At 42.5% G+C, this 130,961-nt stretch overlaps 2 protein-coding genes and 1 long non-coding RNA gene across 3 annotated transcripts in view; all 3 read left to right on the top strand.

The window, feature by feature from the left end:
• LOC122887000 overlaps window positions 1–1,296 on the top strand; it is an 11,074-nt gene extending 9,778 nt beyond the window's left edge. Inside the window, exons 2-3 of the long non-coding RNA XR_006380454.1 lie at window positions 81–1,010; window positions 1,156–1,296. This is a non-coding gene — a long non-coding RNA (uncharacterized LOC122887000). The remainder of the gene's footprint in view (window positions 1–80; window positions 1,011–1,155) is intronic.
• A 14,159-nt stretch (window positions 1,297–15,455) lies between these two features.
• LOC122886999 (tomoregulin-1-like) lies at window positions 15,456–99,529 on the top strand. Its single transcript, XM_044219787.1, has 10 exons — window positions 15,456–16,225; window positions 54,026–54,135; window positions 61,461–61,590; window positions 70,969–70,998; window positions 76,106–76,202; window positions 78,487–78,635; window positions 87,460–87,519; window positions 92,539–92,662; window positions 93,585–93,746; window positions 96,089–99,529. Exons 1-10 carry the CDS (start codon window positions 16,066–16,068, stop codon window positions 96,171–96,173), a joined length of 1,107 nt encoding a protein of 368 aa, XP_044075722.1. The 5' UTR covers window positions 15,456–16,065; the 3' UTR covers window positions 96,174–99,529.
• Window positions 99,530–102,463: 2,934 nt separating this feature from the next.
• Window positions 102,464–117,887, top strand: cavin4a (caveolae associated protein 4a). The gene is made up of 2 exons (XM_044219788.1): window positions 102,464–103,080; window positions 114,500–117,887. Exons 1-2 carry the CDS (start codon window positions 102,673–102,675, stop codon window positions 115,100–115,102), a joined length of 1,011 nt encoding a protein of 336 aa, XP_044075723.1. The 5' UTR covers window positions 102,464–102,672; the 3' UTR covers window positions 115,103–117,887.
• Window positions 117,888–130,961: the final 13,074 nt, after the last annotated feature.

The following is a 130,961-nucleotide window of genomic DNA, read 5'->3' on the forward strand; positions in this document are numbered from 1 at the left end:
ATTTTCTTGGAACGGAGTGTTTTTACACTGTGGTATCAGTACTTTTATGAAAAGAATCAGTTTGTCTTTTACACCTGCAGGTTTGTCAACCTTTAAAATGACAGAGCTTCAACCTGCAGCATCATCAGCATCATTTTGTTGGTGTTGGAGCATCGCTGCCATCGGTGCTCTGACAGCTCTGAGGGAAATCCATCTTCATTATCTGCTGGAAGCAAACACAACAGAGTGTCAGATTGTGACAACAGTCCAACAGCCAGAGGGCCTACATTTTGAAAATTAACTCTGGCAGGAAGTCAAATACGTTTTCAGCGGGTCTTGGGCTCCACCAGTGTTGCAGATGACGTGGTTCTGTTGGCTTCATCAGATCGTGACCTTCGGCACGCACTGGAGGGGGTTTGCATTCGAGTGTGAAGCGGCCCGGGATGAGAGCCAACACCTCCAAGTCTGAGGCCACGGTTATCTGCTGGAAAATGGTGGATTGCTTCCTCCAGGCTGGGAGTGAGTTACTGCCCCAAGTACCTCGGCTCTTGTTCATAAGCGAGGGTAAAATGGAGCGTGAGATCGACAGGCGGGTTGGTGCGGCGGCCGAAAGGAGTTTCCTCTGTAGGGTGGCTGGGCTCAGCCTTAGAGAGAGGGTAAGGAGCTCGGACATCCAGGGGGAGCTCGGAGTAGAGCCGCTGCTTCTTCGAGTTGAAAGGAGCCAGTTGAGGTGGTTGGGGCATCTGATCAGGATCCTCCTGGGCGCCTTGCTCCGGAGGTTTTCTGGGCACGTCCAACTGGTAGGAGACCCCGGGTCAGACCCAGAACACGCTGGAGGGATTTAATATCTCATCTGGCTTGACAAGGCCTCGGGATCCCCCAGGAGGAGCTGGGAAACGTGGCAGGGGAGAGGGACGTCTGGACTACCTCGCTTTATCTGCTGCCACCACGACCCGGCACCAGAGAAGCGGCAGAACATGGAAAATGGATGGACGGACGGACGTGCTTAACGCTGCCACTATGAGGAGAATGTAAATAGAATTTAAACATTTAACAACCATTCACTGTGTTGCTCCATCTTGTTTTCTCATTTTAACTGAAATAATGATGAAATGATAAATGATAGAGCGTGTCACAAATAAATAAAACATTTTCATCTTGCGCTTCACCTCATAGAATCAATGACCGACTGCTGAATAAAGACCCAGCTGTGGCCTGACCTGACTTCACCCTCCGTGCTCACTTTTCTCAGTGTTTGCAAACAGAGCCAGCGGTCACACACCGAAGTCCTTGAGCATCTGATGAGCGGTGACACGGCAGCTGTCAATATCATTTAGTCTGATGACGCGGACGGATTCCCATCAACCCCTCTGGTCGCCGTCAGGGACTGAGATCCACAGACTGACAGCACGATGAGAGGGTCGGCTGCCCTTTGTGCCCTGAGTGCTTCTGTTTAAGAGGTTATTTAATCAGGACATGTCTGCGCCCTAATGAGACACTTCCATGCCCCATCTTTATCCTGCAGCCCTTTTCCCTTTCCTGTTAATATTGGATTTTATGTAAGAGCCAGCAATGGCGGCTTTGCAGCCATTTCGACACCGGCTTGTTGGCTCATCTGTAGTTCTTTTCACCACGTTGGAGATATCGTAGCTGTTAGAAATTCAAAATATCAGAATAACTTCATACTGTACACATATATGCAGTATATAGAAGACAGTGAGTGGAAGCGCACGTGAAACTTAGCGCAGAAAAAAGGGCAACACACGTTTAGTAAATGTTCCCCTCAGCGGAGCTTTAGACCAATCAATGCTGACATTACGAGGAACATTCAAAACATCTGTGCTTGATGACGGCCATCTTTGTCAACAGCAACAGTGGATGAAACTTGCTGAAGTCTAATTCAGGTATTTTCAAGCTTTCTATGGATCAGAAGGAACCTTTTTACTGTTCATGTGCAAAATATTACATACGTGAAATATCTGAGGGGGGCAATTTTCATCACAGTTTGAGTCTGTTTTTAATTTAATTCAATTTAATGAACTTTATTTATCCCTGAGGGCCAATCAGATGAGACTCTGAGACAGTTTTGTTGGATATTTTGAGGAATCCTTATCACCGAGCTGCAGCACTCAGTGTTTTCTGAGCCTCTGATGCAGCTCTCCAACCACGTTATTACCAGGCAATATCTATTTCTCGGATCTATGATTGCTATATGGGCGACTTGTTTCTTATAGGCCAACACTGAATTGACTTCAGAACATGCTGGGGGGGGTCAGATCAATAATAGTTGCTTTGGTAAGCTTGCTCTCTGATCCGTGGCTCGGCTGAATCGATTGTCACCAGCAGGGGGATTCAGGGGGGAGCTGCTGTGTAAGGCTTAAGCCTGCAGGTCTCAAATCGGTCCACTTCATTAACAGATCGACGGGCTGATCGAGTCGGAGCCTGAATGATGATCAATGAAGCGAGCGGCGGGTACTGTACACCCACAGTGAGGGGGGGGGAGCAGGGGATGATGGGAAACAGGTGTGTTTGAAGAGAAACAGCAGAGACGGGCAGAAAAATCGTTTGTCAGCATCACAGACTGAAGAGAAGAAACAAAAACAAACATCCTTCTTGCAGGAAATCAAATTAAAGATATTAAAACTTTTTTTTTGTTTTACCAGCATTTGACTTATGCATTAAGAAGGGGGTGTGGCCTGTAAATGTTCAAATACATATATATATATATATATGGAGAGTGAAATGCCAACACTAAATATGGATATCTATATAAAAATCCACCTTGATTTTGACAATCACTTCATTCCCTGTTTGGTATGTTAAATGTAACACTACAGTACCCATGAGCCTCAGTGCTGTTGCCATGGAGAAGTGTCCAGCCAGCTGGTCAGCTGATCACATCTTGAACTGATGAAGTGAATTGACTCAAACTGCTGCATTCATCTACAAAGATCAACCTAACACTGGCATTATGCAGCGTTCAAGTCACACTGGAGCAATCGTAATGATCCGTTTCCAACTTGTTGTAAATTTGGGTTTGAAGACTTGTTGCTTTGAAGAAAGCGATTCATGAGGTTAAACTTGACTGGGCACATGAGATCTGGAGTAAAACAAAGCTTCACACATATTGTGAAATTAAAAATGATTATTTAACTTAAAAAAAACAAAGGTCTATTTGAGTCACTGTCTCTTCATTGAAACTGGCTGAGTTTGGTAACTTTGGAAGAAGAAAGTCATATTTGTCCGGTGAGCGTGTCATCAAACTTTGTGATTTCTGATATGAATGATGTGAGTTCAGGAAGAATCAGTGTATCAGTACGGGGTGGATGATTAGTATTGTTGTTGCTGCACTGATTTTCCTGTATCATGAAGCTGACTCACTTTTGAAAACTGAGTCATCATTCCCACAGGATGCTGACAGGGACAGAAGGGATTACAACAAAGTGATAAATAATGAAGGGCAACAGATATTTCCGTAGATCAGGCTTTCCCTCTCTTCAGCCGGCCCTCTGCACTGACCGCTCCAGCCCCTGCTAGCTTCTCCCGGGCCAACTCCCCAGACCTGCCCCCCTCAAGCTGGCCACCAGATGCCCTCAGGACTTTCCCTCCTTTCCCCGTCACCTGGTCCACACACCTGTCCCCACTCTCTCGTATATGGACATCTATATAAAAATAATAGCTCTCTCATCAGCCCTGCAGATACTTAACCAGCTCATTCCCGCTCACACTCAGTTCATCCTAGCTGCCCCCGAGTTTCTGTTACCTGGACCTGTATCCGCTTACCTGCCTGAAAGCTACATCATCAATAAATCACTGAAGTCATCCTGCTGCCTCCTGTCTGGTCTCAAAAGAGAGCTTCTAAAAAACAGAGGGATTATTTATGGCACTAGGTACATGATGATGAAGTTTCTTTCTTCCCCACAGGATTCCCGACGCTGTCTCTTATTAATTCACTGCAGCTCAGATTAACATGAGGAGACTTTGTGATGATAACTGGAAATAAAAACTAAACCCTCTGTTGTCCTTTTTTGGAGAAATAATCCACACACTGTTTTATTATTTCCCATGATTATAAATGCAACATTTCAGTCAGACAGACTTCATCAGGCTTCTCATCTTCTCCTCTCTAATGTTTTTATGTGCGTCACATATTCATAATAGTTTATTCATCATCAGACAAAAAAATACTCACTCTACTAAAGACATAATTCATGCACTTATTAATAGCCTTACTTTTAATATTCAGAAAGGATTTCAGGAATCAGAAATCCTTTATTGATCCCCGAGGGGAAACTCTTTGTTACAGCAGCTCGTCTTTACGTCAGTGCACACAGGAGAAAGTACTAGCAAACAATATAATACACTATAAAAACTATAAAAACAGGTCAGAAAGTAAGTTAAGTACCAGGTGGGTATAAGTATAAGATAAAATAAGTGTGAAGTACCAAGTGGGTTTACCGGTTGATGACGATACGGTATAATAATAGAATGTAATAATATAAGTAATAAGTAGTATTGCAACAGCAGTTATGGAGGTATGAATAATAAATAGGAAAAAAACTAATATTGCACAGGAGTATTAAACAGAATATTGCACAGTTATTCAAGTATGGCAGAGATGTTAATGATCAATGTCCAGTTTAGTGACTTCGGGTCATACAGACTGACACTTAGAGGGAGGAGTTAAAGAGTCTGATGGCCACAGGCAGGAATGACTTCCTGTGGCGCTCTGTGGTGCATTGTGGGGGGATGAGTCTTCTGCTGAAGGCGCTCCTTTGTTTGACCAGCACGTCATGGAGCGGGTGGGAGACGCCGTCCAAGATGGCGTGTAGTTTGGCCAGCATCCTCCTCTCTGACACCACCGCCAGAGAGTCCAGCTCCGCCCCCACAATGTCACCGGCCTTACGGATCAGTTTGTTGAGTCTGTTAGCGTCCGCTACCCTCAGCCTGCTGCCCTCAGCCTGCTGCCCTCAGCCTGTTGCCCTCAACCTGCTACCCTCAGCCTGCTGCCCCAGCATGCAACAGCATACAGGACAGCACCGGCCACCACAGACTCATAAAACATCTTCAGCATTGTCCGGCAGATGTTGAAGGACCTCAGCCTCCTCAGGAAACAGAGGCGGCTCTGGCCCTTCCTGTAAACAGCCTGAGTGTTCTTGGTCCAGTCCAGTTTGTTGTCCATGTGGACTCCCAGGTACTTGGAGTCCTTTCTAGTGTTTCTACAGCTTCTTATTCTGTTCTAGTTATGTGATCACATTGTTTATATTTTACTTTTTTGCTGTAACTGATTTTTCTCGCAGGCAGGCCTATCACTGTTTCATCTCATTTCATATTAAGCACTTCACTCGCGGTTCTGATGATGTCGCTCGTAATTAACAACTTCGCCTCTTTCTCATGAACTTGCTCGTTGCCGGATCAGTAAAGTCAGAGTTAATGATGCCGGGTATCCAGGATCGCTGATGTCAGACTCAGTGAAGCAGGTCGCCCACAGAGAGACAGCCGAACTGGCTTTGTGATGCGGGCCGCTGCTCTCTGCTGTACTGTTGAACATGTAAACAGGAAGAAGTTGAATAAAGTGGGCGCTCCCCTTGCATTGATAACCTAATTTAATACTTTATTTCTTACTTTAGAGTGGAACAGAACGGCTACAAGTATCTGCTTCTCTAATGATAAGCTGCAGCTATCGATAGAAATACAAACAGGGACGGCCTCCCTCGTGTCGGCTGCTCAGCCAATCACTCACGAGTCCTTTTTAAACGCACTGACTGGTGTTAGACGGAGACGGATCGGGAGGAAGCTCGCGTTGAATTAGTGTGTATTACGTCTGGGACCTATCAGGAAAATAGACTCATTTTTGCAATTAATTTCATATTGTATAACTTCATATGAAGTAATATTAAAATGCTTTGAAAAGTAAAAACCAATTAATTTGCTCATTTCAAATATATGATAATTATTACTGAGCTTGCTGACTCTGAATTAAACATTGTGGCTGATTAAACAGGCAAAAATACACACAGGCTGTGACCTTTTAAAACTGATTTCAAGTCAAAAAGCAGGTAACTTATTCCGGTAAAAACAAATATGCAATATTAAAAATGATATCGCAGCTTTATTGAATGTTTTTTTTTAAATATGATGCCTAATTTGTGACGTCAGCAGCTGTGATTTCGGCACTTAGTTGTCTTTGCAAACTGCTGCAGGTATTTCAGTCACGTCTATTCAACATCTAAATGTTCTCATCAGGCAGGTTCGCGGGTTCGCTTCATTATCTGTGATGCATCAAGAGCTGACAGTAATCTGTATCATTAAAGTCTGAACGTTATAGAGAAATTTCATTTGGACATCGTCACATCCTTCAGTTAGATCGCAGGATGAAATCAAAGGTAAAGTTACAAATGGAGCTCCTGTACTGAACGTCCTCTGTGACTCATCTTGATTTAATTTCTTGAAATGAGATTCATCGACTATTGTGATCAGACAGGCTGTCTGCGAGTGGAAATGCGGCTTCTTTTGAATGGATTCACGCTTTCAGCTTTCAATTAGCTCTGCCGTGCGGTGACAGACGGAGGAAAAAAGTTTCCTTTTCGAGCTCTGACGTGAGTAAAAGGAGAAGGAGGCCAGAAGACGAATGAATCTGACCTGAAGTTGAATTCTCTGCATTTAAAACGTTTTAAAAAGATTAGTGCATCATTTTTATGGTATTTGACCTCTGGCCTCCTTCTTGGTTTTACTGTTTTTAATCAGGAAAATAGATTTTCGATGGATTGCCATGAGATTTTGTACAGACATTCGTGTTCCAGAAGAACACCTGAAGGTTTTTGTAATTTTCTAAAACTGACAATCCAACGCAGTGATTTGGTAATTGAAGTAAAAAGGAACCTCCAAACTGGACTGAAGTACAGAACTGGACTCACTCACTTCCCATTTCATCTGTTTCAATGAACCTCATGGCTCCGAAAGCCTCATAACTCACAATCGTTTTGTCTGATGTTTCAGTCAAAACGACACTTTCAGCTGCCACATAAAACTGATTAACACTGTGCCATTTGGTGCATTTTTATCACAGACAAATTTCATGAACTTACATGTCATTTTCACAGTTTATGGTCTTTATATAATGTCTTTCAGCTTATTAAAATGTTATTGCAGTCATTAATTATGTAGACCCCCCCCCCCAGGAAGATGACTCTAAAGTTACTTTCCTCCATTGGAGCTCAATAGGAAGAGGAACGCAGTGCAGGGTGAGGCGTCCCATTACAGTTCTCCACAGCCACACCGCGACTCAAACGCTCAACACTGACTGTTTCATGTTCTGCCACGAGGACGGATTAAAGAGATTATGCTTCGAACAGCCAATATGTTTAAAAAATCTGTTTAAAAAGGCTGCAGTCTCCCACTGGGATTAATAAAGTCAATCAATTAAACAAGCCAACACCGGTCCAAACTGAATCTGACCAACAAGACGTTCTACTGAACACACAATCCACTGAACATCCTAAACCAAGATCATGTCATCTTTTTATTTAGGACCACACACACATCTGTGTTTGACTCTCCGACACACAATCGCGTCTTCCATTCAACATGAATGTGAGCGACCAAAATCCCTCACAAAGCTCACAGAGCACTTCACAATCTCGTTCCCTCTTTCTACAAGTAGCCAGTGCTAAGTTGTTGGAAACACAAAGAAAAGTGAACTTAATTTAACATTTACGGTGACAGTGGAAGCAGAGATTTGTTGTGTGTACATATGATGAAGGTAGTCTGTGTGAATGTGGAAGTTAATCAGTCTCAAAACGCAAGTCTGTACTTGGTTATGACACAGGTGGAGTAACGTTAGCTGGTTAAACCCAGCAGGAGTTAGCTTGTGATTTAAATCACATCATCGCTCCATGATTTTTTTGCACTGTAATCAGAAGAAATACATCATTTTAATAAAAATCTGAAACACGCGATACTGTAAAAGGGGAATGTTAGACAGGAAACATTACAGAGCACCGAGCTAACAGAGATCAGGGCTGGCGGCTCCTGTGGCGGGCTCAGAGTGACGTCACGGAGCACAGGCTGGTGGCCTTTAGTCTCAGTTTGTTGTTGGAGCAGCTGATAACAGCACAGATCAGAAAAAATGTGCAGCCGTCTGTTAAAACGGTACTAAAGTTTGCTGAAAAGTTTTAAGTTTAGATTATAATATTTATTTTGATGGCATTTGACTATAAATGTAATAAATGTCACTGTATTTTCAAGACGTGAAAGGTTCTACGGGATCTCTTGGAAAGGTTTCTTAGCAAAAGTGCATTTTGTGTTGCAGTGTAGCACGACAGGCGCTATACTGTAAATAAAATAAATGTTAAAGGCTAAATTAAGCTTAGATTTGAGGAGATAATTATCTCCTTATCGTCTCCAGTTTCCTCATGCCGTGCAGCCAGGCATGAACATGATCCACAGGACGTTTAATATCTTCCTCTGTTGGAAAGGTGCAGCTACAAAACAAGGATGTGAGTATTATGCTCGATTTGTGATGTCAAACATGTTTGCTCTGATTCTGAAGCTACAGGACCGAAGGGGATTTTTAAGAAGACAACTGAGGAAGATTAAAGTGGTTAAAGAGCACTCGTCCGAAACGAACGCAGAAACACGAGACAGAAAGACAACCAGAGGACTCGGACATGAAAGGGCTCGTTAAGACTTCTTTTTCCAGCAGTTGAGGGTTTGTGTGGTGATTAGCAAAGGGTTAAAATCGACCCCCTCCCCTCCTCGCTCCGGCCCTGCAGGATGGTTTGGAAATCCCCTGTTATCAGTCGACCCTCCCCTGTAGAACAGCTCCTGCTACAGATGGTGGAGGAAATTAGAGTCTACACGCTACGATCAGGATCAGGCCCCCACCCGCAGGTGGAGGTTTCTGACCATCAGGGAAGATTCTGCTCTCTGTAAACGTTTAATTGTCCTTTATTTTATTTCACCTGACAGGCACAAACACAGGCTAACGCTTCAGTACTTCTGTATTTTAGTACAGTTTTATTTGCAGGACCTGTAGCCAGTGCTGGAATGTGACTAAGTACTCAGGTGCTGTACACCTGTGAGGTACTTAAGTACTTCGGATTTCCGTTTTATGTTACTTCTACGCCACAGCGTTGTTGGAAGCTACACTCATCTGACAACATTACCAGTTACTTTGCAGATTGTTTTTAACCTTTCATTTATTAGTTCCTGCAAAAGAGCAGCAGCCCTGCTCACAGTTCAACCCGGTCTGCTCCGCTGGCCACTGGAGCAGTTGGGCTTTAGGGCCTTGCTCAAGGGCCCCTCAGTGGTGGTGACGGGAGGGGCTGCTTTTCACTGTCCCCACCCACATTTATCCTATCCTAACCTTCAGGCCACCACTGCCCCAAATTCAGATTATTAATACAAAATGTAAATCAACTAATAAATTGTGATGAGTTAATACAGATTAGGCTGTCCAGCAGTATATAAAGTAGTTGATATTAGCTCCACCTTCACCAGCTGCAACACATTAATGCATCAATAATTATAATCCAATAATATGATATACATTATTCTGAAATGGGCCATTCTGCATAATGAGTATTTTTACTTTGATTTAGTATATTTCGATGCTAATACTTTTGTACTTTTTTTTAAGCTTTTAAGGACTACAAGTACCTGGGAGTACACATGGACAATAAACTGGACTGGACCAAGAACACTCAGGCTGCTTACAGGAAGGGCCAGAGCCGCCTCTGTTTCCTGAGGAGGCTGAGGTCCTTCAACATCTGCCGGATGATGCTGAAGATGTTCTATGAGTCTGTGGTGGCCGGTGCTGTCCTGTTGCATGCTGGGGCAGCAGGCTGAGGGCAGCGGGCTGAGGGCAGCAGGCTGAGGGCAGCGGGCTGAGGGTAGCAGGCTGAGGGTAGCGGACGCCAACAGGCTCAACAAACTGATCCGTAAGGCCGGTGGCATTGTGGGGGTGGAGCTGGACTCTCTGTCGGTGGTGTCAGAGAGGAGGACGCTGGCCAAACTACACGCCATCTTGGACGGCGTCTCCCACCCGCTCCATGACGTGCTGGTCAAACAAAGGAGCACCTTCGGCGGAAGACTCGTCCCCCCACAATGCACCACAGAGCGCCACAGGAAGTCATTCCTGCCTGTGGCCATCAGCCTCTTTAACTCCTCCCTCTAAGTGTCAGTCTGTATGACCCGAAGTCACTAAACTGGACATTGATCATTAACATCTCTGCAATACTTGAAATATTGTGCAATATTCTGTGTAATACTCCTGTGCAATATTTAGTTTTCCCATGTTAGTTTTTCTTATTTATTGATACTGATATTACATACCTCTATTACTCTCGACAGTACATGCACCTCTGCTTATTACTATTACTATTACTTATTAGGTTACATTGTATTATTATACTGTACTTTCATCTTCAACCGGTAAACCCACTTGGTACTCGACACTTATTTTATCTTATACTTACACCCACCTGATACTTCATTTACTTTCTGACCTGTTTTATAGTTTTTATAGTGTATCTTATTGTTTGCTAGTACTTTCTCCTGTGTGCACTGACATAAAGGCGAGCTGCTGTAACAAAGAGTTTCCCTTCAGGGGATCAATAAAGGATTTCTGATTCTGATTCTGAATGCAGGACTTGTGTTTTTTATATTTCTGAACTGTGGTTTTGCTGCCTTTACTCCTGTGAAAGATCTGAGTCCTTCTTCCACCATTCGTTGTATCATCACTCCTTTTCCTAGACTGTTTTTCTGCTTTTACATTATCTTACAACCAGACATCCTTCCAGTGACGCCGCAGTGAGACGACAGACTCCCAGCGTCTGCCAATCCACAACAAACGCAGTAAGCCAATTAGAGATAACTATCATGGAACTTAATTGAATTAGTATCGCTGATTTGCCATCCCTCTCTTTCCATTTAGGCCCCGCAATCCACACGACACCCCCTCTCTCCTCCCCTCCATCCCTCCCATTCACACTCCATTACAGCAGGCAGGCAGCCCACCAACAAAGGCTTTGTGTCTTAATGTAGAGAGGAAACACCAGACTGTAGAAAAACCTGTCTGTACCGTCTCAATACATTTACTGTCTCACAGCTTTAGTTGCTAGAAACTGTTCAGATTTCAATTTTCCATCCCCTTCCTGTCCAGTGAAAACCACTCGTTGGGCCTAGTTACGGGTTGCTAAGCTATGATTGGACAACAGTCACTCGCTGTGTGACTTTGTATTATAGTGCTGGTTAACGTACTGTTGTGTGCTAAACGCTCTCATGAAAACAGAGTGAAAAGCTTTATTTGCACTGAAGTCGTGCGCTGATTTTATTTTGGTTCATTTCGGAGACTTTTAAGTTTCTATTTAGTTTCTTTTTTTTTTGGAAGTTTCTTAGTTTTTCTCAGTTTCTTCTTTTCAGCTCAATTAAAAAAATTCAAGTTTAAAAAAATAAAAAAAGGCTAATCCAACAGAATATTTGGCTTTATTTTACATATATGTGACTTCCACATCATTTCCTAGTAAGCTTCCTGTTGTAGTCTGTCCTTTGGCACGGATTATAGGGGAAAACAGGAATTTTCTTGAAAGAAAAGTCCCCTTTAAACCCAAGGAAATATATTCAATATTAATTTTATATTGGAAACTCTTCATATATGTTGACTTTTATATTTGCTTGTACACATTTTTCCCATTTCTGCATGTTGTACCAATTGAACACTGTCTGTTTTCCTTGATTGTTTTTGGGAAATTATTTAGAAACTACAGACACGTGAAATAAACCATTAAAGAATACGTAATAGGCCTCGTCGGTGCCAAGTAAGCTGTAATTCTCTTCCTGAGACATATGGTGGGAGGAATAATCTGACAGCGGCTGCCGGACGACCATCAAGCCTCAGCTAAAACCCCGAACAGGAGAGCAAAGCAGATGAAGCTTAGTGAGAAATTAAGACAAAACCTTTTCAGCACCACGAAACAGTAGTTTTTCACCAAGTGTCTCTAGAGGAACAGGGCTTTACTAGGTTACTTTACTAGCCACCTGCCAAAGTCATATAATTAGCTTTAATGTTCGGTGCTTGTTTTAGATGGGAAGGTTTTACTTTTATCAGACGGTCTGAATATATGAGCGGAGGGCTCTGCAAAAGAATCCGTCTGGATAAAGACAAAAACCAAAGATGGAAAGTGTTCAGAGATAACTGCCTCAACCAGACAAACAAAACACAAACCACACAAAGTGTAAATCTTCAGTCTCTTACGGTCTCGTGAACATTTTACGTTTCCTGTATAGAGCTTTATGGAGCTGTGGAGCGGCTGCCCTGCCATAAAAAACCAACAATGTATAAAACAGGAGTTCAGGTTGTATACAAGTGTGGGAATGAATAAAAAACGTGAACATTTCTGTTCTTCTGTTGAGGCCCGGAGACGTAGGAATCTGCCTACGAAGCTTTTAAATCACTTCTCAAATCACACGTACAGCTCGCTCTTTATTCACCCTCCATTCCATCCAGCTGTTTTCAACCCCAGTGTTTTGAGCCTGTCTGGTTTTACTCTGTAATTTATTGCATGATTGTGGTGGTCTGTTTTGGCTTCATGCACTTTGTAACTTCTGTTTTGGAAAAGCGCAGTAGAAATAAAGTTTATTATAAGCAGTGAGCCTTTACAGAGCCTTGCGTTAGCTTGGGGAAGATTCCCAGATTACAGAATGGACTTCCAGGTGTTCATGTCGAGACACTTTTTTATACTAAGATATCTCATCGTGCATTCACGTATATAAACCCTCATGCTACGAGACTTCATGTTAAACTGAATAGACACATCCATCCTTTACACCAGCACAGATGCCACGAGACTTTCACTCATTAAAGTGGCTGTAATCGATGTTTTTCACAATAACAATGTATGAAGTGTCGATGTGAAAACAACGCGACAGTGTGTTGGGTGTCTCTGGCTGAAGCTGCAGCTCCCGTCGGCTTCACGGAGCTTCATAGAGAGTTTCAGCTCATTTATTTTGTCCGGCTGCAGCTTTACTGTTGCGGTTCACTCTCAGCGTCGTTTTCAGAGAAGAAGCTGTAAAAAGCCGCTGAACACTACCTGCTCAGCAGCAAACAGCTGACAGACGCGGTCGGAGAGCAGCTGGTGAACATAGCGGAGCGTCTAGCAGCTGAAGAGCCAGATATTCCCCTCAGGAGCTGCTAACAAGTTCACCATATAAACTTAAAAGGCGATAATGTGTCAATGCTGTATTCACAAATTGTTTCTGCTGAAAACAAGTGGCCAAAAGAAACCAGTTATCGCAGGTTTGAGCATGATGTCAAGACAGTTATGCACATTGTGGCAAGCGAGGAACCGAGTTGGAAATGCGCTGCAGGAGCTCACGTGCAAGTAAAGAAATGAACTTCAGCACCATTGTCTTGTCCGTTCTGGTTTCTCTTCAGGATGCTGCCACCCAGTGAGCACAACCACTGCACCGCTCTACATTCGCCGCTCAGCAGCCGAGGTTTAGTGCCTCGCTCAGGAGTGTCTTGGTCATTAATATGAGGGTTAGTAATTCATCTTCCCAGTGTGTGTGAGATTTTAAGCTGCCAGCCTTTTGTCTAAAAGTCTGCTTCTCTGATCTTTGGCTCAGTGTCAGTCAGAAGAGAAATAAATCAAGGAGGACTTCTTTATTTCTGCTGCGGTCTCTCCTTCCACACCTTCTGGAAGGTCTTTAACCTCGTCCAAGAAGCTAATCAGCGGCGCTGTGAGTGATTTAGAACAGGCTCGCTCCACTCTGCCGTCTGGCAGGAGGTGATAGCGCCCGGGAGAGCTGTTAGAGCCGCCGGCGTGGAACCAACCATGTCCAACAGCACCGCAGAGGACTCACATCTACTGCCGCTGCTGCTGCCGCCGCCATGTGTGGAGTGTGATGGAGAGACGACAAACTAACAGCAGCTGGATGAAAGGTGGCGTGCCAAATTAGTCCACTAGTCCGTCTTGGTGGAGTGCCAGCGGTGCCCAAAATGGAGCTGTGAGCCAATCTGAGCTGTGTAAATATTAATCCAGTCAACGTGGAGAGTTTAATGAGTCGTGTTGGGTCCTGTTTAAACAACCAGCTCAGGAATAACTCCACACGACGTACAGCGGTGATGAATTCTGGGACGCTCAGCTCAAACAGAAACTCTGAAACAGACGTTTAAGTCTTTAACCTTTCCGTAAGCCACCAACCAATCAGACTGTCTTCAATAAGTCAGTGATATTATTGATCCTACTGGAAACACTCTACCGTTAAACATGCATGTACTGTTAAAATGAAATGAAACATTTTGGCTCCGTTTCAACATGAACTTTTAGCTCCATCAACACACTTTTAATCTCCGTCACATCAGATTTCACTTCATCCCCGTGGCAACGACAGACGGTGGTTATGTTCGCGCTTACTGTTCGTTCGTTCTCTGCGATGGAGCGCTGTGATTGTGGCGAGCAGAAGGTTCGCAGTGGACTGCTTCAAGGCAACTTGTGGTGTTTTTGTCTTTTATGAATGGGACCCTGTTTCTTTTCTTCTAATGCACGCAAGTGATGCAACACACAGTTCTGACAGCGGTTACGCTTCATCCCACGAATCTACAGGTGGAGGTGATGCGCCAAGTCTTCTGCTAACAGGTAAACACGGACATCGCATGCTAACGTACTGCCGACTAAGGTACGCAGCTACCGGCAGACTGTTCGCACTGAAGTATACTCAAGAAAGACAGTCATGTGACTGCATCACACCATTGCCATTGCGCAGTCCGAAGAGATGCAATGCATTGTGGGGCGGTTGCGTAAGCTCACATCACACACTCAGAAATTCCTGCTAATCTAGTAAACATCCGGGCGTTTCTCGCATACACACAATCCACGTACCGTGCAGTTGGAGCGCACGTACGTATCCCATTCCAAACAAATCCACGGCTGCATTCAGAGAGCCGACACAGCGCCACCACTCGGCTCCCAGGTTGTTTCAGTGGCCACTCGCGGTACTGCAACGGAGCAGCTGCCGGGCGGGCGGAAGCGGCCGGCTGGCTCCGCGTTTGTTATTTTCTTTCACGTGAACTGTTATGAAAAGTATGCATTATTGATTTAAATGAATAGTACGTAATGTAAAATATCAGATAGAAGCATGTTATGCATATGCGACTCACCCCGCCCCGTGTTTACATTCTCCTCCATGTTTGTAGTCAGTTTAGTCACTTGATTTCAGCTCTTTTAGTAAAAACATTCAATCAGACGGAGTCATCTGCTGACCTGGAAAACTGAAATTATTTATCGATTAAGGACATTTTCAGATTCGTAGAAAATGTGATTTCAAACAGAGAAGCAGACTCTGTTGACGACATGTCGCTGCAGTGATTGAAGTACACATTGTGGCCTTTCTGCATTCTTTGCGTTTGTGTTTGTGTTTAAGGTGTGCGTGCGTGCGTGCGTGCGTGCGCGCGCGCGCGCGCGCTGGGGGCGTGGAGGTGGAGGGGAGTGTTGCATCCTCTCACGTGACCAGCCTGTCTGTCCTCTCCTCAGTCCGGATCTCTTTGTTGTGGTTGCAGCTGCTGCTCACTTTACGCACCGTGGCTCCGCTCCGCTCCGGAGCCCCGAACCGCTTCATTACCGCGCGGACAAATCCAGCCGGAGCGCCGCGGTAATCACTCTGACCGGGAATCAGGACGCGGGGGGGTCGCTACGTGTGAGGCATCCGACAGATATACGCTGCAATAGATAAATCTACCTAAAAAGACGCGGAGCTTCGCTGCGTAGGAAGGACGGATGGCGAGAATGCTGCCGCTGCCTCCTCTGCTTCCTCCCTGGACAAACCGGACCGCCTCCGAGGCTTCCTGAACGCGGAATCAGGCGAGGAGCTCTCTGCACATTCCTCCATCTTCACCACAGACTTCTGCGCTCTCTGCAGCCTTTTGGTGCTCTCCTGTAAGCGGGACACAGCGCGAGGCAGCCGGGGTGTTTTCTCTTTGCGCCTCCGCCTGCTTCACCGGGGATTACGCTGAAGTGTTTGCACGCCTTTTCACCTGAAGCGAGAACCGAGTGGTTTTGTCTGCCGGTCTCCGGAGATTGGATCATCATGGTGTCAGGCCCTGGGAGGTGTCCCGGGCGTCCCGGCGGGGTTGTCCGGTACCTGGCGTCCGCCTGCCTGCTGTCTCTGCTGCTCTACCTGCCGGAGGCTCGGGCGTCCTATAACCCCCAGAGCGGAGAGTGCAAAGGCAAAGGGAAGGACTGCACAGGTAAGAGATCTGCTGCTGCTGCTGCTGCTGCTGCGTGGCCGGGATGCGTCTGCGGTGGGTGTGCGCACCGTGCATCCTTTCAAATAACCACTTTAATACTGGAGAAAAATCACCGTGACCTTATCTCTAATGCTGACAGAGCAGCATGCGGTTTCTGTAACGCTGCGTGAGGAATCAGGTGTCTGCCTGTAATGTTCCTATGAGGACTTGAGACACCTGAGAGGTGTTTGCTTCATCTGCTGTAATATCCTTTATGATATTCCTCTCGTGGCTCTCAGTGGCTCCGGTGCTCCGTGCAGAGTTTATAGTGACCTTTGCATCTCATAAGCTATCAGACGAGTCTAATTATAGCGGCTCTAATATGCTATCAAATGTCTCGTGTCCTCATTGGACTGCTTGTGCTCCATCATCAGTGTCCAGCTGACTGAAAGATGACAGTAATCACATTAATATTCCTAACTGTTGGCGAAAAATCAGTATTATGGCTATAATATTATTAGTCCCAAGAGTATTGGGACTTAAAGGAGGCATTTTAATCTCCTATAGTATCAATATGTATCTCAACAGGGATCAGTTTATTATGACATTGCAGCTGAATGTATATTTATTGCATTTGATCATCATTGTGTTCCTGCTGTTCACCTAAAGGCTTCTTCTCCTCAGGAGTGACTTTATATGGGTTTAATTTAGCTTGAAGGGATCAGTAATATGACTGATGACTTAATCAATAAACAATAACCTTTTTTTTTTAAAAACAATATTGGTAATTGATTAACCATGTTTAAGTTGTTTATCAAGTGAAAACACTTGAACTGCTTCCAGCTTCCTTTCATATAAAAATGAATTTGTTTTTTTGTATTTTGTGATCTTTTAAATTCAGTATCCTTTGGGGTTTTTTTGGCTGCTTGTTAAGAAAGGCACTTATATGAATTATACAGCACATTTAATTACAAATCAACTCAACATGCTTTACATTACGTATACATCAACAAGTAACAATAATACAATACATGAACGTGCAACAAGAACAAAGAAAGAATACAGACAAAATCCTGAAAATGTCACTTTGGGCTCTAAAAAGATGTGATGGGCATTTCTGATTATTTTAAGACAAAGCTATGAAAAGTAATTATTAGATTATTCAATTATCATTTCCAATAATTTCCCAGAAGGACAACATGATCACACACATCTCAACAAAAGAATTATTCCTGCAGAGGCTTCTGATGGTTGGGCGGTTCTCCATAGTGACTCTAAAGTGGTCTTATTTATTTAAAGGTATCAGTATATCAGCGCTGACGGGGTTGGGCAATAATCAATAGCAGTTTTGGTATTTGATCAATTTTTGTAAGTCATACATAAGATGCAAATACTAAATATTTATGCTGGTTTTAGTTTCCATAATGTGAGGTTTTGCTTCAGCGTCTTTGGGTTTTTGGATTGTTGTCATTTAAAGAAAGGTCATTTTATCTCTGCAGCTCTCTTCATTACTAATAAACTCAATGTTCTTTTACAGTAAGATGTAAACAGCAGTAAGTAACAATACAACAAATAAAATGCAATAGCAAAAAAAAAGCAAATGGGCAGACAGTTAATAATTTAATAAAATTTGTGATTATAGTTTGGCAAATTAAAAATCTGAAATACTTAACTTGAAAAGCAACCAGGTTAAATAGTCGTCAGCTGTTCAGGGCAGTGTGAAGACTGACTTTTTTGGCCACTTGGGGGCAGCAGAAACAGTTTGTGAACACAACACTGACATATCATCACCTGTTAAGTTGATATGTTGAACTTGTTAGCAAACAGCAGCTTATTTCCGCCTCCAGCAGCTACAGAGTCACATGACGCTTCATCGGGAGGCGTGTCAGAGTCACATGACGCTTCATCAGGAGGCGTGTCAGAGTCACATGACGCTTCATCAGGAGGCGTGTCTGCGTCTCCTGATGGACGTCAGTCCGGTCTTCTCTCTGTCCGCTCTGTGTTTGGTCTCCAGCAGCTGCTGAGGGAAACATCTGGCTCTTCAGCTGCTAGATGCTCCGCTATGTTGTATGTTCAGAAATGGCGCTCACTCTCCCACCCACGCCCACAAGTGGCCCGCTGGGCGGGGCGGGGCGGGGCGTGGCGGGGCGGACGCGAGTTTATACGAATCAGTAGCGCATCTGCGGGTCTGCACCGTAACAGCGTTCTCCAGTCCAGCAGAGTAGGCTTTCACCTCGGTGTTGTGGTGCATAACAGTCACAAATAAAAAATAAAAATTAAGAGAATTGAATGTGCAATATATTGACTGAGGAATGTGCAAATGATAAATATTGCATTTATTCATTAAGGTCTTCTTGGGCTAAAAATGGTGAAATTTAAGGACAGTAGGAGTCACAGATATTCAGTATTTGCCCTATAAAAACACTGTTTACCTTTTTAAATTATGAATGTAACTTCAGGTGCTCTTCTTCTTCTGCTTGCTTCTTCTCTACGTTATAGGCCTGCCACTTGAATATTCCTGCATTATAGTCTGACAAGGAGTATAGTCAACAGTATTTGCATCATGTTTGCATCCTGCATTAATATCTAATATTCATAAATTCATTACAGTGTTATACTTCCTCTTTAGCTTGTATTAAATATTTAAAAGATAAAAACAGCAGTCATGTAAATGAGTGTTAGCTGTCACTCTGGAGTGTCTGGAATAACCCGCCTCAGTCATGTTTTATTAATGAACCACTGAATTGCTTTTTCCTGTGCTGCTCACATTGTTTGCATTGAGACATAGAGCTTTTTCCTCAAAGATGAGCTCGCTGCGATCCTGATCTCTGCTCTCCTACAGAAGCCAGGCGCACCGGAGCATAATGCAAATATTTTGCAGAGGCAAATGAAAATGTTCCAAGTCACTAATCAAACCAAATACCTTGATTTTTCAGCACAGAGAGTCTAATTCACACAGTCGCTGCTCCATGCATAGCAATAACCTCGTTGCACTGCACTGAGTCTTGATACCAGATAATTGACTGCACTGCTTTCAAAACTGTTGTTGCTTGGAAAGCAGAAGAAAGGGAGGCTTTTAAAGTTGCAGGAGAAACGGAACAAAATGGCTTGTGGCACTTTGTTGGAAGCAGCAGGCTGCTGTGTTCAGGGTTTGAAGGGAAAATACAGCCCTGGAGAAGCATCAAACCGTTATTCACTGGTATAATGGCCGTACTGTATAACCTGTGTGGAGAGGACGTTATAGCATTTCTGATGTCAGCTATGAATTCCTGAGAGGATGATTTGAGTCCTGGAGTTTGTGTTTACCACCTGCTGCCGTCTTTCTCAGTTACTTTAGCCAGAAAATTCAAATGTGTGAAAAGGACGTGGTGCTGTGGGTGACGGTGACGTGAGACATGCAAGCAGCAACCAACACAACTAACTTAAAGGATGAGGCTAGTGTTATTCTATGTTTGTTAATGTTTTTGTTACTGTCAACAAATCTCATGTCCAGACTCACTACTTCCTGTCTGCGGCTCTCAGCTGCGAGCCCGTTGGTTCCCACTGAAGACGTAAATCTTTAAAAACACAGATATATAGTTTCATTTTTAAAAGGCTCAGTAGTTTCCTCAAACAGCTGCTCGCTGTTGTTTTTATCAAACAAACAGGAGGAAACAGTGTGTTTGTTGGGGACTATTTCCAGCGGCGGATGAATCCACATGTGGTGCTGTAGTGAGTGTTTGGGGCAGCAGGACGGTGTGTGTGGGGCGGAGTCAGAATAAACTACAGTGTGTGTGTTCATGGTGATGAAGGAACATGTCACCCAGTGCAGCAGAGCGGCTCGCTGATGAGTTTTAACAGTTTCTGGACGACGATGGAGCTCTAGTGGCCATTAGAGAACTGCACCAGGATTTACAACACTGTCCCGCTCCAGAGACAGAAGTCCTCTTCAGTCGGTTATTGACGTTCTGTCTGTCTTGTGATGATTGTCAGCAAAACACTCTGAGAACAAACGAGATGAATCTCTGACTTTAATGTCAGTAAATTTTCACTTGGTTCAGCTCTGTCCTCCAGATGTTCGGGATGTGTAATTTTGTGGCGTACAGAGCTTTTGATTTGAGACATGAGAATCATTTTCAGGAGGCACATGTGTTCTCTCTCTGGATCCGAGGCTGTGGTTTAGGTTTCTTGGCTGGCTCATTACTTTTAAGCTTAACTAAACCTTCCCGTACTGTAACGTCTCCATCCAGGTCCTCTTCTCTCTCCAGCTGTACACCAGCGGAGCTCTGGACCTCGAGCGCCAGGATGATCTTCACAAAATATTTTTTATGTGATTTCTTTAGCTGAGTCTGGTTTGGCCTGTGTGAAGCGGTTTGAGACTTACCAAGACTCCAATCTTTCATTGATTTAGATGCATATTAAGCATGAAGCAGCTGTTGCCTTCAGTCACAGGAGACGTTGTACTTTGTTAAATGTTTTGAATATACGCCTTAAGGCTCTCATCATTTCTGCAGTTATTGTGCTTCAGAGGTGCGTGTTCCCAAACAAATGACCACAAACTAAAGGTGCTTTCAGACTCCATTGTTGTCAGCGTAAACACAACTGAATGATTCACCTCATCTCCAGCAGAGACCAAACACATCAACGCAGAGAAACAGCAACATCAGCTTCACAGCTTCTGTCTGTCTGGGACAATAAAGAATGTTTATGATGCTAGTTAGCAAAACCTGCTATATTAATCATGTCATATTGCGAACCATTTCCTCTATTTAAGACACAACCCGCTCTGTTCAGCTGCGTGATGATAATGGTGGATAATGCAGTGTTTGGTACAGTATGTTAGTAGGAGCTGCGGTGGTGGAGTTGCCCCACGCTAACTGTCTGAAAGTGTCGTAGTGGATGTCAAGCAGGGGAGCAGGGAACACAGGGAATAGGACCCAAATGCAGACGAGAGGCAGAGCAGATGCAGTTCAATAATTTATTACGGGAAAGGCTTACATGGATAGTCAGGCAGGCAGAGGTCCAAATCAGGAAGGCAATCCAAGGCAAGCAAACAAATCAGACAAGGAGCAGGCAATAAACGAAATCCAAAAGTCTGTCTGAAAGCACCTTAACTGACACTGAATTTGGGGCTTCTGGGGCCCCTGGGTGTCTGGGGCCCTGGGTGTCTGGGGCCCTGGGATAGTTGCCTATTTGGTAATCCAGCCTGGCAATCTGAGCTCATAGACTCTCAGTCACATGACCTACAAGGAGCTTGTTTATTGGACAGAAGAGCAAAACAAACTAGATACGACACTTAAAACAACTCCACTCACACTGATGTTTTCCTTCAGTAGTTTTCCTCAGCTCCACTGCTGCGCAGCTTCACTTTCAGTATAAAATGGCAGAACTTGGCAGAGTGCCTGGATGAACCCCGGCAGGTACGGTGTGTAGCTATGAAGTGAAAAAGTCATAAACAAAACATTTCGTCGCTGTTATTTGTTGCTGTAATGTCACCTGAAAGCATCTGCAGTGTGAATGTAAAGCAGCTCTTGCAGCTGTTTCTCGACAGAACAGGAAGCAGCTTTTATTTAGTTTAGACCGAAGTGCTTTCAAACAGTCGAGCGGCATCTGAGCTGAGTCCGATGATATTCCAGGACACTAAATGAAATCATGCTGTACGATTTGGTCCTGTGTGAGGCTTTTTAATGACGGAGCACGCTCAGTGGCTCACACGTGTTCGTCACGGAAGCAAACTCACGTGTGCGACAAATATTCTGCAACAGGCGAGATTGATATCTCACTGACATTAACGGAGCTGCAGATGAATATTGATGATCTGTCAGCAGTGTTTACAGTTTACGCTCGGGTCATTTAGCCGGAGCTCCCCTCCACAGCAGCTGACGGCGACAACAACATCAGCAGCTCGGTAATCCTCCTGCGAGGCTGGAGAGCTTTTCAGAACACATGAGGGGAAAACGTGGAGGGATGTCTGGGCTGTGGTTCAGGCGCTGCTGCAGGATGTCGAGTTCTTTGTTGTTCGGCCCGTCTGGGATTCACAGATATAACCGCCCGTCTCACAAATAATTAGTCGTTACTCAGCGGTGGGCTCTCGAGAACGGCCCTCGGGCTGCTGGGAAATCAGCAGCTAAATGAATGGAGGGAGTATTCTTCTGTTTCTGTGCCCTTGGGCAAACGTATAACCAGGCCGAGCAGCCCGGCAGCAGCTGCAGTGTCGTAGTGTAGCAACCTTAACAAAGGTTGAACCAATGAAAATGGTGCACAGTGGGGTTTTGCTATTTTTTAGTTCACCCAAATCACAAACAACAAACCCCCCCAACACATTTCATCTCTTGTGGTGTCTCTCCAGTCCGATGGTTTGGGTTTTATCTTCTGACAGCATTAAAAGATGATATTTAAAGTATAAATACCTCAAAGACTCAGGTAGCATAATAATTCCATGGGAAGATGTATTTAGTATTATCTGTCACACTAAATATTCAATCTTAGACGTCTCCATACATACAGTTATAGACAAATATAGATAATATACTGTACGTTCTTAACCGCTGCTAATAATAGTAATAATAGTGATACTTATTCAAACTATGCTGACTGAAAGGGGTCTGAATATTGAGCGTGAAAGCTCCAGAAAAAGCCAGTAAGGGGACCTTGAGGTGGGAAATTTTAAAATGTTTTGGCAGATGGCCCAAGTATGTCCAAAGATATTGTTATTGGTGATTGATATTGACTCTTAAAAACAGAAAACCCTGTCAATAACCTGTGGAAAGTGTTGTAGCTGCTTAATCAAACTTAAAAGCAACTTGTGGCATAAACACACGGCTAAAACTTAATTGTTATGTTCTTTGCAATCAGCAGAAATGCAGGTAACGTACCGGGGTGAGGCTGTTGAATTTAGGGTGAAGCTGCGTGTGTTTTGCCGCTGTTTAACAAGCGTTTTATTCCTCGCAATGGAGCAGAAACAAACAGTTCTGTCTCCTTTTCAAAAAACAACCAAAATATCAATTTATTCAAAACACAACAGACACCAGCAGAATCAACATTAATCATGTTTTTGGCACAGAAACGATGCCGCCCCCAGGTTCTTACATATCAGGCAGTATTTCCATGCAGATGCTGCTGATTGATGACACTTCTGTTCCATTAATAAACACGAGGACGTGCGGCGGGGGCGTTTCTGAGATTAATAGACACATTATTTGTTCTTTGATGCTTTTGCACCTCATAAAAATAGTTTTCTGTCAGAAGTTGTCTTTGGTTTCTCTGACTGACTCATTTGTTTGTGTCAGACGCTCCCTGTACAGTCACATCACGACACAAGTCCAGATATTGTAGTTAAAGTTCACATGTCTGAAGCGTGTTTTTACTATCTGATTTTCAGTATTTTAGTAGGTATCATGTTGCTCTGTTGAAAAAATGATCGTCCCAGTTATTTCTGTCTATATTTGAGCCCTAAAAACGTATTTTCTTCAAACAAGTGAGAAAACCTGCCAATGCAGCAAGAATATTTCACTGTTTTTCCACTTTGAAGTGACTTTTCCCAATAATTCTCTGGAAATTAATGTCTTTATCTTAAAGGAAAAAACAAGATGGGTTTCTGCTCTGGAATGAAGAAAAATGAAACTTCAAACAAGTTGAATTTCTGCTTGCTTTTAGAAAATATGACTTTAATGACTCAGTTTCAGACTTGATAAGAACATTTTTGTAGTTTATCTTGACAGTAGTTTTGTCGTTTTTGTGTTTCTCGGCTCTTCCTGGTCCACAGTCCTATTTTTAGGATCAGAGATTCTCTTGACAGCAACAGTCGGAGCTGACAAGATGCGAATCTTCTGTCTTTTGTGTTTGTCACTTTTAAGAGCTTCCCAGGGCTGATTATTATACTGTTTCAATTATAACACAATGCAGTTATTACCTTTTTCCTTGCCTGTCTGACTGGGTTCACGTTCTGGAAAGTTTAAAGTCAGTTTTATGTTTGTCTCATTATTTGGTTTTGTTCCTCGTATCGATTCTTTCCCATTAGAGGAAAACAAACTAGAGGATGAATTTCCACCCTAAACTACCATGATGATGATTGATGAACAAGAGCACGTGTGTTAAGAAGTTAACGAGGCTTCTGGGATAAGTGCTATCTGTCTTAGTTCTAATATTTTCCAACCTTTTTCAGAAGGAAGAGAGGAAATTAAACAGACGGTTAGCCAGGAGAGAAGAGTCCGTTTTTCTGTGACCTTGTGGTGTAAATTTCAGCATGTTTTTGATGCACTTTGCACGAGTTTGTCCAGGTGTTTTCTGTGTTAAGCTCAGGTGTTGCTCTACCACACAGTTATTGCAAATGTGAGGATGCCGTCAATATCAGCTCAGTGAAATTGCACCATTTCCTCTCCTGATAAGGAAAACCTTTTCAGCTGTCCTAAAAAGAAAAGTCAGTTTGTCTGTTATTGTTCCTAACAATCTAAAAAATCGACCACGAACTGGGCTTATTTCAACGCATTTTAAGGATTTCCTGTCATTAAGTTTGATTAGACTTCTTCCCACTTGTTTCAGGACTCTATAATGGACAAAATGACTGGTTAAGATGGAGATTTCTGCTCTCAGATCATCCACGAGTTGCGTGTTACCTAGATTTTATGTTCTCTGGTTTTATAAAGCGTCTGTGTCCAGAAGCTGTGGTGTGTTTGTAGCTGGGTTCATTTCCGTGCAGTTTTGTCTCGGTACTTAAAGACAGTAAACTCCCCTGTGGCGGCTGTTGACTCCTGCCTCTCAGTCAAGGACGCTGCCTCTCTTCTGTCTCCATCACCGGAGGCTCTGAGGTGTCAGAACTCAACCCTCTATTTGCTATCATCACCTGACTCGCCATCACTTACATGACTGACAGAAACCCACAACAAAATGCAGGTTTTAAGTCCAGTGAGATCAGCCGCCATCGATCTGGAAAACAGACATATTTCAGAAGGTCTGGAGAAGTGTGTGGAGTTAATGCCACAGTTTCAAGGACACAGCTGTCCACATACTTCTGTGTACTTTTTGTGTCTGTTTTTAGTAGTTTGGGCCTCTTAGTTCCAATGAAGGGAAATCTTAATGCTAAAACATATGATATATTAGACAACAGTGCTCTTCCAACTCAGTTTCAACAGTTAGTGTTTGTCTCTTCCCTGTTTCAACATGGCAACGCCCCCGTGCACAAAGCAGCTCCATAAAGAATCCCTGCAACAGGTCGAACATCTGCTGGAAAGACTGCGGAAAGCTGTAAGAGTAGCACATTAATGAGCATGGTGTCACGATCACATGTGGCTGAAGCGAACTCGGGTTCTGCAGCAGGACAATGATCCAAAACACACCAGCAAGTCCACCTCTGAATGGCCGAAGAAGAACAAAATGAAGACTTTGGAGTGGCCTAGTCAAAGTCCTGACCTGAATCCTATTGAGATGCTGTGGCATGACCTTAAAAAGGCAGTTTATGCTCGAAAACCCTCCAATGTGGCTGAATTACAACAATTCTGCAAAGATGAGTGGGCCAAAACTCCTCCACAGCGCTGTAAAAGACTCACTGCAAGTTATCGCAAACGCTTGGTTGCAGTTGTTGCTGCTAAGGGTGGAGCAGCCAGTTATTAGGTTTAGGGGGCAATCACTATTTCACACAGGGCCATGCAGGTTTGGATTTAGTTTTCCCTTAATAATAACAACCTTCATTTAAAAACTGCATGTTGTGTTTACTTGTGTTATCTTTGACTAATATTTAAATGTGTTTGATGATCTGAAACATTTAAGTGTGACAAACATGCAAAAAAAAAAAAAAAAGAAATCAGGAAGGGGGCAAACGCTTTTGCACACCGCTGTAAACACACTGCGAAGTCAAGGTGCTCTTTCAGTTTATGAAGAACACCTGCTCGCTCACTTTGAGCCAGAGCATCCCAGAAATGAATTGCCAGGACAGAGTGTGTATGACATATTATATTTTTCAAGGCCAGATTGGATCAACCTGCAGAGGGTTTTCCACTGATGTCAGTTCACCTTCTCCCAGCGTCGCTTCTCTCCAGCTGAGGAGGAATTATACACCGATCAGTTTTCGGACAAACCAATTATCTGCAGTGCCACAGGGTGACAGACGCTTTTAATTGTCTTTCATGAGGCAATAAAAGGTGCTTGTCAACTGCCTGGATGTGGACTTCCCAAATGTGCTGTGGTTCTTGGAGTTTAATTAAGCCTCGGGGATAAAACGCGGCCTAAAGTCAAGGTGCTCTTTGGGTGAAACCACAGCTGTCTGTCAGCAGAGAGTCAGTAGATGGCAAACTGTCTGTGGAGTCATTTGTTGTTGTTGTTGTTGTTGGTCGTCATGTAACTGAAGTTTCACAGGTCGAGTCTCTGCGATCACACTCACCTGAGTGAATATTTAAGTCTGAATGTTAAAGAATGACGGTAAAAAGACAGTACAGGTCTTTTTCAGTTGTTCCGAATCACACTTTCATGTTTTATTTGATATTTTTTTCAGTCTCAATCATTCATTTCTCACACACAATAGCCATCCAGCTTTATGGAAATTTAAACATCCACAGTTCCATGACAACTGATAAAACTCCATCGGCTGATGAAGATCATGTGATATGATCGAAAGCTCCAAAATAGCAACTAAATGGACACTGAGATGAGATTTGTTTGTCCTTTTATTTCCAAAGGCTACATGTTTATAATATGTGGACTACCATTTCACATTATATTGTCACATGTGGTTTTCAGATGTACAACATACATGTACAACAATAAATTCTCATACAGAATTGGACATTTCACACGTTAAAACATTAATTTAAAGTGTATTTGTTTTACAGGGTTTTTCCTATGAAAGTTGCGTCACTTTTTCCCGCGCAGGACCTGGCAACATTTTGTAACTCTTCCGCCTGACTGAATATTCAACTGTGCGATATAGAAATGCACGTGTTGTGTCTCTTTCTGAGGCCGCAGTGTCTTAAAATTTCACATTTAATTTAACGCACAATGAGATTTTCTTTTAAGCAGTGATATGCTGTGAATGAGCTGATTTTTATTTTTTTTTATTATGTTGTGGGTTATATTTTATTCATATTGTATGTTTTGTAATCGCCGGATGGGATCGAATGTTGTTTTGATGAGTTTGTGGATGAATAAATTGAATATTGAACCCAGAACTTGTAGAAAAGATGTGAGCAAAGATAGATTTTGTTATTATTTTATTTTTCTCTTGTGTTGTCTCTTGAGTAGTTGTTGCCTACCCCCTTTCAACTGCAAAATAAGTTTTTAAAATCCATCATTTTGGCGGCTTGTGTAGGAGCTCAGAAAGCTCTTGTTTCTTGCCGCTGTGGTGAGGAGACAAACATCTCTAAATGTGACGTGATCTGTATGGGGAACCTGTGAAAACCCACAAAACTGCTTCTCGTTGATATCTGAAGCCAGCAGTGTTCGAGCAAACGCAGGACATCCCTCAGCCTCTGCATGTGTCTGATTAGCAGTGAGCGGCCGCTGCAGTGTCTCGCAGTAAGGTGATCTCGCAGCTCTACAGGTGTGTTGTAGCCTGCAGGCCCTCAGGTGCACGCGCCGCCGACGCCCCGTCGTTCTCAGACTCCCCTTCGTCGCCCGCAGCGCCGGCTCCCAGCCGCCATCAAACACTGATGTTTGCACTTCAAACGAGGCTATCTTACTCAGCCGAAGCCTCAGATCAAGTTCGCTCCCAAAATGTAAATCTTACCGCCGTCCGACCGCAGGTGTGAACGTTCGGAGCAGCGAGCGTTTGATTGATCCACTGCTTTGATCTCCCTCTCGTTAGTTGAGATTATTTTCATTCTGCTGTAGGAACGTGATGCCCCGCTTCCTCTTTTCTCCCCGCTGCCCCCTCCTCCACTGTGGGGTCAGGGGTCAAAGGTCAGCCTGCTGCAGAATAGCACACAATAAGACACTTCAGCAGGCAGATGCTTCGATGTCTACTGAGACTTTTACCACTACTGCCCGTGATCATTTACACTTTCCTGTAAGTCATTCTGATTAAACAGTTACTGTTGTTTCAGTTTTAGAGTTAATGCACAAATCTATCCTTGTCTTTACTTTTAGCTTATAAAAGATTTCATATTCCATCCCACAGTCAGTGTTTATGGGCTGACAGCAGCAAATGGACGGAGTAGAACATTTACTGCAATTACAAATACTCTGTGTGTGTGTGTGTGTGTGTGTGTGTGTGTGTGTGTGTGTGTGTGTGTGTGTGTGTGTTTATGGCAGCTCAGACAGGAACTCCGGTTGTTTTTGTTTTTACTTGTTCGTACTCTCATCTCTGCACACAGTGATGTCATGCAACTTATGAATCCTGATGCTTGGAGTTTAAATATTTCCAACGAATGCGTCTCTGTCTCAGTTCCCGGCGTCTAGAACAAACCCGAATCCTCACTCATGCCTTTCCACCGACTCTGTGAGCATTTACACCATCTAAAAGTTCCCTTTGTGTTTATGTAATGCGAACGAAGGTCAGTTATCGCCTCATTTGTAATGACGTAGCAGCAGCGAATAAAAAGCCTGTAACGTCTGAGTGATTGCAGAAAGATCTGAGCACGGAGCAGAAACGCTTCCACATTAAGCGAAGCGGCGTCAGACCCACAGCCAGCCAGAGGTGAAGGCCTCCAACATGGCTTCCACCTGAAGGCCTCTGCAGACATCTCTCAGGATGTATTTATTATTTGTGCGTTCAGCAGTCTGTGCAGCCCACATGCATGCGACACAGTGATGACACAAACATGGCCTCCATGTCCCGACAGCGTCTCTTACACTCCGCATCAGACTCGCTGCCAGCGACTCGCACCAGTCACCGCGTCGGCCTTCTTATCTTCCTGGGCGTTTGGGCGTCAAACCAAAGGAACAATTAAGATTTGGCGACAACCTCCACCCTCTCGCTGAGAAAATTAAAATGATTTCTGTGACATTGGCTTAATGTGTGGGCTGTCAATTATGCAAGGTAATGCTGCATGCGTCGATGGCTCTGTAGATTAGGCGTGAATGGCAGGTTTATGAAGGCAGTGCAGTTGCGGAGGCCTCACTTATCAGATTTAGAGCGGCTCGGCCTCCACGCTGCTGCTGCTGTCTTGAAATTGTCTGAAATGCAGGCCTGATTAAAAAAATAGGGCTCATCAAAATGCTAATACAAGGGTGATTTAGCATTGGTTAGCATGTAAGGACAGATTGAACAACAGTGTGTGTTTCCAAGCCGTGAGGAGCCAGAATCACTTTATACTGTATGCGGACTGCAGTGACGGTACAGTCATCTCGTCTCGGTGGCACCGAGGCAGACGCCAAACAGTCAACACACAGCAGAGCAATGCAAAGTATTCTGACACACACAGCAAACGCAGGAAGGACTACATGACTAAATCAATGTGACTAAATCAACAGAAAAACGTATGAAACTGATCAAATTCAGGTGCCAGTATCAACACTGCTGGTAAAATGCTGTCACCAGCCAAGTTTCCATCCAAATGCAGCGCAAATCGTATTTGAATTCCCAGAAAATCAGCTAAAGAAAATGCAGATTAATGCTTGTCTCCACCCGCTGCTGTTCATTGGTTGATGCAGGTGAACAGCTGGTGCAGCTGATTCTCCGGTCGCTGCCATCAAAGCATCGCAGAAGAAGAGGACGCAGCGAGATGGCGTCATTAAAAGAGCTCCAGTGGAAGCTCGGACGATGTGGGGAAACATGACGCTTCTGTTAGCTTCATGTGTTCATGTGAGGAAGGCTCCAGCCTCCTCATCGCTCCGCACACAGCTGATGCTTTCAGCTCTTCACTCTAAGTCACGTGCTTCATTTATTCACTACATCTTTTTATCCGCACACCAACTTTTACACCTCAGACAACAGCAAACACTTTTTTTTTGGTGATATTTAAGTTTTTTACGAGCTAAGTGAAAATGTGCATATGGATGGAGTTACTATACGTATGTAGGCCTGGGTATCAATTTACATTTATTGATACTTGTGCCGATACAATACCTGAATTTTGGTACAGATATCAAAACGATACCTTACTTTGAGAAATATAAATATGTTTTTCTACAAAACCCAAAGATATTCAGCTCACTGCGACATAAAAAGCAACAAATCCTCACACTTGAAAAGCTGGAAATGTTGTACAACGAAACGATTTTTTTTTTTTTCATTTGACTCAAACACAATAGAGTTTGCTGAGAAAATGATTAGATATGGTAGAAAGCTCGGGAAACATCTAGTAGTGGACCTTGAGTTAAGATTTTTTTTTTTGTCATTTGACTATTTTCAAGGCCAAGAATGAACTTTCTCTCTCAGATGATTGATTGTTTCACTTCCACATGTACGCTTGCTTTAAACATTGAATACATCAACTGGGATTTTAAGACCAAGGCTCGTTTTATTCACCGGAACTAAACCGTTCTTAACTTTCCTCGTTGCCACTGAGGCTGGAGCTCGCCTTGGTCCAGAAACATCCGTGTTGGTTTACAGCTCAAGATTGTGCTAATGAAGGACAGATCTGTTAGCTGTTGATGTTTGTCAGAGATTTACAGTATGTCGCGTTCAAATATGTACTCATCTGCTCATCGTGAAATGGAAGTAAACTGTACGTCCTGTTGTTGTTTACACAGATCGAGGTTTGTCGTGCTGGAACAGCTGCAGGAAACAGTGACTCGTCCGGTATGCGAGATGGAGATGAACGCGTTGCTGTGTTTTTCCGTTCATGTTTCTGTTTGCGTTCTGTACTGTATGAATTATAGTAATTCTAAAAATCTGAACATCATGTTATTTTAATTTGTTTTTGTTTGGTCCCACAAAGCTTTGACAGCGCGGCGATGACCGAGACTTTGATAAGCCTTCAAACAGGAGAAGCCGGTTTGGCGTGAAGGCGCTGTTAGCGTTCGTTCAGTCAGGATGTCGGAGGAAGTTACAGACGGTCGACGCAAAAACCTAAAGTTTCCAGCCGAGATTTACGTTTCCTTCCCTTTCGGTTTTATTTCTGCACCGACATCCTTTTAAAAGCAGAATCATGTAACTTTTAAAAGTGAGAAATAACACCTCTCACAGATGAAACGTTGAGCTCATAAGCAACAAAAATAGCCTCGGCTCAGTACGTTCAGGTGTTTTGGTCTTATAAACGTCCTCAGGTGATGTCACTTGAGTCAGTGTCGGTCGGGGCTGCTGCTCATCTCTGCTGCAGGCCCACTGTTGGAGGTCGAGTTGCATTGTGGGTAATGTAGGCACCGGGTTTTGACAAAGAAGAAGAGTGTGTGGAATAAAAAAAGACCTCTGTTTTTTTAAAACTGTCCGTCGTGAGTCTGTCAGTGTTATGGGAGTGCGATGATAATTCAGTGCAGTGCTCTTTTAACCAAGCTAAATATGTTTGTCATAATGAACGGTGGTCGAAGGTCGAAGGTCACAACACAGTCCTGGTAGACACATGAGAAAGCAGGAAGTGTTTGGTTTTACTCTGAGGTGGGAGGCTGTGGAGGAGGTGACGCTGATCTGTTTACTCTCAGACCTCAAACTGTCCGCAGGACGCTTCCAGCTCTGAATGTATTTACTGCAGAAAGCAGCTGCGTCTGTTCACATTAGGTGGCCTTCATGTGGGAATCCTTTCTGTTTGCCTTTGCCGACAGATATTTCCACTGATAGCAGCTTGTCCAACTCCATAATTTTGCAAACAGTGATTTCTGCCAAATGAACGTTGTTGAACCAGCCTCTACAGTATTTATGTGTGCGGTTAGTTCAGCTGGCGTCGGTGGAGACGATCGACCTCTCGCTGAGGTTCATCCAGGAGGATCAGGGGAGAAGCATCGTCAAGATAAACACTTGGTTTTAAAATGTTGAGACTGGGACACTCAAACAGTAAATAACACCTCCTTTAACATGGAATGGTTCATCTCAGGAGGTTTATACTTCTTACTTAAATATCTATGAGAAGCAGGTTATAAGCAGAAATATAGTAGATCAATCACCGCTGAAGAAGTGATGCTTTAACTTACATAATCAATATTAATGTAAAATTGTGGATGCGTTTTGCTCAGTGGCAGAGCGTAAAGAGGTGCGTCCCAGCCGGGTCCCTTTTGATGGGGGATTAGTGGCAAAATTCTTTAAAGCTGCCTTTTTGGCCACCAGGGGGCAGTGCAACGAGCGTAAAACACAAGATTTGACATATTCACACCACGGACTGTATATAAAGATGGACGACGCGTCTCCACGTCCTCCCGCTGTACTAAATGAAGCCAAAATATCCCGGATACGGGAGCGGCCATCTTGCGCTGGTGACGTCATTTGGAGCCAGAGTCTACGCAGCAGCGATCGGGGTTGGAGCCGCGGTATCGAGGTCCCACCCACACACCCGGCCGACCCAATCGCGAGCCGGCCTCAGCTGTCAATCATGATGTGTAACCCCCTTTTTATAACATCAAATAACTAATTTATCAGAAAAACGAACACGTGAACAAACATCAGCGTGAAAAGAACGACGTAAAATGACAGAAACCATCTTTGGGAAAAGTTTCTTTGACGTAAACTTTGAGTTTTTAGTTTGGCTCATGTCCCATCCGCTAACATGGAGGGGGCGGGGCTTATGACCTGTACTGCAGCCAGCCACCAGGGGGCGATCGTGATGTGTTGGCTTCACTTTTGTGGAGCTGTCATGTCGTCCATCTTTACATACAGTCGATGATTCACACCTTTTTTATAAATTTGTTGTTTTATCAAACAGTTGCTTTATTTACACATCCAGCAGCCACAGAGCAACACGAAGTCCGATATTCACTCTGTCAGCTCTGGGTTTGGTCTCCAGCAGCTGCTGAGGGAAACATCTGGCTCTTTAGCTGCTAGATGCTCCGCTATGTTCAGCAGCTGGACTCCGACTGCGTCTGTCTGCTGTTTGCTGCCGAGCGGCTCGTCTTCATTGTTTTTCGGCCTTCCAGTCACACAAAACTGTGACGGCTCCTCCAGATAGCCACATTCTGCTCCTGTTAGCCACGCTGCCTTCATCCTTTTTTGTAAAGCGTCTCCTCCCAAATTAGGCTGTGAAAAAGGGCTTCCTGGTTCCTATAGACAATGGCGCAAGCCTTAAAACTGTCTTGAGAAATGGCTGGATGAGCAGAAAGTGAACCGGTGTTTTTCTGTCAGTTTACTGCGACTCATTCGACCTCCTGGTCATGTCAGCTGACTCTGAATATCCTGAAAAAGCCGTTTCTAAACTGAGATATCAACCAAATGAGGAAATGGACCTTATCTTGACAAATGACTGATAACACAAAATTAAAAACCAGTTATCTCTGCAAAGAGAGACGTCTTGGTGTTCATTATATCTGTTTTCATTATATCTGTTCAGTCAAAAATTCTTCATAGTAACCTACGAAATACATGGGGATAAATGACTGAATTAATTAATAAATACGATAAAAACCTGCCAAATAACATTAAAGCCACCTTTTAGTTTGTTTAAAAAGGGCTTAGATTTTTTATTAATTAAGGTTCATTCAGGGGCGGCTTTAATGTTTTTGGTCACTTTTAATGACATTTTTTCTTCTCTTCTGAAAAAACCCTCAATCCACACAGAAAATCCATTAAAAATCCTTAAAATGTTATAATCGATTAATATATCCTATGAAGTTTTTCATTAACAACTTGTGTGAAAGCACTTTCGAAGAACCTTAATTTTAATTAAGATTCAAACTCAGTTTTCACAGGCTTTTCTTCTGAAAAATCTGCTCAACCACATGGAAAGCCAGTTAAAATACCTTATAGTGCATTAATCAGTCCATTAATTTAATGTAGGGGTGGCATTCGAACATTTGAACTTTCAGAAAATGTGGTCAATTTTCATGACCTTTTCTACCTTAAATCCTCTTCAGCAATGCAGAGAAGACTGAAATAATCCTTCATAAATGGCGAAAGCTAATCCAATAATTAAGCAAATTATTTTTCTTTTAAGAAAACGTACAAAAACATTTGTACCATTAAAGATCTTTAAAGCCTGCATTTAAATTTTACTGAAACATTAATGTTGTTTGGCCAATTTTCATGCTTTTTCACCCTTAAAACCCCTTAATGCATGAAGGAAAGCAATTAAAATACCTTAATATATTAGAATCCATCAATTAAGCCCTTCATTTCTCCATTTAAAGAATGTGAAAGAAAGATTTGTAGCTTCAAAAGTTTACTTAAACTGCAAATTCAGGGGTGGCTTTAATGTTAGATGGTCCTTTTTCTTGGGGTTTTCTTCCTTAAAACTCCTTAAACAACTCTGGAAACCAGTAAAATTACCTAAATGTGCTATAATCCATAAATGAATCTATGCATTTTCCCCTTAAACACATGAAACGTGAAACACCGGGAGGGAATCCCCATCTGAAGGGGGAAGCGACTGTGGTGAAGCAGCAGGCTGAGGACGACCGAACACGCCCGAGACATCGAACAATAAGCTTTTCTTTTTCCTAATGAACATATGCTGTAACCGTAAATAAGCGGTGTGTGTGTGAGCTGAGCGCGTCCACAGTCTGTCCCGAAGACTGAACACTGTCTTTATGTCCCGTCACTCTTGTTATTAGCCTCAGGATAAAGAGCAGCTTCCTGCTGATGGAGATGAATTCCACCTGACAAAATAACCCACCGCGGCCGAGTCATACATTTATTTATTCTGCAGGAATTGATTGAACCGATGTTTTCAGGCCGGAGATGATTCATAAGTCAGTGCTGCTGTTTTAATTCTGCAGTCGTCATACATCATCCTGACTGTGGTTTGTTGGTATGCGTGTCTGCAGCTATCTGGGCCTTCTCTCATTCTCCTCAGCCTTTGTCACTGGGAGCCTCAGGAGCTCGTATTCTCTGCAGGGTTTGTTGCGAAGCCATTAGCCGCCGCAGCACTCAGGGTTAGCTTCCCCTGCCATTGATCGCAGACGGACAAAGAGCCTCGAGCCGGCCGGGGTCGACTCCTGTGCATCTCTAAACCCTCAGCAGCGTCTGAAGGCTCCTGTTACCTCTCTGCTTGGCGAGCTGCAGACACACAGCTCTGGATCTCTTTGTGCACCAGTTAAAATGCATCAAGTGCAAATCACCTGCTGGGGGGGGACCGGGGTCTGGTGTCCTCCTCTGTGCCCAGAATTGGAATGGGACCTGATTAGTCTCGCATCACAGACTCTGCGGGTGAATCCATTCAATGGAGCAACAAGGCAGGAGGGGGGAGGAGGGGGGAGTAGGGGGGAGGAGCTGCTGTCAGGCTTAAAAAGCACACACATAGAAATCTGAAACTGTGCCGGCTCAGAGTTTGGGATCCAGATGATTAAGATGATCAGGTTTGATGAAGGTTTTTAAAGAAATTTGAAAACATTTAAAGGAAATTAGTTGTGTTTTTATATGTTTCCGAGGAACACCACTGTGTTTGACATTTTTGAATGTGTTTCTCTGCCTTTCAGGTTGCTGAACTGTGAAGCATCCACACTGAATGAGCGAGTGCTCCCTCTATGACACGTTACCACATGCTGTTATCACACGGTCGGCAGCTTGTTTCAGCCAAAGTTTGCACACTTCTCTGCATCTTATGAGTGCGACGTTGTTCCTAAACGTCTTCACGCATGTGCTCTAAAAACTGCTTTACAGCTGCATCATCTGTTGTCAATAACACAAATATATGTATGTCTATTCTAGCACATAAAGACAGAATAATAGCAAATATAAGCATAACTCCAACTATGATACACTATTCCAAATACATGAACTGTTGTCTGAACTGCAAGAATGCCACAACATATATAACATGCAATAACAACACACAAAATGTATGTGTAATGTGTTCAAGCGGCTCTTATAGGCAAACAGTAAATGTAGTTTACTATATGACAAGTGGGGAGTTATTTCTAGTAGTTCCAGCACGTAACCCCCCCCCCCCCCCAAAAAAAAACCACAAACTGTTTACTTTGCACACACACACAAATGTAAAAACAGCAAAGGAGATGCTGCATGTTAATTAGAGCTGTAGAGGTGTTGGTAGGTGGACAGCCACAGCACACTGCTGTAAAGTCTTTTAGAACTGACCAGTAATGTTTTATATTTACAGCACAGCTCCACGGTGTTTATCTGCAGCTGAGGTGAGGGAGGAACCTTCACACTGAACTGGTATCTGTTGAATTAAAAGGTTTTGCTGTCGGCCGTGCTCGCGAGTCTCGTCTCCTCACAAACACTCCGTGGCCTCGGCTTTCTTCGCCGGATATCCGTCTGTTTGTGGTTTGCGTCTGGCCGCTTGTTTATCACCGTACCTCAGCTTCTTCACTGAGGTTTGATTCCTCCGGCAGCAGGAGAGTTGCAGTCTCGAGCATCTGAGAGCTAAGTCTCTCCTTTGTCTTCCAGAGGAGACAGTAATGTTTCACGTCAAACTGAAGCTGTAAAATCTAATCGAACGGCGCTCACACGGGGTCGTGTGACGCCGCTTCAGAATCAATACCAGGGTGAGAGATGTGCCATCTCCGCAGCACTGTTAACACGCCAGCGGTGAGATTTATGTGATTGCCGGGGTTAGGAGAGGATGAGGTTAAAGACTGAGAGCGAGGCAGAAGGGACGACAGATCCTGACAGACAGTTCAAAAGGAAAAACTGCAGAATGAAAACAACCTGAGAGAGCTAGAAATTGAAAATGCAAATGCAAGACGATCCTCTGACTGGCTGTCAGGTCTCTTTGACTTCACGACGGCTGCGTTAAACAAACTGCATCAGTTTTCTAATTAAGGTTTCTAAATGTATTGTTCCTGCCGTGAAGCTGAATGACTCTTTGCTTGGTCTTTGTATTTCAGGCACCTCGAGAACAGTGGGAGGTTGACAGATTTCGGGTTGGCTGCATGCTTGTGGCATCCTGACAGCGGCGTCCACGAGGCTCATAAACAGTCCCAACATGCAGAGAGGCCGTAAACAGTCTGTGAGAAACGTCTGGAGGAGGACAAAAGCCCCTCTCAGTCTCCGTTTGGCTCTGTGTGCAGGCTCTCTGAAGAGCTTTCCACAGTAAAAGCAGCACTTCACCACAAAAATAAAACAGATTTATTGCAGGAAAATCACACAGACAGACCAGATCCGTACACAGCCTGCAGAGGGGGAACTCAAACCCTTCAGCAAAGTTAAAGTTAGAATCCCTTAACTTTTTTTTATGCCATTTATGGCTGACACTTTCACAGCAATAGCCAACAAAAATGTGTTTACATTCAGCGATTTCCTCTCTATATAGTCATTTGCATTGTTTATGGTGCAGTCTCTTTCCTGCGCAGGAGATACACCGGGAACAATGCACGCATTTATGAACATGATGTGGAAGACAATGGCGTGTGCGTTTCACGTGAAGTGGAAGAAAACATTGGATCATGAGTTTAGATTTGTTGACAATCGGTCTCCTTTATGAAAGAAGCCTAAGGGTCATACCAGAAAAGAAGTGGTTTGTACGCCGAACAGCGTGTGTTTATACTTGGTCCGAACGGCCACAATCAATGCCGGCTAGCGTATAGAGGGGGGAGGCGTGATATTGTTTAAATATGGAGATAACTGCGTACATTATCAAACTGTTTCTCCTGGAAGACATTCGTGGTGTTGCACGTGAAAAAAATAATCTAAAAAAGAGTTTTTGAGAGGGAAGTTCAATCCCTGGCTTCTTTCTCACCTCAAACGTCCGATCGTCTGCTTTGGAAAGCTACAGAAATATTCGGACCCAGCCCCTCCACCTAATCCGACAGAAGGTGTGTGGGCGACGGGTTTTTTAAAAGATATTTAACCATCCAATGAGCAGTTCTGACTGAGCATACTGGCCCCTTAAAGCTGCCAGCATGCTTCATCCGAAGCGTTTGTCGGATGGTCGAACAGCTTGTATAAACTGCCTTTGCAAAAAAAGGAAGCCACGAAGTGACTCCTTCCTGCCAGAAAAAGCCACAATGCAACGAAAAAGCACGCCGACACACTGTAATCTGCACTCGCTGCAGTGTTAATTCACCACCCGTCATCGCATTGAGACAAATTATACAGTATGAAGTTATGGGGATGTAATTATGCAAATTACACTGTGGTTTGCGGGGGTGGAGGGAGTTAAAGAGGCTCACACACGAGCTGATTCACAGCCGGCAGCAAGGTGACGAAGAGGATGATGATGAAGCAGGTTTCTGCTTTTACAGCCTCCGAGTGCTCGATGCAGCTGCACCTACAGGCTGGAAACATCTGGAGGTGGAGAGACTACGGCCCACATGGGGAAAAATGGGGAGAGAGAGACAAATCAACGAGCTGCCGTGCTGTTTTCTCTTTTTGAAAATTCACACTTAACGGATATATCTGGTGATGTTTTTCTTCTTGTCATCAAATCCCAAACGCACTATTTCCTCCTGTTTGTCTGATTAAAAACTACGGTGACCACTGTTTCAGGAAATTACTGAGCCCTTTTTAAAAGTGAAACTACATATTTGTGATGTCACAGATTTGGGTCTTCAGCAGGAACCAATGTGCTTGGAGCTGAGAGCCGCAGACAGGAAGTCAGAAAGCATCTCCGTGTGTCCAGCACAGAGAGAGATCCCGGATGTGTTTAGCCTAGCTTAGCACAAAGACTGGAAGCAGGGGGAAGCAGCTAGCAAGTATGGAAAAACTCTGGGTGTTTTACAACCTTGGTCTTATTTTCATTGTGTTGTTCATCATTTTTCTTGGTTAAAGAAGTGGCTTAGAAGTCTGTCGTAATACAACACTGAGTATTATGGAGAGTTATTGGAGTCTGAATCATTCCTCCTGTCCACACTGGCAAGTGGGAAGTGATTGCAAAAGATGGGGGATAAAATCCACATCCTGAAGTTTAACTGATGCTAATATTACACCTAAAAATCGACAGTTACAGTTTCTAGTACAGAATTCCCACGTGTGGTTTCCCCCCACTTTCTCTAAATGTGCTGAAGCCTCATATTCTCTTCAGCTGACCTTTAGACGTCGCTTGTACACAGCATGAGGACTCTGTCACTTGGAGTCCTGTTGTTTTCTAAACATCAGTTTGGGTGTAAGATAGTTAAAGTAGGGTTTTGATGGGTTTTTGGCCTGTAGACAGTCTAACGTCCTGTCCTCAGTTAGACCCCTTTAACTTTGACAACAGAAAACAAAATGGACAGAGGCTAAAAGCTGCCACCGAACACCGAACACAGAAAATAAAAATGCCTGCGGTTCGTCCTCCCTGTCCTCGCTGCCTCGGCCTCTTTTCGTGTGTTGTTTTGGGCCCGAGTGCCTCGGCCTCCTGTGGTGGTCTGACACTGGAGGGAAGGGGGGGGAGGCAGGTCGCATTAGAGGATGCAGGCTGATCTGCAGGGAAAGGTTTGGAAATCCTCTCAGCAGCTGGAATAGTACAGGGGGCAGGAGGGTGGAGGTTTCAAGGGACAGAAGAGACAGACAAGTGCAGCTACTGATGGTGGAGGAGGACAGCTGACCAATGGACGGATAGAAAATAGACTCCTGAGGACTTCCTGAAGGAAAATCACCTCCATAAAGAATAATCAGAGAGCTATACCTCCACCAACTCCGGATGAAATTACTCTCAGCGAAAAGCAACTGTGTTTAACATTTTAAATTCCTTATGGGAATATTTCGGCTTTGTTCAAGGATGAATTGAGCAAAATTTCAAAGTAGTGAGTAACTGTAACACATTGTTCTGATATTATAGCCTTAGGTTTCATAAAATAATCAACGTTGTCCCACCAGCCCACTCACAGAGTTAGCGTTAATTAGCTAGTTAGCCACAGCTCTTAAAATCTGCCAGCAGTCGAGTTTCTATCCAAATTTAGCGCAAATTTTAAACACATTTCCAGAAAATCAGCTAAAGAAAATGCAGATTAATGCTCGTTTCCATCCACTGCTGTGGTGTGAGTATTAGTTCATTGGTTGATGGAGGTGAACAGCTGGTGGAGCTGATTCTCCGGCCGCTGCCATTAAACCGTCGCAGAAGAAGAGGACGCAGCGAGATGGCGTCATTAAAAGAGCTCCGGTCGAAGCTCAGGCGATGGAGAACCATGTGGAAAACACGATGGAAGCATGACGTTTCTATTAGTTTCATATATTAAAGTGAGGAAGGTTACAGTCTCCTCATTTGTTTACATCTTGGCAAATTGGCACCATTAAAAGTCGATGCACAGCCCACCATCGCTGGATTACGTTGATACTGAAGAAAGGTCTGGAGTTATAAGGAGCATCTTTGTTTCTATGAATTCTAACTGGACTTTTGTTCGCGATGGACATCAGAGATAATTATATCCTCGGGAAGAGTAAGTCACACTGACTCTAAAAATATGTGTATCGCGTCTGTGTGTTCAGATTGTACTCAGATTACGACTCGCTATTTTTACACCAAGTGTTTTAAAGCACGTTAATCACCTCCATGAGCCGCGTGCCACTGCCGAAGCTCCAGCTGCTGACAGAGTTGCTGAGCGCTCAAATCAGCAGCCAAACTACAATAACTACATTTTTTAAATTGGAAACACCAGCATGCACCTGTCCCTTTCACCTCACGCAGTATCTTCGCCTCATCTTCGCCTCTGATCTAAACCTTCAAGACAGCGCTTGTTGACTCATTGGAACATATTCGTACTAGTCTGGCTGCAAGGCCGTGGTTTTTAGAAAGCTGCCATCTTGTTTGCTGCACTCATGTGACTGTTGTTGTTGTTTTCTTGCAGCAATGTGTCTGCGTCTCTTATTAGCTTGTTTATAGAAAACTCAGTGTGAACACACACACACACACACACACACACACACACACACACACTGTTGCTCTCTTTAATGAGTCTTACATGGCGGCCTGCTTGAAAGCCATTTCATGGAGCCCTCTGCATACAGTTTACATAATAGGTGTCAAAAGTCAAGTCAAGATTCTCCCACTCGTCTGCCTTTCCGCACACACACACACACACACACACACACACACACACTCACACACACTCACACTGACTGTATGTATCTTCCAGACTGAAAGGCCTGAGGTCACCCGGCCTCTGAATTCCCTCGGCACTTAAAGTTTTTCATAATGCCAAGTCTCCTCCTCCTCCTCCTCTGAAACCACCCTGACTTTCTGTCGGATATTTAGAAGCCGATGTTATTTTCAGCCCTGCTTCTTTTTTCTTCTTCCCGCTGCTCTAATGATCAGTTCTGGTGGGACCTGAAGATGTGAAATAAGTTTTGGTATCTCTTTCGACCGTCTCTTATTTTAATCACTTGAATGGGACCTGTCAGCACCGGATGTGACGTCATCTGGCAAGGTGCGATCAAATACGTTTCACATCCCTGGTGGATTATTTTAACGGGAACTACTGTTTACCTCACAATTGTCAAGATGAAAGATAAAATAGTGTTTTGGCATGCTAACATTTGCTATTTAGCACTAAATACCGGGCAGTTGTTGGTCACCAAATAGCTCACTGCTGTCTCCTTGTATATTTCTGTTTCTTCTTCTGTGTAATTAACAACATAAAACATGTTAATCAGACAGTCTTCAAGTTGGTGGAAAGTGTATTTTTTTCTGTTTTGATGGAGCTAGGCTAACCGTTTCCCCCTGTTTCCAGTCATTGCGCTAAGCTAGGCTAAACACATCCTGGACCTGCCTCTGTACTGGACGCAGAGACGTAAAACAAGACCAAGACCAAGGAGCAGTTTGTTATTCAGTTTGTCCATTTGCTTAAAAACCAGGTTAGCTTCGTAAAAGTGATGGTGCCAACACAGCAACACACACACAAATCTTCTAAATCCTACTTTTGTCTTTTCTTCACCTCTAAGCCGTCATCGCTGTGGTCAAAGTGCTTCAGCTTCAGCACATTACAGAGGGTTCACACGTGGTCAGAAAAAGAACAAATCTGAACCTGATCCCCGTCCGCTTCCTGCCTGCAGGTCCTGCTGTTCGGCACTCTGTGGGGCGAAATCAAATTGGCTGAAAAATACTCACCGTCCTGCTGCTTTTACTGCACATAATGTGAGACTGTATAATGGCAGCGTACATCAGGCAAAAACAGAGCACTGCCTGCAAATAAAATAGACCCAGATTTATAGTTTAAAGTGCTTTACATCGGCAAATAGCTTTTCCATTAACAGTAACAACAAAATATTGAGAGCAGTGAATCAGCGAAGAACATCAACAGCGTTTTGTTGCTTTGAGGACATCTCTTTATTTCCCCTGCACTTTTTATAAGTGCACCATTTTGAAATAAAGCTGTAAAAGTATTAAATGGCTTTTGGAAAATCTCTTAAATAAAACTACAGTGAATAGAGGAGCCCCCCCCCGCCCCCCATCTGCACTCAGGATCTGCGAGGAGATGTGTGTCGGCTCTTTCAGAGACAGAAGATCAGGAAGGCACCAGGACCAGACGGTGTGTCACCCTCCTGCCTGAAAGTCTGTGCTGACCAGCTGGCCCCCATCTTCACGCAGATCTTCAACAGAGCACTGGAGCTGTGTGAAGCCCCCTCCTGCTTCAAACGCTCCACAGTCATTCCGGTCCCCAAAAAACCCTCCATCACAGGATTAAAGGACTACAGGCTCGTCGCCCTGACGTCTGTAGTCATGAAGTCCTTTGTAAGACTGGTGTTGACCCACCTGAAGGACATCACCGGACCCCTGCTGGACCCCCTGCAGTTTGCCTACTGGGCAAACTGGTCAGTGGAAGTCAACCCCTCGACTCTCCAGGGACATACGCAAAGATCCTGTTTGTGGACTTCAGCTCGGACATCCTTCACACCAAACTCACCCTGCTCACGGTCCCAGCCCCCACCTGTCAGCGGATCCCACCTTCCTGACAGACCGGACGCAGCAGGTCAGGCTGGGGAACATCACATCCAGCACCCGGACAATCCCCACTGGTGCCCCCCAGGGATGTGTGCTCTCCCCACAGCTCTTCTCCCTCTACACCAGCGACTGCACCCCAGGAGACCAGGCTGACAAACTCCTGAAGTTTGCAGGTCATCGGCCTCATCCGGGACGGCGACGAGTCTGCGTACAGACGACAGGTTGAACCTGGAGCTGAACACGCTCAAAACTGTGGAGAATGACAGTGGCCTTCAGGAGAAGCCCCCCAACACCGCCCCCCATCACCGTATCCAACAACACGGCGTCTGCTGTGAAAGCCTTCAGGTTTCTGGGATCCACAATCTCCCAGGACCTAAAGAGGGCGTCCAGCAGAGGACGTACTTCCTGTTCCAGCTCAGGGGGTTCAACCGGCCTCAGGAGCTGCTGATCCAGGTCTACTCTGCAATAATCCAGTCTGTCCTCTGCACATCCGTCACTGTCTGGTTTGGATCGGCCACCAAACAGGACAAGAGCAGACTACAACGGACAGTCGGGACTGCAGACCTGCCCTCCATTCAGGTCCAGAGTCCGGAAACAAGCAGGAAACATCACTGCAGATCCTTCACACCCTGATCACAACCTGTCCCACCTCCTCCCCTCCGGGAGGCGCTACAGAGCGCTGCACGCCAAAACACCCAGACACAGGAACAGATTCCACCCGCAGGCCGCCGCTCTGATGAACAGATAACAGCAGTCGCACAGTTTCAGGATCGACCCCCGTTTTAAACTTTTAAACCTGCACACGCTGTACACGCTGTCAGATCCGCCTCCCTCATGCATATAAAGCAACCTGTTACATTAATCATATTTATTTCAGCACCATTTGCACTAATTGTCTTACTGTTTTCAAATGTTTGTGTTGTTTTTTGTACTTAAAATATATATCTATATTGCACATAGCAGCTTACTGTTTGTCTACCTCGCTGAGCTTGTTGTCCTTGTTTTTTTTGCCGTATTTCTGTGTGTTTCTGTGTATGTACGTAGAGAAAGTCAAATTCCTTGCATGTGTACACACACCTGGCCAGTAAAGCTGATTCTGATTCGATTCATTCCCTCCGTGCCTCTGCTGTGTTTATGAATGAAATATCTGCTGAAATATTTACTCTGTGATTAAAAACACTGAGACAAGAGCAATATTGCCATTTCTGTGATTAAGGAAGCATTTTTTAGTGTCTCTGTATTAATAATTATGATGACTACAATCATTAGGATCATGAGTAAAAGCGTGACAACAGCAGCTAATGGAAGAGCTTCTCTAAAGGATGGTGTTAGTAGTAGTAATTAGAGCATCAACAGACTGCGTGTGAGTGCTGTCAGCTGTGGGCGGATGTGTGGGCTGTAAAATAAATAAAGCGTCCTACATTTCATAGAGTTTAATTTCATGAATGCACTAACTGGATAATGTGTCGGTGCGGCGGCGCGTTTAACGCCTCGGCCTGAAGTCTGTCACACCTCGGTTTGTCGTTTCACACTGCCGCAGGTTTCAGTGCAGAGACAGCGATGAGACGGAGGAGAACCCAGAGGCCCAGCTCAGGGGACGACTCCTGAGTATGTCCAAATGAAATTTGTAAGAGACTAAATAGCGTTTTTCTCCCCAAAACGGAGCTTTTCCAAAACTTAAAAACGTCGGCTTGGTGTTTCAGTGTGTACACGGTAAATGGAGCTTTTCCGAAACGATCGAAGCTGCTCAGTGAGGGCTAAGAAGACAACATTTAGTCGCCTCCAACTTTCTCTGCGATAGTCAAAAACACAGCAGAGCCGTTGTCATCAACCTGGATTTATGTTGATTTTGTCAGACAACATCGTGATTATGAAATAATAATTTCATCAGCAGCAGCTTGTCAATGACTGCTGGTCAACATGTTTACTAGCCGCGATTAAGTAACTATTTCATATGAACTGTCTTCACCAGGCTGATTAGAATTTACTGGACAAAAATAGATTTCATGTAGGCTCGGCAGGAAGAAATGCGATTGTTTTTATGTATTGATTCGTTGATGTTATTGATTCTGATAGAGAATCTGTTTATAGTGGAGCCAGAATGCTCACAGAGTCACTGGGAGCCTCGATCAATCATTACAGATACCGTTAATAAGTTCATAAACTCTGCAAGCTGTCTCAGAGTCAGTTGGGATTAATACATTAGTTAAATGTTTATTATGCATGTGTTAAAGATAATATCCTTGAACATATTGAACAGGATAACAGATTGTTCCGGTGTTAAATCATGTGAATTAATAATTGAAAGTGAACAAATTCAAGCGTAAATAAACCCAGACGGAGTCCCAGGACATTTTGGGCACTGTTATTATTTTCCAGGACTTTTCCTTGATTAGAAAGCTACCCTGTAAGAATTCCACGACAATATGAACATCACAACTTTAAACTCTTATCGCAGTGGATATGAGGCTTAATTGTCTTGTTAGTAACAGACTGAGCGGCCAGCAGGCCCAAGTGGACCCGGCTTGTCTTAGAGAGACTTCCCTGGAGGTCAATTACTTCCTGCTCTGCCTCTGCGTCAGACTCCAGAATGAACCTGGAAGGAGTCTCTCTGTCCCTCTGATCTGTTCAGCATGAATAAAACATCAAAGCTGTTATCTTCACACTGCACTCTCTGCTTCCCAGGTGAAGATTAGCCTGCTGCAGCAGCTGATGAAGCCAAACGAGCCGAGCGTCTGCCGGAGCCTCCGGGCGACTCGCAGTCAGACGCTCGCTCTGCCTTCGAGGAAAAAACCCACAAAACTGGACAAATTAGTCCCAGTTACAGAGGAGGAGGAGGAGGAGGAGGAGGAAGGCAGGGCAGTAATTAGACAGCAGGGCCTTCTGTAGCATCTGCTCAGTGTCGCTTTTACAGTTGAAGGTTCAAATCCCTGCCACCTAATGTCTCATCTTATTTTTCACTCACTCTGCCACACTTCTGATTTTATACAGAAAATGTTTATTGAACAGCACAAAGGATCGCGACGGGAAACATTCTGGTTGGTTGCTTGATGTTTGAAACCCACTTTTGACTTTATTTAATTAGGGTCCTGTAGAGGAGGGAAGAAGGGCAAAATTAATACTTTGATAATGATAACGATCATAATCACAGCATGATTTCGATACTGATATGCTGAATAAAGACAAAAAAACGTGCTTACCGCTGGTGTAATTATTTATCTTTATGACGTTTAGGGCATACCTGATGAAGAGCGAGCAGACCGAAACACAGGAGATCTCTCCTCAGATGCACCCGTCACACATTCAGGTGTGCAGAGAGTTTTTTTTTAAGGATACTGAAATCTTAGAATATTTAGGTAAATATTTCAAAAACAATTGTGTCTCACTGGAACAAAATCCCATATTTTTTTGTGTGTTTCCAAAGTCTTAAAAGGTACAGTTGCAGTTAATGGCCGCTTTAAAATGAGGCACTGCAGCAGCGAGACCGAACAGCCACGCTCAGCAGCTACAGGGCGTGGCATCGTCCTTTATTTCCCGGTGCTGACACGTGCCGACTCTCCAGAGAGGCAGCAATGAGTCTCTCCCCTCACTACTTCACTGTACTTTACTTCCTCTTCGCTACGCTATGATGCTACATGGCGTCATTTCACCACTGAGACACCGGTGCTACATTTCTTTGTGCGTCTGTGGAACAGCGAGATAAGCGGCAGCAGGAAGCGCAGCGCGTCGCTAGCGTGCTCAAATGTTTATTGTGTTCACCATCTTAGTTCGGCATGTTAGCATGCTAACATGCGCTAATTAGCACTAAACACAAAGTACAGCTGAGGCTGATGGGAACGTCATCAGTTCTGCAGGTATTTGGTCATAAACCAAAGTATGGACACATTAAACGTTTGACCTGATGATGGAAAGTCAGAGGATCAGAGTTATTAGGATTCATCCTGAGGGGAACATGAATGTCTGAACCACATTTCATGGATATCCAACAGTTGTTGAGAGATTTCAGCCAGAATAAAGTGATGGACCGACACTAATAGTGTTGCTAGAGTATAATACAGGTGTTTTGTGTGTACTGTATATCATACAGTACAATCTGAATCACAAATGAAGTAGAAAAACAACATTTAAACTAAATTCAGGGCCTTATTCTCTGTCCTGCAGACATGTAAGTGCTGCTTCTGTTTTTTCCCACTTCAATCCGTGAAGATTCATCTCATTTTTCCACCGAACTGTGTTTTTTTCTTCATAAAAAGTCTGTCTGAAGTAAACTTACTGAAGGCCAGTGAAGGAGCTGTCGCCCAAAGAAAAATTAAAACCAAAATGAATATATAAATGTTAAATATTCAAAGGATGCTAAAGGACGTAGGCGCCCCTGTGTTGTCTGTAGCAAGGAGGAGGAGGAGGCGGTGGTTAGGGTTTCATGTTTTATTCAAACAGCAGAGAACAGAGAAAAGCTCTTCACACAGGAACTCATCCAGCTGCTGCGGTCAGGAGGTTTAAAATAGATCCAGGAACAAATGGACAACGGAGCTGAGCAGCTCGCAGCGTTTAGTCTTTATTAGTGTGAACAGAGCTCACATACATCATCACGTTTCAACACGCTCTGCGTCTGCTGTCACGTCTCCAGCATCTGTGGGATCGTACGTCTTTTGAAACACTTTTCATCAAGTTTCTGCTTTTCAATCCAGCCTTGAGTTCTGCATCTGACTCTTTCTACAACCTCACATCCACTCAGATTCAGATCTGTTTGCCACGCATATTTTGCAGGGAAAATAAGTCACACGTAGCCCTTAACAATTATTTTGATTTAAAGAAATGCTAAAACAGTTACTCAGATGTTTACAAGCTGCCAAGATGTGTTTCCCATTGTTCATGAACACCCAGGCAATAGTTAATTATTTAGAAATCCAGGATGAACCTCCTTAAAGAACGCAAGATTTTATCTTTATCCCTAGCAATTCATTTGAGACAAAAAAAAAAGAAATACTAGTTTAGTCATTCTCTAAAGATATTTCTTTCTGACACATCCAGGCTGGCACAGTGTCTAAATGATAAGCAGTGTGATTTGACCTGTAAAATCTTTTTGCTACTTAGCTTAGCTTACCTAATGCTAACAAAATATTAAGTGTTTGTAAAATAATAACATTTTTTAGTTTAATATGTGATTCGACATTCTTCTGTGCTTGGAAAACTGTGTTGGGAAGATGAAGTATGAAAACAAAAATGTCCTGAGGCAGTTGTGGGTAATAGCTACAAACACATGATGTTTATAGATAATTCATTTCACTGCAATAATTCATCTTTATTGGTTAATGTGTGAATATGTGTGTGTATAAATGTATAAATCACATTATCGTTTAAGGACAAAAACCAGGTCTCCTCAAAGAGTAACTTCACATCAGTTTTTTCACTCGTTCAGAGTTTCAGGCCTGTTGCACCTGTAACCACACCCATCAGTGATGTCACAGTGTACTGACACACCCCGGAGTACGCTTCCACATCACTGCGGCAATGTGAGAAGTCGGGATGCGCTCCAAAACCTGGCCGGCCAGGTTTCCGTTTGAATTCGACCCACAAAACGTCACGTCGCTAACCGCAACCTGAATGTGCACCAACGACATCATAAATTATACGGAACAAAACATTTTGCTCCTCACGACTGAATCCAAACCGAAAGGGTTCTGTAGTGTCGGCGCTTAAAAGCTATAAAAAGATGAAGCCAGACAAAACACGATATTCAGCTGCTGTTAAGTTGCTCTTTAATTATTAACTCTTAGTTAAGCAGGACGGCTCGGCCTGTAGACCCACGCAGAGCTGCTGAGCTCTCTTTAACGCACACGGATTCGGTGATTTGCAGGTCGTGTCTGGTAGAGGTTAAAATTGGGCTGAATTAGTTTGAAAAGTCAGTTTGTTTTTTTGTTCTGTTGGGACAGAAAGCAAAGCTAATTTTAGCCTCTTGTCATTTGTGCAAGTTCGACTGCTGGAACTGCCAATGTACAGATGTTAGCGGTAAGCTAGCTAGCAATGTATACACAGCTAGCATGAAGGTGTGTCTTAGTGGAGGCGTGTTGTTTCAGATGTAAGATATTTTTTATCCTTCGTCTAATGATTGCGAGGTAAACGGTAGAACAACCCTGCTCACGTTCCAAAGTAATGGACTGTGAACATGCACTCGCACCTGTGTGATTGGTAATTGTGGGTTGCCGAATTACGTCGCTTTGTTGTCCAGCCAAAGTTGAGCCAGGTTAAAAAAAATGTGTCAGACGCTCCTGTTTGTTGTCCTGTCTTTTGTTTTGTTTTTCTGTCTGAACTTTTGAGTCACCGACCTCCTTGAGATAAATGAAGGGACTTTGACTCGGTCCTGATGTCGTTCTGTGAATCTACGTACAAATTGAAGCTAAAACACTGAAGGAAGTCACCTGAGCAGCAAACACAGTGATGATTCATCTGTCAGTGTTGGTGTGTGTGTGTGTGTGTGTGTGTGAGGTGTGTTTCATTTCTTCGCCTGCAGTCTGTGAGTGTTCAGCAGGTGTGAACAGTCCTGTGTGCTGGCAGGTGGAGTCAGTCAGATGAGGTAATTAGGCAGCGCAGCAGGACGCCCAGCAGCTACTTTACAACAGAGAAACAGCAGTTACATTAAGACAAAAGGAAAACGCTCTCGTTGAGGTTTTTATTAGGCTTAAGGAGCAGCTGTGATGAGCTTCTGTTTCCCTTTCACTTTATTTTATAGAAGCAGTCCAGCATGGCTCCAATAAAGAGCTTGAACATGGAGATACTGAATATATGTGCAGCTTTGAAGCTTAAGAGAAATGTAAGTGAACATTAGGATTCATGAGTATTGTAAAACCACAAAGAAAGCTATCGCAAACTCATATTTTGTCATTTATTTAGTTCAAAATGCCTCCAAACTGCACAGAGAACTGGAACATTTGTGTCTTTGAGCGTGATAGGGATTTGAAGTCCCATCATGCATCACTGATGGCGGCATTTTACATGAATGTCACGCCTCCACCCTCTCCTGTTTCACGTCTCTGCTGAGGATAAACTCTCCGCTTTTAGAAAACCAAATCAATACACCACAGCAGTCCTTGAGAAGGTTTCACTTCTCTATGAAATGAAAACCGCACTCTGGAGATCAGCCGGTGTGTGTGTGTGTGTGTGTGTGTGTGTTTGTACATGCGTAGTCTCATAGTTGAGTATCTGATGTTATATATTAAGATGTAAAGTGTGCAGAGACGCTTGATGTGAACGTTAAATAATCTGAAGTTAAGTAATCGCAGTCACCAGCAGCCCCACCATACGCTGTGTGTTCGCCGGGCTCTCCATCAAAGTGTTTGGCCACTGACGCTGTTCCGATCATTTATTGATCTTGTGTCACGCTGCCCTGAATAAAAGCAGCAGATAAACATCTTGTGAAACATAAACTCTGCACTCAGTCTGTTTGTGTGCTGCTGCAGCGGTGAAACGGTTAAAGGATGTGGAGAGAGTCGAAGGCCTCAGAGCGGCAGACAGAAGATGAGGTATTGACGTCCGTCTCTCCTGGAGGCAGGGCTGCAGTGGAGGGAAGGGGGGGGTTAGATAAGGAGCCCGGGGGGGTGGGGGTGCGGCGGCTGGGTGGCCGTGACGACCGGGCCGGACTCAGGGGATTTGGGAGGTGGATGTGCCTCCGGGCGTCGGCTACTGCCACGCTCCGTCAGCTTCTTTAGTTCTGCTCCGATCCAAAAGAGGGAATTATGTGCATTTCAAATCCCTGTTTCTGTTGTAAAATGTATGAGGGCGAGGAACCCGAACACAGCACGGCCGGGGTCGACTACCAACACACACACACAGAAATATATCAGCAGAGCCAGCGTCTCGCTCTTTAGATAACACAGCGTAGACACACACACACACATATTATATTTTCCGACTGAAAACACACTCTGCAGCTCGTTTCTCCTGGTCTGAACACAGCAGAGACGCTTTCATTTGCATTTGTGTTTTGTCGCCGGGCGGAGGTTTTAAAGACATCTGGTTGTCGTTCAGCATAATCCCAAATTGTCTGGGTACTAAACGTTTGGCTTTCTGAAACCTGCAAACAGGAAACAGAACACGCTCTCCTCTCTGTCACACACACACTCGGCCTCCAGGCTCCGAGCTGCTGATGGACGTGGCTTCTGGCTGGACTTAATTAGCCATGAGCGGCCTGCTGCAGCCGGACGGCTCGGCCTGTAGACCCACGCAGAGCTGCTGAGCTCTCTTTAACGCACACGGATTCGGTGATTTGCAGGTCGTGTCTGGTAGAGGTTAAAATTGGGCTGAATTAGTTTGAAAAGTCAGTTTGTTTTTTTTTAGACGTCTGCGTTACACATAGGATCCCTGATCAGTTCATCCACTGTCACCAAACAGCTTCCTCCTTTTGGACTGCAGGAGGGCCGACCCCGATTGAAGACAGATTGTAATCAGATTTGGGATCTGACCATCAGACACGCATGTATGTGGCTAAATGTAATTAAAAGTGGTTTAAATGAAATCTGGATTTTACTACTGGATACGACTTGAGATGACAAGTGTACACGGGGCCTTTGTAAAACCACTCTGCAATCAGGAGAAACTCAACAAGACTAAAGGGGAGAATCTCTCAGTTCAGCTTTCATTCACATCAGATCAATAATTAAGCTGATCAGCTTCATAGATTTGAGTTAGGGCCTTCGGTATTTGGAAGTCAGTAGTCTACAGCTGTTATTGAAATGTCAGATACATGTTTAATCAGAGTTTCACATCTTCTTCTGCTCAGCTCATTTTCAGGGTGTGAACATTAAAAGCTGTTTCTGCCTCCTCAGACAGCACAAGGTGATTACAGGTTTCCACCGAATCTCTGACACTCAGTTATTTATACCATTAGTTACCTGCACAGACCCATAGATTCAAAAAGCTTACTCAATTCTGATTCATCCAAATACTATCAAACCAACGCTGGCAGAAGCAGCCGAGGGTTTAAAGGGTTAAACACTTTGAGAATAAAATCCACATTTCTAACGGAACAGAGAGAAAAGCTCTCCCCTGAGTGAAAAACTATTTGGTTTTTCTCCCAAATTGGAAAAACCTCCAGTTTGGGGGTTTGTTCTCGTTTCTTTGGATCAGGCGGTTGGTTTTCCTTGTCTGGCTCTCTGTCCTGGTTTCCCCGTGTCTGAGCCGGAGCGTCACATCTCGCCTTCAGCAGCTGAGCTTCAGGGGTTTTTTGGCAAGTTGTCACTGCGGCCGGCGGCGGCCATTTTTAGGAATGGGGGAGGTCTGCAAACAGTAATTACGGGCCATTAAACGGCTCTTCAAAGCCCACTCGGCTGTGGTGTGTGACACTTACATCAAACACACACACACACACACACACAGAGGCAGAAATCTGTGGCTTTCATCTCAAAGAAAATGTGGATAATTTAAGTCGGCTGCACATTTCGGAGTCGTGGAGGCCTGTTATTAGCTGCCAGCAGCAGTAAACGGTGTGTGTGTGTCTGTGTGTGTGTGTGTGTGTGTGTGTGTGTGTGTGTGTGTGTGTGTGTGTGTGTGTGTGTGTGTGTGTGTGTGTGTGTGTGTGTGAGCAGTGGTATGAAGGTCCAGTATCGCTCACATTTCAGGATTTTGTGCTCGGATCTGCTCTGCTTCCAGATCAGAAAAAGCTCTGTGAGTTTTTTTGCAAATGAATGTCGATAAGTCACGTCACGGCATTTTATGAACTGATCAGTAATAAAACTGTAAAAGAGCAAAACCGATTCAGGATAAGCAACAAGTTTCAGGGGAAAGTGCTGAAATTAAAAACACCAGCAGGATTCAACTTTAAAGGGAAGTGTGCTGATTGGCCGTCTTGCTGGCCGTTGGGTCTCCATGTGTCCAGCACAGAGACAGGTACAGGACGTATTCAGCCCAGCTCAGCACAAAGACTGGAAGCAGGGGGAAACTGTTATTTTTGGAAATATTTCTCCAAATATATTGCTTGTAAAATTTCAGTTTTTTTTTCTTCTTTGTTAATTTTTTTTTTATCATATAGTACACTTTGTTGTGCTGTTTGTTTTTTATGTCTGTAGTCCAAAACAGTATCAAACAAATCAGAATTATCTTTGTGTCACGTTCAATTATAAAAACATAATAACCCACAAAAGTCCATTTTCTAAAAGAAAGTGTAATCATTTAATAACTGCATTAAACCAAATCAAACCCAAAGACTCTTTAACATGTGTAAATTGTTTAATGTAATTTTCTGAACCGCTGAAACTTTTTGTATTATTATTACTCATAGGAGTCGAAGAAACATGTTGATTTAAGAGTTGGTTTTTCTTTAAGTTGACTTACGACAACCTGTACAGCTGCAAACATCTCATCCTGGCGTTTTGCCGTGTTTTGTGGCTCTGGCGCGGGAAATTCTTTCTTAATCCCGCCTACAATGACCTGATTGGTTGGTTGCTTTAACAGCTGGGGAACAGCCGCCAATGAGCGCAACACTAGACTTATTTGAATCAATGAACAAATCTGAGATGTGGGCAGCCGTTCGGACGTCTGGGACCAGCACAGCTCTGAAGTCTGATGTTCCAACATGTCATCAGAAAGATGATCCATAACTACAAAAATAAGACCCAGGTTGTGATAAACTGGACGTTAATAGCGATCAGAATCTGGCAGGTGAGAGACTAAAAGACGATCCCTCCGACCCGACAGTCGTCCCTCTGAGGACTGCCACATCGCAGATCTGTGTTCTGCTCTTCTGGGAGTCTACCTGTTATTTCCCTGGTGTAAACACACACTCACCTGTAGTTCAGGTGTCTGCTGCTGCTGGGACACGAAGCCTCATTGCTCTGTCTGATAAACAGTCATCTCCTCTGTTGTGCTTTGCTGGGAAATGTGTCCATATTTTTCCCTGCAGCGCTGCTCTCTGACTGCTTTTATTGTTCATAAACTCGTAAAACTGTCCGGGTTTTATTCTGAGGGAATGTGTGATCAGAGGAGGGCTGTCAGAATTTACTGTATGCCCTCGCCATATTGATCTGCCTGCTCACCGTCTGTCTCTTTATTTAACCCTCTCCCTTTGTTTCCCCCCGTGTTGCAGATCTGTCGGAGAAGAAGAGCGACCTGAGGGTTTGTGATGACTCCACCTGTCGATTCGGAGGCGTCTGCAGAGACGACGGAGCTCAGCTCAAATGTGTCTGCCAGTTCCAGGTCAGAAAAAGACAAAATTATCTTTTTCCTTCTTCTGTTCAGTTGTACATCTGGAGTTATTCTGTATTTTTCTTATTGTTAACAATTCCCATGAAAATACTTTGACTTCTCAGCTCCGAGCCCATTGGTTCCCTCTGAAGACGGAAATCACAAATATATAGTTTCCTTTTAAAAAGGCTCAGTAGTTTCCTCAAATAGCTGCTCGCTGTAGTTTTTTATCAGACAAACAGGAGGAAACAGTGCATCTGTTGGGGACTATTTCCAGCGGCGGATGAATCCACATGTGGTGCTGTAGTGAGTGTTTGGGGCAGCAGGACGGTGTGTGTGGGGCTGAGTCAGAATAAACTACAGTGTGTGTGTTCGTGGTGATGAAGGAACATGTCACCCAGTGCAGCAGAGCGGCTCACTGATGAGTTTTAATAGTTTCTGGACGACGATGGAGGAAGAAGATCCATCAGGCTGCATCGACCTTTATAACACACAACCCCCCCCCCCAAAAAAAGTTAACTAGTCACCAAAAGTGTCTGTACCTTTTTATCACATTCTCTGTATTCATTTAATAGTGGTAATATATTTTCTATACATTTTTATCTCCTAACATAAAGATCTAAATGCAGTTTCAAAGACTTCTTCATCATTCTGGTGAAGAAACGAGTCACTTTATTATATTTTATGCCGTTGGTCCAAAACAGTCAAATCGGCAAAAAATAATCAGAATCAGCCTTTAAAACTAGATTTGTAGTCGCTGTGTAGTTTGTTCATTTTTCTTCTTTGGTTAAGTGATCCCTTCAGTGTTCAGCTGTACTTCAGCTCATATATCAGTAAGTGAAGGAAGGAAGGGGGTTTAGTTTCAGAAGTTAAACAATACACGTGTGTATATATATGTATATATATATATATATATATATATATATATATATATATATATATATAATATATATATATATATATAAATATATATATATACAGAGTATAACAAAAATAGAGATGCTATGCAAACCTCTGTATTGTAACTGTAACACTTTCTGATAGATGTTGTATTTGCATCTTTACTACAAAGTGTTCTGTATTTTACTATCTTATCGTTGGCTGATGTTCAATTCTAGTGTCTTTTTAGGAGAATATTAGCTGTAAATAGAAAAGGACGTTAAATGATTTTAACCTGTAAAACTTATGAGCGTGTTATCCCGTCCTGATAGGCCTTTCAGGGCGCTTCACACCAAAAGCCAGTGTGACACAAAACAGAACTAAAAGGTAACAATGGCTCGTTTTCTTCCTTCTGGACCAAATGAACCAAACCACAGGTTTGAAAGCCCCCGTAATAAGCTTTTAACGGGGACGTAACGTGCTGTACGTCACGGCTGAGCTGAAGAAACGCTGAAGATTCAGCGTTAAATATTTGTTCGTACATGCACTGAACCCCTCTCACCGCTGTGCGCTGTGGCTGCAGACTCCTGTTAGTTTATGGGCTAAAAGAATAAAAAGCACTTCTAAGTTCCTTCAGACGCACGAGGAAACATGACCAGCCTGCTGTTTGTTGCTGTGATGCGAAACTAAATGTCATTACTCTCCAGCCAGCCTGGAGCATTTGTTGCATATTTGGCCAAACAACATAAAAGCAGCATCAGCGTGAAGGGCAGCGTCTGGAAGACAAATTCACCACAGAGCTGCTGCTTTGCTGCAGTGACCGGACACACAGATACAGTCTGAAAGTAACCGTCACGCTCTGTGACCTGAGAGCAAAACCTGCATTTATTACTCCGGTCCACACAAACAGGACAGAGCTGTTCCAAACGATCGGAGGAGTCTGCAGCTGAATGCAGACACAACGACTGGCAGAGTCATTGTAACTCGCATCATCACAGGAAGGACAAGAGGAGGAGCCCGAGGAGACAAACGGGACCGGCAGCAGTTCGGCAACTCAATTCGGTTTAAATTTCCAGTAAAGAGTCTCTGTGGATTCAGTCAACAATAATGAAACTTGACTTTAATACTTTCCTTTCCTTTGCTTTATTTATTTATCAGGGATGATGCACAATCATTGACAAGAATGTAATTTCCACTGGTAATGACTGGGACATGTCTCCCTCACTTTTCAAAATCTTTTAGTTTCAGTTTGATTTACTCACTAAAATCTCTCCACAGTTTCCTGTGACTGTCCAGCTGCCAACATCCAGATCTCTCACCTACATCACCTTTAATTATTACTGCAAAGCAATTATGCTTCACGAGGAAGAGCAAGTCCCTTGCGGACTCTGAGGGTTTCGGCTGCCCTTTTCCCTCATTGGTGGAGCTTTGTTGTTGCTGAATGCAGCCTGACAGGAAGCGCTGCAGACACTTCTCAGAGTTAAACAAACAGCTCAGCCTCTGCATGGATTTATGTTTTTCAGCTTAATAAAAGTCTGTATTTAGTTTGCGCTGATCATAAGCGTAGTATCAGGGCCGAGCCGGGCGTACTTTAATGGATCGGTATCAGCTAAAACACAGGTGATCAACATCTGGTCCTGGTCTCTACCCTGCAGCGTTTCACTGCGTGTCAGCGTGAGAAGAGCAAATGTGAAAAATGACTTGGTCACAGCGGTGATCGACTTTGTCCTGACACACGTGTGAAAAAACACGTATTAGCTGAACTCAGACGGTGACAAATCTGTTGTCTCTGCTCTCTTATTAGAGCAGAATACAAAACATTCAGCCAGCAGCTTCACTCGTTCACTCGCGCCTCTAAACACAGTGATGATGGGGAAACTGAAATCAGTGGCCGTCACTTTCACGGGTTAAAATGGTAGCTGTCACTGACTAATGTTAATTCTGTGAGAAACTTGATGACGGAACAAAGTGAATGTGTCTGAACTCGGCCAGAGATCGTTTATGTTTCTGCAGTTCCAACAACTCCAGCAGAGTGAGACGTCTTCTCTCCATCCGCTCGCTTCACGAACCTTTATTCGTATCTGATCAATAATTTAAGCTTATGAACTTCATAGTTTTGAATCAGGACCTTCAGTATTTGGATCAAGGAGCTCCTGAAAAATACAGTTTGTCAGATTTTCTACAGAACGTGTCAGATACCTATTTAATCAACCTTTAGGTAAATATAAGTATCAGATCAGACTCGGAACCAACAGATAATCAGTACTGAAGGACTCGGATCGGGGCTTAAAAACTTGATCAACTTGATCTCTAATACTTTGATTTCCAGTTGAATGGCAGGAAACAGCACTTCCTTTCTTTCTTTCTGACCCCCTAACTTCTGAAACCAAACCTTCGCTCTTGATTGACATCACTATGAGCCACGTGGCTACATTTAGCTTTCACCTGCAGGCAGGGCAGAAAGCAGCTGAAAGCAGTCACATAAAAGCACATGTGACAATCATAACTCACAACCACAGACTAAATATTCAAAGGACAAAAAAATATAGGCCTGACAAACACAAGCTGATTGGATAAAAGCACTGTCCTCTCAGGTATGATGCAGTCACATGTATAAACACATGGACTACACACCTCAAACCGAGCGCCCCCTTCAGATAGTGGCTTTCATTTTTAGGCTGAATCTGAAGGTCAGTACGTGAGGAAATTGATGCACTCTGGTAATATTTTCCCATTTAAGAAAATACTTCATAATAATGACGGTAATTTTCCCGGAGCATTTAATGAAGTAGCCCCTTAATGCAAAAGTATAAATCTGACCCAGAGTCAGCAGTTTTCAGCAGATTTAACTCTCATAGTGCTAAAAATAGCTTGAACCGTATTCAAAGTTTATAGTTTTCTCTGCAGGTGTGTGTGTGTGTGTGTGTGTGTGTGTGTGCAGTGGTGGAAAGTACATTTACTCAAGTACTGTACTTAAGTGCAATTTTAAGGTACTTGTACTTTACTTGAGTATTCCCACTTCATGCTACTTCATACTTCCACCTCTCTACATCTCAGAGAGAAGAATTGTACTTTTCACTGCACTACATTTATATAACAGCTCTAGTTCCCGATCCACTGTTACAGATCAAACTACCAAAAGTATATTAAAAACAGCTCCAACTGCAACATTAAAGTGCCGCTTACATATTAATGCATCTATAATAACGATCCAGTAAAGTAATAGAATAACAGTGTCTCTGCAGAACTTTATTTTTGATACTTGTACATGTTGTTGCTAATACTGTGAATGCATTTTTATACTGTGGTATTGCTACTTTTGCTTAAGCTAATTATTTGAATATGTCTTCCACCACCGTGTGTGTGTGTGTGTGTGTGTGTGTGTGTGTGTGTGTGTGTTTGTGTCACGATGAGTCTCATCAAAGTTAAACCTCCAGCTGAAACTCATCAGCTGCTCTGCAGTCACTCCTTTAAAGGACTAATCTGTTAGATCTTTATCTAAATAAACCGTCTGTTCCGCTCGGACCAGCGGGGATCCGTCTATATCCTGATCAATGAAGCTCCATTTGGCCATTTGCTCCTCTAAACAGAAGAAGAGTGTCAGTCATAATGGGGAAACTGAACCTGTGGAAAGTCAGAGCCCGTTAACTCAGGGCTTTACAAGCTAAGACATTTCTTACATTTGACAGGCGAATCTTGATTTATTAAAACGCTAGTTTGAAGCTAACTACTAAAAACTTGCTCAACATTTTAAAATGACAAAACAAAATAGCTGCTGCCACCTGATCCTGATTTCTGAGATCCATTTTAAATTCTGGTATCAATCCAAGTGAGTCCCTCTCACTGAAAACCTCATTAACGCCACGCTCTGCAGCGTCTGATGAGGCTGTTGTTCTTCTCACTGAGTTTAGAAAGCGGCCATATTTCTTTCTAATGTGACTATAATTACAGCAGACGGGCTGCAGGTGTGTGTGTGTGTGTGTGTGTGTGTGTGTGTGTGAGAGAGAGAGAGAGCTATGACACATTTCGGGATTTTTTTCAGATCTGCTTCCAGATAAGAAAAAGCTCTCTGTGGAAACTGATTCAGGACAAGCAACGAGTTTCAAGGAAAACTTTGCTGAAATTAAAAATACCAGCAGAATTCAACTTTCCCTCAGGTTTGGGGAAATATGCTTGTTTGCCGTCTTCCCCAGAGTCACATGTTTCATCTCGGAAGTGTTTAGCCTAGCTTAGCACAAAGACTGGAAGCAGGGGGAAACTGCTAGCCTAGCATCATTTAAAAAAAAGAAGGAATCCACCTTCCAACAACTCCCAAGTCTGTCTGATGCACATGTTGTATCTTGTTAACAAGCTAGTCACCTACCGCAGTCAGCTGGGTTTGACAACAGAGTTCAAACCAATAACCCGACTCTGAGCAGACTCCCAGTGCAGGAACACGTTTCTGTTTGAATGTTCATTTTTATTAAGAGGCTCACTGTTCCTCAACACAGACACACAGGAGTCTCCTGGAAAGTTTAATGACATTATAGCAGTATGTTTCTTAGCTTAGTGCCAAAACACTGCACCACAGCTGCTGAAGAGTTTCAGTGTTGAAATGCTCCAGACACTCGCCTGATGGGCGAAATGAACCCTGCAGGAACCCTGCAGACAGCAGAGAACCTCAAACATGTTGCGAGAGGACACTCGCTAACAACATCTCTCCGTTAGGCCGATCTGTTTATTAGCAAAACACTGGCGATGCAAACTAAGAAGTAGCCTGACAGGATGAAATCTAAAAAAAAAACTCCTCTCAGCTGGAGTTTGGATGTGAAGGAGACAAACTGCCAAAACTGAGCGCGAGCAGCTTTGACGCAAAGGACGCCCTGCTGCGCGATTACACTCTGGTCCAGTCTTTACTCGCTCCCAAAAAATCCCTCTGAGCTCATGAGTCACGTCCCCGTGTGCTCCCAAATCTGGATCGATCAATACTTTTGTCATTAATGTCTTTCCATGAAGCAGCAACAGCTGCAGACGTCACAGGAGGCGTTTCTGTCGCGTGTAGGCCTGAACCGTGCGCCAGAGCGCTCTGTGCTGGCTGTGCGGAGGTCACGGAGGTCAGCTCTGCAGGAATGCCAGATCAAATGATTGATGGCTGTGAGTTAATAGAATATGGATTGCTGGACATTGATATGTGTCCTTGGCAGCTGCAGTTTGTATCTGACAGCAAGTTATTTTGTGTTAACCTTCATGCAGAATGAATGAAGCTCCCGATCCTCCTCTAACTGCGGAACAATTCACATCATTTTTAACTCTCCGACGACTTGTTTTTTTCCCAGCATAAAACTAGACTTTAATATTGTAATCTTCCTCCTCGCGTCCCTTTAAACGTCCTCGCTGGCTTCAGTCTGACGTCACCTGTGGGGTTTTGGCTCCACCCACTCACTTAACTCAACCAATGAGCTCGTTCCTGCCTCATCTTCCTTCTCTAAAACTCTCTGTTCTTCATAACTTTCGTCACAGTAAGAAAAGTCCCGTTGATGTATCCGTGACCTCTGACCCCTCCGCTGAAACGAAGACTCGTCTCAGTCCGGCTGCTTTGATCCTTCATCATCTCGGTGTTTTCTGTTGACAATAATTTAAGGTTATTTTGCGTGCTGATGTCTTGTTCTCGATGTCTTTGTGAGTGGCTGCCCTACAGTATTGTTAAAGTTTGTTGCTGCTGTATGCAGCCTGAAAGTTACACCTGCAGACATTACTCAGGGCTGAATAAACAGCTGTTGCCAGTTAATATTTTTTATTTTGAGTTAATATTCTCCTAAAAAGACGCTACATTTGAACATCAAAGATAAGCTAGTAAAGGTCAGAGCTCTCTCTACTGGATGCAACATTATCCATCAAAGTATCAGGAAATTAAACATGATTTTAAGTAGGATTAGTGGATTAATAATACACACGTAGCATTGCTAGTTTTTATCGTACTATTAATATGGAAAGCACAATAACCGATTTCATCATAATTTATTTGCTTGATTGATTTAACGTAAAAAATAGCACATACATTTCTATTTATTTACTATTTTTACTTCACTTTAATCAAACATAAGCCCCTGACACACACAACCCCCTCAGAAACAACACGCATTGATAAAATCATTGTCAATCAATTAATCAGATAAACTTTATCTGCAAAGAAAAGCAGACGGCCTGTCTCTGCTCAGACTCTGTCCTGTAGCAGGACCTTCGGAGGAAACAACATCCTCGAGTGAATTCTGACTTTTATTCAACCTGTGAGACCTCTAAGCTTGTCTTCAATAAAACAGCAGAAGCCGTCGCAGCTTCCCTCTGCTCACCAGCACTCTCAGCCGGTTGTGCATCATCATCATCATCATCATCATCATCAGGTTTGGAGTTCGTCCAGTGTCCTGTGAGCAGCGGTCACATTGAGACTTAATTAACATTTGATTGTGTTTGATTTCCAGTGTCACAAACACTACGTCCCTGTGTGCGGCTCAAACGGAGACACCTACCAGAACGAGTGCTACAGGCGACAGGCGTCCTGCAAACAGCAGAGACTCATCTCCCGGGTGTCCGACGGGCCCTGCTCCGCCGGTGAGTCTGCCAGCACATACACGGGGTCAACGCAATGGAAACCTGAAATAACACTGATTGGTTGATTGATTGATTCATCAAAAAGTGAATTCCAGCTCTTCATTTATTGAAGTCGACCAGCGGAAGAGAATGTGAGGACATCAGTCAGTGTCTGTAAAGGTTTCAGTCATTTAAAATGTTATTAAAGCGTCGTCTGAGGAAGTAATTCAGCTGCTGCCTCATAAAAAGAGACATAACTTGTCTTCATTTGGGCCGACCAGTCACGTTGGAACAGCAGGTCCCTCCTTCGTTAAATGCAGAGAGGTAATTATGAAGTGAAAGTGTTGAGATAAGACTTCCCTTTTGATCAGGCACTAATCGGATGACTTGCGCGCTGTTATTAAAGGGTCAGTTCACCCAAATTACAAACAAAACATAGTTTCCCATGTACCTCTACTCAGGGCCTGAAGTGGAGGAAGTCAGCAGTACAACCTGTGGCCTAGGTGTAATTCACGCTGCACATTTTCAGTCCAGGCGGCCAACCAGGAGGTCATAGTATACATTAAGAAACACAGGTACTGGTGCTGGAACTCCATACAGCCTAATTCAAGTTGTATTGATGACCAGGTGTACTCCAGGACGCTGTGACATCACTGCTGGGTGTGGTTACAGGTGCAACAAAGCAGGCTGTGGTCAGAGGAACACTGCAGTTCAGTTACTCTTTACAGTCTCAGCTACACAGTCTAAGTTATATCATTCTGTTTTAAAGCCCAAACACATGTGGATATCGGCCCTTAGCCCCCGTTTTTGGTAGTTTCCATCGATAATCACAGGCCAGAAAGCACCGACATCAAACACTCATGGTTTCTTTAAAGTCTGTTGATGATAAACGTCCAGAAATTCTTTGAGAAATAAGATGAAAACGTGCTCCTTGTGACTTCATGATCATCACATTTAGACTTTTCCTTCAGTAGCAACAGTAATCCGGGGATTGTTGTCTGTTTCCATGGTTACAGAGCAAACAGGAAGTGCTGCAGCTAATGCAGCCTCACTTCTTTTCATGCTCCAGAAATGTCATTTCATTCACCAAAATGTAATGAACTATGGGCTGAAACGCTGGGCTCGTGAGTAGCCAACACTTAGCTCACTGTCTCCATGGCAACATTGTACTTCCTGTTTGCACCATCCAAAGCATGATGGGAAATGTAGTGCGAAAGCTCAAACCATATCTGTCTCCAGTGGAAATAAGGAAAAAATCGAAGAAAATGTGCTTTCTTTGTTTTGTTTTGTCTTACACATTTTTTGACATAAATAATGCTAAGAATGTCCCGTCAACATGGTTCTTGTACCCCTGTAACACTGACACTCTCCTCTATTCATACACACACACACACACACACACACACACACACACACATATATATGTATAAATATTTACTGTGTGTTGAAAACCTGTGGAGGCATAAAACCTCAAAGTATTTCAAATCGTGTAACACTTCTTTTCTCCACACAAACTGTCCTAGAACATAAGAGATGACTTAACAATGACAATATATGGCAGGTAGTGACTGTGACTGAAACCAGTTAGCAGTTCAGAAAAGGTTTTTAGAAATAAATAAATCATCTCAAGTGTTTTCAGATGTTGAACTGAACAGGCAGACTGATGATAGAAGTAATAATTTAAACTGTGCAGCTTCATTGCAACTCACACGGGATAAGATCAGCTGATCGTTCTGTAATGTGACTGTAAGTGACTCACTAATATTTGTAATTACGCTCATGCTGCAGCATTTAAGTTGACTGTCATTATATTTTTAATTGACTGAACACCAGACGCTGAGCACTCGTCCTCGATTTGTTTCGTCTGAACTCTGGAACGTCATCAGTCAGATTGATTTCAGAGAACGAGCCAGTTAATCAACCACGGATCAATTTTAATTAGGAGCCACGGACGAGAGCCGTTAAAATCCTCCCAAAGCCGAGTGGTTCTAAAACCGGAGTTCAGGGACCCTCCAGGGGTCCTTCAGAGGCTTCAGAAGGAAGTGCAGTGAAATGAGGATCGGTTTAATTTCACTCAGTGGCCCTTTAGTTCAGGAGAGAGTCTGTTCAATTAATCCTTCATCGGCAGGTAGTCCGAGGCCTCAGGTTCCTCTGTTTGACAACATTTTAAGGATCACGGAGCCATTTTTCATCAGGAAACGTCTCAGGTAAAATCTGTTCAGACTTACATCACCGTACTCACTGCTGAAGACAGAAAACAGCAGAGTTGAAGCTTCTCTCCTGGGTGCTCACTGCAGGCTAATGAGCTAAACACGAGAGGTTATATCTGACAGACACAAGCGGAGGGTCCGACACAGTTTAGTCAAAGACAATTTACCGAGGAATAAAACGTCAGCGAAGGCAAAAAAATCTGTATGCTTACACAAGAAATCAGATTACTGATTTCAGTGCATTTACATCCACTGCAGTAACCTTGTTACTGTAAATGCTCATTTACTGCATACAGTATGCAGCTGGTCAGTAATCAGATTCTCTCCTGCCATCAACCTGATTTTGGAACCATGGCTTACCACCGACACCTTCACCGTGTCCAGTGTAAACAGCCGGAGTTGAGAATGATGGCCACGGCCCGGTGTGTGCCCGTGGCAAACCAGAGCAAGAGAAAACAATGCAGGTACTCACTTTACTTCTCTGAGTTGAATTCTAACTTGCAGTGAACACATTAATTCAGCATGACAGTTCAGGGGAGGCAAGAGAGCAGCTTAAGCTCTGAATGAAGAAACGCAGGTCTCTCATTCATTTGAATGAGACCAGTCTGTTGATGTAGCAGGGTTCGTGTCGTGATCATCGCTACGAAAGATAAAATAGTTGCTGCTGTGCTAACTTCCCAGAGTAGTAAAACCCTGTGTCATAGTAATATAAACCTCTGTGCAGTGTTTTGGTGTCTGATGGACCTTCAAACTCATGGATCTGTTACTGAAACTGGACTTACTGGATCATATTTCCTGTCTCCTGAAGCAGCACACCATCGCAGCCCCTCGCGTTGTTTTACACAGGTCTGTTTTCGGTATGAATGCCTCTGCCTGTGTACTTTACTGCAGTACAGTGCGCTTCGAAGCAGCGCGGATGCGTAGGAATACGGAAGTCCCGTGGTTGAGAAAATGTAGTGCCAAAGGAAAGGGCTCTCTGACCGCACGGTAAAGCGGTGAGAATTTTACTTTATAGCCTACACTTAGACTGATATTGATTTTATATTTTATTTTTTAGGTTGAGCTTTTTTTGGCAGTTAAAATACGTATTACTGTTGATCCCCATTCACAACAATACAGAGCTGTGCGTCTGTGGTGGAGCAGCTGTCTGCTTCTCCAAACTGGCTGCTACTATCTACTGTAGCGATACACTGACTATCCTCATACAGCCCCACTTCAAAAAGCCCGAACTATCCCTTTAATGTGCTGCTCTAACAGCCTCCACTCTTCTGGTTTCAGTCTTTCCACCAGGTGTTGGACCTGCTGCAGGGATTTGATGCCATTCAGACACCAGAGCATCACTGAGGTCCAACACTGATGCTGGTGATCAGGTCTGACTCTCAGTCGGGGTTCCAGTTCGTCCCAAAGGTGTTGGATGGGATGGAGGGCAGGGCTCTGTGTAGGCCAGTCCAGTTCTTCCACTCCAAACTGGGAAAAGCACTTCTGTATGGAGCTGCTTTGTGCACGGAGACATTGTCATGTAGAAACAGGAAAGGGACAAACACAAACTGTTGACACAAAGTTGGAAGAGCACTGTTGTCTAAAATATCATTGTATAAAAGGCCCAAACCAAGAAAAACAGACCAAAAATATATGAACAGGGCTGTCTACACACTTTTGGCCATATAGTGTCTGCCTAGAAGCACTCAGACACACAGTATGTGAGGGATATTGGCATGAGGCTGGGTTTATTTCCTAAAACCTACAGTACAGATTTAATGTTCCACAGCTGGACGATCGCCAGCCATAAATCAGGCCCAAGCTAAGGCAGAAACAAAGCGCTAACAGGTTAGCATTTTTCTCATCAAGCACCCAGCAGACTCTCTGGACTCAGACGTCTCTGCAGGCCAGTCAGGGTTTATGTTCTCATCCTACTCTTGAGAAATGTGTTGGGGAAACTTATAGTAACACCACAGCAGCAGCGGTGGTGGTGGCGGTCAGCTCCATCTGTAGGGGCAGTGGCCTGATTTCCCCGGAGGCATCGCCCGGCGCTCTGCTCTTATTACCCGTTACACCGGGGAGCCGGCGCTGCGATATGCCCTCTGCTTCCCTCGCCGCCCTCGCCTCCCTCCTGTCCTTCTGCAATTTCCTCTCCCCGAGATTTATGCTTCCTGTAATTGGAGCGTTCGGCGGTTGTGAGTCGAGGCGGCGGCGGAAATACTCAGCTGAGTTTATTTCCCCGAGCAGGAGAAGAGGAGGAAATGCTGCAATTTTGCTTCTTTCAGACAGCAGACTGTGAGCTTATGGGAGGTAGGAAGACTCCTCACTGGGGTCTGATCACAGGTCAGCGCTGGGTTTAGCTCCAGAGCTGAGGGTCTGAACCTCCACACCAGCCTCAGGCCAGAGTTATTACTCTTTAAAACTATGTGTTGTTGGCTTTTTGACTTTATTGGCCTGTTGAAAGAGGAGAAAGACAGAAAGGATGAGAGTGGCGCCTGCAGCAGAGAGCAGATCTCACACAGTGGGATTATAAGAAGAGGATGTGACACTAAAAGCCCTTTTCCTCCTTAGCCCTGGGCTTCCTATAACCTGAACTTTTAATAACCTCTTGAAGCTTTTGGTACAAGATTCCTCCTTGTGTTTCTACTGTTAGCAAACTGTTTCAGATGTAGTTTTTACAGTGCTGTTTGGCCGGCAAGTGAAGTAAGCGGCGGTGGGACATACATTAATGTCAGGAGTGGAGTTGTTATTGTTATCGATTTTCTTTCATGTTTATGTGAACATGATGTACAAGATTATATGTCAAATAGAGAATCGCTGCTGAAGCCGGAACAAGCTTGCCGATGGCGTCCAGAGCAGCCAGCCTAATATTCCCAGGAATGATGTCCATGTTGGACTTTTCTGCGCCTCACAATTTACGCCTGATGCCACTGTTCAGTGCTAATCAGTGTGTTTACGTGCACTTAAGTAGTTACAGCCAGCTTTCTCCAGTAAGCTGATTTCTGAAACGGCATGTTTCCCCAGCTAGATTTCTCCTGGAGAACGCTAATTTCTCTGCCATGTATACAGGTCAGTCAGTCAGTCTGCTCTGACGCAGCTGGAAACGTCTGGAAGCAGCATCTTCGTTCACTAGGACAGTTCAAATAAGTCAGCCATGGTTCTGAAATAAGGTCTGGGGTAGGGGTAAAATCTGATCACTGACCTACTGCATGACAGTGCACGTTCAAGTGTTTCAGTAGCCTAACCTTCACCATACTTTATTTTCCATAACCACAATATTTTGCTAATCTTAACCATAGCATAGTTTCCCTGTGCAAGGCAAGGATTTCAAAAACGTTGTCCGGGCTTTTGTCATTGAATATTGGCGTTCTTGTCTGGCCGTCGGGTTGGTGCATGAAACCACTTCATAACAACAAACATTCTCCTTCGCCCTTTTTAGCCATGCTAGCAGCTCGGCTCTGCTGATCAACAACCACCAGATTGCCATGAAATATGGTTCAGACATTCGTGTGCCACTGTGTTTTTTAGTGAAACGTCTCAACAACTATTGGATTGATTGCAATTTAATTCGGTCCAGACGTTCACGCTCCCCTCAGGATGAACTGTAATAACTTTGGTGACCCTCTGACTTTTCATCCAGCGCCACCCGCAGGTCAAACGTTCATTTTGTGCAATACTTTGGCTTCGTAGATTGGATGCTTCACGAAAAAGCTAGTAAGTGGACCTCGAGTTGGGATTGTGTTGTCAAATTGTTCTCTAATTTCTCCTCTAATTGTGTCTAGCCATGCAGATATTTTGGTTACAGTGTTTGAATTTATCCCAAAGGTCAAGAATGAACTTTCATTCTGAAGTGGAACAGTGTTTTCTTTTTGTGGGAAATGACCCTTTAAATGAAAGCAGTTCTTAAAGTTGGACTGAAAATGTCGTCTTGTTACTGACAGCGCAGTGAATACAGAGTCCTTGTTTGTCTCTTACTCTCATTTTAAAAAAAAAAGGAGACTTTCTGCTTCCGACCGTGAACTGAACAGAAAATTGAACGTGGAATTGGGTTACAAGTGACCTTTGTGTTTGCTTTTGGGAAATGTTTTTGATCATTAAAAAAAAAAGAAAAAGTATATTGTTGTAAGAAATTTGCTCTCCGTTCATCGCTGTCAAGATCGACGAGGTTCAAAAGAGGCACGAAGAGCTGGAAATAAATAAATAAAGGTAGACTTTTGCTTTATCTTGTCAAGGCTCATTTTACTGTAGAAGTTTAGAAACAGCAAAGTGATTTCCACATGTGGACTGCAGCAGAGGAAGCAGGGAGCTGCTTCATTAAACACAGGGTCAGCCATGTTTAATTTCCTCAGCAGCTTTTATTGACGCTCTGCTGCTGCAGCATCTGATTCTTCCACTGCTACAAAGACTCTGAGTTGTTATCCACAGGAGGATTCGGTGATTTGTTGAGCTGCAGCAGAGTGAATGTGGCCACGCAGTTAATGAGCAGTGTGTTACAAAGGCTTTCTGAAGTTTTATGGTTTAAGATATTTGGAATAATATTTCCATCTGTATAGCGTTGATGAAAATATGACAAAGACAGTCCTGCAGCTGTTTTTCCAATATTTATTTTAATAAAATATATTGTGCCAGTTTGAACAGCGATTCAGAGAGATTTCTGTCCTCCGTGTTCGAGCAGTTGTTTAATTCATAAACTCTTTGAGGTTTATTGATCAGACAGAGTTTCTCTCTTCAGATCTACACTTCAGCTCAGTTACAGATTGTTTTCATCAGCTGGATGAAATATTCATTTATTCCAAATATTCCTACTTTTCAACCTACCTTCTCTGCTTCCTTCTTTCCTACTCACCTAGCTGCAGATCTACCTACCTTCACCTTCCTAACTACCTTCCTTCCTCCATTCATCCGTCCCCTCATTCCCTTCAACCATTCTACTTTCCTTCCTCTACCTCCCTTACTTCCTTCATTCCTGCCTTCCCTCCTTCTCACCTTCCTAGCTTCACCTACATTCCTCTCTTAATATCTACCTTCCAACCTTGCTTCTTACCTTTATTCCTGCCGAGCTCATTTCCTACCTACCCACTTAATTTCTTCCCCCCTTCCTTCTTCTTCCTACATATAATAGTCCTTAATCCCTTCCTACCTTTATACCTGTCTACTTTCCTTCCTCTTTACCTTCCTACCATCCCAGCTACTTTTCTTTCTTGTTTCCTACCTTCATTCCTTCCTACCTCTGTCTTCCTTACTTCCTCTCTACCTTCCCACCTATGCCTACATTCCTCTCTTAACATCTGCTTATCTTCATACCTACATACTGTATCTACTACCTTCTGTTCTAACTGCCTGCCTTCCTACCAACCCATCCACAATCCTTCCTTCCTTCTTATACCTATACCTCCTTTACTTCCTCTTTACTTAATTACCTTCCGTCCTTCCTTTCCACCCGCTAATTTCCTTCCTGCACTGAAATTACATTTATACACACTTGTCCTAACTTAGATTTTTTTGTACCTCTCTGTATCCTGTTGCGACCTCGCAGGTCTGTTTCTGTGCTGCTGTATTTCTATATTTCCCTCCAGTGGATCAGTACAACGTTATAATATCGTATTTATCTTACCTCAAATCTTAGATATTTGTGGTGACTTCCTTCCAACAAGTCCTCCAACCCATACGACCACATAGCTCATTTGTTCCTACCCTCTAATTCGACCCACTGGAGTGTTTCCTACATTAGCGCCCCTACCGGTGGCAGGTGAGGACGGGCTGCAAGGTGAGGACGGCAAAAAAACTACTTGGTTAGGCTTAGGAAAAGTTACGTAGTCTTTTGGTGAAAGTCCTTTATTAGTTTGTGCCATCCATCCACCCCACCACCTCGATAAGCAGACTTTTTAGCTCTTTATACTACGTCACCTGACTTCCTGGTTTGCTCCCGTCATAATTACCACGACCACTAGAGGTCGCATCCTACAATAAACGTAAACATGGGTCATAATAACCTGCTAGCATAAACGACCTGAGGTGAGGACGGACAACATCAATCATTAGATTCAGATTCTCACCCAGAACCAGTGAGAACACAGACAAACACAAAACACACATCTGTCGTGGTAAATGACTAGTATGCTTCCTGTGTTCATGTAGACGCTTCATGAAGCTGATAGTGTTCATTTCCCTCATCAGGATGTTTCACCTGCTCGTTTCACAGGTGTTTAAGGATGAAGAAGAAGAAGAAGAAGCGTTTCAATCTTTTCACTTAAACATTAAACTTAAACGATTGTCTCATTAGTGAATGAACATTATGCACACCCAGGACGAGTTTCTTTCTTTTTAAGAGGTTAAAGCAGAGTTCCACCTGCAGTTTGAAACCAAACTCTTAACGTTTAGTCAATAACACGCTGACAGATGCATTAATATCTCCGGTCACTCTCTGACCATTTCTGCCTCCTTTTCCATGAAAAACAATCTCATCATGACTTTGTAAAGTAGTGCAGCAGCTTAAGGTGAAATTTAATTGAACAAAGCAGCCGGTGTCCATTTCTTAATGCAGCAGCATCGTGCCAGAAACTCCAAACACAGCGTCCATTTCTTAATTCAAGGCTGCTGCGCCAAGATTAATACTGACAGAGTCCATTTCCTGATGGAGCTGCAGAGCCGAGACACCGACAAGCCTCCACGATTCTATATTTATTGCTCACCGGGGACTGATGATATCTGCACTGTTCAGGAAGATGTTAACTTTAAAGGAATAGTTGAACAACATGTTAATCAGTGAGATTTAAAGGTGCTGCTAGGTGTATCTATGAACGTTGGCCTCCACAGTGTAGGAAAGCGATGACAACTCCTTTCACAAACGGGAGCGAGTGTATAGACAGTAATTGTTGTGTATCGGGTGCACGGAGGAGGCTGTGTTGTGATGCTGAGAGCTTAACACAGTCACTTAAGTGCATGCAAACTCGCTGCCTGGCTCGGATGAAAGTGAACCAAACTGAGGTGCAAAGCAAACCCAAGGAAACAAACCTAAAGATGCTGCAGATGACATCATCACCAGTCCACCTACAGAAATAAATAAAACTTCTTTAGACCAACTTTACAAGTTTCCACATGGCAACGCAGAACGCCTGTAATCATTATCCGAGCCCTCGATAAGTGTTTCATGATTCAATGGTGAGTTCATAAGGAGATAACAGTTGTCGTGTCTCTCGTGTCTTTACAGATCCTGGTTCTGGCTCAGGAGACGGAGACGGTGAGTGTTGAGTTTTTTTTTTCTTCTTTGGGCTATTTAAAGATTTCATTTCCTGCTTCACTTTCGCTCCGAGTGAAAGTCAAACACAAATTAATTACAGCTGAATCTTTATCTGCCTTCCACAAACAGTAACTGCTTGTATTGAGAAGAAACTAATCGCTGCTGAGGTCTAAACATGGCTGAATGAAGCATTTGAGGATGTTTTATTCTTCCTCTGTGTGTCTTTTTGTATCTCTGCCCCCCCTGTTGAATATTAACTCCTCTAATAAAGGTTGTGTGGAGGTTTAACTCCTCCCTGATGAACGGATTGATATTTCCTGTCTCGTTGGAGTCGAGGCGTTCAGCTCGACGTTGTTGGCAACGAGACATTTTGCGACCATCTGTGAGCGCCAACCACAGTGTTTGTTGTTTAATATGGCTGCTGGGGGGTTTAAATTGGAGGCAGCCTCCTGATGGACGGTATCTCCGCCATCAGCATGCGGGCGGGGCTTCAGCTGAGTCGACGAGCTGGTGATTCCCCTGCAGGCGACGGACCGGTCGAGCCACAGGGATAAATTATTAAACCTGACTTCAGCTCTCTTCTCTGTTACTCTCCAAACATGTACACACCTGCCAACTGAAAACCAGCCACCTATAAAACCGTTTCCACTGAGAAAAAGCGATCATGTGACACAGGTTTCTTACAGGTTTTAAGGGTCTAAACGAGCTGATGAAAGCTCTGTGTCTGAGATTTGAAATCATTATGTAAAATCTGCAGCACAAACCAAATGGTTCTGGAGACTGAGACACATGATGATGTATCTTTTTCACTGTAATTCAGATTGGTTCATCTCAGTGGCAAAGGTTTGGTTTGAACTTTGGTAGGGACACGCATACACACACACACACACACACAATAGCAAAAATGATTACTTAGTTAATTATAATAAACATTGTGCAGAGTCAAGCTATTCATATTGAATCAGTATGTATTTGCTTATCTGACTTGCCTAAAACAGGACCTCTATCGTTTGACGTTTTCTCAGATTACTTGCTTGGTTTGCTTCGTAATTACTTTGTTTTCAGATATAATATACAGCATGATCTTGTTAAAAGAAAAGTTTGAAAATATCATACATCTGTTTACGTTTGACTATACTGCAGAAAACTGCAGGAAAAGGGAGACTGAAATAAAGCGGTGCAATAGTGCGTAGCTTCACTCAGCTTCTGTTCTGATCCTTTAGCCTTTTCAGTCGACATCTAATAAGCCTTCTCCTGCCTCCCGAACTGTGTGTGTGTGTGTGTGTGTGTGTCCTCTTCGGCTTCTTGTGTGTTGTGTGGTGTCCATGTTGGGCAGTGAATGATGCGATGAGGAGATCTCACAGCAGAATAAAAACCTGCTCTCAGTCTGCTTCTGAAGCGAGCGGATCCGTCTGGAGGAACATCCTCGTGTTGTTGGGACATTATCCTGTGAATCATCTGAGCTTTGGGCCCTCTCATCATCCCGCGCTGCTGCTGGTTCTTAGCTTTGGATAAAAGGAAACAGCTGAGGGTGACGTTGTATCGAAGTCATACTGTGATGAGGAGGAGGGTTTAAAGGCCGACAGGATTCCCAATGTGCGAGTTGAAACAGAAAGGGATCGCCGGTGGAAGGTTTTCTACTGTGGTGAACGTTATTTCTGCTCAGCACAGAGATGCTGCCACAAAGATGCAAACAATAACAGACTGACTGTGGGCCTCATGCGAGAAAATTCTTATCCTAAACAACTCTCTTACTTTTTGGCCCTGCTAGCGGCGTAGCTCAGTCGGTACAGTAGGTTCACCACTTTGGTCCGGACTGAGATATAGATACAACTACTCGATGGATTGCCGGATGAATTGTAATAACTTGGGTGATCCTGTGACTTTTCATCTAGCGCCGTCATCATGTCTTACTCTTCCTTTCCTTTATTTTCCTTTTTTAAACCTAAAATCCAGTATTTCCGTCCTCTGTGAAAAATCGCTGGCGTTCCCTGAGACACCAGGCCCCCAAACTACAAGGCGACGTCACCTTCACCCTCCCATCGCCCCCCTTCACTCGCCCCTGACAAATGAGGACTTGTTGGTTTTCCAAAATCAAACCTGGTTCCATATATTTTCGACAGAGGCCGTGATCAGTGATGTTGCTGTGGTGCGTATGGTTGTGGGCTGAGTCTGTGTGAAGCAGCAGCTGCATCCTGCTGTCAGCAGAGTCCAACAGAAACAAAGAACCTCTCTGCTGCAGATCCTCGTCGATCGATCGGCAGCCTCCGAGCCCCGGCTGAGCTCTCCGTGTTCAATACATCCACACACAGCAGGCCAATCTGTCAGCCAGCAGGCTCTCTCACACACACACACACACACACACACACTCACACTCACACACTTCAGCATCCATCCTCTCAAGTCATTTCATTTCGCTCTTAAAGTCACATTCTTCTTATAATAAGTGAGAAGAAATCTGCACCAGAGTGATCCTCTCGGTTCAGATTTCCAGAGTACTAATACTGTGAAAATTCTCCACTACAAGTAAAATGCATTCAGATCCTTACTTAAGTAAAAGTATGTTCAAATTTACTTCAAGTATCAAAAGTAAAAGTACTCGTTCGCTGTCAGTGTCTGAAGTCTGTCATCTCAGTGATCGTGCTTTACTGCATGTTACTTTTTGAAAATGTATTTTGATATTTTAACTGTTGTTTAATTGTCTGCTCTTTTCTTTTTCAATTTGGAAAGTTTGAAAAGTGCTATATAAATAAAGTTTACTATTATTATTACCAAACGAGTGAACCTGGGGCTAGGTCATCATTACATTATTTATTATCATATCATTATTTTTTGTTTTTATTAACTTCTACCGTATCCTCGGTTTAAGACGCACCTGCAGGTAGGAGGCAGGTATCAGATCAAATGCCTCAGTGTTCTGGTTTCTATTGTTTACAGGAGGTCCTGAAACCAGGATGTGATGTTTACATGTGCAACACATAAGCTGCTCCAACAAAGAGCTGGGATGCTAGTCTGCATGTAAACACAACCATCGTTTGGGTTTTTCATTCTTGCTCAGTTGTCATCATGTGACCGAACTGGACCTTGAGTTAAGATTTTTTGTCAAACTAAAACTAAAAGTTTCTTTCTTTCTTTCCCACTTGCCTCCCCTTCTCTTCTTCTGTCCTTCTTTCCTTTCACTTGTCTGTTTTCCTTACTTGTTTTCTTGTTTTTCTTTGCTACATGTATACGCGTTACTTCTTGTTTTACTGATAATACCTGCCCTTGACTTACTGTAAGTAGGTCTCCTCCATCTCTGGTTGTTCCAGGTATTTTGCCGTTATTATATTTACCTTTTTGAAAAGATACTATTGTTATAATTATTAGGCTGCAGTGGGAAAAGCTGCTGTGATCTCACCCTGCTGCCTGATCTATTGAACTTCTTTAAGATTTGAAGTCTGAACACAGGATTTTTAAGACTCCAGGTGGAAGTTTTTGCATCTTGCAGGGATGGTCGTTGCATTTCCTGTCATTTGCTGTGGATTAATTTCATTCCCCTCGATAGCACTGAGCTTTTCCTCTATTACATTACAAAATTACTCTTGATGACTCATGAAAATGGCTCCCTTGATGAAAGGCAGCCATGAATAATCCCTGCGGCTCTTTGATATTTGATGTTCCGGTTGTTACCGCCTCGTCTGCTCTGAACTCGCTCTCTGCTGGAAAATGGACGCTGTCATGCGAGATGGCATTAAACGCATCCCCTGTAATGATAATAATAATAATAATAATACCATAAGATGATAATGCGTGGCTCTGTTTCCATTTGGCCGATAAGCTTCAGGAGTCTCTTCACACACGCAGCTGTGTCTGATAGGAAAGTGTGTGAGCCGTGTCGTGTGTTGATGGTAGAAACGGTGTCATCAGTGTTAACGGCACTGACGGCGCTCACCGGAACAGAAACTGATGTGAGCTGGAGGCTGCTTCGGAAATGAAATCAAGTCGCTGTTCTGGAAAGAAGTGCAAAAATAATAATAATAAAAGCTGATTATGTTGTTCAAGGATGAAAAATATGAATAATCAAAGTTCTACAGCTGGTAAAGCAGAAACCGTGCAGCCAAGAGGCCGAGGTTAAATTAAAAAGAGTTTGTTGTTTTTAAACGTTAGAGGAGAAAAGAGTCATTACAGGTGAGCCAGATGCAAAGTGTCACTGCTGAACAATGACAGACATTTCACTGTTCAAGGTCTCCGTCTTCTGTCTCCGGAGAAACATCTGAACCCCAGAATAAAAATCTGCTCATTATCATTTACAACACAATTTAATACAAGTTTGTTTCAGTTCAGAATCAGAAATCAGTTCATTGCCAAGTAGGTTTTCACATACAAGGAATGTGCATCTGTGTTTTGGTTCATAACGGTCACAATAAACATGCAAAAGTCAAGAATCATAAATATAAAAGAGAAATTTACAATAATAAACAAACAAAACATGACAAAAAAAGTGCGACACCAACACACAGAGTGAGCCATCTGCAGCGCCATCTTTGTGTATTATGAGTGCCAATGTCTAATATGTTTCCAATTATCAATCCAAACACGTTTTCCCCCAAATGTCTTTAATTTCCCCAATTACATATAATGTACTCTTACTTTATTGTATTTGGTGAAAGAAAGGAAAGCAAACGTCTCTTCTTGTTGGGAATAACAGAACAAATTCACAGACTGGTTTCACTTTCTTGATGTTTAATGAATTAATGAGGATTTATACTTGATTGAAATGCCACAGCTTCAAACAGTAAGGGATAGTAACAGTGCTCATTTGATTGAGGGCATTCGATTACTTGTTTTGCTTAATTTGCACGCAACATGAATCTCTTAATAAACCCCTGAAGTGATACATAAGGGGTTTAATGGTTCCCTGGGTTTCTCAGTGTCTCTTTCCATAACACATTGTGTTTATCACTGAGGCCTAAGAAGCACATTCAATTTATTCATTTATTCAAACATTTGCAACTTTAAATTTTTCTCTCTTCAAGTTCAGCCCTCGCGATGACAGCTGAGAACTGCTTTACACTGCAATAATTACAAACAATATTTTGTTTGTGTTTGTTGATGTAATTTGTTACAGATGATGAGGGTTCAGGCTCTGACGTGGGGAAGAAGTTCACCAAGTGCAGCACGTGTAAATATGGAGCTGAGTGTGATGAAGACTCGGAGGACGTCTGGTGAGTGTTTGACTGCGAGGACATGAGATGAAGCCAATAATAAAAGCCATGTTCATTCCTCTAGTGAGATTCTCAGCAGCTGGAAGGCCTTCACTTTGAAGCTGCTGCAGTTTTTTAGGAAAACCTGCCGACCTTTTGACCTTTGCGCACATCTTTGGGGGCCTTAACATACAGCCACACCAACCAAATGTGGCTCAGTTGTTCTCTACAAAACCCACTTTGACTTGGAAGAGGTTGTAACTTTCTAGCACTATTAAAAGGGACACTGTGTCCAACTGGGACACCTGGCGACCTTTTGACCTGTGCATGATTTTGGGGGCCTTAACATGGATCCAGGACCACCAAATTCGGGTCAGTTGTTGTCCTCAAGCCCAAAATGGATTTGGAAAAGGTCACAACTCTGTAGCTCTAGTAAAAAGGGTCATGATCCCACCCCCCAGTGGACGGACCCGAATGGACGCAGTGTACAATTGGGAAGTCCGCTCAGAGAAGCGACTCCTGTTTGGACTTGCCCATTCCAGAAACCTGGGGTCCCCATACAAAGGTTTTCGAAATGGACAGTTTTTTCCTAAGGAGTGGACAAAAAGTTTCCCAAATGTACTTTTCCTAAATGAACATGTCCATTTCAAATGCCTTTGAATGGGGTGGCCGAGTTTCCCAATTGGAAAAAACGTAAAATAAAGACTTGTTATTGTGTTATTATTGTGAAATTGAAATATGTTCTATATATTTTGAATTTGCATTTCACTGTCACTAAACGTCGCACTAGAGCACCAGCATCTTAGACCAAAACAAACGGACACCATGGCCCACCAGATTCCATTGAGAAAAACAGTAATTTTATCTTGCGGATCGTTGTAAAACACACTTTATTCAAACTGAAATAAAACTCACCAAAACCATCTTTGTTAGTCTTTCCACTGTTCCAACAATCACCAACTCTGGGTTGGTCGGGGAAAAAAACTTAATTCACCGAAATATTCTGGCTCTATGGTGGCCCGTTTCACGGCTGCCGGCTGAGGCATTGAGCAAATGCGCCCGTCAAAGTAGCCTACGTTCACTACAAATGCAATATGACAACGCTATGGAAAGGATCCCTACAGAGATGGACCTTTTTGTTAAACAGTAAGATCATTTTTGTTTAACCAGAAACAGCCGTTATATCGCTCCCGCTCACCACCAGACTCCGTTGTAAAAAACAATACTTTTACCTTGTAGATCATTGTTAAAGGTGGGGTATGCGATTTTGTCAGCTTGCTGTTCGTTCAGTGTGTGCGCTGGTGTTCGTACACAGCCCTGGCTCTGTAAATGGGAAACAAATAAAGTGGTTCGGGACGAGCCACACAACACTAGTCCAGCCATGATGTGTGTGTCAGGTGACGTTAAATGACTTGCCCGCGGACATTCAGCTGACTTTCTAGTTTGCCAAGATCTGCTGTTGTTGTGATGTTAGCTACAGCAGCAGGAGAGTTGTGAGCGTCGCTGTCTGGAGCTGCTGTGCTGGCTCTGGGAAACCGTCTCGTCCTCTCTGGCTGTTAGCTTCACAGCAGCGACTGTAGGGACAGTTTGCTAACCCACAAACTAGCTAAGTTAACCCACAACCTAGCTAACGTTAGTTACGTTACTTGCTGTGTCGTTGTTCGCTCTGTATCATGGTACTTGTCATGGTATTGGATTTCTCCAGAATCACGTTCCCCACCTTTAAACACAAGGGGGACTCAAACACGCGGCCGGTGGTCATTCTCTGTTCAAGACGCCATTACTCCAATATATCTTTACATAGCAAATAGTTGATTTCTGCTATATTAATGTTCAGAATCTCATATACAGAACCTTAAATTCAAAGGGCTTATTCAGAACAAAATATATAACAGAGGTTAAAGTCTTTTTTATATTCTGAAGGACTTTAGGGACTAAAGCTCCCCATACCTTGTTGAAAATAGACTTCTGATAGTGAGATGTCTGGAAAGATGAAGATTATTTTACTGTCTGTAAGAGTGAATCTGTGAATTAATTTGAAAATATTAATCCCGCTCTGAACTGTATCTTCCAGTGTCTGAAAAAGGTCTTCAAATGTATTAAATGTATCTCTTTATGTGCAGACACCCAGTCTGTGGTAAATTAATGAGCTGTGTCTTCATTTAGAAGTCTCTAAATGTGCTTCAGCTAATGATTTAGTGCTGATGAGAGCTGCTGTGGCAGAAACATGTTCAGGCTCCAGACTGCAGACAGAACATTCATTTTCCTGTGAGAAACAGTCCTGACACACGAGTCCTCTCCTCAGGTGCATATGTAACATCGACTGCAGCGGCCACAACGAAAACCCGGTGTGCGCCACGGACGGGAACTCCTACAACAACCCCTGTCTGGTCCGAGAGGCGTCGTGCATGAAGCAGGAGCAGATCGACGTCAAACACCTGGGCAGGTGCCCCGGTAAGACTGGGCCTAATGAAACTCATTACATCACCTGTGAAGGCTGGAGAGGCTTTTCTGCACTCACCACTCTGCAAGACAGTGATGAGATGTGTGTGCAGGTTCAAGCTAATCCTATCATCCTAAATCCCAGAATGAAGCTGTAATATAGGAAACTGTCTCCTCTATGCTAATGGGCACGTTCATTATAAAACCCTCCTCCAAACAGTGATCGTCACAGCTTAGCAGTCGTAACACAGCAGGTCTGTCGAGCTTTGGGTTTCTCCACATGTTGAAGTGGTGTGAACGCAGGGTTTCTGCTGGGTTCAGCAAGTTCAATTTAAGGCTTCTTAAGACCTTTTTAAAACACAGTTTAATATTTAATGATGTATGACCCATGTAGAGGAAGTGAAAGAATTAACTGCACTGTTCTTGTTTTGCAGTGTAGAGCTAGTTAGTCCTAATATTATATGTGTGATAAGGAAAAATGATCAGACTGTTGTTTTGCTCTAACATAACCCTGTTTAGCTGCTCAGCGTTGGCTCAGCTAACACACTGTGCCCGGACAAGCGAGACAGATTTATGCATTATTGGTCACATCTTCAAACACTCACATCCTCATCTTTTCAAATGAGGAGTAACTGATGTATTTCGCAAATGTAACGCTATCTCTGGTAATGTTGGCTGGAAATGCCGGAGTGTAAACGGCAGGACAGAGCTGCTAACGTTAGCTTAAACTCTGATATGGTATAATCCAGGACTGGCTCCAACACAAAGTCCTGAACTGGGTTAACTTTTAACCCCATAAATTGGGTATTTAGCTAATGTTGCTAAAAACATGCTAAAGTTTGGCCTTGGAAGTGTGGCCTAATCTTACGTTAATGCTGTAGGTAGTAAGTTAGCCCGCCAGTCATGCTAATGTTTACAGAGTACGTTAGAGCAGATAAACACACAGTTTAATCCATTCCTTACACTTTTCCTTACACTTGGCTTTAGTAGGCGATTAAGAAAAGACACCGCCCTCCTAGTTACAGTCACTTTTTAGAGAAGGGGTTTATCTAACTGCCAATTGAGACTTTATCCATTAGCTCAACTTTGAAATGTGAAATTCTGTGGGAAATATTCTTTGGGACTGTCGACTCAAACCACCGCAGGAGTTGGTTTTCATATCCCGGTGAGCGACGGCAGAAAGCGGAGCATGTTGTATCTGTCAGTGTGTGGAGGTGTAACAGTGAATCGGGATGCTGCTGATTCACCGCCCTGTCGACTTTCTCCTGATAAAATGTTTTTCATGTCAGGTAACAGATGCCAGGTAGGACAGTGTGTTTGGCTGCTTGCATGAATGTGATACAAAGGTGAACAGAGCGTGTGTGCAAACTATATGAATACGGTGCGGCAGATGTCTGGTGGAAAAATAAAAAAGAATAATAATATTAGATGCTAGTTAAGTATACAGGCAGCTGCAGGGGAACGTGAATGTGGCCACAAAATAAACCTGAATGCAACAGACACAGTTAAACTCTATACACCCTGGCATACACTTACACTATATGGCCACAAGTATGTAGACACCCTAGTTGCTGTTGTTCATGGTTTGGACTGGGCCTAATGTTTCTTATTATCGACAAATCCCAAAAACCGCCCCAAACCAACAATGTTTCAGCCTGTCTCTCAATACTCTCTGATTTACCTACTCTGTAAAAACACCACACAGGTATATAGTTTCCTTTTAAAAAGGCTCAGTAGTTTCCTCAAACTGCTGCTCGCTGTAGTTTTTAATCAGACTAACAGGAGGAAATAGTGCATTTGTTGGGGACTATTTCCAGCGGCGGATGAATCCACATGCGGTGCTGTAGTGAGTATTTGGGGCAGCAGGACGGTGTGTGTGGGACTGAGGCAGAATAAACTACAGTGTGTGTGTTCATGGTGATGAAGGAACATGTCACCCAGTGCAGCAGAGCGGCTCGCTGATGAGTTTTAATAGTTTCTGGACGACGATGGAGGAAGAAGATCCATCAGCTGTGATTCACACACAACACTTGTTAGCAGAGACGTTCACTGCTGGTCTGGCTCTGCACATGAGATTTGTTTACTGAAGACAGATAGACAATATCACCAGACTTACCCTTTAAAGTGTTGGTGCCTGTCTCCAACATGGCGGTGCGTCTCTACACCCACAGTCTGTTCAGCCCTCTGTGATCACGCTGTTTACTGACGTGCATGAGCGATCGGGACGGAGGCGGAGGTTTCAAAGCACCACGTGCAGCCGGCAGGAAGCGCTGCGTGAAGCTCTGACGCCAACACACTGTTCAGCCAGTGAGGAGTGTTGGATTTAAGGATATTACTGAAAGAAAATCAGTTTTTTTAGGTGAGCGGGGACCCTTTCTACAGCGAGAAATGTGATAATGAGAACTTGGATGTGTGTTACATGCTGAACTAGTTTTTTGGGGGGTTGGGGGTTGGAGTTTGCCTCCCTCATGCAGCCTGCCTGTATTTTTCCATATAAACCTCACATATAGTAAACCTTGACACGTTTGCACTGCAGCTCAGTGAAGCTGTTATTTGTTTGATTCCTGTGGATTTACTTTCAGCAGCGACGACCTTTGACCCCGACTGGAGTGAGTATGAGAGCAGATATCAGCCTCTCAGTTCGTGTACAGACAGATAAATCTGCTCGCTGAAGCCTCTATCACTGTTTTATTGAATCCAAATTGGAAAATCCCATCATCCAGGCTTGTTGAGGTTCAGAAAATGGCTGCCATAACCTCTGTGAATTATGAAAGAGGCCCATTTCTCACCAATAAACTGCCCCGTAAATGAAAAGCATGTTATAGCCCCTTGAGAGGCTGAGTGGTTCTTCAGTTCAGACTGAAAACACTCACTGATCCTCAGATGTAAGAAGAGACTCTCTGATTCTCTTTCTAAAAATGAGAAGTTTAATGGTTTTGGTTCTGAATTTTTCCACTTTTCAGAGATAAATATTGTACTTTTTCCTGCGCTACATGCATCTGACGGCCGGACTTACCGGTTACATTTGAGATTCAGTTTTTACATTCGGCATTGTTCCTTTCTTCTGTCATTCTTTGTTTTCATGTCGGTCATTCCTTCTTTCTTCTCTTTCCTTTGCCCTAATTTCTTACATGTGTCCTTCTGTTTCTTCTTTTTTATTTTGATTTGACCCTTCCTGGTTTTCCTTTTCTTCTTTCTCTCCTTCAGTCTTTCCTTATTTCTTTGCTTCCTTCTTTCCTCCATTTCACATTTTCTTCCCTCTTCGCTCATTTATTGCCTTCTGTCCTCATGTCCTTCCTTCTTCTTTCCTTCCTTCTTTCTTTTATTTATGTTCTTTCTGCTGTTTCTTACTTTCTTCTGTGCTTCTTTCCCTCTTTAATTTTTCTTCCATCTTTTTTTCTGTTTTTATTTGTCTTACTTCCTTCTTTCCCAGTTTCTGTTTCTTTCTTTCTGTCCTTCTTTCTCCCCTTTTTCCTTCCTACTTTTCTTACTTTCTTACATCTGTCTTTCCTTTCTTTCTTTCAGAATCAGAATCAGAAATACTTCATTGATCCCCGAGGGGAAACTCTTTAGTTCCAGCAGCTCGCCTTTACGTCAGCGCACACAGGAAGAGAAGCACTAAGCAAAAAATATAATCCACTATAATACAGGTCAGATAAATTAAGTACCAAGTGGCTATAAGTATAAAATTAAAATAAGTGTGAAGTACAAAGTGGGTTGACCGGTTGATGATGATAATATAGTATAAAGTAATAGTGCATGAACTGCCAAGTTAAGTGCAGCTTATTAAGATTATAATGAGACGGAGGATACTGCACAGCAGTAATAGAGGTATAATATCAATAAATGGGGAAAGCCTTTCCCAGGTTTCTTTCTCATTATTTTTGTTCTTTCCTTCTGTCCCTCCTTTTTTTTCTTTAGCTGAGCTGAAAGCATGAAAAAATGAAAATTCAACAGCAAAACGCTCTACTTACAATGAGACATTTGACTTTTCATACTTAAGGACTTCCTACTGTACTGAAATCCCCAAAGTCTCTTTCTCACATTTATTAAGACTTTCATTCAGTTTAAATCTTTGTATATAATTCTCCCTGAGTCACAGATATTACTGCTCTCTGTTGCTGTTTAATTCCTCCACCTCCGGCGTTATTTAAGTGCTGTAGATGGAGATCATTATTCCACATTAACTTGCTGATGTAGTGAAATGCAGGATTGATGTTGTTTCACTCGGTGAGCGCTGCCGACTGCGCGACTGTGACGGTTTCATCTCGGCCATAAATCAGCCTCATTATTGAAACCGTGTCAGACAAATTAATGTGTCTAATCACCAATGTTTTCAATTAACCCACAAACCAAGCATGCAGTTTGTTTCCATGGGAGCTGAGCTTTGAATCCACAAGGCATTAATCCACACCTTGTTACACGTCCAGTTTTAATCTGACGCACAGGAATCATTCGGTCAAGGTTTTCCAGCGACTCCACAAATCTGTCAGAAATCAGGTCTCTGGAGCAGAGAGCTGCTGTAGTCGGTAGGTTTCCACATGGGATTTGCTTTGGTATTTTGGTGCATAACAGTCACGGTAAACATAGTAAGAGCAAAGAAAAAACAAGCCAAGAATCACAAATATATAAAAGAAATGTACAATAACAAATCTGTAAAATAGAACAGTTTTAAAATGAAAAGAGCTGCGCAGTCTGTCAGACGAAGAGGATGGTGTTGAAGCCATTTCTATGGAAGTAATAATATTTTGAGTTTATTTTGTAAATCTGAGAAAAACTTGTGTTGCAAATGAAACGTAGAAATTGGAATGTAAACAGTTAGCCAGTGATCTAGTATAATGCAATTTGATTGGCTGTTAGGTTTAGTATGAAAGAAATAGTATCCTGCGAAACAGTCAGAAGCCACTGGACTCTGGAGCAACACAGTCTTTTGACCTACGCGGAAATACACGGTTAATTTGTAAGAAAAGTAAAGATCCTAAGTTTTAAATTGTTTATGTTTCGAGATTCATAATTAAACAGTCAAACGAAGAACGTTTTGTGTTGAGTACAAAAGAACTTTGAAGTGCTAAGCTAGTGAGTTAGCTTGTTGCACTCACAGGATGGAAGGTGCAGAAACTGACTAAGGATATGCAACAGTTGTGTTGGATAGCAGTTAACAAATATTGACATGTATTAAAGGATAATTGCAGTTTATTCCAACTGGGATTTCAGTACTTGCAGCCTACTCTGTGCAATGACCATAAAGTTGAATTTGATCTAATATGTAATGTACGTAATAATATTGTAGTTAATTGCAAGTTCATCGCTGAGACCTGGGAACTGTGAGGTCGCTAAAAAGAAGTCAAGAAACAGGAACAGTCAGATGACATTACTTAAAAATGACCTCCATTATCTTTTCATCCAATGACTGGAAGGAAGCCTGTGATGGATTGACTGAAGGCTGTTCAGCTGTCATAAACGTCTTTAATATAAATCATATTTTAATTATGTCCTACTTTAGACTGAAGTGTGCACTGAGCAGCTGTTTGTTCACAAATAACATCAGCAGGTAATCGATAGTAAAGAACTGATCAGGATGAGATGCAAACCATGTAAAAGGGTCGTCCTCTTTCGTTGTCGTTGTCTTGTTTGTGTGTTTGTTAGCAGAATCTCTCAAAAACAAGTTCACAGATCTCAGTTTGGTTTGGATCCAGGAGTGTTTTTAAAGGATGTCCCAACATTGGAAGAAAGAGCATTTTGGTGCCAATTGGTGCCAATACACCCTATAAGTAACATTCCTAGCTGCTGTAGTAGTTGTTGTCTGGTTTCTCTGTTAGTTAGGTAGTGGATCCCAAAAACTAGTTTAAAGTTTTAGTGAAATTAGAGGAAAGTTTGGCCACGCAACATCTTGGGACATGACGAAAAAACATGTAAATAGTTTGCAGTTTGGAATTTTCCTTTGGTGTTTGGATGAGAAATAGTACAGAAATTCGTATGTATTTAATTCCACGTTTCATTCTTGATATCCATAGCAGATTTAACGAGGAAGATAAAAACACGGAGCTGAGATGAGTCACGTTATTTCTTCTGATCTATCACTAAATGATTTTTTTCTCTCAGAGGAGGGGGGGGGGGGGGAGGGGGAGCGTTAGATACAAACCTCATTTGCAGTCACAGTTTGCTGTCTGATGTTGTTCAGAGTCTGTGCCAACACCCAGAGCTCTTCCAGACTCAGTACATCGTCTGAGTATCTTCTTAGATCTGATTTATGTTGATAGAATCACAATGTGTCATCTTACTGGAGACACACTCTCCACTGTCTCTCTTTGGGTGTTGGCAGGAGACGCTAACCCGGCAGGATTTATGGATTTCTTGTCAGTGGTTATGGCTTTAGGGCGGCCGGTGACCAAGCGTCTGATTGGCTCAGGGAGGTGGTTGATAGGGGTACGTGGGTGTCTAGCACCCTGAGGTGAGGAGCACCTGCCCTCTCTCCTGATCTGCTGTCTCCTCGGGGCGTCGGGCCAACACTTCGATTCACCAAACACCACAAACCAAATTCAAAGGACAAACTCGCAGCAAATAAAGTAAGTCAGGAGGATAAAACTGCAAAGTTTATGTCTTTCACCACTTTCTTTCTCCTGTGGCAGTTAGTTTTAAGCTCAGTTAGCGCTAGTTTTTTGATGCATAACCAATATTAAGTATTCACTGTACTCATCTGTATTTGTAGCCATGCTAGCAGCACTGTGAGGTTGACATTTGTGTTTCAGAGTGGAATATCTTGACAACTATTTAAAGGATTGCCACGAAATTTGCTGCAGATATACAACGTCCCCAATGGATAAATGCTAGCAAAGCTGATGATCCCCTGACTTAAGGTTATGTTTTTGTTTTTATTGAAATATCTCAGCTATTGGATGACTTGCCGATGATTTTTAAAAACTTAAATCCTCTGACCTTTTATCTCATCATCAGGTTAAGATTTTAATTTGTCCATGACTTTGGTTTATGACCAAATACCTGCAGAACTAATGACTTCCCATCAGCCTCAGCTGTACTTTGTGTTTAGTGCTAATTAGCAAATGTTAGCTTGTGCTTAAAGGTGTGTTTCCAGGTGTTGGGGAGTACTACTGCATAAAGTTATACAAAGCCTTTTGTGGCTCCGGAGGGAGCTGTGTGAAGTCTGATACATGTCCTCAAGTGAAAGTCACTATGTGAGTCAGTGTCTCAGATAGCTACAGTAATTGAGGCTGGTCTGGTGTGACTGGAAGCTAGCAGTGGTGGTAACCATCTTGGAATAATGCGTGAACTCTCCATATAGTGTCAATGCAGCATGAGAAGCACAAACAATATTTTACTGCAGAGCAACACGTCAACATCCATGTTCATACAGAGAGCCGACTGCTTCACGAGGCAGAGGGAGGGAGAGTAATGTGTACAACCTTTGATCCTCACACATGAATGTATTCGTACGATCAGACCGGATGAACGTCATAACACTAAACATTAGTGAGGTCCAACACTGATGTCGGGTGATAAGTTCTGGCTCGCAGTCGGTGTTCCAGTTCCTCCTCTGTGCAGACCAGGCATGTTCCTCCACAGTTTGCTTGACGGCTTTCACACCGGCCCAAACGAACTGCACCGACCGGTCGAAACGCCCCAAAAAGCACTTTAAATTATCACTGTCTGCTGGAGCATTACGATTTCCCCTCACTGGAACTAATGAGCCCAGACCAGGAAAAACAGACCCAGACCACAAGTACAGGGGTGTCCATATACTTTTGGCCATATAGTGTTAGATTGTGTTTATTCTTTTCTCACATCAACAGATTGTTATGATGTAATCAGTGTTTTCTTTCTCTTCCATGCAGTATTTTCCCTTTTTCTTTGGCAACAAAAAGAGAGAAAGAGGGAGGACATAGGAAAGAAACGGGAGGGGGGGAGGAGATAAAGAGAGGCAGAGGTAGAAGGGGGAGGAAGGGTGAGACGGAACAGGCATGGAGAGAGGGAGGGGGGGAGAGAGGGAGGAATGATGATAGGGATGAGATGGGAGAGGGAGTAGGGATGGAGGGGGAGGGAGAGAGAGACAAAGACAGAGAGAGAGAGAGAGAGATTTGTCAATATTTCCTCAGGAATGATGGAGCATTAAAAATGGATGAGTGTGTGTGTTTGTCTCTTTGTGTATTTCAGTTGTACCTCTGTGTGTGTGTGTGTTGCTGTGTGTAGCAGTATAAGGTGTGTGTGTGTGTGTGTGTGTGTGCTCTGTTTAACATTCCCAGCAGCTCCTCCTCCTGCAGACAGCATGAAGACGTGAAGCCTGTCGACAGAGACATAACCACAACAGCACTCCAAACCTGCTGCTTCTTTGTTTGTTTGTTTGTCGTCACCCACCGCCGTCTCACACACACACACACACACACACACACACACACACACACACACACACACACACACACACACACACACACACACACACACACACAGCTCAGATTGACTGCCTCGACTCTGACAAACAGAGCGAGACTGAGACGTCGAGTAAACATCCTCCACTTCCTTTAGTCTGTCCTGAAGAGTAAATAACACACACACACACACACACACACACACACACACACCACACAGCCAATGAACAGATTAGCAAAGACACTACGATACAGTAGATAGGAAGTCGCTCAGGTGACGGCAGCTCACACTGAGCCCAAATAATATATATAAGTGTAAAAATAATCCCGCCGCCTGGGTTAAAATGTGTTCAATAATTTTCACCTGGTTTAGTTGTTTGTACTTATTTAGAGGAACCGTGACTGTAGCTATCTGTCTGTGCGTAACTGACTCTGTCCATCGGTCTCCTCCACAGCTGATAAAGAGAAACTGGGCAAGAAAGACGACAGCAGTCCCTTCAAAGTGAACGTCTTAGGTAAGGTATCATTTCTATCAGTAACAATAACACTGTTCTCCCCGCGTTAATAAGTGAGATCTGGGGACACGATAACGTCACTAAAAAGAAGTCAGACGGGTCACGAAACACGAGGACGAGTGATGTGATGATTGACAGCAAGACACACCAATCAGTTCGCAGGTTCAGACTTAATTGACAGAACCCGCGTGGGCGGCGGTGGAATGTAACTGAGTACCTTTACTCAGGTTCTGCACTTAAGTACAATTTTGAGGTACTTGTACTTTACCTGAGTCTTTTCTTTTCGTGCCGCGTTGTACTTCCACTCCGCTACATCTCAGAGGGAAATATTGTACTTTTTACTCCACTACATTTATTTGATAACTTCAGTTACTAGTTTGACAGCAGCCATGTTGGAAATTGGACAGTGGAACTGCTCAAACTGCAGACAGCTGACCAACATTTCGGACCTGCCAGAAATCTAACAGATCATCCGAGAGCCTGATCGATGACCGTTCGGGTGATTGATCAGGCGTGGGCCGAAGTGGTGGGCCGACAGACAGACACTGTCATCCTTAGAGCCAACACATTAACGAACCCGGGGACTTTGTGTATAACCACATTGTAAATCCACTTTCCTGCCTTTAATGCAGCTGATGGTAAAACTTCCTGTGGCCTTTCAGCAGCCCGTTAACCTGCGTCTGAACCTGCTGAAGAGAAATAACCACAGGACCAAACTTAATAAAAATCCCCTTAATACACAGTGTTGCCCTCACAGGGGCAGAGGCAGAGTGGGAAAATCAAATCCCTCACAGCTCTGAATCTGTGCTGATACTGAACATAATGTGAGTACACTGTTCTTTAAGCCAGCGTGCGGCGTGACGCTGTAATTTCTCAGTAAACACACAGATTAGTGGAGCAGAACGAGGACGTTTTGCAGCGTTACCCACCCGGCCGCACGATGCAAGTGTTGAGTGTGGAGATCAAAGAGGAGATGAGACAGAATCCGGAGGGTTTTATTATCTGCAGCTCGCTTTGTGCATTGATATCAGAGACTCAAAACGTGTCAGGGGGAATGATTCCTCCGCAGCTCTGTCAGTTCCTTCACTTTGTGTTTTAACTTGGACTCAGAGACGAACAATAGGAGGATCGGATTAAACTGCTGCATTGTCAACATCACAAACAGTGAAGGACGCAGCAGCACATTTCTGACTCTGATAATGTGAGACGCACGAGCTGAGGAAGGCTGCGTTCACAGCCGCCATGTTCACATCCGTTTATTCAGTTTATTGAATTTTATTTTTATCTGAGCTCTGCCGTGTTTCCTCCTCTGGTTCATCCAGGTGACCACAGTGACAGCGAGTCCGTGTCCTTCAAGGGAATAAACCATTCAAACTCAACACTAAATGAACAAAACCAGCTTTTTGTTCTCAAAATAGGAATAATGAAATAAGATTTGATAATTTATTAAATCATTTCACAATGTATTGGGTTATTTTATTCAAATGATTGAAATTAATTATTCATATTGTCTTATTAATTTATGTAATATTGGCCACTTTGGCGTTTCATATCTAGAACACAACAACAATTGAAGCTAAGCCTAAATTTGCATTCTCCCCATACATCGCCATCAGAAGAGAGATGTCCGTGAAACAGTTGACAGGACAAACATTTCATTCATTGCATCGACTCCAGGAAATTAAAATGATGAACATTTCTGCCCAAATCTCTACACAGTTTGGCTGGAGGACAGTTTACAAATGCTCCAATAAGCTAACTAATTGTGAGTCATTTAAATGTCAAAAACAAGAACAAAAATACCAAAAAAAAGTCAGCTGCGAAACAGAAAACAAACCACGTGGAGGAGATGCTGCTGGATTTCCACTCATCGTTTGCTGCTCAGGGATAATTTCTGTCACATTATAATCATCTGGGTTTTTTTTTTTTGGGTGGGAAAAAACAGCTAAATATGGGCTCTCGAGCTAATTACAGGCATTAATGTTTTCCTCTCGGGGAGGTTTGCAGGAAAGTGTTGGAAAGATTCCCAGGATGTTAAAATGAAAATTTGTTGAATCTGTAATTACAACATCACCCTCTCGGCAGTAAAGGTATCATGTCAGTGATTATCCTTTGTTCTGTGAGTAAAAGACGATAAGTTAATGCTTCACTTACTATAACAGCAGCTGAAATAAGAGATAAGAGTTTGCTGATTTGCTCCTCTTTCTTTGAATTAGAAGATCCTGCAGGTTGGAAAAATAGTGCAACTCCTGAGTTTATGAAACTGTTCTTCATAATCTCTAATATTCCTGACAGTCTGACCATTTAAAAGCACTTCTTGGGTTTTTTCAGGCTGTGTAAATCTCTCAAACATCCTGTTAGTTCTGTAGTCGGAAATGTGCCAAACAGTGAACTTTAAGCTCCCACTCACAGGGTTTGTTATTAAAGGCTTTCTTCATGTTGATGTGAATTTGGTACGTTGCATATCAGTCATTTTAATGAGCAGTACAGATTGCTTTGTAGGCTGTTTCTTCATCACTGCAGTGAATTATAATGAAGAGACAGCTGTGTGTGATTGAAGAATCCCTTAATGTGCAAAGCGTTAGTATTTTATGATTGATCTACTCACACAACAGGGAGACTGACACAGAATGACAAAGAGTTTGAATTTTTACCAGCCGCGACCGCGTGGCTGGTATTGTTTTCAGCTTACGAGTCTGTGTGTGTGTGTGTGTGTGTGTGTGTGTGTCCTGGAGACGCCTACTGCAGCCGAGAACTACCACAGAAACAGTTTTGAGTGCTTTGCCAGGTGTTTATATGTCTGTGGACAAATTTTGTCATCGTGGTAGCATCACAACCATAGACTGTATAAAATACATTGCTGAACCACCTAGCAGCCACCTGAGAGGGCACCCACCTGTCACTCAAAGCGGCCACGTCCTTAATTATGCATAACTTGAAGCTTTAATATAATTTAAACGGGTGAGTTATAAAAAAGTTCACCCCCCTCACAGTTGTCATGAAAGGGGAAATTAGCTATAGAGACCAAAACGTCTATTGTAGCGGGCTGTAAACATGTTTATTTCTGCTGTAAAGTTGGCCGTTTTTTACATGGGGGCTTGTGGAGACTCTTGGAGAGCCAGCCTGAAGCGGCCATATCACTCCCTCCGGGAAATAAACGACGCCATGGTTCTGGATCCTGATGGATTTATTGCCTTTCTCATTCTTTTCTCCGCTATCACGTTCACCGTCAATGAAATCCACCGTCAAACTGACAGTATGACAATGTAAAACATAAACACATTCACACATATTGCAAAAAACTCTATACAAATACACTCGGGAAACACAAACATGCTTCACATACCTCGCTGGCTGCGATCAAAATACAAAAATGAAAAACATCTTTTCTTCTTTGCAACTTCTTTATAACTTTAAATCCACATGCAGAGATATTAACTTCTCACCAAAAGTCAGTTTTTTCCTGTTGCACCTTTCAAAAATGTCCGTGTGTAACGCATATGTACTTTAGTTCCTACTTAACATAAGCACTCAATATGCATGAATTAATTTAAACAAACATAACAAAAGACATGTTAAAACGACAGAAATAACATGTATGGAAATTATGGAACATATTAATTGAAAGAAATATGTACGGCAGTTATAGGCCATTCGACGGACTGCAGTTTTTGACACTTCAGCGTTGGCTTCGTTTTTCAGCCTGGGAGGTCGCCACTTTGTCACAACGTGCAAGATGCGCACGAAACTTTCCAGGTGTATAGAGATCAAAATGCAGGCCGAGTTCGAGGAGGGGGGCGGTCCGAGCACGGCGCCCCTGGCCCCCTCGCCTCTCTCGTGTGCCACTGCACCATGCTCACTGATTTGGCGTCGCGGCTGGTGTGATCCCTTCGCAAGATGGCCTCTGGGTTGTTCTGTCTTTTCCTAGAACAAAACCACTTGATAATTCATGTTGTCATCATGTTAATTTGTCTTATGATGACGATGATGTCATGCGCTTGCTCTATATTGATTTATATCAATATTCTTACTAAGATTGTAGTATTGATTTCAACCGTACTCTAATAATCACAGGCTACTTTTTGGCTCTTGCATATGCAGAACAACAACAGCACTTGCAGGCTGCCCAGTATGTGCACATAAAAACAATAACTTTACAACAATATACCTGCAGCTTGTCTATTATTATTCTTATATGTTGTTATTATTACTATAAAGAGTCGTAGTAGAAGTAACGGCAACGTGTCTAACACTATATTATATTGCATTATATTACTTCTTTCATTGTGTTATATGTTACTACATCACCATGTTGTTTTCATTTGCCATTATACATATTTCATATGACTTTTTATTGTTATTTTATTGTATGTGTGTATATTACGCACAGTTCTATTGCACATAAATGATCTTTAACACCATGTACCGAAATACATTTTATGTATATTGTATTTATTATTTATACTTATTTATATTCATGCACTTATATTTATATTGTGCACAGTATAAACATCCTGTTTTTCTTTTGTTTGTTTTTTACATTAGTAGGACTCTAACAAGTCACTGCACTACCTCAGTAAGGGTTCAGTGTTGCACCACTGGACCATGAATCATTTCTGCACATATACTGTATATTTTCACAATTAATTTATATAGTCTAAAGTATTGTAATGTATTTAATGTTGTATATAGCTTTCTGATGTAATTACTTTACTTTCTTTCATTTTCTTTATGTCTCTCAAATAGTTCCTTTTCTGTTTTCTTGCCTCTCAGTCTCTTGTGCTGCTGCTCCAACGCGTGATCATTTATTGGAAATCTTTTCTTTGTGTGTGTGTGGATGGTATTTAGCTCTTTTATTGTGCTTATTTGACTATTAAAGAAACAATGGGAGCTGTAAAATAACCAGCTGAAACCATCGTCCAGCCCTTACCTGTACAGGAACCGATCCTCCAGCATCTGCAGCGGGGACGCCAGCTGATCTTCCTCTCATGTTGTGTTTTTTGCCTTCGACCCGTTCAGAAACCACCGGCCTGGACCACGGTGACGGTTTCTACGCCGGGATGCCGATCCCCTGCGCTGACAGCTACGCCGGCTTCTGTGTTCACGGGAAATGTGAGATCAAATACAACATGGCCACCTGCAGGTCTGTGACCACCTGAACTACTTCTGCTAATGTTAATATGTGCTACTAGCACTCAGTGGGGGAATGTAACTAAGTTCATTTACTCAAGTACTTTATTTAAGTACAAATTCGAGGTACTTGTACTTTAGTTGAGTATTTACATTTTATGCAACTTTCTACTTCTACTCCGCTACATCTCAGAGACAAATATTGGACTTTTTACTGCACTACGTTTGTCTGACGGCTTTAGTTACGCTTCAGATCACAACTTTTCACTGGCTGGAAAACTACAAACTACAAACACGTGATGATCTTATAGACCATGATGCATTGCTGCAGATTAAACTACCCAACAGTATATAAAGCAGTTAAAATGAGCTCAACCTGAAACATCTGCAGCAGTAAAATGCAACACACACATGAATGCAGCAGGAATATGAATCCAGAAACATCAGATATAATAAAACACTGACAGGAAGCGTTTTACTGCACAGGGACGACTCTCACTTTGATACTTTGAGTACATTTAGCTGTTTATACTCACATGCTTCTACAAGGCTTTTACTTGTAATGGAGTATTTTGACAGTGTGATATTAGTTCTTTTACTTAAGTAAAGGATCTGAATACTTCTTAAACCACTGCTACCATTTGTGTGTTTTGTGTTGGAATTGTTCTGTCTCGCCAGTGATCTGCTAGTACTTATACTACTGCTGCTACAACTGGTACTACAATTATTATTATTATTATTTATTGCTACCACTTGTACCACTGTCCTGTCAGGTTCAGGGTTACTGCTCCCCCCTGTACGCAGCTCACCTGTAGACGAGTTTAAAACAACCTGTCACTGACATGAGGATGTTGTAGTACCGACCTGTGTAGACGGGGTGTTAAACCACAGTGTGTGTGTGTGTGTGTGTGTGCGTGTGTGTGTGTGTGTCCCAGGTGTGATGCAGGCTACAAAGGTCCTCAGTGTGACGAGCCCCAGGACTTCAACATCCTCTACGTGGTTCCCAGTGGACAGAAGCTCCATTACGTCCTCATCGCCGCCATCATCGGCGCCGTGCAGATCGCCATCATCGTCGCCGTGGTGATGTGCATCACAAGGTAAGGAGGCGTCCACTAAAAGCTAAAGCCCTTGAAAGAACTTTATTTCAAAAGCCCTTAATTAACAAATAAAGTAGATCTTAATTTACACATTAATTAAAAATGTTCTGGGTCTGAAACATTTCCAGGTGCACGTTGATATTTTAAGGGATTTTTATTCGGTATTCAGGTATTTGTTGTATGTTGGTTGTATGTTTACCCAAATTTGAGATCAATTAATGGATAAAATAATAGACTATATATTTTGAGGTTTTTAATGCATTAATGTTTTTTAAGGGGTAAAAAAAAACCTTTATAGGACCTTAATTTTTCAATTAAGGAGCAAATTCAGGGGAACCCCTCAAATTTGTAGTTAACTAAAGGATAAATTAATGGATTATAATGTTTTTTAAGGAGTTAAAACCCCTTGATTAGAAGGGGTTAAACATTTTTTAAAATTAAGGCATAAATTATGGGATGGTTTTACCCTTAAAAAATTGGTGCAGATAACCCATTAAAAATATATTACTATTCATTAATTTATCCATTAATTATGCCTTTAAAATCTCATCAAAATACTTTAATTATATCATTATAAATAGTTGATTAATGGATTTTAAATATTTTATTGGAAGAGTGGTACTCACTCTTGCAAAATATGATGCAGTGTACTATACTGCATCATTTTTGCTACAGTATTTATGTGTAGTTTCGCTGTAAAGAACCATATAGAAAAGAAAAAGTATTATTATAATTATCTATATTTTTAATATTGCACAGGAAATTTATAAAAATGAATAAAGAGATTCTGCTGTCCGTGAAAATACAGAAAGTCAGAAGAGCTTTAATCCCTTTGAGTTAACAGGAGCACACGAGGAAGATGATGATGATGAAAAGACGGGTTGATTTTCCACAACAGTGGTTTTAATCCACAGTGGTAACCTGCGGAAAAGTACTTTAAATACATAATAACACTGTATAATGCTTGATGATAATCCTCTGCTGCATAATGTGCATATAAAGGTGTGCACTAAAACACATGTACAACATCTAATCTAATAATAATCTAATAATCTGTGTGTAGCAGACGTATTATTATACTATAATTCAGTGTTTTAGTGTGGATTTCGGGGTTGTACAGACACGTCTCGGTGCTTTTACTTGCTAGATGTTTTAACTAAAGACAGAAACGGTTCAGACGAACAGCTCTGAACATGCCGGCTGTGAACGCAGCCTCATTGTTCCTCCATCACACATAAAGTGTAGGTGTGATGTGTGTCTGGATGGAGCTGCTGGTGACAGTGGAGGCTTAAAGCTGAGGAGAATTAAACAGGATTTGACTTGGCCTCGTTTCTCTCCTCCGAGGCAGCAGCCAGCCTTTACTCCATCACTCTGAGGAGGAAATAAAATATCTGTCTCTCTTTGCTTTGGAGAGGTTTTTGGCAGCTGTTTGACAGTGAAACAAGCCTCTCATTTCGTCAACATGTTGTAAATAAATCCCTTAATAAATTTGGACGCTCTGCTCCACCTGCATGTGCCTACCAGGACGTATCCCTCCGCCTCAGCGAGAAAAACAGGAGGCCTTTGGCTATACACAGCACGCCACGTTCGAACTCACGTCCCAAATGTGAAAAATACTCTCAGAACAAGATTTGGTGACACAGTTGCGTAGTGAGCGGATCTGCTGGTTCCAGATGTATTTTTCTTTAAATCATCTCCTAAATGTTACTTAACATAGAAGCACGGGACTCTCTTGGATGATTTAACGTTTATAACGGTTTAATCAGGCTTTGTCCCTTATTCTGGTGGACGGCTCCAAACACTACGATACCCACGAGCCTTGGCAGCAAATTGCCACGGGGAAGAAGCTATTCAGAGGTGCGAATTGAGAAATTCAGATCAGCTGTGAACAAAACACGCTGCCATAGTTGCTGAATTCATCTAAAATGAACGCAGAATTCCAGAGAAAATTCGTTTAAGATGCAGATTGTTTTTTCCCGCCTTTAGCAGCGTACGTAACGTAATGCTCTGTGACTGCACGTTTATGACGGAAATGCACCTTGGGAGTCTTGGTTGACTTCTCTGCTTCATGTCCGCAGGTTTCTTGTACACTGTCTGTGAGAAAATAAATGAAACTTTTACTTCTTGAACCAGGCCAATAAAGTTTTCTTTCGGAACAAACTGGAACGGCACTTGGGCAGTGACTGACGGCGAGGCTGCCTGTCTGCTTGAGCACAAACTGTTAACCAGGAAATAGTGTTGAAGGGAAAATTTTAATGTCAAAATGTCTGTCTTTAGTCTCACTGTCAAGAAGCTACATAATGGAAATGAATAAATCTCTCTCTCTGTGTGCGTCTCTTTAGGAAATGTCCGAAAAACAACAGGGGCCGCCGACAAAAACAGAACCTGGGACACTTTTCCTCGGACACTAACTCCAGGATGGTATAGCCGTGTTTGTCTGGGTTCTTTTTGATAAGTTTTTTCTTACGGCGTGGGAACACCATTTTTTAACGGCAGATGTGTGGTATTAATTTTTTTTCTCCTGGGAAACCATAAAGAAGAAGAATGATAGTATTTATTTAAGGGGCCTTATTTTCTCTCCTCTTTTGTTTTCGGATGGAATCGTTGCGCATTGATTTGCCGCAAGAGCAAGTACAAGGAGCTGATCGTCAAACACCGCTGTCACTTTACATCGTTACCGTGTCTGCTGTCTTAATTACTTTGAAATGCTTCATTAGAGGTTTTGTTGAATGCTTTATGAATACGGTACCTTTAGTAAACTGGCTAACTGAGTAATGTCTGCCCCTCTGGAATGTGCTATTTATTGAAAACGCCCCTCTCTGTTTTGCTTTTTACTAATAATGTGCAGCTGATCACCAAATGCAGTTTGTTTTCCATTTGTTTTTGTAGGAGGTGAGTGGGGGCAGCCAGTGATATAGATACTGTATGTTTACACTTATTCTTTGGTATGAAAGTCCATGTAAAGACTTCACTGTGTTCAAACTAGCTAATAATTTATTGTTATTATTTTTTTAAAGTAGTTTTTACTTAAGGTTTTTACGTTCACTTTTATTTTAAACGTTGGTTTCTAAATTCTAGTTCCTGTATATTCGCATGACTTGTGAAAACTGTGTACTGTGGTGTAGTTTTAACTTTGTAAAAGAAAAGCCGACGGCCTCGACGCCTCCTCCGTCTCAGAGCCGCAGAGATCCGACGGAGACGGAAATCCAAAACGTGGGACTGATGAACGGAGGTCACTGAGGGGAGAGGTATTAGTCAGTGTTAAAGAAAGGAATGTGTAATGTTTGGAAAAACAGTCTGCTGTCTTTACCCGCACCAGAAAATAACAAAAAAGAACACTTGTAGTTATCATTGATGGTGGGAAAACCACCTCTGCTTGGACGGGGAACAGATCGGTGTCGATTTTAACGCTCAGAGTCAGGAATGTTTTTGCATCTTCGTCTGAATTCAGAGAATTGTAAAGGAAGTGTGTCGGCCGTTTGGGGGCTTGAAGGACTGACTGCACATGGAGGTCAACTCTAATGATGTTTTTTATGTCATTGGAAAAAGTCTTGGTTGCTCAGGTTGCTGTAATCAAGGCCTTTCTTTGAATGTGAGAGAATAATAATTGTGTCTTTCTGTCTTTTGTTTGTTTTAGTTTTGCATTTGCTCCTCAGCGGGACATTCCAAGCACAGAGGACCCCTTACAAAAAAAACCCTACAATAATCCCACAGGCAACATTCAAAACATACTTCACAGTACAAATATCACTAAAGACCCCATTTCCTAATGGTATTAACATGTGGTCAGATACAGGTCGTGTATGTCTTAGGGTATTAATGTTATGAAGTCTTAGTGTTAAACAGTGAGGACAGACAAATACTGTCGTATGTCAGAAGACATTAGTCAGACAGATTCAGTCCAACAACAATGCTAACAGTATGACGGCAGGAAGTTTACATCCGGTGAATGACAATGCCTTTGCTGTGTTGTCTCCTTGTGTCCCTGAGTTTACTGTAACACACCCTGCTGATATATTCTGTACGTCAAGTTTTGTGCGCTTTATATCAAAGTCCCATCGTTTCATTGCAAATCGTCAGAAACGTATTCAAGACAGAGCTGTCTTGTTTTTGAGTGCGTAGACTCCACTTCTGTCCCACCTCAGCACTCTGAAATCTTTGTTTGCTCCCGATCAGCTTTTTCGCACTTTTTGATGACACATTTATGTTTTACAGCAAACCAATCACCGTAATGCCCGTCAGTCACAAACTGAACCTTCTCCTAGTAGCGTCCAGCGATGCCGCCGTAACAGCTGTAATCATGAAATGACTAATGTTCATTTTGTTTAAATTCATTTCCTACATGTGATGCAGCCACGTATTTGTTGATGTTCAGTAGTCAGGAGGTGAGAGGGAGAAATCCTCTCTTACTCGATAGTGAATCTGGATGCAGAAGCTGATTTGTAGTATTAAAAGTCAAATTGTCACAGTATTTTCAGCAATATTTAAACCTCAGTCTCACTTGTTCACGTCATATTGGGTATCCTCTATGTATAAGCTGACAATCCGTTCATGGCAAGGTGTTCCTCTAGAAATCAGGCAATTATTCACAGTAACACAACTAAATCTACTTATGAAAAGTATCTGTTGTATTCTGAATGTTCTGTTTCCTCTGATGTGACCTGAACACAGTCAAGTGGTATTTTCTGAATCAGGACCTTCGAGGGCAATTAGCTATGCATTAACTCTACTGCCATTTACTCCACTTCGCAATTTATAGTTGTAGAATAATAACAACTAAAACTGAGACTGCAAGAAGACACTAAGAAGAACTTAGAGAGAGTGAAGGACTTTAATTTAAACTGAAACTACAGTTGATTGTTAAATTAGTTTGGGGATAATGAATGGGAAACGATAGCTGCCCAGTCAAGTAGCTAACGGAGTTCGCACCAGCATTACAGCAGCGAAGGTTTGGACCAAAATCAGTTTCAGTGGGACTGTCCGGATACGTGGATTAGGTCGTGACTGCAATTTAACTAAATCCACACGGGCCTTTTGTATAGAGCAAGTTAAGCTAAATTTAGCTAGCAAGCTAACTAACTTTCAGCTCACACGTACGAATTGCATTCTAGGGATTCAAAGCTGTTAACGTTATCTAACATTAGTTAGGTCGCAAGAAATTCAATAAGAATAATTACAACATTACTAACACTGCTTCGCTCACTAGGTAACGAGCCACTGAGGTCGAAAGATGTTAAAATACATTTTAACCTCCAGAGAACAGTTAGCAGTCCCAGTGATTCGGCGTTATGGCCATAAGTAATAATTCAATAATCATTTCTATTTTCTTGCGCATTAGTAGAGGAACTGTGTCATTTTCCTTTCTCGACTCGGTAGGGAGGGACATGGCCCGGTGGTGACACCAGATTTCAGCTTTTTACTTGATGAAAAGTGCTTCTTCCTCTGTGTGGATCTGTGGAGGAGAGGCTGAAACTCTGAGGCTGTGCTGAGGTCCAAAATGCGAGTTCAGGGAGGTTTGTCTTCTCTGTATGTTTCTAATTTTTCATTTTCTGTCACATGAGTTTTTCTGTAACGTCTTAGTTTACGTCTACAAGTCGTAGGTCAGCCCCCCCTCCCTCCCCCTCCCCCGAGCAACGCGTTTCCACTTGTTGTCGACCATCGCAGCCGTGACTTCTCTAAATGTGACTAGAATGTGTTTGACATGTTAATATTCTGCATGTAGACTTTTGAGAGGCTATTTTTGGTCTCTGCCAAAATAAAAAAGGAAATGTTTTTTTAATGTACACCAGGGTGCCGATGTGTCATTTGAGTGGAACGTTCCTTTTTTTATCTGTTTGTCCTGTGAGGTTTGTCTTTTATTTGTGTTTGGCTGTTTCTTCTTCTGACACTGCTCTCATTTTACAGCGTACTCCACTTCCTGTGACGGATTAATGATGGTTTGTTTACAGAAATCGTGGGGATCTGACTGCAGAAACAAATTACTGAGATGACCTGTCACAGGGGACTCTTTACTTCACACATACAGAGGACTTTTCTTTTGTTTTTGTTCCACAGAGACACTGTGTCCTAATTCCATACTAAACACTAACATTATGCATCTTCTCATGTTGACAGTAAACTGTTAACGAGAAATCCGTCTGTAACACCGTAAGGGTACCAGCCCTTTTAGAAAAAGCACATGTGAACTGTAAACTTTACGTAGTCCGACAGGTGAGAAAAGTACATTTTTTAAAAACGTTTTCTAAACAGCTTTGAGGTCCCTCAATACTGAATTTGTACCATCATATTAATTTTGTTAGTTCATGACATTTACTGCATTTGTCCTTGTCCCCTCCACACAGTTTTTATACAGTTGCGATGCTGCAGACGTTCCAGAAAAACTGTCAGGCTTTGGCTGCTAACAGATAGCTGCACAAAGAGAGAGACGAAGTCGTGACGCGACGCCCGGGCCAGCCTCTGCAGCTCAGTGCAACCTTTCATTCAGCATTTCTTTCATCGCCTCACTCAAAAAATTCCAGCAAACACTCTCATGACGCAGACAGTCGTACGCGCAGTCCAAAGCTATGGAACGCAAAATATCTATAACACTAAGACATCCACTCAGAGCTTAAATTAACCAGTGTTTTAATACTTAGCAGCTGATTCTTTTCCCCAAAAGGTTTTACAGAGCGTGCCATGGATATCTGATGTGTTGTCGTCAGGTGTGAGACCACAAGCTGCCTCAAGCTTCTCGGATGTGAGGATTTATATCGTTATAAACTGAATATCTTTAGGTTTTGGAGTGTTGGTCAGACAAAACTGGCATTTTATATATTATGTTGAAACAATTTTTATCTTGCATTTAGCAGTTTTTAGTTCATTGACAGCAGTATGTCAATCGGGCCCGGTTCTAGGCATGGGCGAGGGGAGGGGGGCAGCAATGCCCCACAAAACCCACCCAGCTTTATCCCAAAATTCTGTCACCATGTTTAGAAGCTTTGGGATGTTGTGGTCAACATTATCAGTCTCCACCCCCCCGGTCAGAGAGGAGGGGCTACATCATTAATTGATGCTCCTGTCTAATTAAAAACTGCTCGTCTGCAGAAGCCAGAACCGGAGCAGAGGTCACCGCAGCTCCACGTGAAAATAAACCAACGTGTGTGTCGTATATTTCTACAAGGGGCAGGGACTCAGGCACGCTACCCCGGAGTAAATATAGAGTTATAGACCGGAGGTGGTGGCGTGGATGGAGGTAGGACTGGCTGGGGGGTAGTCGGGGACGGGAGCAGCTGCCGGCTTCAGTCGAACACATTCTGCAATCAGTCATCTCCAGACTACCACAGTGTAAAAAAAACAAACATCCATCACGATCCAACATTCATTCATTAAAAAGTCCCTGATCCTGAAGTAGTGCCTCCTTCATAGACAGGAAATATCAGGAGTTTACACATAAAGACACAATATCTATGCGTTCAATATCATCATCTCAAACTCAACAATACGTTTTAATCTGTGCTGAAGTCATGGTGGAGGAACTTTCATTTCTTCACCAAACCACAGATAACTTCTCATGGGCACTGAGGCTAACAACAGCAGTAGTATCTGCTTAATTCAAGACATCACCTACCTTACCGTGCATCGAGTTTCCCACATGCAATTAAAGATCATAGTAAACTGTAGCCAAGCAGTTAAAGTGAAGTGATACAATGTCAAAAATATTAGCTCCTAACTTTGGAGAAACAAGGCTAAGGTCAAGGCAAACTGATAAAATGTAAGAAATGGGAGCGAGAGACTGAAGGAAAACAGTCACTGGCTGTTTTGGGGCGAATAAACACAAACTACAAAAACTAGCCGGGCGGTCATTCTCACACGAATATCACAAGGTGAAAATTAGCTTTGTGTTGTTTTGCTGCACTTTGATTGCACCTTAAGGATCCCCTAGCCCCCTTTGACCCATCACTGCGTGGGAGCAAGTCACGAAAGCTTATCCTTGCAGAATTTAGGGGCGCGACTGTAAGTGCAGGCCTATGTTATTTTTAACACATTCATGTGTGTATTTATGGACAACAAATACTTTTCAACACATTGTTATTAATAGATGACAACACAAGTTCATGACTTTGTCAAACTATGAGCTAAAGACCAACAATTATTCACTCCACACTATACAGCACATCGGACATGTACTGCACACTTAGCACAGAAGTAATGCTCAGAATAAATAATTCCTTCTGTGCAGTGAGCGTTAAAATAGTGTCACTCTGACACTCCTTGCGTCGTCTCTATAAAGAGCCTCAGATCTCAGTCACAGTCAATGTTTGGACTCTGCTGCCCAGGGGAAAGTAAAAAGGGCAGCGCTGCAATGTTTAATCCCCGAAAACATTCCAACACTGTGTAATCAGACCAGACAACTGTGGCTTCTTTGCATCTTTCAGTGCAGAGCTGAACGACTCCTAAGCTGCCGCTGATGTACATGTTTCGCAGCTGCTAGCACGAACATATGTGCAAATAACGGAAAATCATGACTCAGTCTGCGTGGCTCTAACAAAGCGGAGCAGGACTTGGACTGGGATTTCCATCATCCTCTGCCTTGCGTCTTCCCAAAATGTCAGAGTGTCGCCTTACAAAGAGTTTTTATTTTTAGCTGGGGCGGTTCGTGTAAGCATTGCCGCTCCCCTCTGAGTTTACCGCCTGGCCCACTTCCAGATGAGGGCTGAATTCAGGTTCCCTTTGGATCCTGAAGCCTTTTTTAAAAGGGGGAGGTGGAGTTTCCCCTCTCTCCTGTCCCCTGACCTGAGTTTGGGTCACAGCGGTTGGGTGTTGCCACTCTCCGGTCTCCCTGTTGGTAACTCCAACGGTCCTGGTCCCCTTCCCCAGACTAAACCACAAATCTGCAACTTTTAAGCAGGTTTCAAACTAATTCTCCCCCAGCCATCAAAACACTGCAATGGATCAGCACAAGTATCGCACGGCAGGCGTCCAGGAGAAGCTGGAGATCATCGGGGTGGAGGATGAGGCCGGGAACCCCATCAGTGCCCTGACCATCCTGTCTCTGCTGGAGCGCGTGGCCGGCATCATCGACAACGTCCAGTCCGGCCAGCAGCGCATGGAGGAGCGTCAGCTGGAGCTGGAGAACAACATCAAGACCATCCAGGGCGACGTCCTGAAACTGGCCAAGGACCACACTGACACCAGCGGCACGGTGGAGAAGCTCCTGCAGAAGACCCGCAAGGTCAGCGCCAATGTCAAGGAGGTCCGGACGCGCGTCGAGAAACAAAACGTTCGCGTCAAGAAGGTTGAATCCACGCAGGATGAGCTGCTCACCCGCAACAAGTTCCGCGTCGTCATCTATCAGGTAAGCAGAGGTTTGGATGAATGTATGTCAAAAAGATGGTTTGTATTTCTGGGTTTCTAAATCGCAAAGATTGAACATTTTGAAGTGAAAACATGAAGAGCATAACTGAGACTGAAGGTATCAAGTGTTCAAATTCTTTCAACAACTTTATGCTTTTTTTTTGCTGAAACAATTACTCAATTAATCTGTCGGTCAATCGCAGCAATTATGTCTACCAGTTAATTGTTTAAGTCATTCATCAAGTAAAAATGCATTTGCGGGTTAAAGTGTCTAAAGTGTGAGAATTTGCTACAGAAAATCTTTGGGTTTGGTCAAACTTGTTTTAGACTTTTCTTTATTCCATGATGATCCCACGAGGAGAAAACAGAAATAAATTAAGTAGACAGCAACACTTGTTGGGCAAATGCAATAAAGAAGAAAATCATAAGTAAATAAACAATAAACAAATATACAGCTGAACAAACAAGGACACTGGTGGTATACAGTAGTTACTTAAAGTAGCCATGGGGACCCCTTTTAGGCCATTACTATTCGGACAAAAAAAAAGAAAAGAATAATTGATTGATTAATAATCCAGTGATTTCCAGTGGGTGTTCACGAGATAAATCTGAGAAAAACGCATTCCTGCTACACAAAAAGAATCCTGACATTTTTCATTTATTTTTTGTTTTGTTGTTTTGAGTTACTGGATAATTTCACATCTTCTGGCCACTAAAAAGTATAAAGTATACTTTTTACTTTTGGCTGTTAGTATATTCACATAATCATAATTTCATATAATAGTATATTATATACCACTAGTATAGTAATTCCAACTGGACAATGCAGCTGTTTCATTTTTGTAGGTTTTGTTCCTTCATTAAATCCTTGTGCAGGAAATATGGTTTAGATTGGTTGTTAGTCTCTAATTTGTTAATGCTAAGTACTAACTTGTCAATAACCAGAACCATTCGTGAATAACAATAAGTTCAACATTTGAAACTTTACTGTAGCATGTCAACCTTTTTTTAATGTCCCGCCCCATCCAGGCTGTGATTGTCACGAAAAGTGACACAGACGAGCGCATCAACTTTATGAAAAGTTGAACATGTTTCAACCAAAGGCACCCGATATAGCTAGCCAAACCCAGACCTTATCGTATCCCTATTGCCTTGTGTCTTACCGCTTCAGCTGCAGAACCTTGCCTAACAGTTGAACTGGGCTCGCTGGGTTCGCTGGGCTGCTCTCTCTGCTGCCTTCGGACTCACTAGGCTGAGATGATTGACAGGTAACGGCGCCAAATGAATTATTTGTTATTTTAAAACAACTGGCTGCATCAGCCTCAAGGGACTTCAACCTCTTCTCTCTCAGCTTTTCAGCACCACCTTCATGTTTTCTCTCTTTGGTCGGGGGAGGGATTTAAAGGTGTTATTGGGCCAGCCCAGTGTCAAGAAAAAAACCCGATGGGCCCAATTATGTTCAAATTTCACTAACGGATGAAGATCCTGAAAATTTGGTTTCAAATCTTACGTTTTTCTTGACAACAAACACGCAACAATCAATGTTAAAGTTTTGTTTGTGGTGAGTTTAACAGTCATAAAATCATCAGGACTGTGTGTGGTTTGATCACATTTGATTGACAACAAAACAACTGTGATTGCATTCATTTTGTCATCGTAGAAAAGGTTTCAGTCGTAGTCATCTGGACACTGTTTTCAGAATCAAGACGTTTCGGCTCCCATCCCTCAGAAAGGAGTCCTCCCTGAGGGCGGGGCTTAAGCAACACAGAGTAGCTTAGATTTCTGAGTTCTCAGACCATTTTCACAGTTGAGAATGACTTCCGGATGGGAGCCGAAACGTCTTGATTCTGAAAACAGCGTCCAGATGACTACGACTGAAACCTTTTCTACGATGGAACACTCCTGGACGAATGAGGGACTACACCGTATTGCATTCATTTGTTGAATGAATGCATTCATATTCATTTGTGATTCAAATGATGCCAAATCCTGATTGGTGCATGGAAATACATGACATCATCTGTGTCCAGCTGAGCTCCGCCCACTTCAACTTGTAACTTTGGCAGAAATGTGTGTGTTTTAGCAGGAAGCCATCGCTCACAGTAAGAAGCTGATTGAGAAAACAGCATTTTAGGGCCTTTAGCAGTGGGGACAGTTTAAAAAACACCTTCAAATAAGAATCTGTGAATTCAGTCGACACAAGAGGCAGTCAAGGGCTGTTGAGGGAGGGCAGGTCCACTCTGGATTATCAGATCCAGGGTCCCGTCCAGGTTTCCGTTTACAAGGAACTGGAGCATAATTAAGTTAAGTATCAAAAATAAAGTAGATTCAATCCCTCAGGCGGTACAAACTCTGTGCCAAGCAGCGAGATCTTAACTCAATTCATTAAGCAGTGGACGCAGTCAGAAGGCGAGTGGGGATGTGAGGAAATGAAGGGTGGTGTAAGTTCAACACTTAAGAGCCCTCCGAAACTCTGGCAGTTTATAGAAATGCATCCTCGTTGTGTTGAGAGGGAACACTTTCATCCAAAGTGCAAACGACCTTAATCAGGTCAGGTGAAAACAAGATGATTCACTTTGAACACAGCCATTTGAGCGCTTTTGAGCCTAAAAATGTACATTTGCATGAACAAAAATTCCTATTGAGTCATCGCTTAACATGAAGGGTTGAAAAATAAACCAAACGAGGTGTCTTATCTCCAAATAGACACATGATACAACCTTTAAAAGTGCAAAGAGAGTGAGAAAACTTTGAGGCACTTGTGTTGATTGAGGAGGCAGTCGTTGTTAAAGAGATGGACAGACTTTATAATAGCATTAAATTGGAGTGCTGTGGGATTTTCTGTGGAAGCAGCTGGTCAGATGGCAGACAGAAAGAGATGTTTCTCTGAACCCAGACTGTTAACGGTGATCAAAGACTCTGTACATCGCTGCAGGCTGTGTGAGTGCAGCTTTGGTCAGACAAGAGGCGAAGAGCGTCAAAATTTGAGCTGCAGCCTTGATCAGAAACAGTCAGAGTCCGGAGTGGTGTCAGGCGTGAACAGTTTTTGCTACACGGGAATGAATCTGTAGTAATTAGATTAATTACAAACATATTCCAGCGTAGACAAATTGGTTGGTTTCTGTGGCTCAGTGGGGGTTAATCTGGCCCTGTCAGTATCCTTATTTTACATACATTTTCCTCTGAAGTACTGATTTGTGCTCTCAGATGACTTAATCTGCTCTCTTCCTTCTCTTGTATGGAGGGAAACACTTTCACATGGTGGTATCTCATTCCAAGATATAAAAAAAAATAAATCCAAGCGGTTTATGGTAAAGGAAGTGAATCATTTGAGGCATAGGTGAACAAATGAATTTCAGGAATACATTTTTTCTGATTTAAGAGAGCAACATACTTTGAATTTGTAAAGTACACAAATCAGGACCATAATTTAAGGGAATGATTTGTAATTAGAGGGCACAAAATGCTCATTTCAATGACTTATTGAGTTGTACAGTTGAACATATCCTGGCACACTTGGTCCCTTAAAATAACCTTAATTACTACTTAATTTACAACAAAAAACATGCCAAACATATTAATCGAAGTAATGGATTTTCTGCATAGATTAAGAATGTTTTAAGGGGTAAAAACAGTTTACAATTTACAAAACAACATCATAGGTTCTCCTTAATGTGTGCCTTAAAAGGAGTTCAGGGGATTTTTACTTAAACTGTGCAGATAATCCATTAAAAATACCTTAAAATTTTGCAATCCATTAATTTAGCCATGAATTATCCCATTAAAATGTCCTTAATTAGATCATTATCAAAGGGTAAACTAGTAGAATTTGAAGGTAAATAATTGAGGGATTCAGTTTCATACTGACTGGAAGACCAATATACTGGACCTCATGTTTATAGTCTTTGCCTGTAATCTTTACATGTACACATTCAAACGACATTTTCATTCAGTTTTCCCACAACCTTTCTTCTGAAAAGGCATCCAGGCCATTACGGGACACTGTAACTCTCTACTGAAACTTGTTATAAAATAGAAATGCCGATGATGTTAAAGATGGATGCCGATGAATGAGAGATAAACACTCATCTTTACATACGGCTCTGCAGATATACATTCAGCAGCCAGTATTAGATGGAGATGCTGTCTTCGTTAACGTCCCAACTTCAGAATAGTAACCGGGGCGCTATGTGCCGCTAACAGCTGCTGTGGATCCGTGACAGCGAGACCTATTCTGGGACCACAGCATTCAGCCTCTCTGCCAGCAGGGACACGCCATAAACTGCTGTCAACCAGAATCAGGGTCTGACATGGCAGCTTATCACAGGGGTCAGTATACGGGGGGGGGGGGGGTGTCAGTCATCCTGACCTGCTGCTTCAAGGACCGCCCCTTAAAACACCTCAAACAAAAGATAATGGAAGATAAAATGCTGTAAGACAAGATAATAATGCCAGAAATAATATAACGTAAAGTAAAGATGTATAAAACTAGGCAAGAAAAACTAAAGCGGCACGGTGGTGCAGTGGTGAGCACTGTCACACCGGAAGAAGGTTCGAGGTTTGAACCTGGCGGACAGCTGGGGCCCCCCCGACCCTCTAAAGGATAAGCGGGTATAGATTATCTTAATGGACGGATGGATAGTCAGTTTATACTGTTTGTGTTTGTTCGCCCCAAACAGCCAATGTACCAACTGTACAGACGTTAGCTGTAAGCTAGCTAGCAACAGACCGATCGAGTGTTTCTGTGTGTTTGAGTTCCACCTCAGCAGGAACTCCAGTTCTTCCTGTTATTTACCTCCAGTCTCTCAGTCACGTTTGTGGTTCCTGCTGCTAATAGCGCTGTCAGCTAAACAGTCGATCACACCGCACGGCAGCAGAGGCGGTTGGACCAGCATCTGGTTCAAAAGTAGTTTTGTAGTTCCTTAATTTTGAGACAAGCCTGCTATGCTGTTATCCTGCGTTGCTCTGTGTACAATGACACAGCTAAAAAAGAAAAGTGCAGTGATTTTAGGGGACAGACCTAATAAAACTGTCAGTCAACATCAAAGTCCAGTGCCCTTCAGTCTTCAGGTCCTGATGGCAGAATACCAGTCGCCTTTATTCTTCAGTCTAGATTTAGGGAGCATCAACAGGCTCTATTTGTGGAGGCTGCACTTAAATTGACATGGGGCCAGTAATATAAGAAGTATAAAGTGCCTCAAGCCTGCATTAAAGTAATCAAAAGAATCTTGTCATCTGTCCAGGATGTTATGGGAAGCCAGTACAGAGCAGTTAAAAGAGTAATATATTCCCTCCTACTCTGGAAGCTGCATTTTGTTGTTGACATAGTAAAAGCAGGACTGTACAACTGCAGGACACTCAACACGTTCACATCAGCTGTGTTTATCCTCAGAGACGCTGAGATTTCGGCAATTTGGGGTGTTGTTTCAGGTTATGACGAGTAGCTGTGTCAGGACCGAAAACTACCATTTAAAAGTACTTTGAAATAAATATGAATTAGTAAAGATCAAGTAAAACACGCTGTAGGATTTCTTAGCAATAATACACGACAAGGTGTCCTGATGCACAGAAAATAACGTGGAGGTGACATGCCATTGGCGGTAATGACCTTGAATGTGGCGCTAAAGCACACTAAAGTAGGTCATCAGTATGCAAGCTAATCGGTCCCTTATTACCCACGTAGCTACATGATGTGCTTGCTAATATGAGTAAAAAAAACGAAACAAATGTTGCTTGACAATTTTTTTCAGAGGAGGTTGAGGAGATAAAAGGTCACTTATGTCTCATTCAGATGTTTGACCTACGTATAGCTTAAGCTGATATGTGATTTGATTGATAAAAATATAAAAGTGATGCAAAAAAGGTTGTTGTCTTGTTTTAAAGAAGGTCCCGACATCAACAAAGTAAAGTAGTTACTAGAGAGAGTTGAGAGGAAAATGATGAATCTACAGCGGTGGAAGAAGTACTCAGGTCCTTTACTTAAGTAAAAGTAAAAATACTTGTTACAAGTAAAAGTCCTGCATTCGAAATTCTACTAAAATACACAAGTATCACCATCAAAATGTACTTAAAGTATCAAAAGTCAAAGTCATCGCTATCCAGAATGGCCCCTATTAAATTATGGAGCCTTCAAGGTCCGAAAGATGCTTTTTTTTATCTTCTGCACACAAGATAATCATCACACACACAAGTTATTATTGTGTACAACAAGATAAAAAGCCATTTTTTCAGGACTTCAGTGTCTCTCCTGTTAGTTTTGTTGCGAGGCAAAAATTATTCAATAATCATTCTTATAAGTACGTGATGACCTCACGTAAATCCCAACCTACAACATAACCGAAAACACCTGTGAGGGTCTTTGGGGCCTTTAATCTATAACATGCATCGTATTTAGTTCATCATATAAGTTGATCATATGTGTTGTATGTAAAATCAAAGTAACTATAGCAGTTAAATAAATGTAGTGAAGTAAAAAGTGCAATATTTCCCTCTGAAATGTAGTAGAGTTGAAGTATAAAGTAGAATGAATTGGATATACTGTACTGAAGTACAGTACTTGAGTAAATGTACTTCAGTTTTCTTCGTCTGTTTAGGAAAATAAAACAAATTTTGATCATTTACAGCTCATAGGAATTAAATGTCTCTCTGTTTGTCTGTCTACTATAATATATACTACATGCTATATTACAAATACTACAATATTTATTTTGCAATACAATTTATTAAATTTAAACGTGTGATTCATAGGTAGCTTATAGCCGCACCAAATCACACGAATGCTTCAGTCAAAAGCTCAGATGGCGGTTACTGCTACTCTGCTACCTTTAGCGGGATTAAGCTAGTGCTTCCTTTAATTATGTGTAATAAGAAACTGCCAATATGTCAGTTCATCAAAATAGATATTTTTAATTACAGACAACAGCTAGGGGGAAAATCAGTGAGTCAGTTCAGTTTTAGCTTTACAGAAGCTAAGGCTAGTTGTGGCTATCACACCGGCTTTAACGTGATGTAGTTCTCTTGCCTTAGTTGTCTAGTTGACTGAGTGCAGTGGTGGCCACAGATTACCAAAGTTTAGTTACTGTGTTCCCAGCTACAACAGACGCATCCTTCTTTACTCTTTGTATTTCTGTGCACTGAGTCCAGGTTTAGCTCGGTCCGGTCCGGTCCCGGGTGGTTCAGGCTTTCTCTCCGTCCGGCCTGCAGAGGAGACAGTCGCAGTGTTGAGTTTCCTCATGACTGATGTGCTGTCGGTTATTCTGAGGTCTCCGTTCATCTCCTAATATAGAGCTTCAGCTGCGGTCATTTAACCGGGAAGCAACAGGCGGTTTGTTAGAGACAGACGTCGCCAGCGGCTGAATAATGAAGGCCGGGACAGTAATAAGAAAAAGATAAATGGCTGCTGGTTTACACCAAGGGCCTCTGCGCCTCGGCTGTTGTTCACAACACCGGACATTAGAGGACAGCGCGTCATTTTGGAGAAGTTAATGGGTTTTAGTTTGTGATATTTCTGCTGTGTGGCAGTGAGAGAAGCTGAGCAATGAAACGTTTATGAGTTAAACTCCCCAACAGGCACAAACACAATTAAAGCAGGAGGTCACCCAGCTAACGTTGCTATAACAATGCAGAACATCCGACATCGCTACAAGTTCTGGAAATGTCGCAGGGGGATTATTTGATTTGAAATATTATTTGTTGAGAACAGTGCAAAGCGTTATTAAGTTATATTAATGTTACCTATAAATAAGCAGTGGTGGAATGTAACTGAGTAGTAAGTAAATGTAAAGTAACATAAAATAGAAATACTCAAGTACAAGTACCTCAAAATCGAACTTAAGTACAGTAGTTGAGTAAATGTACGTAATTACATCCCACCACGGCTTTCAGCTGATGGTCTCAGCTCAGCAGAGCCTCTCTCTCTCCTCTGCCACCACCCGAGGTTATTAATACACGTCTTGACCCACATCCCCTGCCGGTGTAATTATTGTGTCATTCACAGTGTCTGGACGCGCTCTGACGGCTCCTCCCTGATTAATGAGTGTGATCGTTGCAGGTGGCCACAGTTTAATTAGGATTAATTGGCTTTCACATCCAAAGTCACCTGTAGGGCGCAGCGGGTGGAGCAGGCCTGGGAGGAGGTCCCTGCAAGAGCCGGTTTGTTTGAGTAGACGATCAAGAAACATCAAGAAACATATGACAATCCTGCTTTTTTTAAAAAGTGAGAAATAAGAGGGAAAATTGTGGCATGGTGGGCAATTTGGTCAAAATTAAAACCACAGTATCACAGCATTACCTCAATATCAGTGCGTTAATGATATTTATGTAATGATTCAAAATCACATTGAAAAAAGTCACGTTCATCCCACTGACTCAAATGTTTTTAATCTTTTCTGAGAAAAAAGTCTGATCGTTTAGAAAAAATCGTCTGCTTTTAACTAAGTACTCGGGAATTTAGGTAAAATAGAGACAGATGGACAATAAGCAATGAAACATTGCCAGGCTCGAAGTATTCCTCCTGTTATTGAAATTAAAACAAGCGCTCTGGATCAGCAGGTCAGCTAAATGTCAGTTTAACCATTGAAAGCTGACATTTATCTGTGTTTTGGGAGCCTCCTTGAGTGCAACAATAAAGAGAGGTTTCAAATCAAAAGCCTTTACCGTGTTAATCAATAAGATAACTTCTACAAATAAAAATTGATAATATTCATAATTAGATATGATATGTTTACAAGTCTAAGCGAGCTGATTTTCAGAAAAAATAAACTAAAACTACAGGCTGCCTGGAAGGAGGGAAACTGATCTAAAAGATGGTGATTTAGAAAATGATCAGCATTAATTTAAAGTATAATGCAATTTTTAGTTGATGTGCTTAATAATGTAAAACTATCAGTATTGCCCTTTAAGTACAGTGTTGTACTAAATATCTAAAACAAGACACAGCCATGCTAGCGGCTCTGTGAGGCTGCACTGAAACACAGCGGTGCTTTGAGCTACATGCAAATGCATGTAATGTAGCAGGTATAATGTTTACCATGATCACAGTCATAGCTTAGCGTGTTAGCATGCTAACATTTTCTAATTAGCAGTAAACAGAGTGCAGCTGAGGCTGATGGGAATGTCATCAGTTCTGCAGGTATTTGGTCAGAAACCAAAGTGTTGGACTCGTTAAAACAGGACTGTCAAACTCAAATACACAGCGGGCCAAAATTTAAAACTTGTACAAAGTCGCTGGCCAACATTGAACAAATTAACCTTTTAATATGGAACCAAACAAGTTTTGCTTTAACATTGAATATGTAACCAAACAATATACATTCCCCGACAAAATTATAGGGAAATGAAAATATTTGAATCGACATCTGCTTTGAACCAAATTTCAACGTAAAATATATTCATTTTTTAAATTATTTTTATGTATTTTTTTATTTTCTATATCATGCAATTTCTTTTATAATTTTTTTATGTTTTTATTCCGACAAAAATATAGGGAAATTTATAATTTATTGACTTTCCGTGCCCAAGAATCACATCTGAACACCTATCTGACAGTTGTAGCATGAGGTCGCTATGATTACTGTCACAGAGGAGAGGGCGTTTCTGGGTCCTGTCATGATTGACGCGCCAAAACAACAGCAGAGCATTATGGGATTTGTAGTATTAGCGGTGAATGCGCTGTATAATACCGGCGGGCCAGCTCTAGTAGGCATTTGGTATTGCCTCACGGGCCAAATATAATTACACGGGCCAGAGTTTGACACCTTTGCATTAAAATGTTGACCTGATGGTGGCGCTAGATGAAACATCAGAGGATCACCATTACATTTCATCCTGAGGGGAACATGAATATCTGAACCAAATTTCATAACAATCCATCCAATAGCTGTTGAGATATTTCAGTCTGGACCAAAGTGGTGGACTGCCTCGCTGCTAAAACCAGATGGTGTCATTATTATTACCAGCCATCTTGAGTTACAGGTGTTGTTTCCTGCCAGCAGCTTCCTGTCTGAATGAGTCTCAGTTACTGATAATCTGAAGATGCTGATCTCATGAAGATGCCAGTGTGTTCGAGGCAAGAGGCTGCAGGCCAGGTCTGACAGAGTATCTCACAGGAATATCATGTTTTCTATCTGGACCTGCATCATCTCAATGAGCAACACAGTAATTTATCCCTAATGGATAGAAGAGACAGATGAGCAGATAGATATCAGTTTCATCTCTGTGTCCAGTAGAGTGATAGACAAGGCATTTTGCAAGTAAACGTCAATATGTGCAGTGTGATATTTTGTTAACTGATCAGTGGGCTCAAAACTCCAGCAGACCTCAACTTTAAAGGGCTTTAACACTTTTAAATCCTCGTGTTCTCTGTCTTCCCCAGAGTCACACGTTTTAGATGGATATCAGGTTCATCTCTGTGTGTCCAGCACAGAGACAGGTCCAGGACGTGTATAGCCTAGCTTAGCACAAAGACTGGAAGCAGGGGGAAACTGCCCTAAATGTCAGCGTATCCCTTTTTTCGGTTAACCTGACCGACTGGTTTGAAGTTTATCGGAGATATGCTGTAAATTTTGTGAGGTCACCAACTTCAACATAGCAATAAGAATGAAAAAGGTGTAGGTCGTCCTGCCTTAACAGGTGCAACTAGAGAGGGTGATGTCCTTCAAGCAGGCGGATAAGTGAAAACACCTGCAAGGCTGGACGATGGGTGTGAAAAGCCTTTAAGGCCTTCTACTCCTCATTGCGCTGTCAAGTCATAGATACCGCATCATAAAGACAGTTGGAAGTAACTCGCTTACACGAAGGGAAAGTACTTAGGAATGCCTCTGGTGTGCACAAACCAACACAAAGTATACACAGAGCAAAAGACAAACATGAGTAGCTGTAGTGTAACATGCAGGGAGGCGACGTGTTCGGAGCTCAGCTTTGTGTCTATTCTGCCTGCATAGCGAAAGCAACACTTCAGTGGCTAAACAGGATGCGTGCAGTCACAGTACTGCGTTCAGTCAAGCACTCACAGCTCAATACAAAACCAATGCACTTAAGATGAAAGAAAATACAATTTTCAGTTTTTGCAAGAAGGTGTGTGAAATATGGATTAAATCTAATCTACTTCATCACATTGATGCAAAAATATATATAAAAATACAATATTACCAAAAAGCAGCCTGGTGCATATCTGGGTATAAACAGTATATGGCAAAGGGGAGTTTTACCTTATCCGAATCGAGGGCTATATAAATAAAAGTGACTTGACTTGACTTGACGTGATATTGCAAATGCACACTGTCTGATGCTATGATGGTTTTATTGCCCAACGCTACTTGCAAGCAAGTTGCTTCTTACTGTCTTGGTTGTTTCTCTCTGGTCCTGTTTGGAAGCCCTGTTTTGCTGACTATATTCTGTCCTTTCTATTTTCTTCTCTGTAGGGTGAGACGGAAATCCCATCAGTGGCTGTCACTAAGTCTCCCAAAGGACCCGGCCTGGACGGGCTGGAGATCGAGCCCGATTCCTACGACATCCCCGTCGACCTCTCCTCCGACGAGGAGTACCTGAGCGTGGAGGAGGCCGACCCCTCACGAGCTGCCCGCATCAAGAAATCAGTCGCGAAGAGCACCGAGACCCTGAAGGCCGCGTTCTCCAAAGAGAACATGAGCAAAACCAAAGACAACCTGGGCACCAAGTTTCACAACCTGGGTGAGAGGGTCATGCCGGCTGAGCGGAGGGACAAGATGCACCAAGCCGGCGAGCGGCTGAAGCAGTCCGGCGAGCGGCTGAAGGAGAACATCGCCAAGAAAGCTCCGAGCAAAGAGACCTTCCGCATCAAGCTGAAGAAGGAGAGAGCTGTCGCCGAGGGCCAGGAGGGTGCAGAGGCCGAGGCCAACCCCGAGCTCCACATCCAGGCTCAGATCGCGGAGCCGGCAGTGCTCCCGGGGGTCACCTACACCGAGGTCGCCATGGAAACCAAGAGGGAGGGGCCCGTGGAGGAGGCCGGCGCCACCCGGATAGGAGAAGAGGATTACAGGAAGTAGATAAGGCGTCAGATCAGACAGCGCTGACATGAGGAGGAGGCGCAACACTGGAGGAAGCTCGTAATGCCCAGAAGGTCTGTGATTGGTCGACAACGATGATGGACGATATTTGCCAGAATGTATTAAAACAGAAGACGTGAGGTGGGTATCGGTACGGACACCAACAACTCATCAGAAGATGAACTGGTTATTTATTAAATCTATTCGAGTTACTCTATTAAATATTATCTGTTATCAGTTTTTAACAATTATATAATTTAAACAACTTGACATGAATGAATCTTTATTTCGAATGCACGAAGAAAAGTACAGGTTTAGGATTTGTCCAAATTTCAGAGATGTGAGATTGTCAACAGGTTGCACCAGACGGCTGGAAGGAAAAGAAATGGTTGATAAAACTTTGAAAAGGTTGATGAATGTGGATCTGAAGTTCATGTATTGATCTTTTATCTGGATGTACATATAATGTTGTACATACTGCCTTAACTGGGAAGGTGAAATTTGCTCCGTGCCAACGCGTCGTCATTCCCAGGGCGTCAGATATCGACGTTTTGTCGCGCCCCTCAGCGTTGCATAAGCACGCACAAGCTGCCCTTTGGCGTTAGCAGGAGACGCCTTCAGAAACGATGTAACGTCACTTAAAAGTGTGGTGAGGTTTAGGGGAAAAAAACACTTGGTTAGGCAGTATGAAGTCATGTGACACGCAACGTAACTTTAAACGTAAAGTCAACGTTAACTTTCGGTTTCACACAGGACACGAACCCCTGTCTCCTGGGTTTGTTTGACCCATCTAACCACCCCACCACCTCCTTAAGTAAACTTTGTCGCTCTTTGTCGCTTTTTACATTACGTCACCTTATTTCATAAAGGCTTTCTGGCAGCCCTGTGCGTCTAATACAGCCGGTAAAGGGCACGTTGTGCGTGTTAATATGACGCAGAGGGAAGTGACGAAACGTCGGTATCTGACGCCCTGGGAATGAGGACGGGCTGTCCCTGCAGGCCTCAGCTGGTCTCTGAGAAGCCTGGTGAGAAAATAAAATAAAATGGATTCAACATCAGACTGGTTTCTGTATTCAAAATAGTAGGAAGGAGATGGAGTTAGAGTAAACTTTACGGTGCTTAAACTCAACATTAGTTCAACATCAGAGTTATTAGTCGACTTACAACAAATTGTAAGCTCCATCGACATTTTTGTGCCCATATTTCTGTCGCTAGTTTTCATGGATGTAGTTAGCTAGCAATGTAAGGCAAGGCAAGCTTATTTGTATAGCAACTTTCAACAACAAGACAATTCAAAGTGCTATACATACAAGTATTAAGACAAGATATAAAAGAAACACAAGACAATATAAAAAGCCATATAAATGATGATTTAAAATAAAATAGGAGATGGTAAAATAGAATAAAACAGAGCAGCTACAGTGCAAGATATGAATAAATAGTCCAAAGTTTAATTTAATAATGTTTAACAGAAAAATGTGCAGCCTTGTTTTAAAAGAACAGAAAGAATGTAAAAAGATGACGTAAGTTTTGATTGGTCAACCAGCTGGTGGAAATAGCTGTCAGTGAACGCTATGTGGACGGAGATTCAGGGATCTGGAACAGGCTTTACACTTTGTTCAATAGTCAATGAAAACTGAATTTGAAGGTGAGCAATGGGTAAATAAGGTCACTTGAATTAACCTCTTTAGTTTCCCCTTAAGTGTCTTTAATTTTGACAAACCTTTAATGTCGCATATATGTTTTTTATATCATCATGTTCCATATTTCCACTGAGTGAAATATTCAAAGTCAAGACTCCATGTTTTTTTTTTTTTTATATATATCATATGGAAATATTCAACATGTCTGCTTTATAATTTCAGACACCTTTCCCCAAAATTCAGCCTGACACATTTGGTATCTTTGGAAACTGTGGATTTAAAGAAAGTTACGTGGGTTTGACTAAAGCTTGGCCAATCAACATTAATTTGCTAAAATCTTTACCCAGTGCAGCTTTAAGTTTGAGCAGCACAGTAGCCAGTGATAAAACTTTGCATGAACTTTAAAGAAACACAGTCCCTTATAACTAGATGTGACACAAAGCTTATTTTGATTGTCATATTTTAGACATTAGACTGTAATTACTCTTCTGAAAGTGAATGTAGTGGATTTAAGGCGCTCTGAGACAAGGTGTTGGTGGCTTCAAAGCTTTTTGAGCACTGCTGAATTTTGGCGTATGAATGTTTTAAATTTTTTTTTCTTCACTTTTGCTGCTTGATATTCATAGTTTCTTTTGAAGTTCAGTGAGCATACTGACTTTATTCTCCTGGAGTGATTAGTGAGGTCACAGCTTTCATCAGGATGTTCAGTCATCAGACACTCTTCATATTATCTGCTGTTGCTTAGCTTATTTAGTGCTGTCATTATATATTAGTACAGTGTCTTATTCTGAAAACTACACCTCCTGTATAGCTTTAAACTTCTGTTTCTGTATTTATGTTCCTGTATTGCTGCTGGTGAGTTAAACTGTGTTGATGGTGAACTTCATGCAGTAGATTTAAAGTATTTGGTTTGAACATTTTTAACAAGGTTTCATCTCTCGCATATATCACACTTTTTTCATTTTTGATTACAGCTCAGTTTCCATATTGTGTTTTTACAATCATCTCAATCCAGTTTTAATACTTTACAATGAAAAACAGCTGATTGAGGACCTGCAGTTATTTTGGCTTTCTGTATAAGCAGCTCCAGATATGAATCGTTCTGTTTTGTTTTTGTATAAATAAAGTTCTCATGAAACCTGTATGAACTGGTATACTGGATAAAAAACACACACACACTGAAAAACATGTAAAACATGTAAAATGGTTCATATGAACATTTATTACATCCCTCATGAAAAGGAACAACACTACAATATTCACAGGAAACATTTTGGAGCATTTATGGAAAAAATCATTGAGATAAGTGGATTTGCTCGTGGAGACAATTGCAAGCCGTCTTCACAGTGCTAACGTGAGGCGACAGAGAGCTGGAGATCATATTAGCTGTTTCACACGATCCAGTTTGAAATAACTGCTGTGCTGGAGTATAATGTTTAGTAAAGTCCTTTCTCTTCGACTTCAGTGTCTGCATTTGGGTCCAATCCTGTTGCCTCCTAAAAAAAAGAAAGACAAAAAACAACATTAATCATTCGGGTTTTTTGAATTAGGATTGGAGAAACGAATACAAAGAAAATTCGCACTTAGATTCAATGTCGTTGAAAATATTCTTAGTCGTACATTATCAAATTCCCATTTCTTGTTTGACAAAATGTATCCTGTTGAAAACAGAACTTCATCTTACTTCATTATTTAAATATAGGAGAATACAGTACAGGCCCGGCAGGAATGTTATAACTTATATAACTGTAATTATAATTACAATTTAAATCAGGTCCAAGCCTTCAATCGTTGGTTATCCCTTCACAGATGTGTGGTTTTATCACTAACATCTCAAACCTGTGTTTAACAGCAGGGACAGAGGCTCAGATCATCTGTCCTCTCTGTCGCTACCTTCTCCTGATCTCATCTATCTGCGGCTCAAATTAAATCACTAACTTGATGTCGGCGGCAGCAAAACACGATCACTCAACTGAGTCAGCAGAGTCCTGCAGATTCACTTCTCCACCGGCGTCGGCCTCTAAATGAAATGCCAATCATTCAGCTTCGCTCCGGAGGGAATTTACAGTTCGACTCGTCTCTGTGTGGCCAGAGGTCTCAGTTTGTCAAGTGTGAATTTATTGGCCCTAAAACAAACACCGGGGCCCTTATTACCTCAAAGAGTCCAATCAAACTGACCAGCTGCAACATAAAACCTGTAAAGATGATAAAAGACGCTCTGTGGTCTGACAGGAGAAAGAATTATCAATCAAATTATCTGCAAGAGAAAAATCCAGAGCTTTATTTTGAAAGGAAACCTACATCATTTCATTAATTACATGAACACAGGAAATACTCGGTTCTGATTACATGTGTCTGATTGGGTGTTTGCTAAAATTGTGTTTAGCTCAAACATATTTCTGGTCAGTTTTCAAGGTTTATGGTAGAGTTTAAGGCCTGCTAAACTGCAGGTAAGCAAGAGTGTGTCAGTCTTGCAACACATTTTAATCACCTTTGCTACATGACCAACATGTCTAATTCTAGTTTGAACAGAAAGCAAGAACAAAATAACAGAAATATGGACCTGTAGATGTCTGGAAGACGTTGAGTTTTATTTCCTTCACAGCATAGTCAACTACAGTTTTAGCAACAACATGCATTCACAAATGCTTCTCCAATAATATAAAACAAGCTCACCACAGTTTGCCAGAAATCGTTGACCGTTCAGGTGATTAATCATTGCCCTCACACTGAATGTCAAATAGAGCTAGACCAATAAATCGTCCAGGACAGGTCGATGTATCAGACGAGATTAGCTTATTGTAGATATGTCGGCATCAGTCGGCTGATAAGTAACAAGAAATTGCAGTACAGAAATACCAAACTAGGTTTAAGTTCATTTGGAAACAGTGTCACCATTACAGAGTCGGGCCTCCGGAGAGCACTGACAAGTTGATTTTTACACTGTAAAATGTCCTGTTCAGTCTGTATTTTGGACACAATCCTTCAAAAGAACAAATCTAAAGCATCCGTATCAAGATTTATGTTATGTGTTTAAGTTTAAAAAACTGTTATCAGACTTTCTAAACTCTCAAATATTGATGAAAATATCAGAAATCCAGTATCTGTAATATCAAACGACAGCTTATCTGACAGAAATTCAGCTAGATTCTAAATTTAGTCTGAGGCGACCAGTTAGAAGAAACCTGTCCAGCGTTTGTTTCAACAAACTCAAAACTCGTGGGTGGGAAGCCAGTGAGGGATCACTCCCTTGTCGACTCCGACTGGTTGGTCAGAGCACCGGCAAAGTGGGAAGTGGATCTGGGGAGGATGTAGTTTGCCTCCCACACATGACACACTCCAGGTGAGGTGTCAAATCAGCCTCGACAGGACATCAGTAGAGTTATCAGGGACAGGGACTGCTGTTTGGGAGAAAGCAGGGAGAAATAGCATAAATGGATCAATCAAATGGGTTTTTCTTTTGGTTATTTACCATGGCATAGTTCAAGGTTCAAGGTTTATTGTCATTATACAGTAGAGGAATGCACAATGAAATGCAGCTGTGGCTCCCTCCACACTACACACTCAGGAAATTTATAAATAAATATTCAAGTATTTTAAATAAAACAAAGTATATATAAAAGTAGCACTACATTAAGAAATAAAAAACTAAATTATATTTAGTTATACAGTTGTGTATATATATATATATATATATACAGTTAAGTATATATACATATACAGTATATGTATAAGTATGTAAGTATACATATGCATATACACACGAAATGTGCACAATATGTGCAAAATCAGTGTAATATGCAAGTTATAGTGCAATTACTTGAGGTATTATTGGAAATGAGCGTAGTGCAAAGGTAATGGTATGTTAATGTGCAGCAGGAGTCCAGCAGAACAGTTCACATTGCACTCTGAGGTGTCCACATAGAGAAAATGGGTCACAGACTTAAACTTAAACTAAAGGTGTTCAACTCCATTCAGCCAATAAAGCAGAGGATAAACCTTTCATGGGGTTACCCTCCGCTACAAGCCTGCGAATCAGAGGGCAGGATACATTTAGCATTCAGCTGTTTCGTGTGTTCGGGCAGTGCGGCTGACAGACGCTGTTATTGTCCAGCAGCGCAGATACCAGGATCTGAACTGGTGTTTACACTGGAAAGTCTGTTAGTCACAGTCAGTCTGAGACATCGTGACCACACAACCAGCCGGGTCCCCAAACCAGCAAAAACACCTCAGAATTACTTTTTGAACCATTTTTGAACAGTTTGCACATCTGCATATTTCATAGTCATTAGTTGTACTAATCACCAGGGCTCGGTACGAAATTTGAATATGGTTTGAATGTTTTCTGTACTGGTGCCAGTACAATATTTTCTTTTGATACACAAGGAAACGTTGTTGTTTTTTGGGTTTTTTTTTGTTTTTTACAAAAGCCTCTTTTCATTCAACAAAATACGAAATAGGCACAACTTGGTAAATGTATCTGTAGATTATGTTGTTATTTTGGCTCAATAAAATGTTGTCTAAAATAAGTAAATTAAGATTTAAACCAGGAAATATGACAAAAAATCTGAGCAGGCATTAAATATCAACATTCGGTGGCAGGTGCTTTTATACTCGGTGCTAAAGACACATTTCAGTTGGTACTTGAACCAAATTGAGATTCAATACTAATCACAAATGTGAGATCTATTTGGGATTCTCTGTTCATTTCTTGTTATCATTTCTGCTTTTATTTTGTTTCTGTACTCTTTTCATGCACCATCTATGAGACATATTGTTCTGAACAAAGCAAATCCAATCCAGCTCAGTGTCCTTGAATAAGAGACACGATTACTGAGTGAACTGAGCCCAAACAAATGTCAAACATAGACGGTATAGTGTACCGCATTTGGTGTCAGTGTGCACAGAGGAAGCACCAGTGAAGGAAGAAGTATTCAGATCCTTAACTCAAGTAAAAGTACTAATATCACACTGTGAAAATACTCCACCACAAGTAAAAGTCCTGCATTCAAAACCTTACTAAGGTAAAAGTGTGTAGTATTATAGCAACATTTACTTAAAGTCGTCCCTGTGCAGTAAAACGCTTCCTGTCAGTGTTTTATTATATCTGATGTTTCTGGATTCATATTCCTGCTGCATTCATGTGTGTGTTGCATTTTACTGCTGCAGATGTTTGAGGTTGAGCTCATTTTAACTGCTTTATATGCTGTTGGGTAGTTTAACCTGCAGCAGTGCATCATGGTCTATGAGATCATCATGTGTTTGCAGCGTCGCTGTCCTGCGAGAACCACGTATCTCTAAAAAGTCTCCGTGAGCTCAGAGAAACAGCCTGTTTTCAGCTCTGTGACGATGCGTTTCCCAGCTGATCCGAGGGGGGGTTAAAGAGTTTATTCAGCTTCAGGAGGAGGAGAGTTTCCTCAGCACGTGAAGGAAACTCTTCATCCTTCAGCTCGTCACAAACACCTGGAGATACGAGGTTTTCACTGGACAGGAAGGGGATGAAACACTGATCTGTAAAGTAACTAAAGCCGTCAGACGAACGTAGTGAAGTAAAAAGTCCAATATTTGCCTCTGAGATGTAGCGCAGCAGAAGCAGAAAGTTGTGTGAAATGGAAATACTCAAGTAAAGTGCAAGTACCTCGAACCTGTACTTAAGTTCAGTACTTTAGTAAATGTACTTAGTCACATTCCACCACTGTTGTTGACTGAGAGGACACAGAGGACAGGTTGAGAGGACACAGCTTGACTCCTGAGAGAAAGCTGTGAACGGGACATCTGAATCACCAGGTAAATTCTGTGAGAGAGCTGTGACTAAATGTCTTTAAGTCTCTGTGTTAAATGTGATTATGAATGTGGATGTTTCTGTGAATGAGCTGCAGACTCTGATCTGCTCTCTGCAGGCTGTCAGCTGCTCCGTCTAATGTCAGCACTGCTGCTTTTTATAACCTTCACAAACTTAGAAAGATGACACCGTCTGCACCTCCCGCTATAAATACCGGCCGTCACCTGCGGGTACCTGTGCTTCACCGTTACCAGGTTGTCACGGCAACTGTAGCCATCAACGCTTCAGAGAAGTGGAGCAAAATGATGTTAATTAATTTCCCCTCGTTTAGGCAGATCTGTGATTCGGAGCCACATGATAACTGTGTTGCTCTGCAGTGTTTCTCCTCCTGCATAGCAGCACTGCCGCCAAAAAACCATAATTTAGATTTATTTCAGTGCTTATGAGAGAGAGGCAGAGAGAAAGAGATTGAGACGTCACTCTGGAGTTATTGCATTCGGCTCCATCTGTTTGTTATGCATTAGCTGAGCACAATTGAGCTCTTCAAGCAATCTGCTGAAGTGAAACGGCCTTGGGTGGTTCCAGTGCAGAGCAGGAAAAGAGGAGCGCCGTGTGCTGATCCACGGCTCCATTAACACGTTTTCATCTTCTCCTTCAGAGTGCGAACACTTCTTCTTCTGTGCCAGAAACACTTGAATAACCTGCAGATGTTTTCTGAGGAGTCTCTGTTGAGATTGACTTGTCAAATCTGTTCTCTCAGCAGCGTAACACTACGCATTAACACTCTCACAGGTAGGATTTGCATTTCCATTTTGTTACACGGAGCCGGAGTGAATTTGGAGAGCTGCATTGGATTCAGGACTCTGTTCTTTTGTATTTTTCTTGATTTATCACCTGAAAAGCCAAACTCTTCAGTTACAATCCAGGATTGATTGTCTTCTTTAAAATGATCTGTGTAAAATTCAGTGGCTTGCAGAGGTCTAGTAATGTTTTTTCTTTTGTGCACTGTGACAGCTACAAGACCACAGAAGAAGAGCTACCAACCGACAAAAGAACAAGTCAAAGTACAGAAGACAAGTTACTGAGGCAGTTTGAACAACATGCTGCATTTCTGCAGCGTCAGCGAGCATCAGCGTTGGACCCTGTCTCCTAGAAATTACATATATATATATACATATATATATATATATACTGTTAATATGCAACAGCAATGTCATGCAGAAACATGCTACCTAATGACATTTCCATTAAAAGTGTGATCCACAGATTTAACATTGTTGGACTCACAGTGGACTATTAAAAAAAATAATAAAAGGATAAAAATCGATGCTGCAGGATCACAGATATCGTCTTTATTCCACTCATTCTTCTTAGTTGTCAAAATCTGGTGCCTACATTACCCACAATGCACCTCAGCGGCTGACAGATTCAGGTGTGTTCTGCCAATAGCGGCTAACGTAGCCTGCAGCCTGCAGCAGAGATGAGCAGCAGCTACAGAGGTCAGGTGAGCTCGCTGCTTTCTAACTCCACACCTACAGATTTATTTCATTTTCAAACTTGTAGTCTTCGGCCCTGACCGACGCCGACTCAAGTGACATCACCTGAGGACGTTTATCAGACTCCACACAGCTCCCTCTGGAGACACTGAAGGCTTTATACGACTTGTTTCACATATGCAGTAAATCTCTCCAACACCTGTGGGGTCAGCCTCGTAGCACACGCTTATCCAGGCATTACCACAACATTAGCCACCGTTAGCTCCACTGGTCCAGTCCAGCAGATGACAACGACGCGACAAAAAAGTAGCGGACAATAGCAAGATGGCATGGTGGGCTAAACTGTAAGCTGTTGTCACTTACTATATGCAATATTGCATATTTGCATTGATCTTAACGCATTAAGCAGAAAAGCAAAAGACCACATCACAGAAAAAGGTTAAAATCTTAGTTTATTGTTTCTTGTAAAATATGCTCAAGGAGAAATATCTGGAGCCTTTGGCAATATAATTGCTCAACTATTTAAAACGAGGGGAAACAGTCAGTGTCGCTACTAGCATGAAGGGGGCAGGAAGCATCCCAAGTGCTCCCCGTCGCTCCACTTTTCCAAGGCCAAAGGTCCGCTGCAGGGCAGGCTGCTCGCCGCTGCTGGCAGTCCTCTGCAAGCCACCACCATGAGCTGGGCTGGGAACACACTTCTCCAGGCCTGCACACCGAGTAACACAGAAGAATCAGTGCTAGCAGTGGCTGCTGCATGTGGCATAAGTAGGCCATAGAGTGGAGGCACACCCACACACACCTGCCGCCAATTCACCCACTGAATCCCATCCATTGGTGATGATACCGGCCTACCCCGTTACAACGTCACCCAAGTCAAGACAGTATTTCTTTATGTTTATGTTTATGGAAAATGGGAATGAATGTACATTCAGCGTTTCTGTTAAATGTAAATATTTCAATTGAAATAAAGCTGTAGGTTTATTTGTTTTCTAGAGAAAAGAGACGGTGAGATTAAGTAGGCAGGCCGAGCTGTTGGATAGAGTGTGTTTGCTTTTCTGATTTAGTTGTTGAGTAAATGTGACTCTACAGTGGGAGTCAGAGCTTAGACAGCAGCGTTGCTTGTGTGCAAGCAGAAGCTCTCAGTGGCCCCACTCGCCAGTGGATTTTTTTAAATTCTTATTATTTATAGGTATTACTTGTTGCTTTGCTTGATGGTTTTGTGGTTATGTGTAGCCCGCTGCTGGAGTCTGTTTCGACGTGTCTGTTTTTGTCGTGGTGCAAGCTACATTTCCCATTCAGAGAATAAAATATTAACAAAATTTTGTACAGATCGTGCGTTCATCACATCATTCTTCTCTACTGAAGGAACATCACATTTTAAACAGCGCTCTTTTCAAAAGCTTTCTGGACTCGTCCCACACTGACTGGAGGCTTTTAACGACTTTGTTTCAGCTTCACCAACCGCTTTCCCGACAGGATAAAGAAATAAATGAGCAGATGAGCCATTTAAACAACAGAGTGACGATAAACACCACGTTTACTGCCCTGTTTGTTTTTTTTTCAGCACCCATTTGGCCTCAGCACAGAGGCAGCAGATGGACGTGTTTAATATGTCTGCATCCTCCATGTTTGAGAAATTATAAAGCATTTATCACAGTTTCAGAATGTTTTTGTCTTTTCAGGATCACTGCAGAGTGGAAGCTGTCTCTGTCCAACAGTTTATCCAGATGATCTAAACCACATTATTTGGAAGTCAAACTGAAAGTGAGTAAAAATAATCTCTCACTGAACAGGAAAACTGCGTGCATACAACTACACGATGGATGTTCACAACAGAGAAGTTTGGGTTGTAATTTCACCGTTCACCTTTGTTTTCTCTTCCAAATGAGTCTGTCTAACCTGGAGGTCTGTTTCCAACCTGTCTGATCCGTTCGACGTCACCCGGTTCACAGATCTCAGATATTAACTCGATGAGCACAGTTATTACGTCACCTGATTTCATAAAGGCCTTCTGGCAGCCCTGTGCGTCCAATGCAGACGCTAAAGGTTAGCTTGTGCGCCTTTATATGATGCCGAGGGGCGTGACTAAACGGCGGCATTTGACACCCTGGGAATGAGGACGAGCTGTATCATCCCTGATAGAAGTGACAGACAAAACTACAAAATAATAATAAGTTGCCATAAACCGTAACTATCCTTTAAGTCGTCTATTGTCCACACGAGTACACTTATCATCACCTTTACTTGCATGATTAAATGACTTGTTTCACAAAAAATACAAACTTAGTAGGAAGAAATCTGGTTACAGATGAGCCGAGGCTCATTTGTTAGATTTTGGACTTGTTTTTTTTTATGCTGCATTCACGCAATGTCGGCAGAATCAAGCATGATTAAAACGACCTTTAGCTTTCTCAAGACAACAAGATAATTATTCCAACTATGTCGGCTCTTGGCTTCCGTACAAAGCATCACAATGTGTTAAACGGGGTTGTTGTGGTTCCAAAGTACAAACAGGTTTGAACATGTGTCCTCTAATATCTGTGTACAGTTCGAGTGAGCTTTCCGGCTCAGAATCATCATCTCCAGACCTGTAAACTGTATAAATGTAGAAAGCTTGTCGTTGTAGAGTGTGTGTAAATGGAGCTCTCAGTGTGTAGGATCTAATCGCTCCGCCTGTCAGTCGGTTTTCGGGGAACATAATGACTCATCAAGCTGTGAAAAAGAGAGTGTTTTCTTTCCAAAATGACAAATCCAGCGTTTGAAAGAACTGACACCTTCTGTTAGAGAAATGAGCGCTGACACGATGGCAGAGGAAGTGGAATACTAATGAAGCTGTGAGCTAAATCTCACATCTGTGCTCACACAACAGTGACAACTGACAGCATCACATCCTGCTTCTTTAAAGGAATAATAAGGAATCTTTGACCTTTACCGACCTCTATCAGACTCCAACAACACCACTGATAGATGTGACCTGCAGTGGTGGAGTGTTACGTACTGTACTGATGAAGTGTTTCCTTTATGTGCCGAGAAAACTCTCCTCCCTCTGAAGCTGAATAAACTCTGTTATCTCTCTTAATGCAGCAGGAATATGAATCCAGAAACATCAGATATAATAACACACTGACAGGAGCGTTTTACTGCACAGGGACGACTTTTACTGTCACGCTTTAAGTACATTTTGGTGATAATACTCACATACGTTTACTTATGTAAGGTTTTGAATTCAGGACTTTTTCTTGTAGTGGAGTAAAGTCAAAGTCCAGAAGTATTATCAGAATCAGAATCAGAAAGACTTTATTGATCCCCGAAGGGAAACTCTTTGTTACAGCAGCTCGTCTTTACGTCAGCGCACACAGGAGGAAGTACTAGCAAAAATATATACACTATAAAAACTATAAACTATAACAGGTCAGAAAGTAAATGAAGTACCAGGTGGGTATAAGTATAAGATAAAATAAGTGTGAAGTACTAGGTGGGTTTACCGGTTCACGATGATAATACGGTATAATAATACAATGTAATAATATAAGTAATAAGCAGTGGTAACAGCAACATGTACTTAAGGTATCAAATGTAAAAGTACTCATTATGAAGAAAGGCATCTTTCAGTGTGTTATTGCTGTATATTATATTACTGGGATAAATTAACATGTGAAGAGTATTCTGATGTTGTACAGCTGGTCAATGTGGAGCTAATTGTAGCTACTTTATGTACTGGTGGTTGATTTGATCTATAACTAAGTTGATCACACGTTTTCATCAGCAAAGTAACTTGTAGCTATAGCTGTTAAATACGTAACAGCTACATGTACTTAAGTGCATTGCTTGAGTGAATGTAGTTAGTTTCATCCTAGCACTAGATCTCTGTAGCACTGCAGTAGATCAAAGCAGACTCTATCAGCTCTGATGAAACATTTCGGTTATAGACAGCCTGACATGCGCTCAGTTTGGTTCGGGTATTATTATCCGTGGTTCTGTTTTAGACCACGTTGTTGCTTTTTTTTTAAAAAAGTACATTTATGCTTGGACCAGAAAAGACGTCTCGCTTGACTTTCTCCACCAGCTGGTCTCTAACTGTCTGTCTGCTGTTTGGTGCTGGGCAGGTAGTGTGCCGTGGGTTTATCAGAGGTCGTTTGATGAAAACAGCTGCCTGCTGCTGCTGCTGGAAACACTGAGACTAGGAGCTAAAAGAGGCTTAAAAGCTCCGTAGAGCTGCAAAGTTAGTGACTGAGAGTTCACATCTACCAGAGACACCTTTCACTTTACACAGGGTCATGTGATTTATTGTTGTGTAGTGAAGCTTTAATTTTAGGTTGGTAGCGTACAACACAAGGTAAAAATAAAATGAATCGTCTTTTTTTGTTATTTATTGTCAAACGTGTGTATATGATAGGTAGAGATACCTCACAAGGTCAGATGTAGCCTCCTCATTACCTTGACAAGCATATCGACTCCCACATGGTCATTTAATGCTGCACAACAGTAAAAACGTCACCTATCACCCCTTTTAGAAAATATCCAGTAAAATAATGACTCAGATAGCAGTTATTTATGAGCAAAAAGGCATAAATAGCCTCTCTGAATGACGCCTAGCGGGCTGATAAGCTTCCTGCTGACCCTCGGGCGAGGCCTTCCGGCAGCCGAAACTCATTACCGCCTCGCTCAGGTTAAGCCATGGATCCACCTCTGCCTCTCCTCCCAATTACCTCTCCATCGAACACTGGCAAGCCAAGAAAAGGAGGCCAGGCCACAGGCTGACACGCTGTCTGGCTGCACCGAGCCTGTAATCACACCAGAGCAGAGGAGAAGCCGAGTTTCCTTCCTCCGCAGGTTGTGTAAAGAGTACTTCAGGTCTGGGTTCGATTTGTAGGCGTCTGGAGGAGATTCATTAACAGCTGCTGCAGCAGCAGCAGGCTGTCTGTGTGATGGCTGACAAATAAGGTGATGATACTTTTCATATTAACAATGAATCAAATGGCTCGCTGTGATGTGAAAGGCAGGTGTGAGCCAATGTGTAAATTTCACGATTATCTTTGCCAAATGATCTCGATAATGACTGAAAAAACATGTAAATCTTCCAACATTCGTTTCTTTTTTAAACATTTGTCTTCATTTCTGTTTTGTTCATTTATTTTTTTCTTTTTAGTATATAAATTATAATAATGCTGAAAGTACTTCTTGATGAACCGTAGTTTATCCATCTGCCCACTGCTTCTGTGTCTCCAGCTATAGACTGATCTGGATATCCTGCATTTTGAAAATATAGTCGTAAAAATAAAGTTTCAATAAGTATCTTTAAAGCCAGCTGAAAAGTCTGCATTTGATTGGTTCTTGCTTTTTATACAAATAGCCTTGACTTTGTATCATGAGCCCTGTTCTGTTTGTTTAGTTTGTTTAATGCTGTTCTATCACTGTATGTATGTTTTAATTGTGACCTGCCGAGGGACTGCAGATGGAAATTAGCTTTACGCTAACTCTGGAGCAATACATCAAATGGTAACATGTATGTTAAATATTCCCTCACACGTGAATGAAATAAAATCAAATTAATAAAACCTGCCAACCTCTCCAAGACTTCAGGACCTGCAGGCAGCCCGACTGCTTTTCAACAAGAAACAGACCTTTTTTCGGCTCGTCATAGTAAGAAAAGCACAGGTGTGATTGATTTACGTGATTTACATTTCTATTCAAACACCTTTTCAATAAAACAAGATGCAACATGTAAATCAGACAGCTTTGGAGTTGTTGGATGGTGTATTTTTTCCCTTTTGAATTTCCCCCTACTTCCAATCTTTTTGCTAAGCTAGGTTAAATTCAGAATCAGAAATCAGAAATGCTTTATTGATTAAAACTATTTTGTTACAGCAGCTCACCTTTACGTCAGTGCACACAGGAATAGAAGTACTAGCAAAGAAAAATATAATATAATACACTATAATACAGGTCAAAAGTAAATACGTCCTGGACTTATCTCTGTGCTGGACACAGAGATGAAACTGATTTCCATCTGAAGCATCTGACTCTGGGGGAAGATGGTAAACAAACACATTCTCCCAAATGTCTGAATATTCCTAGACCGTGCTTGAATCACACCCACGCCTCCATGTTGTGTTTCTATGATTACATTTCTCAGTTCAGCTGAGTCGGTGGTGAGGCGAGGCTGCCGGTGAAGCAGCTCTGCGGCTGGCTGAGCGTCATCAGCGATGCAGCAGGCCTGTCAATCAAACACAGTCACCAGGGAGCTCCACCTGTGTGCTCACAGACAGGCAGGGAGCAGCATGCAGATTAAACAAACACCCCCCTCCCTCCACTGCCTGCTGCTCCACAGGGGGGGTGGAGATATGAATTATTCACTAACACACACACTGTGTGTCAGTAGAAGTAGCCTATTCAGATCCTTTACTTAAGTGAAAGTATCATACAACGCTGAAAATACTCAAAGTCTGACTCTCCTGTCAGTGTTTATTATATCTGATGTTTCTGGATTCATATTCCTGCTGCATTCATGTGTGTGTTGCATTTTACTGCTGCAGATGTTTGAGGTTGAGCTCATTTTAACTGATTTATATGCTGTTGGGTAGTTTAACCTGCAGCAATGCATCATGGTCTATAAGATCATCATGTGTCTGCAGCGTCGCCGTCCTGTGAGAACCTCGTATCTCTAAAAAGTCTCCCTGAGCTCAGAGAAACAGCCTGTTTTCAGCTCTGCGACGATGCGTTTCCCAGCTGATCCGAGGGGGGGTTAAAGAGTTTATTCAGCTTCAGGAGGAGGAGAGTTTTCTCAGTACATAAAGGAAACTCTTCATCCTTCAGCTCATCACAAACACCTGGAGATACGAGGTTTTCACTGGACAGGAAGGGGATGAAAAACTGTTATGTGAAAAGTAACTAATCTGATAAGATTAATAAAAGTAGCTGATCTGAGGGGGGGGGTA

The sequence above is a fragment of the Siniperca chuatsi genome, linkage group LG13, assembly GCF_020085105.1.
Source record: "Siniperca chuatsi isolate FFG_IHB_CAS linkage group LG13, ASM2008510v1, whole genome shotgun sequence".
NCBI classification, from domain to species: Eukaryota; Metazoa; Chordata; class Actinopteri; order Centrarchiformes; family Sinipercidae; genus Siniperca; species Siniperca chuatsi.

Excerpts from the sequence above, each read along its gene's own strand:
- LOC122886999 (XM_044219787.1), top strand. The coding sequence starts at position 16,066 with ATGGTGTCAGGCCCTGGGAGGTGTCCCGGGCGTCCCGGCGGGGTTGTC. Across the intron at positions 76,203-78,486 it reads GAAGACTCGGAGGACGTCTG|GTGCATATGTAACATCGACT; the intron begins GTGAGTGTTTGA and ends TCCTCTCCTCAG. Across the intron at positions 78,636-87,459 it reads ACACCTGGGCAGGTGCCCCG|CTGATAAAGAGAAACTGGGC; the intron begins GTAAGACTGGGC and ends TCTCCTCCACAG.
- cavin4a (XM_044219788.1), top strand. The coding sequence starts at position 102,673 with ATGGATCAGCACAAGTATCGCACGGCAGGCGTCCAGGAGAAGCTGGAG. Across the intron at positions 103,081-114,499 it reads TCCGCGTCGTCATCTATCAG|GGTGAGACGGAAATCCCATC; the intron begins GTAAGCAGAGGT and ends TCTTCTCTGTAG.